Source organism: Medicago truncatula, chromosome 1, assembly GCF_003473485.1.
Source record: "Medicago truncatula cultivar Jemalong A17 chromosome 1, MtrunA17r5.0-ANR, whole genome shotgun sequence".
Classification (NCBI taxonomy): domain Eukaryota; kingdom Viridiplantae; phylum Streptophyta; class Magnoliopsida; order Fabales; family Fabaceae; genus Medicago; species Medicago truncatula.
Window position 1 is genome coordinate 55601071 of NC_053042.1, and position 135065 is coordinate 55736135.

General features: G+C 32.1%; 14 protein-coding genes, 1 long non-coding RNA gene and 1 other non-coding gene across 19 annotated transcripts; 7 read left to right on the forward strand and 9 right to left on the reverse strand.

The window, feature by feature from the left end:
• Positions 1-12954: 12954 nt before the first annotated feature.
• On the forward strand, positions 12955-14685 carry LOC25485684 (high mobility group B protein 7). Its single transcript, XM_013614956.3, has 8 exons — positions 12955-13126; positions 13252-13334; positions 13442-13487; positions 13586-13699; positions 13786-13843; positions 13942-13986; positions 14086-14178; positions 14365-14685. Exons 1-8 carry the CDS (start codon positions 13032-13034, stop codon positions 14461-14463), a joined length of 633 nt encoding a protein of 210 aa, XP_013470410.1. The 5' UTR covers positions 12955-13031; the 3' UTR covers positions 14464-14685.
• Positions 14686-15006: 321 nt separating this feature from the next.
• Positions 15007-17470, reverse strand: LOC25485685 (LRR receptor-like serine/threonine-protein kinase FLS2). The gene is made up of 2 exons (XM_013614957.3): positions 17168-17470; positions 15007-17065 (listed from the first exon to the last, which is right to left on the reverse strand). Exon 2 carries the CDS (start codon positions 17014-17016, stop codon positions 15244-15246), a length of 1773 nt encoding a protein of 590 aa, XP_013470411.1. The 5' UTR covers positions 17017-17065; positions 17168-17470; the 3' UTR covers positions 15007-15243.
• An 11156-nt stretch (positions 17471-28626) lies between these two features.
• LOC25485686 (protease 2) lies at positions 28627-36169 on the reverse strand. Of its 2 annotated transcripts, none has more exons than XM_024772733.2 (11): positions 35712-36169; positions 34545-34828; positions 34246-34440; positions 33168-33514; positions 32450-32741; positions 32073-32231; positions 31189-31554; positions 29865-29930; positions 29672-29720; positions 29434-29557; positions 28627-28915 (listed from the first exon to the last, which is right to left on the reverse strand). In XM_024772733.2, exons 1-11 carry the CDS (start codon positions 36055-36057, stop codon positions 28840-28842), a joined length of 2304 nt encoding a protein of 767 aa, XP_024628501.1. In that variant the 5' UTR covers positions 36058-36169; the 3' UTR covers positions 28627-28839. The 2 variants fall into 2 exon arrangements, with proteins under 2 accessions (XP_024628501.1, XP_039686001.1); XM_039830067.1 differs by lacking the exon at positions 35712-36169 and adding an exon at positions 34967-35489.
• A 385-nt stretch (positions 36170-36554) lies between these two features.
• LOC25485687 (thioredoxin-like fold domain-containing protein MRL7L, chloroplastic) lies at positions 36555-39114 on the reverse strand. The gene is made up of 4 exons (XM_013614961.3): positions 38344-39114; positions 37551-37632; positions 37330-37441; positions 36555-37221 (listed from the first exon to the last, which is right to left on the reverse strand). Exons 1-4 carry the CDS (start codon positions 39024-39026, stop codon positions 37085-37087), a joined length of 1014 nt encoding a protein of 337 aa, XP_013470415.1. The 5' UTR covers positions 39027-39114; the 3' UTR covers positions 36555-37084.
• An 810-nt stretch (positions 39115-39924) lies between these two features.
• Positions 39925-40685, forward strand: LOC25485688 (triphosphate tunnel metalloenzyme 3). The gene has a single exon (XM_039829871.1). It carries the CDS (start codon positions 39997-39999, stop codon positions 40600-40602), a length of 606 nt encoding a protein of 201 aa, XP_039685805.1. The 5' UTR covers positions 39925-39996; the 3' UTR covers positions 40603-40685.
• A 3962-nt stretch (positions 40686-44647) lies between these two features.
• LOC25485689 (F-box/FBD/LRR-repeat protein At3g14710) lies at positions 44648-45574 on the reverse strand. The gene has a single exon (XM_013614963.1). The coding sequence runs from the start codon at positions 45572-45574 to the stop codon at positions 44648-44650; it is 927 nt and encodes a 308-aa protein (XP_013470417.1).
• A 2846-nt stretch (positions 45575-48420) lies between these two features.
• Positions 48421-52320, reverse strand: LOC25485690 (FBD-associated F-box protein At5g22730). Its single transcript, XM_024772742.2, has 4 exons — positions 51574-52320; positions 49598-50611; positions 49168-49308; positions 48421-48847 (listed from the first exon to the last, which is right to left on the reverse strand). The coding sequence occupies exons 2-4, from the start codon at positions 49703-49705 to the stop codon at positions 48599-48601; spliced, it is 498 nt and encodes a 165-aa protein (XP_024628510.1). The 5' UTR covers positions 49706-50611; positions 51574-52320; the 3' UTR covers positions 48421-48598.
• Positions 52321-52724: 404 nt separating this feature from the next.
• LOC25485691 (G patch domain and ankyrin repeat-containing protein 1 homolog) lies at positions 52725-56944 on the forward strand. The gene is made up of 5 exons (XM_013614967.3): positions 52725-52880; positions 53035-53124; positions 53241-53294; positions 53744-53866; positions 56484-56944. Exons 2-5 carry the CDS (start codon positions 53065-53067, stop codon positions 56613-56615), a joined length of 369 nt encoding a protein of 122 aa, XP_013470421.1. The 5' UTR covers positions 52725-52880; positions 53035-53064; the 3' UTR covers positions 56616-56944.
• A 1337-nt stretch (positions 56945-58281) lies between these two features.
• On the reverse strand, positions 58282-64110 carry LOC25485692 (uncharacterized). 2 transcript variants are annotated; one of them, XM_024772757.2, is made up of 10 exons: positions 63733-64110; positions 63412-63640; positions 63238-63324; positions 62717-62886; positions 62488-62627; positions 61646-61823; positions 60956-61550; positions 60398-60510; positions 59408-59651; positions 58282-58789 (listed from the first exon to the last, which is right to left on the reverse strand). In XM_024772757.2, exons 1-10 carry the CDS (start codon positions 63951-63953, stop codon positions 58562-58564), a joined length of 2205 nt encoding a protein of 734 aa, XP_024628525.2. In that variant the 5' UTR covers positions 63954-64110; the 3' UTR covers positions 58282-58561. The 2 variants fall into 2 exon arrangements, with proteins under 2 accessions (XP_024628525.2, XP_013470422.3); XM_013614968.3 differs by having other exon boundaries at positions 63406-63640.
• A 22861-nt stretch (positions 64111-86971) lies between these two features.
• LOC25485695 (uncharacterized) lies at positions 86972-89292 on the reverse strand. Its single transcript, XR_003007281.2, has 3 exons — positions 89240-89292; positions 87228-88011; positions 86972-87122 (listed from the first exon to the last, which is right to left on the reverse strand). It is a non-coding gene; the product is annotated as an uncharacterized lncRNA (long non-coding RNA).
• Positions 89293-95860: 6568 nt separating this feature from the next.
• Positions 95861-97154, forward strand: LOC25485696 (CASP-like protein 4C2). Its single transcript, XM_013614972.3, has 3 exons — positions 95861-96346; positions 96415-96550; positions 96630-97154. The coding sequence occupies exons 1-3, from the start codon at positions 96120-96122 to the stop codon at positions 96849-96851; spliced, it is 585 nt and encodes a 194-aa protein (XP_013470426.1). The 5' UTR covers positions 95861-96119; the 3' UTR covers positions 96852-97154.
• A 2266-nt stretch (positions 97155-99420) lies between these two features.
• LOC112418692 (uncharacterized) lies at positions 99421-99870 on the forward strand. Its single transcript, XM_024775171.1, has one exon. It carries the CDS (start codon positions 99421-99423, stop codon positions 99868-99870), a length of 450 nt encoding a protein of 149 aa, XP_024630939.1.
• A 7715-nt stretch (positions 99871-107585) lies between these two features.
• On the reverse strand, positions 107586-115532 carry LOC25485698 (methionine--tRNA ligase, chloroplastic/mitochondrial). Its single transcript, XM_013614974.3, has 12 exons — positions 115064-115532; positions 114834-114977; positions 114274-114423; positions 113858-114025; positions 113022-113146; positions 112650-112743; positions 112091-112189; positions 109475-109655; positions 109212-109327; positions 108556-108711; positions 108038-108166; positions 107586-107960 (listed from the first exon to the last, which is right to left on the reverse strand). The coding sequence occupies exons 1-12, from the start codon at positions 115328-115330 to the stop codon at positions 107787-107789; spliced, it is 1803 nt and encodes a 600-aa protein (XP_013470428.1). The 5' UTR covers positions 115331-115532; the 3' UTR covers positions 107586-107786.
• A 2897-nt stretch (positions 115533-118429) lies between these two features.
• Positions 118430-124852, forward strand: LOC25485699 (elongator complex protein 1). 2 transcript variants are annotated; one of them, XM_013614976.3, is made up of 4 exons: positions 118430-119025; positions 120097-123142; positions 124056-124154; positions 124275-124852. In XM_013614976.3, the coding sequence occupies exons 1-4, from the start codon at positions 118521-118523 to the stop codon at positions 124591-124593; spliced, it is 3969 nt and encodes a 1322-aa protein (XP_013470430.1). In that variant the 5' UTR covers positions 118430-118520; the 3' UTR covers positions 124594-124852. The 2 variants fall into 2 exon arrangements, with proteins under 2 accessions (XP_013470430.1, XP_013470429.1); XM_013614975.3 differs by having other exon boundaries at positions 118883-119021.
• Positions 124853-126174: 1322 nt separating this feature from the next.
• TRNAC-GCA (transfer RNA cysteine (anticodon GCA)) lies at positions 126175-126246 on the reverse strand. The gene has a single exon. It is a non-coding gene; the product is annotated as a tRNA-Cys (tRNA).
• Positions 126247-131476: 5230 nt separating this feature from the next.
• Positions 131477-134833, forward strand: LOC25485702 (WUSCHEL-related homeobox 8). The gene is made up of 3 exons (XM_013614979.3): positions 131477-131836; positions 133090-133614; positions 134431-134833. The coding sequence occupies exons 1-3, from the start codon at positions 131653-131655 to the stop codon at positions 134514-134516; spliced, it is 795 nt and encodes a 264-aa protein (XP_013470433.1). The 5' UTR covers positions 131477-131652; the 3' UTR covers positions 134517-134833.
• Positions 134834-135065: the final 232 nt, after the last annotated feature.

Genomic DNA, 135065 nt, shown 5'->3' on the forward strand with positions numbered 1-135065 from the left:
TATAATTTTTTTAGGGGAATATTACGGAACAAAAATGTTCCAATATACGAGAAACATGTAAAATAGTAAAGTATCGTAGGTATTTTTCTGAAAGAATGAATCTTTATTTTGTTTTAATTTTTTTTTTATTGAAGGGAAAAAAAAATTAAGGTGACATGTAAATTATTAAATCCACTTGGAGTGAAGATACTCATATTTTCCTTTTCATGAAATCCTCCATGATACACACGTGACTCTCCTAAAGTGAGATGGATTAGGTGGTGTAAAAAGAAATGGATTAATACATCAAATTCGTTCTTGAATTTTAAAAAATGGGTCAAATTTGTCTCTGAATTTTGCGAAATATATATTTAGTCCCTGAATTTACAAAATGTCAATCAAATCAGTCCCTCCGTTAAGTTGGTCTGTTAACGGAGGTGACGTGTAATGTTAAACTCTTACAAGACTTACCACATCAGATGCCACGCCAGCAGGGACCAAATTGATTGATTTACAGAAAATTGTCAACGACCAAATTGATGGATTTTCAGAAAATTGCCAACGGCTCTTTCTCCTCTTTCTCATTAACGGTTCTTTCTCCTCTTCCTCATTAACGGCTCTTTCTTCCCCAAATATATAAATTTGGAACTCTAATGTTATATTTTGTCACCTAGAGTTCAAAATCTCCCAAATTTCTTCCATGAATTGATGTCAATGTTCTTCCCCAATTCAGAAAACTTAAAACCCTAACTTTTTTGATTCAATTCGAAATTCAAAAATCAGTGGTCATTGTTGAAGATTCGGTGTTTAGAAATGATGGGTGGTGGACGTATGGGCAAAAACAACTACAACAGTCGGTCTTCATCTTCAAGCTATATATACAATGATGAGGTTAGAGAGCTTCAATGTTGGTGTCCTAGAATTTGTGTTGTAAGAAAAACCAACACTGTCCTTGAATTTGTTTGATTGAGTTGTTTAAAATGTTATTGTATTATGTCATGTCCATGTAATGTTGTAATGAAAAGAGGTTGTCAATGAATGAATCAAACCTTTATGTCAAAAAAATTCAATCAAATTGGCCCTTGAATTATATGCATATCCATCATATCGATCCTCAAATTAGTGAAAATATCATCAAATAGGTCCTTGAATTTTCACAACAGATATCATTGTGATCCTTGGTGCATACATTTGCTGAACAAAGTAAAAAGTAAAAGAAATACACTTTGATTATAAAAAGACAGACATTTGCATACCATCATAAGTCATATATTTTATGTTCATAAGTCATTACATAGCCAAAAAAATAACAATATATAGCCATCAAGTCATCAAATCATTTGATGTTCTTAAGTGATTACATATCCAAAAAAGCATAAACTAAACAAGTCCAATAAGCATTAATTAAACTAGTCCAAAAGCATAATTTAAACATGCATCAATGCTTTGGAAATCCTGGAGTAGGGATAAACTCCATGTATTATGGTTGAGTAGAAGCGGATGACCCATAATTTGGATTTTGAACTCTAATAACTCCAGAAACAGTTGGATTTTGTGGAGCAGGACCCCTCAGTGGTGTTTGTTTATGCATGCCATTCGAAATCACTGGTCCTCTCATGCCATATCTCCCTGTACTCATTCTCTGCAAATAAAATCAATCATATTAGCCCTTAAGTTATAACAAAATCCATCAAATTAGTCCTCAAATTATGACAGTAAGTCTCAAATCGATCCAGGACAACACATGTAATAGAGGGGTATAATTGGAAATACGGGAAAAATTACACTGAAAAGTTAAATCTCGAATTTTTACCATTTCCATCAATTTAGTCCTTGTACACGTGGCATGCAAGAGGACACATCATCACCACTAACAGAGCTTTTGGACGGAGGGACTATTTTGATGGACATCTGTAAAATTCAGGGACTAAATAGATATTTCGCAAAATTCAGGGACAAATTTGACTGATTTTTTAAAATTTAAGGACGGATTTGAGGTATCAGTCAAAAGAAATGTGTTTTAACAAAGGAGGTGTAATTCATGTTCTAGTTTAATATTGCATTTAATTCTGTTTGTCTAAACTAGAAAACCAAACAAAACCTTTAGCAGCATGTTTGGCTGAAGATTAGTTTAATGCATATAGTACGATTCTGAAAGAATTATTTTTCAGCTTCAGAATACCTGAGAACATTAATAAAGGCACGCAGGAGGCGAAACGTTCACCTATTAATGAATAAAAATACTTTTGCAATCTACGTTGCACCGATACTTCTAATTGAACACGTGTCTCAGTGTCTGATATGTGTCGTGTCCGACACCGACACGATAACGACGCTTGCGATTACTTTAAATTATTTCATTTTCTCTAAATTTTATCAGTACCAACGTGTCTATGTCGTGTCAAGTATCTGTGTCATGCTTGATACTTGCAATAGATGAATAGGCATGGTAACAACAGACCCTCCAACAAATATAATAGCTGCATGATCAACTTCTTGCTTGATATTGGAACTTCTTGCTTGATTGGACTCTAATGAAGGACTTTGGGTTTAAATTCTAACTTGAACAATCCTTGGTCGGACTTAACATAGGACCAAATAGTTGCGACAAAAACTAAATTAAAGATATGTGTTGAATCACATCTTATCTGCCTATGGATAGAACGTGGAATAGCTTCCTAATGCAGTAATGCATAGGCAATTTTGCCAAATGTTGGCCTTTTGTTATGGACATATCAAACTACTTTTTTTGGTTGGTTTATGCATTGCTGTCGGCGGTAGTAAACTATACGGAGAAGTTATACGCAAATGAAATTCTACCAAAATATAATGGCAAAAAAATAATAAAAATTCTACCAATTTTCTCTGAAAGAATATGATTAACTGATAAAGTATAAGAATCTCTCTATCATACGAGTGGATTCAAGGTCCAAATTTAATAAGATTTAAGGAGTAAACCATTAAAATGGTCTTTGTTTTTGTAAATCATACTCAAATTAATCATTAACTTTATTAATATTTAAAATTAGTCCAAATTTTTGTCAAAAATTTATCAATTAGGGTTATGTTTTTAAGTTTTTGTTAAATGATGAGGGACCTAAAAGCGCACATGTTAGCATTTCATCGAGAACTATAATATATAGTGGGAGAATTTTTCTTTCGAGAATTATAATTAGTAGATGAACTACCTTCATGGTTGTCTAGGTTGTCAGCTGAACCATTTAATGAAACAGTTGTGACTTATTTTTGACATGAATAATGCTAGTTATCCCAATGGATAAGCTAGCGAAATTTTCACGACACTTAATTTGTAATGAATGTATTTTTTCTAAATTGCAAGACAGCCCTCCCTTGAATTGTGGAAGGAGCAAAATTATATGGTTGTAAATTAGTCGTGATCCCGTCGGGATAAATTGCTTCGCGAGATATAGCAATGCAGTTTTGACATTCTTGTTGTTTCTTCCATTGAAGAACGGGGTCTCTTCCCTTGCGCGGTCTTATTCACTCTGTATCTAGTCTACTACCGTCTTCTTTCCAAGACGTATGTAGTTCAATCATGATATTTTGACACTTTGTTTACCCGACAGGCCGACACGTACTCAACACCTTGTTTATCTCTAACTCTCTTCTTATCACACCACTTTCTATTTCTTTAAATATTAATCTATGTAGTTGTTTTTACAACATCTCGTGGAAATTTTAAGGCTAGGGTTTGTCATGGCAACCATGGACAAATCCGTACCAATGTTGGAGCAACTCGCCGGCAAGTTCGCAATATAAGACTTAAACACAAATTCACCTCTGTTATCCTGATTTTGATCTTTTGTTTTTTTTACATATTACTCTCTAAATTTTGTTTAAGAATGAGACCCATGAGTAGGGTTCTTGTTTTGTGGCTTGTGATCTTTCGTTCGAAACGAAAAACAATGACGGTTGATGAAGAAAAAAAACTAGCTATGAATTTATTGGTTTATGCAGGGGTTGGGATTCGAATCTCGGACACTCCACTTCTCTACATTTAATTGTATGAGATCTAGTCACTAGACTAAAAAAAAAAAACTACAATAAAAATGTTATCTTCAACACAAAATTGACAACGTTGTGTATTTTACGATGTTGACTTATAATTTCTTTCAATCAAACCAACATTAATGTATGGTTATTCTAATTAATCGTATTATGATGTTATCTGTATGTTTGGTTCTATGATGCCTGATATGTTCTACGGGTGCGGGTACGATACAATACGAGTACATGGATACGTGAAATTTTAAAATTTAGGATATGATACGGTTAAGATTCGTTAACAAATTTTACGTACTTAAATTTTGGAAAATGTTACATAAACACCCTTTATTTCTATACACCCTTGTACACCCCATGCACTAGGAAGAGAGAAGAGGAGAGGAAATAGAAAGTGTGCTTGTGCGGGATCCACGTGACTACGTGTCAGATTTTTGTGTGGGTGTCAAAGGGTGTATTGCCACCTAAAGATGTCTATGTATCATTACTCTAAATTTTTATACTCTTCACTACTATATTATTATTATATTTGCATTCATATGTTGGGATATCAATAGAAACATCATTAAAAGAACTCAAACAATTTTTGTCTAATGTTGATTAATTCTATCTCCTCTTTCTCGTTACCTTCATCCACAAGAAGTGTAATTTTCGGTGGTTCATCGAGAAACAATTATATCGGTGCATGTCTAAAATAAAATCATATACATTTTCACCGAATTTTCACAACTTTGTCTCCGTTTTTTACCTACATCTTTGATAAGATACATATTTTTGAAATATCTTATAAGCATCCTTGCGTATCTGTGGAGTATCATACAAGCATCCGATAAAATATATATTTTTTAAATTAAAATAAGTAATTCTGATACTTCGTGGGTATGTATCCACGAGTATCCCTGAAATATCGATATCCGATATGGATTCCATTTTGAAGTATCCGATTTTCATATTTTAGTTCCACTTTTATAGGGACCAAAATTGATTCTAAATGTGTAAAATTGATTATAAGATGTTCTTTTTTCTTTTTTTGGATAAAATATAAGATGTTTGGCACTTGACTAGAATTTATTCTGTCTCCATAATTAATTCTATTTAAAGTTAAAATTTATAGTTTTTTATTCTAAAATTAATTTTAACACCTAAATTTTATAATCTAGCTTATTTTTACATAAATATATCTAAATTATACGAATCATTTTCAATTAAAATCAATTTTCCCAACACACAATCAAACACACTTTATGTCAAGTTCTGTTTTTTTTTTTTTTTTTTTATCTAAATAAATATAAACATCATTGATTTAATTCGACATAGCCATAGAGCATACTAGTACCAACTTAAAAGGACGAGCAGTCTTGCACATATAAGATCACTGCGTCCAATTATCCATCCATCACAAGTCAATAATACATCTTTTCAGATGGATTTTATGGGCAAATGATATCAATCCCAAGCGTAATTTTAGGTCTCTCGTTGGAAAATATACTACACCCTTTCGTGCTTTTTAGATTTGGGAAATATAAAAGTAAATTTTAATATTTTTTATTAATATTATATTAATTTTTATAATAAAGAGAATGACTGATTTTTTTATTTTTATCTATACCCTTAAATCTTGTAATATATATATATATATATATATATATATATATATATATATATATATATATATATATATATACCCTCAAATAAATTTGACTATTAGAAATATTTTGCTGATATCATTCAAAAACATAGTAATTTATTACAATATAAAACTAGAAAATATTTATTAATTATATATATAATTTTAATTAAGATTGATAGTAATTGTGTTAAATAAGTAAATGGTCCTTCTAAATATTCCAACATTTGATTTTAGTTTCCTTAAAATATTCGTTATTATGAATTATCTAGATTTAACCTATATTTGATTTCATATTTAAAGTATCTAGAATTGATTCTCAAAGTGTAAACTTAAATTTTACATGATTGAATGTTTTCAAGAATAATTGATTTTTCCCGCTAAAATTGATTATAATTTAAGAGCAATGCTATATCCAGGGAAGGATATGCACAACGAACGTCCCAAATTAACGTGTTAATAAGCAGTCAAACATTCAAATTCGTTTTTTAGTGGAAAACATGGGAGGAAAGTGAGGACGGCAAATCCACCTTCGCTGTATTTCAAGAAAATTCTATTCGTTGTATCTAGCATTACGCATAATTTAAAGTTAAAATTCTTATTTTTTTTTTACATACACGTCTTCAAACATTAACCACGTTACATTCAAGTTCAATCCACTTTTAAATAAAATTAATTTTACAAACTGAATTAATTTAAAATCACTTTTTATGATCCCACAACCAAAGACATACATTAAAATTTTGACATGATGAAAAATGTTGAATATACTAAAAAATTCCCTATCTGCATCATAAAGACAGAGCGCCGTATGTTCAGAAAGCAGCGACAACACAATAGAGATAAAGATGAGACAAAGTAAAGTATTGGACCACTCACTCACTACATCCTTATTTCCAGCGTACCCCCACACCACACCCCCCCTCCCTTACGTACGCTTCCTAATAAGAGACTTCACCTTTGCCTCCATCAATTCCTAGGATATACCTACCTCTTAACCTTTCCTATGTAACCCATCCATCTATCACAAAATATTTACATTACTATTTCAAATATACTCATATATAGTAGTATATTATTTGTGTATAAATTCATCCTCTAGCTATCACTTGCTCTCACTTTGTCTTCATCTTTTATTCTCTCTTTTCTTTTTGGTTTGAAAAGTGAACAAGAAATTTAGTTGAATATAATGAAGTTCTGCTGCTGTTTTGAGCCACGAGTGGTGTTTATGCATGGGAAGAGAAAGTTGAGGAGCTTGTTTTGGAGGGTTAGGGCTGATTTTAAGAGGCAAATAATGAAGAACAAGAACAACAAAAATTTCAACTATGACCCTTTTAGTTATTCACTCAACTTTGACGATGGCAACTTTGGCTTCTTTTGTTGAACAAGCTGCTGTGTTACATTGCTCCATTTACATCACAATATGTTATGCTGAAATTAAATGAAAAACTATAGCTAGCTACATGGTCACTTTTTTTGTTTCTTTTTTTATAATATTTTATGGTTTTTGATTATGTAATATGTAGTCTTAATTCCTTGTCATGTTTGTGATGAATGATGATGTATCAAACCAAATTAATGAGGAGAATGATATTTATGTTTTGATATCTTATTCAGTTATTTGTGTTATGTTAAACAAGAATGTCCTCGGTTCAAGCAGTGTTTTGAGATTCTCACATTCTTCGAATGAATGAATGCCATTAATTCTATTGTTTCTTTAGTAGTTATTCTATTTGGTCAATATGATAATAATGAATCTACAGCAGAAATGCAAAATAGTCTTGAGATGCGGGAGTAAGTAATTCCATTGACACTGACTAGTCATCACCTACTAACCCTAAGAAAATTAACAGCCTTTTCAAGTCAGTATGCTTCAACGGGTATAATGATGTAGCGTTTTTAGCTTCTCATTTGTGATGATGTTTTCAATTCAATTGATACTAGATTTTTTAATTGCAATTTAGAAATCTTTTGGTATACGCTAAAATATACCGTTGATCTTATAGGCTATCTTCTGCAAATCGAGTGTTAATTCTCTGAGTCTATCAAGTTTATGTTTTTAGATACCGAAATCGTGTTAACTTGATGCTAAACTTCATTTCTGATAAAATCCAAAAGTTTAACAAGTTTGACTGAGTTAACACTCGATAAATTCATCTAAACTCGACCAATTTTTACTAGTTTACATTTGGAAAAAAAAAATTGGCCAATTTTTTTTCAAAATCCAAATTTCTCTTCTGCAACCACAAAGACTTAAACGTTTACCGAATAATTTACAGTAACACATTGCTAACTTCCTAAAAAAAAACCTAAAATCCTCGAACAATCTTTTTTTTAGTTAAGAGACCAAAGCGATACCAATTAAATAGTTAAAGGACCAAAATAACATTTAAGCCTTTTTTTTATTGCCACTCGTGAAAAACATTTTACACGTCATTAATAATTAAAAAAATATGAAAATTATTTTTCAAAAATTATAAAAAAACGAATTAATTAGGAGAAAAATCATTAGTTTAATTTAGAAAAAAATCTCAAATTTAATATATTTCGAAATCTTTTATAATAATAACGAAAAAGATTCTAAAATATCCAAATATAAATTTAAATAAAAAAAACTTCGAAAAATATTATATTATCTAATTGTTTTATTTTGAAAATTAAGTTTTAGAATTTTTTTTAAATATTCCTAACTTCGAAAAAAAAATTAATTTTGAAAAAGATTTCATAAAAAATTATATTCATAATTTAAAAAATCTTCAAAATTTTGTAAAATCTGAATTTTGGAACAATATTTCAAGATTTTATAAAAAAATTCAAAAAAAAAAACTGATTTTTTTTTTAAATTTAAAGTTTTTGAAAAAAATCTTAATTTAAGATTTTAAAAATTTAAATAAAATCTGAATTTTGGAACAATATTTCAAGATTTTATAAAAAAATTAAAAAAAAAAACTGATTTTTTTTTTAATTTAAAGTTTTTGAAAAAAATCTTAAGTTAAGATTTTAAAAACTTAAATAAAATCAATTTTTTTTTTCAGATTATATAATTTGAATTTAAAAACATTTATATCTAGATTTTTAATAATTAAAATATTTTTCTGAATTTTTAATTTTTGTAGAAAAAATTTAAAAAAAACTTTTTTATTGCGAAAAAAAAATCTGAATTTTTTTCTTTAAAATATTAAATTCCACATTTTTTAAATATCTTCTTAATTTCGAAAAAGATATAAACTATTTTCTATTTTTTAAAATTTTGGAAACAAATCTAAATGTTTTTTAATTTTTGAAAAAAAAATCTGGTTTTTTTCCGATTGTTTTAATTTAAAAAAATAATTTGAATTTTTTCTGATTTTTTTAATTTTATATTATTTTTTAATTTTTTTAAATATAAATGACGTGTAAAATATTTTTTACGCGTGACAAGCAAAAAAAATTAAAATTAAAAAGAAAAGGCTACCTAAGTGTCACATCAAAGATTCTGCTGAGTCAATGGGCTTAGGGGGCAATCGTGAAGAATATTCATTTTACAAGGACGAAATTTATTTTATTTTTTTTACATGGGGCAAAACCAAAAGTGCCCTATATTACAAGGGAAAGGCCCATTAACCCTAAATTTTATATATTTTTAAATTTAAGTAAACTCGTACGAGTTCTCGAGTCGAGCTTACCTAGGCAAAACGAGTTGAGGTAAACTCTCAAGATGTAAAACTTTGTTTATAGGTATTAGCCAGATAGTAAAATAAAGCTAGATATTACAACTATTTTGTTATAACTTTTATAACAACAACACTATTTCCTATTTGGTCCACGTCATAAAGTTTTAACAAAGTTTTATGTTGGCTGTCAAAATCTAACACAAACCTCTCCTTTTATGCGGCTTGAGACTGACCTTGGCTGAATTTTGTTATAACTTTTAGAACGACTTTATTTTTATTAATAAAAAAACAACATAGAGAGATGGGAAGAAAATGAGAGTAAGAAGATAATCATAGCATGAGAAAATTTAATCGTCAGAAAAGTAGTTCTAAAATAGTCTTATAAATATCATTTTTTATTGGATTAATAGGTCTTTATCCATGTAATATATGTCATTTTTTATTTTTCATCTGTAAAATTTTTATTTTGATTCACCCCGTGTAATATATTTTTGTTTTGATTTACCTCCCTAATAGGCCAAACAAAAACCAAATTCATTTTTTTTTCAAGAAATTTTCGTTTTTGTTTGGCCTATTAGGAGAGTAAATCAAAATAAAATTTTTACAGAGAAAAAACCGGAAATGACCTATATTATAGAAGGTAAAGACCTATTAACCTTTTTCATTTGAATAATTGCATTACAATCAACTGACACATGCAAATGACATTAAAATTGATTGTCGCCTAAACGTGATTATCAAGTCCAAATAGACAATAAAACTTATTAAGTTTGTGGTAATTAGGACGGATAATGTGTGTTGATTCATCCTCATCATATGACAATTAACACGTAAAAATGGGGTGGTCTGAACTAATTTAATTTGGTGGACGTAAACACAAGACCACCCTTGTCAAGAGGTGGGTTGACGGGTTGACTCCTCTAACAAAAATCTTTTTTCTCAATTATTTTTCTTTTACAATTGTGCTTCTATTAATATTGTACTAGTTAAGGACCTTAAATTGCAATTTTTTATGAAAGTTTGTGTAGTTGGGGCATTGGAAATTGAAAACTTTAACATTTTAAAAGAATAATTACTTAATTTAAAATGGAAGAATAATATGGTACTCTTATATAAAAAATTAGAGCTTAGGGAAATGACTGCGGTTATATAAATCCAGAAATAATTTATGTGAGTTGTACTCCAAAACCATTAGTTGTACTTAATGGTTTCCAGCACTCTGCATAAATCCCATCCCAATTATGTCAAAACCATTTTACTGTGGAAATGATTTCTGTGAATTGTACTCCAAAACTATTTTTAGATTTATGCAGGATGTATAAGAATTTATTTATGCACGATAACCACACCATAGGAAAATCTCAACTAAATAACAATTTATGACACACAAGTGGATTATTTTATTCAAATTTAAATCTCATCTAAAGAAAAATAGTTTTTTGTTATTGTGGTGATCAAACAAATATTGTAGTATTAAGAAAAACCACACATTCCATCCAAACTCTTTTGTTATACGATCTAATTTTCAACATCGCCTACAAACAATTCAAGCATAACATTTAGCTTACTTACATGTCATTTCATATTAAGATGTAGTAAAAAAAGAAAAACATAGACTTCTCGAATTCAAAAACAGCTTAAAACTTTTGAAAAACACAAACAACGACAACTTAAAAAAAAAAAAACTTATTGAGTCACTTATTATTTTTTAGTACAACAAAAATAAAAATAAAAACATTTTTAAAAAAGCTTGCAGCCCAACATGCCTTGCAACAAGATGCTTCGGGCTAACCGAAGAAGGTAGCTCAAAACCTCGCCCTAACTCACCTAAAATAATAAGTTGAACAAGTGGATTAATAAGAGGCCAAGTGACTATATCATAACCACTTTTCTAAATATGTGAGATGACATGAGAAAAAAACACCTTAGATAATCTCATGCCTCCGTTTCCATTAGCTCAAGAGCACATGTAAAATAATTATTCAAACCCCCAAGCTTGAAAGGCAATCAACATACTCCCTCCGTCCCAAATTGTATGACGTTTTGACAATTTCATACGTATTAAGAAATGTAATTAATATTGTGTGGAGAAGTGAGATTATGAGTTGTTTTACAAAATTATCCTTAATAAATTGTATGGAAAAGATAAATGAAATAATTGAAAGAAGAGGGAGTAATTAATAGTTAATGATATAATAGGAAAAGTAACATTAATATTTCATTGGTATTGTAAAGCGACTTATCATTTGAGACAAATTTTTTTTCCAAAGCGACATACAATTTGGGACGGAGGGAGTAACATACATAGAATTCTATCAATTAGTAACGCCTAGGCGGATTCAATGCTCTTCAGACTCCAATGGTTTTACCTGAACACACGATTGAAGGGCACTGTTTTTAACGATCATTCCTTTACTCAACAACAGCTCCTTTCCGCTCCTTTCCGGGACTATAAATACTCATTCTTACAACAATGCAAGCTACATAATCTCTCAACCTCAAACTTATTGCTTTTGAGTGTTAAGTGTTTGAATGTGCACCCTCCACTTTCAATATCAATCGAACGTTGTGTCCAACCTTCTCCATTTATTCAGATCAAGTTACTAAGCCATAAATTATCGCAAAATAAACACTCTTACGAATGAATTAAATTGATTAATGTCTTTTAGTATATTTTTGTCAAAACAAATGTTAGGATTTTTTATATTTTTTGAGGAGAAATTTTAGGATTTATTTTGTTATATAAAAAACGAGGGATCAATTGTCTGGCCTCTATAGTTTTGAATAACGAAATGTTTGATTAGCCAATTTTTATAAAATACAAAATTACACAAGAAAACAAAAACCAAAATCAAATTAAACATTTTGTTTTGTTTATCATGTATCACCTATCATTTGAAAATACCAACATAGGTGAGTCTTGTTGTAAGAAATTGACTCATAACTATGTAAAGATCGGAGTTCAATTCTTGTTAGAATTTTTTCGGTGGGTAATTTATAAGGACTCTATAAGCCTTGAAAGTTTCCTTAGACAAGCTCTGTACACCAAAAAAAAAAAAGACAATGACTATCAAGACATAAAATCATAGATATTTCTCTCAACTATGAATTATGACTCAAACTTTGGTTTGATACATTGTGGTGACCAGTTCATTTGCCCCAGAACTAATTATTGAATGGACAAATTAAACAAAACAAGAGAATTGCTAACAGGTGCCCGACTTGTCAGCATATTCCATAAAATAAACATTGAAAATATTTACATTTGCTTAACAAGTCAAATTTTGTTTTAAGATTAACAAGTGATATATTCAAAAAAGACTGTTTCTTTTCCAACCATATGAAGTTTGGATTATAGAATCCAAACCGCATAAAAAACCTCCAAAAAACATGTTGAAATATTTCGGATTTTAGAATCTAAACAGGGCGTGCTGAGAAGCTCATCGGGTGGGAAAAGTAATGGCCTTCAAAAAATAAGAATGAGGAAAGGTCCAACAGGAAAATGGGAGAATTGACCCAACAAAGTGGCCCATTTATGAAAAATGGAACTCGCGCGCGTTTAAATCGAAATTGAAAAACGCAAAAAAAGGAAAACACAAAAGGCGTTGTGATTGGCGCTTAAACGAAAATTATTCAGTTTTTCCCTCCTTTCAATTTAATTACAGATCTCAACTCATATATATTCAAACACTTGGCTATTTCGATCCAAGATTAAGAAATTAGGGTTAAATCAGAGAGCACGTTACGAAATGGCAACGAAAGGTACGAAAAGGGTTGATGCCGTCGATTCTCGTTCCGCTTCCGTTCTCGTTCGTGCCAAAGATGGCAGTGCTTTTGCTAAATGGTTCGTTCTTCTCATCTTCTTCTACTCGATTCCGTTCATACTCTTTTTCTCAGATTCTTCAATACTTTTAAGTTTTATTCACTAATTTATACGATTTTTTTTTTTCGTTTTTGAAATTTTATCAGTGATGAGTGTAAGAAAGATGTTCCTGTTGCACTCATTGACATGCACAATTGTAGCCTTGAAGCCAAAATCAAAATGAATCTCGGTAATCATCACTATTACTCATAAACCCTAATTAATAATTATCATCAAAATCTAAATAACCGTGCTTGTTAATTTTCGTATTTGATTTTATTTAATTTGGTTATTCAGAATCTCATGCTGTTGAGCAAGCTGCTGAAGTGAAGAAACCTGAGAGGTGAAAAATATCCCCCAATTTTAGTTTGTGAATTTTTTAGTCTGCTTTTTATTGGTAATTAGGTTTTTTTTTTTTTTTTTTTTTTTGAAATATTTTAGGAAGAAGCCAAATTCAAAAGAACCAAATGCGAAAAGGGCTAAAGTTGGGAAAGGGAAAAAGGTTAAGGATCCTAATGCTCCTAAGCGTCCGCCAACTGCTTTCTTTGTTTTCATGTAAGGGTTTGTTTTGTTTGTGCTGTTTTGTATTGACTTGGGTCTATAGTTTGAGGGTTTTAATTGATTGGTTTTATTTGCTGCAGGGATGAGTTTAGAAAGATTTTTAAGGAAGCTAACCCTGATTCAAAGGATGTTAAGAGGGTAATGAAAAATTGTTCAGTTGTATTGTGTTTGACATTGTTTGATTAACTTATCTAAGGGTTTATTATTGACCATGTTATTTGTATTGTGAAAAATAGGTTGGTAAGGAAGCTGGTGAGAAGTGGAGGTCTTTGACTGAGGAAGTAAGTTTGATTATCATGTTTTGTTCTGTTTTGATTTGGTGTGAATATGATGTTAATGTTATGCTGATATAATGTTATGATCTGGTTAAAATTGTTTAGGAGAAGAAGCCTTATTTGGATAAGGTTGTTGAACTCAAGGCAGAATATGATAAGGCCATGGAATTGTATAATGCTGCTACTGCTGAAAGTGAAGTATGTTTTCCTTTGGACTTCTAATTTTGTTTCATAATACGCTGTTGTTTATTTTGCTTTCTATACTTAAGCTAGTGCTGTATGTATAGGGAGTGAAGCATGTTTTCTTTTGGGCTTCTAATTCTGTTTCACAATAAGCTGTTGTTTATTTTGCTCTCTTTACTTAAGCTGGTGCTGTATGTATAGGATCAAGAGGGTTCAGATAAGGAAGATAAGGAAGGCCAGTCTGATGACAAGGAAACTGCTGCTGCAGGAGAGGTGGAGGAGTTAACTGATGAAGAGTAGCAGTGACATTATAGTGGTTTTCAAACTTGATTAGTCTGCTGAAATGACCATTGCCTTAGTCTAAAGTTGTATAGTTTGGAACATGTCTTAGTTATGTTTAGGGAGTTACTGTTTTGATGAGTTTGAAGTTTCTGTGCAATATCTTTTTGCATTGTCCTCTTGGAATATTTTTAATGCAAGTTACATTATTTTCTACTAGTGAAAGTGTTGTGTTGCCTTCCATATCTGCTGATCATGTATTCTGGTCCAACTGCATTTACAGGTTTCAGTCTCAGTTTTCTATTTTTTCTTGACACTTTTGAAATTACAGCTTCTGAATATAAGCTCCTTTTTAAACACAGTTTTAGTCAATTCTTTTTTAATGCAAACTAATGATAATTTTGTATCAAGTATGCAACATGATTATTGAAGTATGCACTTTGAGGGATTGTTAACTGAGTATTGAGGCAATCAACTGAAATAAAGTTCCACACATGTGCCAGTGGCCAGTTTGCTGCAGTTCAGTGTGACCACGCATTATACAAAGTATGAATCAAACATGGGTAGGACTATCTTTACTTCAAATATAACATGTAAAAATAAAAATCAATACATTATTATTCAAAATAATATTGAATTGTGAATAAATTGAACTAAACAATAAGCATTGTGCTGCTCTAGCTGGAAATGAAAGATAATTAATATAGGTGGAGCCTAATCTATCTCGTGTAACAATGGTCATAAGGCATGAAAATATATTATAGTTTAGTCAGCATCTCACTGACCAATTGTCCCTTATTTCTATCCCTTGCATGGCCCCAAAGGTTTGCCACATAAGCACAAGTTGTGGGCATAAGCAACTGGTGGAAAGATGTTGAATGGTCTAGTTTGTGGTATTTCTCCACACAGCCTGTTTGCCCTGAAACTTGCATGCTTTAGATTAGTTATCTGTGATAAGCTACCTGGGATTTGACCTGTTATTCCATTTATTGATACATCAAGCCACTGTAGTTTCTGCAACTGACCTAGACTCGAAGGGATTTTTCCCATTATGTGATTTCTTGAAATATCCAACATCTCTAGTTCAATCAAATTTGAAATTGAATCTGGGATTGAACCTGAGATATTGTTGCTTCCCAAGTTTAGCACTTTCAAGCTTGACCCTTCTACAAATTCTGGAATGTGACCAGAAATGTAATTATTTGATACATCAATTACCTCCAAAGAGCTGCTTGTCATGCTATTTATGATTGTTGTCAGTGAACCGATCAATAGATTTCCATGCAAATCTAGTGAAGACAACTCAGATGGCAATTTTATTTTAGAAATGTCAAACCTCAACTGGTTGTTTGAGAGCTTGACCTCTTGCAAACTTGACATATTTGTGAAGAAGTTTGAAATACCATCAACCAGGCAGTTCTCTGATAGGTCTATGGAGCTCAAAGAGTCTGGTCTGGTGAATTGTGGAAGATCTCCCTTCAATTTACACCCGGCTAAACGCACGTCTTTAAGTTCCCTGCTTCTGATCCAATCAGGTACACTTCCCAGGCTGAGATTATTATAAGACAGGTCTATGGACAAAAGGGCAGGAATGCCCTTGATAGGAATTGCTGGTAAGGGACCTGAGAGTCCATTTCTTGATACATTAAGGTTCCAAAGTTTCTGCAGTTTTGATATGGATAGTGGAACATTCCCTGTGAGCTGATTGCCACTAAGCTGAAGAGTTGTTAGGGATTTCAGGCCTCCTATCTGATCTGGAATGTATCCTGTGAGCTTGTTATAGCTCAAGGACAAGTCTAAAAGGTTGACAAGGCTGAACAAGGAAATTGGAATTTTTCCTGTCAGTAGGTTATAGGATAGGTCTAGATTAGTCAAGTTTTGAAACTCCCCAACAAAATCAGGGATAGACCCTGATAACAAATTGTAACTGAGGTCAAGGTAATTCAAATTTCTAAGGGTTTTGAAACTTAGTGGGATAGGACCTGACAGCAAATTTCTTGCTATATTAATTTGAGCAAGGTTTTTCAGATTCCCTATTGTTGGAGGGATCTGTCCTTTCAGATGGTTACCACTCAATGAAATTGTTTGAAGTAAGGACAAACGACCTAAGCTTGGAGGCATGCACCCTCCAAGTGAATTATCATCAAGAACAAGATGTGTGAGGTAGGTTAAATTTGAGAAACTAGAAGGAATTGGTCCTGTAATATGCTTCATCCCACTTATCATCAATACCTCTAAGAAATGCAAATTGCCAAGTGCTGGAGAAAGAGTGCCCTTCATATAAGTGCCACTATCTCTAACATTAGAATTTTGTATCTGCAACACATTAACTCTACCTGTGGATGGATGACATTGAACTCCTTCCCACCCTCCGTCGCAGCAATCTCGGCCTACCCATGTAGATAAAGTATCTGTTGTGTCGCTCGAAATGCTTGCTTTAAAGCTGAGAAGAGAAGCTCTATCTTCTTCTGAACAAATTGGAGGAGTCTCTTGTGATGAAGCACTTTCTGTGAAAAAGTTGCTGAGTAATGAAAATATCAGAACAAGGTTGAATACCCATGTGAAAAATTGCATTTTGAAAGGTGGGTCTTGATCAATTAAGTTTTTTCTCTGAAGTTGGGATCTGACAAGAGAAACTTTGAGTTAGTAAAAGAAAATCTGACAGAAAAAAAAAAAAAGATGAAGTAAATAATTTACTAGTAAAGAAAAAGTGTAGAAAAAGTACCAATCCGACATTGATTTATTCCAATGTTTCACGTAGACAGCAAGGTAAGATATAATGATGAAGTGTGTTGTTTCAAAATTATAATTCTGTTAGAAATCTCTGCATGCAAGATTGTGATGTATGCAATCTCTTATTTATAGTTACATAGGAAAAACAAAGCTTGTTAGAAATTTTATGATGATGAAAAAGGGTTGGATTAATTTAAAGAAGTTCACATGGTAAAATTGTGACCGTTTGATGAATCACGAGGATTCCTGGTGTATTCGAACGTTGGAGCGCACTAGATTCAAAATCTGTCAAGTGTTATATAAAAATTCACCTTCTCTCTATTATTTATACTGTCCACATGTTGCTTGTTTATGAGTAAAAAGGACTATCATTTTTTCTTGTCTGCCTTGTAGAATCTTTACACATAGTTTTCATTCATTGTTACTTTATAAGTTTGAATTAACCTTTACGACATTGTCATTCATATATCCTAATATTTTTACTGCCTAGCTAGTTAATTAGAGATTGATGTATTCTTTACTTCGAGTTATGTTTTTCTTTCTTACCCTTTCTTGAAGGTTTATATTTAATTAAATTGTGTTGGTTATTATCTTTGAGTTGGTTCTTTATGTTACTTCTCTTTGCATCGTTAATCTTTAAGTTATATTCTTATTACGTTTCATGAATGTGTAAATCATAATTTTTGTTCCACAATTAGTGATAAACGATATTCAGGTATTCATTCATCGCATCTCATAGGGTAGATGAATGACTTGCTATTTTGAATTCATGAATTTGAAACATTGCTCTTTAATGTAGATATTTTTGTGAAAAATTTAAATATTGTGCTTATAAGGTTTTTGGATTTGTTAATTTAAATTTAACGAAGTGATGGGAGAAAGAAAATGGACAAATTTGACATGTCTATTGGAGTGATCTCAATATTAAAATGGCATGTTTATTTATTTTTAACAAAACATGTTAAAAAGCTACCGCACAAAAGATCAATTTGGAAAAGAAAATACTTCAATGATCAATCGAGAAAATAATGTGAAACATGAAGGATCACATACATACTTTTACCTTTAATTTATATATAGTTGTTATGAAAGAAATTATCAATTTTAGCAAGAGAAAGGTCAAAGAAACAAGTATTTTGGAAATATCTTCGAAGGCAAGAAGAGAAAAATAGGTAAAAAGTAAAAACCAAGTAAAGTGGAATGGCCCATGGTAAACCCATTGGAAGGACAATACATAAGATGTTTTGGTAGGTTTCCACTTTTTCCTGTACATATACTTATAAATTATAAATACTACATTTAAATATGGAAAAATAAGTTGCCCCACTATTATGAAATTGTTAAATAATTTTCATTTTGTTTTCTATTTTTTTAATAGTTTTGTTTTCTAATTCTAATGAAAAGTTAAATTTTTCACCTTTTGGAAAAATATATAAAAGTATACATCAAATCACCCTAGAATTCATCCACTTTTACAACTATTATATTTAATAAAAATGGAAAATACTTTTGTCAAACCAAACACGATTAGAAAATGTAAACGCTTGATAAATTTAAATTTTTAGTACATTTTACATTTTTATTAAAAATGACATATATGAATATCAGGGAGGGGTTGAAGTTCGAATTTCAGACCATCTACTTCTCTGAATTTAAAACATCCGAACTTCAGCCACTAAACTAAACTACACGTATACAAATATTTATGACATTAAAATAGGAAAGGTTTCTTCTAATAATTCTTTTTTGAAAAGAGTTACTTCTACTATACTGTAGCTCTAGATTACTAAACCTACACGTTGAAACTTTTAATAAGCTAAGAATTATTATAGAAGTGAGAAAATTTTATATTATAAGTAGCTAAATATTATAAATAGAAGTAAGAGAGTTAAACTTACAACATCACCTTTAGTAGAAAAAAAAAAGCACCACCATCACGATTTGAGATAGATAAATAAAGCATATTGTTAAGTAGCTATCCTACAGTGACATGAATATTAGATTTAGTGTAAATACTCAGTTTTGGTGCATGATAGCAATAAGTCTAGCAAGGTATAGTAACAACTCGATTGGCAAGTAGGGTCATTTTATTTGGATAGAAACAAACAGTACATTAATCACTTGTTCAAGTCAAAATAACAATAATCACTTATTTCTGATTTTGCTTTTCCAACATGAATTGAAAGGGAAGTTTTGTGCAGTATAAGTAACGGCTCTAGGCGGCTTGTGTAATATGACAACTGTAAGCAGCAGTGATTATTGAAAGTGAAACCATATTAGTCCATTTTCATTAGGGGTGAATGTGACATCAAAAAGGAATTATCCACATTATTTTGACTATTCATTATTCAATAATAAATAAATTAACATAAAAAATCAAATGATTAGTCTTAAGTGGTCAACGAACTTTACTAAAAACGAATCGTTAAAGAGAATTCGAGTTTAATTTTTTAGTGAAACAATTCTTGATCAGACAATATTTTTCTCACGATGAAACTCCAAATTATCACACTTGAAGCTGGATGGTTAAAAAAAAACATAAAAACAACTATCACTGTTTGTTTTTCTGAAAGCATGATGAATATTAACTTTTCCTTCTCAGTAAGTATGCTTAGCTTGCTAATCACTTCCTTTACAGCACTATAATTTTTGGTTGGCTTATCATTTAAGAATAATTAAAAATGGGCCCCATTGACTACTATTTTTTGGGGCAAAAGTTCTATGCTTAATTTTGATTGACATTTTTCTCCAAACTATATAAAATATGTAATGAATTTGCATAAGGTTTTATATACTGCAAATGAAAATCATACAAAAATAAATTGAGAGTGCAGATAATTTAAACCAAACCATTTGAATTTAAGCTGATTATTTGCTAAATTAAATTATAACTACAACACTTGTTAAAAAAAAATTATAACCACAACAAGTTTACTAAAAAATAAACTACAACAAGTCTTGTAAAAAAAACAATACTAACAATAATTAGCGTCCCCTTAGATAATTAGCGCCCCCTTAGATGAGCTGGTGCGAGTCACTTCTACCTTAACTTTATGAGCTCGAGTCCAGCTTTAGACATGCAAAAACATTAAAACTCTTAAGAGAGTTTGCCGTCCATTTAAATCTTACGAGATTTAAGGAAAAAAAAGATATTTTATTTGTATTTAATTTTTTAAAATTGAATTTGCTTGGTGATACTTTAACCGTTATTTGTGTTTTTTGGACAAGAACCGTTGTTCGCTCTCGAGTGTAATTTTCCTTTTTGTCTTTCTTGTCCATCAAAAAAGAATAAGCAACTTTCATACAAAAATGAATACTCCATCTTTTTATTCATAAGTATTCATCCTCATGTCATGGTTCCTTATATAAACAAACAATTGTGTTCTATTTCAAACTATACTCACATACATTGTCAGCTTCATCCAGATGTAATTTAATGTAAAAAAAGAAAGTAGCGATAACTTAACCCTGCCTGCACATGCCGCAGTTACATTAATAAAAGCCACAAATTTTAACTTGAATTGAAATAACCATTTACGCAACTGAATTAATTATATGTATGTGATTAATCAGATGACACACACTTTTCTGAAAATACAATAGGCACCACGATCCAATTCAATTATATGTATTTGATTTAATAAGTCTCTTTTAACTTTTTAGGTACTCATATTACTAAACAGCTTAGGTAAACTTATCAACAATGAAAAAGACATTGAAAAATATTATGTTTAAGAATTTTACATTAAATGTGAGATGATCGAATATATATTTATAAGTAACAACATACATCATGGAATATATAATAAAGTTGGATCAATAAAAATATGATTCAAACTGTTGACCTAAATCTAATTGGAAGTCAAACTGTGTGGTAAAATCAGGACCCAATTTGCAACAAAGATGAAAAGGTTATTAATTTCCTCAAAAAAGAAAAAGTTTTAACGTGAGGAATTTGGGTCCCGAGTGGGAAGAAGTTGAAGGAGTGGGGGCAGCAATTTGAAATTGAAAAGAAAAGTCCTAAACTTATTTCGGTTAATGACTGCTTAATCACAATATTAAATTGTCTTATTACCAGTCTAATCACATATCATAAATCCAAATAATCAATTTAAACCATTTGTACCAGTTGGTGTCCTGCTGGCCAATGAGAGAGTAGTGTTTGGTGAATGAATAGTGAAGTCATGGGCCATATGCATATAGTGACGGTCCAATGCCCATATTTGGAATAACATTAATAATTTTTGTTGCGTACTCCCTCCATCTCTATATTTAAGCACTCTTTAATTAGAGATAAAAGATGTTTACATACAGGAACGGAGGGAGTAATAACTAGTAAGTATACGGAGTAGTATTGTAAATATCAAAATTTAAAAAATTATACTTAAATATATTTAAATGAAAGAGAAATAAATTGAAATCCAGATAATTTTAAAAACACAGAAAAATTAAAAGAATAAAGTATGATAAATTGGATCACTATAGTCTCTTCACGCTTGATATTAATTACTTGGGAGTTTTTCTTGTGATATGTAGCGCCCAAAAAAAAAGCAATCAATAGAAATTTTATGCATTCATATAATAAAACCTTGATTATGCTAAAGATACTTTTGTGGCTCATTATTTGTATGCTTTTATAAATCAAAAAGTTCTATTTTCTTGACGGGCATTATAAATCAAACAATTGAGATAGAAACTTTGAGAAGTATAGAGTTATGAAAGTATTCTTAATTTTTGTTTAGTATTGAAAGTCTTAAATTATCATTCTATAGTAGGAATTTAAAATCATTTCTTTTTGAAGGGGTATGAATTTAAAATCATGTTGAACCTCATCTCAAATTGTTTACGATATATAGTTTTTTAATGACATTCAATTGTTTTCTAAATGCATGCACACTTTTTTTATTTTGGTGAAAAAAAAAATGTAAATTTTATAAAATGCATGCACACTTTATAAAACACTACTTCCTATCTTAATTTTTTTTTTTTTTAACAAAAATTAAACGATATTCATTCAAATCGATAGAGTACATCACATCAATACAAACATCGCTAAAAATGTAAATGATGAATTTGGGAACAAACTCACAACACCCAAGTTACAACGACAAAATGCATGCAAATATATGATAAAATCTAAGTCACGAAATACTCATGCTTCCGTATCTGCAACGTTGACGCTCAAATCATTGATTGAATTTGTAATTGACTGACGTTTCTTTCAATAGGAACTAAACGAACCGCGACAAGACGCGAAATCAAATGCCGCACAAGACGACTAACAACATAACACCGTAATTAGACGATGAAATCACAAAAGGAAAAACTTGATTTATTTGAAAACCACTTATTTAGATTGAAAGAAAAGAGAAAAAAAGATGTAGATGAGTGATTTTAGGTCAAAAAATAGCCTAAAACCACCCCTCCTCTATGAACGAAGGAGAAAGAAAGTTTAGAGAAAAATTGAAGTTTCTCTCACTAAAAAACTAGGGCCGGTTGTTCCGACCAAACTACCTAATTCAATTATTATTGCTTGTTTTGTGAGAAACTTTTATAAATTTTATTTACAAAGATTTTTTTTTTTAAGGAGTATTTACAAAGATTATAGTCATTTATTAAAAAAAGATTATATAATCATGAGCGGTGCTATTTAACGGAAAAGAAAACATTTTGTCAAAAAAAAAAGGGAAAGAAAACATAAAAAAATTATCACGAATGATTTGGAACCGTCCGATAAGACCTTTAATAGAATACATGGGCAAATAATAAGGTGGTGAAATGCAAGGTCGCGATATTCCTATAATCATATGTTTTAATATGAATTAAAAACTTTTTCTTTTAAAGAACTTCGATAGTGAAAAGATTATTATGAATTTGCAACGAAAAATATAGGAGTCGGGAAATAGATTCAAATTATTACGAAGGCACTAGTTTTTTTGGTTCATCTGAGACACTTAAAATGTCATGATCAATCTTGCAAACATATAAGTGTTAATTTTTTTATTTTTTTGTCAAGTAGTCTAATGGCTAGAATTCATCTTTTTCAAAGTAAATAAATATCAGATTCAAACCCCAACATCTGCATATAATAATGCATGTCTATGCCAACTGAGCTATGCTCACGGGGACGTGTTAATTAAGTTATTTAAAATGAATTATAAGTATATTATTAAAAGAGTTTATGGATATGCATTCACGGTATAAAATAGTTTTACATTGTCGTTGTTCAGTAAGAACTTATCATATAAGCTTATGTTATAACATTTTTTTTTTTTAAAAAAATAACCAGTCAAATACTAAATTTTTATGGAACATAAGTTTAAAAAATAGTTTACACTAAAATTCATGCTCTCTTTTTTAAATTTTAGTTACTAATATTTTAGTTATTAAATTTTCCTAGGCTTGGTAATAATTCCCATTTCATCACGTTGATTATGTAGCTATACAAGACACCCATAATAGAATCAAAGATGTCTATTCTACTTATGGTTGGCAGCTAAATCAATTATACACTTCTTTTTAGCCTCATCAAAGCGATACTATCAAAAGCTTTGATATGGTTTTAATGTTGCTCATTATTTTTATTTGGAATGGAAAGAAAATATTGATGGTAACTACGCTGCAACAAATGGTTATAAATGGTTGTTGGATAAAAGAATAACCCCTAATCATCACCCGAGTTCTTTGAAGTGGATTTGAAAACTTAAAGCTTTTGAAAAAAATAAAATTCTTCATTCGGTGTTTTTGCCACCAATCTATTCCTACCTTATCTATGCTTCACAAGAGAAACATGTCCCAATCTGTTTGCTGTTAGGTGTTTGCTTTTTGAGGAAACTATTTTTCATTGTCTTAAGAGATTGCTCAACTTCTAAAAAAGTATGGCATGGTCTTGGATTCATGGATATCAACTTCTTTCTCAAATTTGAATCTTCAGGATTGGATTCGAACTAACTCTATCGGCCCTTCTATGTGTTTGTTCTTAATCGAACTTTTGGTGGAATTGGAGAGCTTGTTATATTGTTTGTGTGGGAAAGGAAACGATCTTTTTGTTTCAAGTTCTAGCAGAAACAAGAAAACTTGCCTCTATTATGGAAGTTAGAATACGCATTCAACTGAGTAGTCACAACAAGAGATGATTGTTTTGTTCTTAACGTGGACGGAAGCTGCCTTGGTGACGGTAGAGCTGGAGCTGGTGGTTTAATTAGAAGAGGGGATGGTAGTTGGATAACTGGGTTCAACGACTTTATGTGGAACTTATGACATTGTTTTTTTTTTGTCTAAACGATGTATATGACCAATAACATATACTAGTATCACATACATCATTTATTTAATACATCTAAAAAGTGAACATTATTTATAATTGAGATCAAACGGAGTAAATAGGAAACAAAATTGCTAGCGTGAACACTGCCATAAAATTGGGTCAAAATATTGCCGACTTGCTTTTCCTTCTTCTAGATGGTAAAGTTTGAAATTGAAGTCATGATTTGCGACTTAATTATATCCACTTGGGTCAGGAGATTGGTGAAAAGGAAGTGTTCTTTCAACAAGTTAGTGGATATGTGAACTGTGTCTGTGCTGTACTCTCTAGTCTACTTATCTGTTTGTGCTTCATGTAGGACAATGATTTCTGTTTTTTTTTGTTAAATAAACTATCAACGTTCGCATGTAATCGTAGAGATTAATTTTTCGAACATGATGAATTCATATTGGCTGCAAAATTCATCTCCACCAATTTTAATATTGTTGTATTTCCATACCTCAAATTCAATCTGGAGAGCCGCGAACACTAATTACATAGAAAGAGATTTGTACCATCTCATTAATATCTCAAATCGGATGAAAACACGTTGGCAGCCAAATTCACATTGACCGTTCTATCATTGTTTCATTTCCATGATTCAAATTCGAACCCAAGATTAGAGATCACCAAAGATGGCAAAAGAAATTTTTATCATCTTATTAAAACTTTCTTAGGTTGACAATGATAAATGTTAGTTTTTTTTTTGACAAAAATGATAAATGTTAGTTGTTTTTATTTATTTGGAATTGAAAAATGGTTTGTCCATAAGTGATTCAAAATTGATGGGTGTATGGACTTATATTGCGCTGATTGCGCCATCAACAACATTGGTCCATGTGGGGTGATTCTTGTTTGTTATTAAACTGAAATTTGGATTTTCCAAACTGAATAAAAGTCTTTTAGGGTATGGTCCCAAATTTCTTAAAAGCTAGTGACATTATAGTCCAAACCTGTATTTGATATTAAGGGGTCCTACGTAACATTTGCTATTTCACTATTTTACAATGTTGACGCATACAAATCTTTTCTAGGAAAGACAGTGAAACTAGTTGCAGGTGGGAAACATGGCAATGTTTCTTAAAAAACAGAATGCCTAACGTGTTTCAATTTCAAATCTATGAACACCATGATGCTGTTGGTGTAGAGTGTAGACTATTCATTTGTGTGTTTTTATTTATTTCAATCTTTGGCTCCCACTTTGTTTTGAAGACATTGTATTGATCCCACACATTACATGAATAATTTTTAGGTTATGCTATAAACTTGAGCCATAATGCATTAGTTAAGGAGCTAAAAGAAGAATTGAAAGATAAATTTTATATTAAGAAAATATATTTTAATGCACAATTTCTAAAATTAAATTTTTATATTTAGTTTTTTAAGTTGTGGCTTTAGGACACAACATATCATTTTCCATGAATGCTACACAATTACTATTTTTTAAGAATGTTTTAGAATTATGAAGGCTATGTCTATAATTAATTTGAATTTATCCACTTTCAAGAAAGTAGCATTGAACAAATTATTTTCCATGAATGCTACAAAGTTAGCAAATCAAAGTACTCACATTATAAATTTGTGTTTTGAATATTATGTGGACCGTCTAATTTTATTTTTGGTTCAACTACTATTACAACAAATATAAGATGAGTTTTTCTATCATGTGCAAATTTGCACATGTTAATAAATTTAAAATAGAAATTTTATATTAAAATTTGTATATTTAATATTAAATATAAAACTTTTGAATAAATAATTGTTGTTTTTCAAAAAAAATTACTACTATTAATTGTTTTAACATGTATAATGTTACACACTTTAGACAAACTCATATAAGATTCACAATTTGTAAAAAATAAATAAATATAAGACCTCATTTAAAGATACAGCTATAGTTGAATGAATCCTATATACCGTAGACCGTTGTGGAAGAATGCATTGCATCAATCCAGTGGGTTATCTTCATTATTAATGATGACAAGGAAAGCTGCAATTTTAATTAAACAAGTTCCTCAACTTTTTCTTTTTCTCGGTATAAAATACCTAGCTGAAAAATACTTCTCTGCGAGCAATTCACTTTTAGAGAGTAAAAATGAATGCCATTAAAAAAGAAGAGTAAAATAGGCAATATCTACCATTGATATAAAATAAATCAATAGTTAATATTATATGCACATGTATAACAAATTATGTCTGATTAAAATATTAGACGTTAATTTTCTCATTTTACTAACTATTCATTTTATTCAAGTCAAACAAACCAAACTAGTTTTTTAATCTAATTTTAAATCAAGTTTTTTTATATGACATGCTTGAAGTATGAATGAATGAGAGAATAAGTAGTTAGAAATGAAGAAACATATGACTTGAGAGTTTTTTAAGAAAGAGTGAAAGAGTTTTTTGAGATGACACTTGGATATAAATAACACTTCGACATTCAACCTAAAATTTACTGTTTTTAAGCACACCTAAAATAAAAACCCTTACATGAACCATTTTATTACTTCTTAGGTTTTTCTTTTTTGAAGAAATTACTACTTAGCTCATCATGCTACAAAGATGCAAGAAACATAAAAGAAATAATGGGGTGGATGAAAAGCATTACATATATAGCAGAAAAAGTCATCAGGGAATTTCTATTTTTATAAGAAAAGGAATTGCAAGAGCCGCCTAACTTATTCATATACGTGAATGTTATAATTTTTTTATTATTTTGTGTGTTTGCTGAAAAATTTCAAGGGTTGCACCTAGCAAAGGCAAAATTCAAAGTCATTTTTTGTGAAGAATATATTTCTCTTTTCATGAAAGATGACTATTTCAAATGATAGATAAAATTCATCTCCTTCATTCCTCTCCAAAACTTCCTTAGCTTTTAGAGATGAGTAATCATATTTTTGCATGTCCTTGTAATGGTTATTATGGTAGGAATTTAGTATTGGTTAGTTAAATAAGGTGAATGAAAGGGTATAAGCAATTAATTAAGAGTTTTTAATAACATAATTAAAATGAAAATGATCAGTTGAAGAAAATGAATAAAAAGGATAACAGTTAACAATGGATTATATAAGATGTAAAATCTATAAAAATAAATAAAAAATGTACCCCTAAAAAAACAAAATAAGTAAATATTGAAAATCGAAAAATGAATTAAGCTATTTTATATCAATGCATAACCGTTTTAAAAATTATGTATTCATATAACACAATGGAATGAGAATGGTTTTTTTTTTTTTTCCTAGAAGTTACAATATACATAGAAGCTAAAACAACAATGGCAATTTAGTTTTTGTTTCTTCTCAATTTGAGTATCATTAAGATATATATTGAAAAGTTAGGACTAATAGTGTATAAAATGTCTTTTATAGTTTCTAGTAATGAGCGTTTTTTATTTTATTTATTCATGAACAATTAGACATAAATTGATATATATACTTATGTAACTTATAAAATACTAAATAAATTTGAAGATAAATAATAAATTTACTATTGGATTGAATAAGAAAAGGTGTGTAACCAAAAAAAAGAATAAGAAAAGGTGAGAAACAAAGCTTTTAATGACTTTTTGTAAAAAAAAAAAAAGCTTTTAATGACTTAAGTTTAGTTTATAATGTTGAAGAATTTTTAGAGGTGTCACATAGACACAATCCTAGCATTAGAATGAATCAAGTTTAGGATTTTCAAAGTTATAATTATTATTAATATTATATATTATATATATAGAAAGATAGATAGACAGTAAATATATATTCATCTTTAGATAGATAGTAAGTAAAGTAAGAAAAAATAAGAGGACAAACATAGAATTTGTGTTAGAAATTCAAAAGCAAAAAATTGACCAAAGGACTAATTTGCTTGACTCTTATAATTTCATTGCCCACAATATTTATATACAAAAAGTTTTCCGACTAAATAAGAAAACTGCGAAAGAGTGCCGTTAGTGCATAATTTTACATTCCAAGTAATTTGAAGTTCAAATGCAAATTTTAGAGCTTTTGAAACTGGAAACATCCCGTGGGAAAGGCTGAGCACCTAATCCTCGTGCTGCCAAACTGGGAAATTCCTCAAATTGTGTAAACCTCTAAATTGCCTACGAAATAAGAATTACACCCTCACCATAAAAAAAAATGACAACCCCAATATGCATATATTTGAATTTTAAATATATATTTTCTCCTTAAATCATTTTGAATTATATTCTTAATGATAGACAGTGATAAAAACAATTTATTGTAAACCGTATGTCAGACTAAATATTTTTTGTTCCAACACATTAATACACCCGCTAGGGTCACAAGGTTGTGTAACTAAGTCCAATCATTCCATCTCTTCACAGCATCCACACTTTAGGCATCCCAAGACTAAAGATGATTAGTCATGTTTAGAGTCTTTAGGAAGAATGTATAAGTGAAGGCGTCTTCCTGAAGTTTCTCAAATCTACATTCACACACAAATTACCAAATTATATAAATAAAATTACAGCAAACCAAATACATTTGAGAAAGAAAAAAAAAGATACAACGAATTTGTCTTTAAAAAGGAAAGTAAAGGTGAAGCCATTTTAAAAATTTCATGGTTTAAAAACACAAATATTAAATTAAGAGATGTATTATTATTTGATCACTTTATACTTTATAGAGTTAAAAAATAGTTCTACATTTAAACTCCTAGGAAGCATCTTAGAAGATGGCTCATGCAATAATCATCAGCAATATAGTCTAGCTTCTTTCTAACTCATCCTTAGCTGTAAAAATCCATAACTTGCTCACTAATAAATCACATTCTACACTTTGAACGACAAACTTAAAGAGTGACAAAATCCACATAGTACCTTCATTAAACTAAAACCTCCCATTTCTCCTACCGTAACCAAAACAAAAGAACAAAGTCGTAAATGTAAAACACCCCAAACACTAAACAAGTTTAAAAACACACAGCGGTAAGTTATGCTTTACCTTCCCGACTTCGAAAAATGTCCAGCACCAAGTTCACATTTAAACAACAGTATGTTATCATCAGTTTTCATATCCCTCAATTTTGCCACGAACTTTGCAGGTTCAGAATACAGAACACGTGGGTCTACAGAATGTACAGGCAGAGATGATAAGACACTAATATCACTAAATAATAAGAATGTTTTAGCTTTACATATCAAAAAAGAATAGTTCCAAGCCAAGAATCAGGCATGCTTACCATTTAATCCAGCTGTAACAAGAATATGTGGGTAATTCTGTACTTTGACCTGCATAGAACGAGAAATAGAAAAGCAAAAACAAAGTATGATTCCTAGTAACCATTCCTTAAAGAGAGAATAAAAATTATACTTGAACAAAAAATAAACATGCGGTGAAAATTAGAGGCCATTAAGTGCAGTATTTGTTCTTACATTATCAACAGGGGAATATGACTTCATGTAGAAGTAGAATTCCTCCTTCCTAGGATCACCCCATTCCTACAGTAACATAAGGAAATAATCTCAATTACCAAAAGAAACACACAAGAAATCACTCCATACGATATTATGTGGAGTTGCTTAAATAATGAAATTCAAGAGCTTTGATGGCACACACAAAATAAAACTCACATACTTATCTCGGAAGGAATATAAGCGGTTATATGTCAAGTGCAGTGCCTCTTCTTAATACCAGTTTAAAAGACAAACAAATTATGACAGCTCGTCTGTATTAACCGAGACATTTGCTTGTTTACTTTCATGGCAAAAATACTTTTAATGCATCAAGTTGAAAGCTACTATTTGTAGCTTCATGGAAATCATGTTGAAATTTTTTTGGGAAATGAGAAATGGAAGCTGACGCACACATCCAACCAGTAGTGCACAAAATTATGTGATATAGCAGCAAGGATTCAGTTTATTTATCAATTTGGTTGTGCAAAAATAATACAGCAGTAAAATGCAAGGGATGTAGCTGTGATTTCTTCTAAACGGAAAATCGCCAGCAGTGTGACAGTGAATGGGCCAGTGTCATGAGAGAAAGAAAATACTCCCTCCGTCCCATATTAAGGGACACAGTTGACTCTATCACACATACCAATGCATATTTATCTTTAATATCTTTAATTATCTATTACAAAAAAATTATGAAAATTTAATATTTTGAAAATATTCATTGAGACGAATCCAACAACATCTTATATGATATTATTTATCTTTGTATATTGGTAAAAAAAATACGGTCAAAATATGTTAGGTCAATAGTGCACATTGTCAACTAAGTCATCTAAAATGGGACGGAGGGAGTAAGGAAGGTTAAAGATCAATTAAAACTAGAGAGGGGGTGTGACATTTAACCAGAAAATCAAACAGAAGCACTTCCGTTGTCTTTTTTGTAAAAGATATTTTAGTTTCTTACAGGTTCCAACATATTTTCCTTCTCTTACAAGTTATAAAATGTCTTCATTTGATTCATTAAAAATTAATAATGCGCACAATACAAATTCATGCTGTTAGGGGAGTATTCATTTGGAAAATATCAGCCAATGCATCTTTGGCAGTGACATCTACACTGAAAGCGACGTTTTCTTATGCTCCCTAAAGGCAATCATAAAAAACATTAACTTCATAAATTAAGACTATATCTCCAATTTTAAAAGACATAATGAGATAAAGTCAAACAGAAACATCTAGTTATTAAATTTGAATCATTTTCATATGTTGGCATGGAATGGCAGATTAAGAGAAAGAAATTTACCTCCCATTCAGAAGTAGTGAGAGGAATAGTTGGATCAAGCATTGTTGTCACAACATCCACAAAAGGTACTCCGGCCACAGCAGCCTTGAATAAATCCGGTCTCATATTAAGAACTCCACCAATTAGCAAACCCCCAGCACTTCTGCCATTTATGCAAAGTCTTTCCTTGGAACAGAATTTTTTTTCAATCAAATGTTCAGCACATGCAATAAAATCAGTGAAAGTGTTCTTTTTCTTGAGCAGCTTCCCATTCTCATACCACTGCCTCCCCATTTCACCACCTCCGCGTATATGAGCTATAACATATATGAAACCTCGATCTAACAATGAAAGCCTTGATGACTTGAAACTGGGATCTATGCATGCCTGTGGACAATTTAAGGTCACTGGATTGTAGAATCAAGAAGAAATAGGATACACGTTCAAGGTATAAACAGATTCATGATTGTAATATATGCTGCTTAGACTGCAAAACTTCTGCAACCAAAGGAACGGGCTGACTAAAAAATAGCACCCATATACCACAGAGGGAACATAAATATATAGATAGACAAATAAATAACCAGCTTTGCTTGTCTAACAATTAAAGGCAGAAAAAAAAAAATCAGAAATCTATTAATGAAACGATCTTTAAAAGCCAAAAGAAATATAAATATGGATGTTCATGAACAAAGGCATCTTGCATACAACAAAACAGGCTCCTAAGACAGAGAAAGCTTTACCTTTGTTCCAATAAGACAAGAAAGTATTCAAAAAATTTAATTAAATTTAGAATTCAAGTAATAAACATTGATGTGGTGCATTAGCCAATATAAAACCAAAGCATAGAATTCAAAATTGGCACTGTGCAATATAATTCATATAAAATGTTACTCTTCTTTTACCTCATAAGACCCGTAGCCATAAAGTAGTAATGGATCTGATCCATCGAGCTTCACAAGATCTTTTCGGTATACAAGTGACATGGGAATCAAAGTTCCATCTGAAGCACGTGCCCACTGCCTTTCAGTGACGTATTTTGTTGCATCAAAACCTCCGAGAACCTGAGAATAATAGGAGACAAATAATACAGGTATAGAGAGCAATTGAACAAAACTCAAGGAAATGAGGAAAACCTATAATAATTATAATAGTAATTAGATTAAATTACTCCACAAGTCCTTATAGTTTTATTAAATATTTAAACAGGTCTCTAGAATTTAATTTCATAAGGCCTGATGTAAAATTGAACAGCTTGAGTTTAACTGCTCATTGAACTTACCGAGTCAATCTTCTTCAAAACTGAGATTCCAGCCTTCATATCATAGTCATAAACAGAGGGAGGCGTCTTCAATGAGCTATATGAAAATCGTAAAATACTTGACGAAAACTCTGACTCTGAAGAATCCACATAGTATACTGGATCAATAAAACTAACCACCTGACCACTTTCAAGACTTCTTAGAGGTTCACCAACAGATGGAAGGTGATAAACAATTATTTTTGGTAGACCATTTTCTCTCTCATATGCAACAAGATGATCGCTAAAAAGTTGTATCTCCTGAATTTTCACACTAAAGAAAATTCAATGTAAGTTTTGGTGACAGTGAAAAACACACACTCAAAGAATTTCCATTCTTCACATTTTTATTCATGTTAACACTTTACGGAAATAATCAAGGATGATAAGTATCATCATATGAAAATAGTGCAACAGCTAATTAGTTCACTGTATAAACTGCGTTGGGTAGACGAAACTTTTAATCCTCAAAAAGGTAATTGTTTTGGCTTTTGAAAATGGAACATATATCTAGCATAAGAACTATGAAGTTCTCCTAAACAACATTTTGGAAAGCATTTCATTAATATTGTTGTACATCGTTGAACACACGACCCAGTGACCCCACATTCAAAAGCCAAGCACGCTGTCATTATAATTTACTCAAGATTATGCTCAAAATAAAGGAAACAGCTAAGCAGTGATGCAAAATTTGCGTTACCTTTCTCTGTGGGGAATAAGAACTGTAGTTGAAGAGGTGTTGTTGACAGCACATGCTACAACTTCTGAATTGAAAAATTGATCACTTCTCCGCTTAATAAAGAAATGATCTCCACGATGGCTGACAGTAGTGTCAATACCATCCACACGTTGTGTCAAAACTTTAAGACCTTCTTCATGCTTGGAAACATCAAGATAAAAATTGAACCTTGTAGTTTTACTTTCCGATGCAACAAACAAATATTTCTTGTTCTCGGAAGCTTCAAGGTCAAGAGAAAACGTATCATCTTTTTCCTCGTAAAGACAAGTATCTTTTGATTGTTTTGTTCCTAACGCATGAAACCATGCCTGTATCACTTAAGGCGTTAGCATAACAAGAGTTACAAGATAAATAAAATATTCCATATGCAGCAAAATACTAAACAATCTAAAACTTATAGACACGTGAGGTAAATGATAATGGTATAGAAGTGAGGCGAAAAACACAAGGAAATTGGTTATGACATACAAAATTAATTGTCAAATGAAACCTTGTATATATTCAAATATCTAAATACCATGTTGAAACAAGATAAGGTGTGCATCTGTTTCAACTTTGTGAAAAAAATAAGCAATTTAATGACATCACTTTTTGTATCCTTCATTCTTTTCTGAAGCTGCTATTTTTTGGCTTACGAGAAAAGCATTAAAACAACTTTGTTTGAGAGTTTTGCTTATTTCTGAAAAAACTTACTGAATAACTATAAAACTTGTGAAGATTTTTTTAATTAAGGTGCAATTTTTCCTTAAAAAAGCTCAATTAATCAGTCAGAAACTTATGTCCGGCTTTGAATTAAGCAGAAAACATCCAGTTTCGGCTGCAGATTGAAACACACATTGTAACCACAAATCTCATCTAATTTTCAGCATCTTTATATCTGGCTAAATTAGGTTCTAATTCAATTCGGCAAGTTTCGCTCCTAAACAAATTGAAATTGAAAACATTGCCCAAGGGCTTTGAATATGTTATTGTTTCTGAATAAAGAAGTGCTGATTATATCTGAACAATTAAATACTGGGTTGAAAGGAGAATTTCCCACCTTGTCAGGTCTAAGAATATTATCCATTGTTACATAAACTAGAGCATCATCACCAGCCCATTCAAGGTTTGATGTTACACTGACAAGAGGCTCTCCAATCGGAGCTTGAGTCTCAATATCCATGACATAAACAGTATATATTTCATCTCCTTTGGTGTCTTCTGCATATGCTACTAACTTGTTATTTGGGCTAACCTGAAAAGAAATAAAATTTTAAATAAAATAAAAACAGGGCAGAAATCAAGAAACAAAAGAGAATAAAACAAAATTAAAATCCCATGATAATGATATGATCTAACCTTAAAAGTACCGATACTGTAATATTCGTGCTGTTGTGCCTTGATATTCTCATCCAAAATAACATGCTCCGGAGGAGCATCAGGTCCTGTAGGCATGGTGTCATTAACAGATGGAACCTTTTGGTTATCAGATATAAGGCGTCTACAATATTGAACATACTCCTTTCCTTCCAATGTTTTCTTATAATAGTAATAAGGCCCTTTGCGTACGGGTGCAGATATATCTTCCTCCTTTATCCTTCCTTTTATCTCAGCAAAAAGCTTATCTTCAATTTTTTTGGTTCCTAGAAATTAAAAAATGTGAATAATATTATCAGACTAGTTAGAATTAATCTCCTTCAAATTTCAAAAGCCTTCTTATGTGAGTGTGTATATAGCAATCGGATTTCCTACTCAGCACGTTACAGTTATTGAGCCTTTACCCATTTGCACAATGAACACTCTCCATAGTGTCCATACATTGAGTTCAAACATATGTTTGTTCTGTTTAGTTGTCTCTAATATATAGTGTTTACTTAACAATGTCATATTGAACCTCTTTGGATTGACTTTTTTGAGCTTATCTACTGACATAAGCACCTGTGACACTGTTTAAGAGAACTTATGAAAACAGCTTATGACATAAGGCCTGTTTGGATTATTTACATAAGCTGTTCTGTGAGATTGTTTGGGAGAATTCATGAAAACAGCTTATGACAATTTTCATAAGCTTTTTTCAACTTATTTCCATAAGTTCTCCAATATAGTTTATAAAAACAGCTTAAGGCATATATAAAAACAATTTTACATTGGTTTATCTTTTGCTATAATAAAAAGCGTATGCAAGCTTAGACATAAGCGCTTGTTTTATAACATAAGCTGCTAATAACCTGTTTTCGTCTTATTTACATAAGCTTTCCAAGATAGCTTATGAAAACAGCTTATGGCAAGTTCATATGTCATAAGCTGATTTCGGCTTATTTCCATAAGCTCTCTAGAATAGCTTATGAAAACAGCTTATAACAAGTTCATAAGATATTTTCAGGTTATTTCCATAAGCTTCATTCACAGTGTCCCACACATTCATTCACATTGTCCCACACATGCAAGTTGCGTGGATCGTATTTAATAAAAGAAAATGCAGTGAAAGCGAAAGAGGATAAGATAATGAGATAGAATTATTGATACCTGACATGACGGAATCAGTGTAAGCATTTTCCTGACGGAGATAAGAAAGCACATCGGGATCGGAGCGAGAATCATCACGGAGCCAATAGTAGTTATCGATCCTCACATCATTGAAAAGCTCCATTTTGTGCTCAACCTTCTTCGCCACCGGAGGAGGAAGCGGAGATTGAGAATGCGGCGACAGAGATTGAGATTGTGGAGGTGAAGTCGTCATCGGACGGCGGTGGTGATGAGAGAACGCGGCGGTGGTGGAAAAAGGAAGAGAAAGAGTGAGGACGGAAACAGTTAGAGGAATGCAGCAGAATAATCGACTAATGTTTAAGCGAACAAGATTTTGATTTAGCATTTTTTATTTGTTTTATTTATTGGGTTTCAATTTTTGAAAACAGTCTACTCCACTCCACTCACTCACTCACTTTTTTTTTTTTTTTTTTTTTTTCCTTAAAAAATATTCAGAAATGCATTATGACATGGTAGAACGAATGATGATATACGATATATAAATACGTACGATTTTTCTGTAGTCTTAAAAATCATCGATTTATTGTTTTCAAATATGAATGGACTATATTCGTCCAGGACAAAATATAGTATCTTCATTTTTTCTTTAGACAAAAAATATAGTATCTTTGTGCCTGCGTTTAAAAAAAAAATTTTATATTTGTATTAGACTCTTTACTTGTGTGGATAATTAGAGTGACAACAATTTCTATATTGGGTTAGTCTATAGTACTCTACACATATATTTGCTCTGACTATAACTGAAACCTCGTTAGTAGAATTGGTCCGCCTTTGAGTTGGATACATGAATTGGTTAGTTTATAGTGTACTCTACTCAACATATATTTTCCAGTAAGATAAAGAAAAACATTTACATTAAATATAGCAATATTCAAGGTTCACGTGAAAAATGAAATTAACATAACACTACTTCCTACTACAAAAATGCTGATGCCTCTGACAGTCACCATCATCAACCTCAGAGAGAGCCTTCTTGATGCACACAGATGACATTACTCATAATCCCCCACGAATCTTAAGTTAGTCCACTACAAATGATATCTGTACTTTCTAAATATGCACAAGGCTCAAAGTATTTTTTGATTTAACTCGCAATTTGCAAATGAAGATTCATCTTCGACATTCCATTTTTCTTTTAACCCACCAAGCCAAGCCTAAGGTGATGATGGCTTCCACGGTCACACATCAAACAGCCCATTGCAGGAATTTCTTGCAGTTATTTATCATATTGTATGCACTGCAGTCAACGGAGCTATGCATTCACTTCCTTGCATATTTTACACAATGACAGAACGCTAGATGGAAATACTTCCGCGATATGGCTTAGTATAAACTTCGAGCTCTTCAATTTTTCAGGATACTGGATTATCAATGGTAAAAGAAGGAATATTTTCCTGGAAATCTGGAATGTTAGTCAAACATGATGGTTTGGCTCCACGGTAGTAAAAGAAGGCCATGATTTTTGACCACTCATCTGCACTACGAATTGCTGAGAATCCACCAAATAGAAATTAGTCATGGTCAGATGGAGACAAATAAAGAAATGGAAAATATCAATTTCTTTTACTGAATTTTGTGTTTGGTAACAGATCAATACCTTTATCACGGAATAAAATCTTCCCTGCTTTAGTAAAGATAACTTCTGGGAAAACCGATACTTTAAGTGCAGCAACTAATTCAGTCTCAACAACAGCATCAAGTGCCACACACTTTCATATCATTATAATAAGTAATAGGATGTGAGACAAAAATAAATAAACCAACTTTGTGATAAAATAGCCGAAACCAAAGGAATGATTGTATGACTTTATTACTTACTCTTGGTGAGGGTAATCTGCAGTTCCATATGATATGCACAGCCTTCTCTAGTTCTTCTCGAATTTTTTCATTGTCCTTTGGCCTAAGAATAAAAGTGTAAAGGTCAGGCAGGATTGTTTTGGACTTGCTTGACTGTAAACATGACATGGATCACTCTAACTTCAAAAGCATAATAGGAATGTCAGTACTATAGCCAAATATTGAGGCTATTTGCACATAAGGTAGAAAGTTAAATTGAACAACACTAGGAGCCCATTTCAAAAGTAACTTTCTCGAAATAGTTAGTACTTGTTTATCTGTAAAATCTAAGCTATCGTATAACTTAAATAACTCTATAACTAGCACTGTTAGTTAAGAACAGTCTCTCATGTATAAATTACAGGTTCTTGGTACCTGAGTCATAATAGAAATCCATATTTATGCATTTTATTCTATTTAAGCCAAATCTCTTATTCTCTCAAAAACATTTAGAAATCTAAAAAATGCTCACTTTGCACACATAAAGAGGTATTCAGCAGAAAAACTAAATCAAGCAAAAAGGAATCTTCATTGTGATATAAGAAGAAAAAAAGGGCAGTTACAAATAGCAATCTACTCAGACTACAGTTCTCCAAAACGACCATTGAAAATTGTATCATACATATAACTCTGCAGTATGCTTATAAGAACAAACAACATTGTAGAAATCAGCCACTTAGACTAAAACAAGTTAAGCAAATAAAAATAGTTTTGGATATCTTTCCATTCAGCTACTTACTCAAGCAACTATAGAGCATAGAAAAGTAGAACAAACCTTCTATAACGATTGTGCACAAGAATAATCAAAGGACTAATGTCTTTGAACACAGTTTCATCCCATTCCTCAGCCTTCATATCTTTGATAGGACGAATGTAATTATCATCTTGCCACACTATTGGCTTATCATCATCAACATCATCGTCCTCGGCATCATCATTATCTTCCTTCTTTTTATTTTGGATGGTAATCTTGTCGAAAAACTGCCCAAGGCTAAATCCCCAGCCATCAGCATCTTGAGGCCAATTAGGATCCTCTTCTTCCACAACAAGTTGGTAATCATTAATTAGCTTTTGCATTTTCTTCTTCTTTTCCTCGGTGTCTACAACCTCTTGAACTTGAGGTTTCTTATCCATAACCTGTCTAATTTTTCTTCTCCATTCTTGTCTCTCTTCAAGAGTCATAACATAAGGGTCATTTTCTTTTGGTGTGTCATCTTCATAGTCGCTATCATCACTGTCACTGTATGATTCTTTACCTCTTTTCTTCCAACCAGCACCATCAGATTTGAGTGCTTGAACTCTTGTTGAGAAGATGGGGTTTGAGAAAAGGGTCCTCGAATTGAAGAGTTTGTTGGTGGGTTTCTGGTTGTAAAGAGAAAATGAATTGGGGGGTAGATTGAAGTTTATATGTTTGATTGCTGAAATTAAAGATGGTGACAGTGGCAAAGTGAGTGCCATGGTCGGAGGCTAACCTAGTTCTGTGCTGGTTTCTTTTTTCTCTTTTTAGATGAGTTATCCCGTGAGCATAGTGGCAGCACGGACAATATATTATTATAAGCTTAGGTTCGAACCTTGGACATACATCCTACTTATTTATTTAAAATTGAATTCCAGCCACTATACTATCTAATAAAAAATTCACATGAGCTTAGCTCAATTGGTAGGGATATTGCATATTATATGCAGGAATCGGGGTTCGAACTCCAGACATTCCATTTCTCCACAATTAAATTGTGTGAGGTCTAGCCACTACACTACTTGACAAAAATAAAATAAAAAATTGAGGTACCTTCTCAAAAATCTCTTTTCATCTTTTTTATTTCTTTTGTCGGTTATTCGCAACTTTTAAAAAACTTGAATTTCAATTTTAGGATTATATTTTTTTTTTCTCAACAAAAAAATAAGGTCTAAATAGGTTTTTCGTTTCGGAAAATATATGTCATTTGAATTCGTCCATTGAATTACTAATTCTTTTAATCTGCCACTGTAAATATTAATCATTTGTCTTTTGGTCATAATTATGTTTTTTTTTTCTTCTGAGTTGGGATGTCATTAGCGACGTGGTGTCCATGTGGCAAGTGATGATTGGGTGAGGTGGTTGGCTTAAACAGGTCTTTCGTCCCTGGAAATATATGTCATTTGAATTTTCGTCCTTGAAACTACTGATCAGATGTAATTAGGACCATTTTTCAAATGATTAATATTTTGCAGTGGCAGCTTGGAAGGATTACTAACGAAAATTCAAATGGCTTATATTTGCAGGGATGAATGACATTTTTGCCCTTAATGAATCTGGACTCGTGCAATGACCATTTTACCCCTGCCTCCATCTTTTCTTCCCAATGAACCATGAGTTGACCAAATATCCAAAGCTCGTGACAACGCTACCGCCGCCACTTCTCTCCTCTGTCAGTTTAATCGCACTGAAATGGAAGTGGAAGTAAAGCTACGTCTCGCAAACGCCGAAGCTCATCGCCAAGTCACCGCTTTGCTCTCTCCCTTCCACGTCATCACCCATCATCAACACAACCACTTCTTCGACGGCGCCGCCTCCGAACTCTCTTCTCGTCGAGCCACACTTCGTTTCAGATTCTACAATGATGATGAACGGTGTGTCGTTTCACTTAAAGCAAAAGGGGTTCTAGTCAACGGCGTGCGTAGTGTAGAGGAAGACGAGGAAGATTTGGATCCGAAGATTGGTCGAGATTCCGTTGATGAACCAGGGAAGTTGGGTTTTGTGGATTCGAGGATTATGGGGAGAGTGAAGGAGGAATTTGGGGTGGTGGGTAAAAATGGGTTTGTGGGATTAGAGGATTTTAGGAATGTGATGAATGTTTATGAATGGAAAGGTTTGAAATTGGAAGTTGATGAAACTGGTTTTGATTTTGAGACTTTGTTTGAGATTGAGTGTGAGAGTTCTGATCCTGAAGAAGCTAAACGGATTCTGGAGGAGTTTTTGAAGGAGAATGACATTGATTATTCATACTCTATTGCTTCTAAATTCTCAATTTTTCGATCTGGGAAATTGCCATAGTGTGTCAATTTTCTATCGTTTTTTGAGTTGAGTTGAATTAGTTTATAAGTTATGTTTTTGTTGTTGATAATATATGAGTGTAAGATTTTATGTTTGTTGTGTTGCCATATTGTGCAAGTTACTGTTAATCTCATGTTCCTACTTATATTTTTAATATATGAGTGTAAGATTCATTAATGGCAAAAATGTCGTTGTCCTCCCCTTCGGCTGACGTGTCCTGATAAAAAACCATTCATCATATGCCATGTATCTAATTACCCTCCACCTCAGCATTTTTTTTTAATTAGGACGAATTTTCAAATGATTAGTAATTGCAGGGGCAAAATGGGAGGATTAGAAAGCTCAGGGATGAAAAATCAAATGACATATAATTACATGGATGAAAAGCATATTTAAGCCAAAAAATAAATATTGTTTTCTAAAAATTTATAAAAAAAATACAAGAATTTGATGTATTTATAGGAAAAAAAACTTATTTAACCCGATAATTTATTAATAAAATTGATCTTGACTAATAAGACTAATAAGTTCATCAACGGACCAAATTACCCCAACGGTAGTTATCTGCCTCTGGCATATGCGTCGGCAGTTAACTGCCATTGGCTCCTCCAAAGGCAGTTAACTGCCGCTGGCTTTGCTGCTTTTTATTATGATTTTACGCGTTTCGGTCGAAAAATCAAAATAAATCGAAACTTATTCAGAATTTTACGAAACTTTACAGAATCTCTATATATTTTTTTTTAGAGCTGTCTGCAAAAAAATTAGATCAAAATTCAATTTCTAGGTTGACGTTTTGATGTTTTTGTTTCTTGAGTTATTGACGCATTAAAAATTCATATTTAATCCATCCGTCGTCGAAAAATTCTAATTTTTTGCGGGAAATGTTTTTTTTTATGTTCTTAATATGTGTACAAAAATAATGAAAAAATTCAACCTCTATATAACTTTTCCGGACGCGCAGTTAGAAAAATATTGCAATTTTACGCGTTTCAATAAAAAAATCAAAATAAATTGAGGATTACTCAAAATACTAAGAAAATTTCCAGATCCTCTATATGTATTTTTATAGAAGTGTCTGCAAAAAAACAGCTCAAAATTCAATTTTTAGGTTGATGTTTTGATATTTTCATTTCTTAAATTTTAGGCGTGTTAAAAATTCATATTTAATCCGTCCCTTGTCGAAAAATTCAAATTTTTTGTGGGAGATGTTATTTTTTTGTTCTAAACATGAGTGCAAAAAAGCGTAAAAAAGTTCAACCTTTAGGACACTTTTTCGGACCCGCACTTGAAAAAAAATTGTGATTTTGCATGGTTCGGTCGAAAAATCAAAATAAATCGAAACTTAGTCGAAATGCTACGAAACTTTATAGACACCTCTATATAAATACATATAGATGATGTGCAAAGTTTCGTAACATTCCAAATAAGTGTCGATTTTTTTTATTTTTTCAATTGCGATTTTGCGCGTTTCGGTCGAAAAAATAAAAAAAATCGAGACTTATTTGGAATGTTACGAAACTTTTCACATCATCTATATGTATTTTCATAGAGGTGTCTGTAAAGTTTCGTAGAATTCTGAATAACTTTCGATTTATTTTGATTTTTCTACCGAAACGCGTAAAATCATAATAAAAAGCAGCAAATTCAGCGGCAGTTAACTGCCGGCGCATATGCCAGAGGCAGTTAATTATCGTTGGTTGTAATTTAGTCATTTACTTATGTCAATAGGAAGTATTCAATGTCAAAAAAGCAATTTTCATCTATTTATCATTTGATGGAGTTCATTATTCATCGAGTTCAATCACTTCGTTTTTTTTTTCTTCCTACAATCATCACTTGGTTTTATTTACAAACATTTAAATACGTCAAAATGCACTTCTAAAATCAATTTTAACTCTCCCCAAAATGTAACAAACATACATACATAGCTAAAAATTAAAAGCGTATTGAAGAATATCGATATCTGCTACATGTACAAACGGATGTGTTCCCTATTTGGACTTCATAGATAATGATCTGGTTATGGCCTAAGGTTGTCCTGACAGAAAACCTGCAATATGCATCTACATGCAGCTGGAATGGATAAAGCACAATTTGATAGCACAATTGAAAAAAAAAATAAAAATGTAGTAGAGGTGAGACTAATTGAAAGGAAATTTCTTTGAAGGACTAATTGAAAGTAAATTGTTATAAGTACCACCAACATTGAGAAAAAGGTTCAAATTGCGGTCGTAGCAAAAACAATGGCTGATGAGATTAGCATTCTGCCGGATGAAATCCTCTGTCATATTCTCTCATATCTTTCTTCCAGCCAAAGACTCTTTTATTACTTGTTTTCCTTCAGCTAAATGGAAGCCTCTTTGGCTTTTAGTTCCCAAATCCAATCTAGTCGATGATGATCAATGATTCATCAAAAGTGACAAACGCTATTCTAGCTTTAAGTATACGGTATTTGTAGCCATTAACCACACGGAAATGGCGCCAATTCTATCAATGAGCCGCTGGAATCCATTGTTGCGTAGTGGATAGCTGCCAGAGCAGAACGTGCACCTTGAAGTTCTAAGCAGAATTTTAATTGTTGCATTCTTAGCTTTGGAAATCTTGTTGTTCCAAAGTTGAAAATGGTATGTATTATTGTTTTTATATCTGTTATAAATCTGAAAAATGTATCTGTGGATTTTTAATCGAAAAATGTATATGTGGGTTTGTGTGTCTCAAAAAGTTCTCAAACCCTTCCCAGGTACTATATATATCATGTAGAATGCAACATCTTTACAAAAGATAACAATAGAAAGTCTGTCTTCCATGAATCTTGAGGAAAAGCGAAATTATTGTCGTTACAAAGATCTCTGCAACTTGTCAGATTTATTTTAAATGATGCTAGGAGCAAACTTTTTCTCAATTGCGTAGTTGCAACTTCCGGTTCTGTTTGTTTAGGATTTTGTGTTTCATTTTACAAAATGATTGTTGTTTTGTTACTCTTAAGTATTATACTCCCTCTGACCCAAATCAAGTGTGTAGTTGGTATTTCAGACAAAGTATTTTACAAGTAAATCTTATTGATGATTGGTATATTGACCATTATCATAAATGTTAAAGTAGTAGTAAGGTGTAAAGTTTGGATTAAAAATAGAAGAAAAATGAATGATTAGTAAAAGAAACTAAATTACAACTATATATATCAACCAGTGAAAACTTGTGTTTATAAGTGGATACTGCTTGAAAGCTGAAATTGTTGTCTTCCTCATTTGACTTGTTTGAAAACTGATACAGCATACATATATGCCTCTTATGATACAAGCAAAATGGATCTGTTATATGCCACATGAAAGATAAACCAATTATTCATATTATACATGATATATGTATTCTCACAAAAAATATCTTATGTAACATATTACTATTTTATGATAAGATCACAATTCTTGTGCTACTTTTAAAAGGCTGAGTTATAATGCTTTATATTTTATATTGAAAATAGCTGATTTGTCTATTAGCAGTTGCAGAGAAGTTGTAAACTTTGTCTCTGTACAAAACATTCTTTAACCAATTGCGGTCACTTATTTATTGGAACGCATACGGAGACAGATCTTTTGAAAACAATGTGGCGATAATACAAACATTGTTACATCAGAAGAAACGTAAAAAGAATTTGAAGTATCTTTAGAGCTTGATTTATCTAAGGCCATATTTGTAGGATTTTCTACTGTCTGTCCAACGCAACTAAGAATGCACTGATCAGACATCGGTAGATCAAGTTATGGTTAAAAAAATGAAGTTGTGCAAATATCGTGCACTGATAATCAATTAAGTCTATCACTTAATCGATTAAGTTGTAACCTAATAGATTAGGGCATTTCAACAATCAATTAGATATGTTTGGGAAAACACAAAATCAACTTGTTTCTAACCCAGAAACGATCACCTATTCTCAAATGATATGGGTCTGTGTACAACCCTACGAGCTCGGGGCCTCTATATAAACACATTTTAATTATCCATTATAGAAAGCAACATACGTTGAAGGTTGAAGAAGCAAGTGATTCTAAATAATATGCAGAGTATTTCTCCTACAACAGTCATATAATGTGAAGTTGAAACAATAGATAAAACATGAACCATTAAAGCTAATGGATAGCCCGATACTAGTAGAAGTGATGTCTGCATCTAGCACAATGTTATCCGATGGTATAATACCCTCATAACTGAATCTCGTAAGATGTGAAGCACAAAACTTAATTTCAGCTCGCGACTCGTAGTCATCAGGCTTAGGTGGCGAAAGAAGATTACAATTTAGTGAAACCACTTCAAGTAAAGGGGCTTCTATAGTGACACTCTTCACACCAAACCAAATACAATAGGTTGTCTTGTACTTTCTAAGTACCGGTAAATTAAGGGTTAACGTGATTCCATACAAGTCCAGGACTGTGAGGGATGAAAGAGAAACAAAAGTGGGAACTTCGATATTACATTGACACATCATTTCTAGCACCAATTCCTCCAAGGACTGACATTTGAAAAGGGGATAAGCAGAAAGGTTAAAGTTGATCCATGAACGAACGGAAACACTAATATTTTTTACTCTCTTATTTGAAATAGCAGATATCCACAGATTAATATGGTAGGGGTCAAGGTTTTCTGAAATATCTAGAGAGAATTTTTGGATGGTTGCACTGTTGAGAAGAAGTACCCTACATACAAAGTCAATATAGCGATTTTTTGCTTCCTCAAAGGGAACAGAAAAATGAAGCAGGTTGTCACTAAAGCATAGTTTTGTGACAAACGTCCACATGTACCTCCACCTCTGTGATAAAGCACTAGTACGAACTGCATAGTTAGTAGGAAGAAAAGAGAGAATGTGAGCAATAATACAGTCAGATAGGCGGCTTATGATGTCTTGACCCTCACTGGATTTCTGCCTCTTCTTCCAAGGCTGTGCTGCTGCCTCAGATGTGGATGCGGAGTGCATCATCTTTGTATATATCGAAATTGCCTACAAGTAAAATGAGATGATCAAGTAAAAAAAATTCAAAGTCATTGGCAGCATTTTAAGAAGTAAAGCAAAATATGGTATGTAGTAATGAAGTTGTATTGAAATGCAAGAGAAAGTGAGTATGAATGATTCTGTATATCTATCGATCTAGGTTATACAAAACAAAAGTGAGATAAAATTAAACAAATAACAACTCAAAACTCATAAAAAGTTACAAGGAGTTCTCGAAGGATTTGAGGAAAACATGTTCATAAATAAAAGTTGCACATACAAAGAAGAAAAACAAGGGCAGGAATCACGAAAAAACACAAGTAACCTGCTCGAGTGCGGCTTGCTTAGCAAAAAATGAAAGGAAAGAAGGTTCGCGAGCAAAGTAACTAAAAAAAAATTAAGTAGGTTTGCTAGCAAAGTACCCTTAATACCCTCCAGAAATGAGTCGAGCTAAGTCATTTGAACTTTTTTGTGTGGCTCAAACCCGACTAAATTAAAGTTAGTTTGGTTCACCTTGTTAGTTGGACTTGTGTAAAAAAAAGAGTAAGGTTGCTTATAATACACCAAAATGATGGAACCCCTTTTCAAACCCCACGTAATCAAGAGTTTTAGTGCACAAGACTACTCTCTTTTAGTTGGACTTGAATTCAACCTTTTTTAAGACTTGTGACAAATTACTCACAATAATCTTAAATCCTAGTTAGACTTACATTGTTTATTACACCAATATTAGACTGTTCAATATTATTTTACTCAATGTATCAAAAATTGGACAGTTGGCATATACGTTTATATCATATAGATCATTTTTGTAAAATTTTAAATATATCAAAAATCATTTAAAATGTTATTGAGACTCACCAAAATTAACGATGTTCCATAAAAGCTTTAGATAAAACCTCTTTTTTTTGGCCAGTTTTCCCAACTATTAAAAAACTTAAATTCAATGTATTGATGGTTTTCTAAAAATTTCAAAGTTTTTTAAAAATATTGGTAGTTTTCTAAAAATTTCAAAATAAACTCAAGTTCAAGAAATTTTTAAAGATCCAAAAAACACTCAAATTTATTTTTAAAACTTTTTTAATTACTCAAAAAAAAAAATAGATGTTGAAGAAAATTTATATTTGAGATTCATTAAAAATATTTAAAAGAAAAATAGGAAAAAGATAAACATTTTTGACACTTTTTAGAAGTGAGATAATTTTGCATAAAAAATAATTTAATTTTTTTTTGAAGGAAAAAAATAATTTTAAATGAATTGATTATATTTGGTAAAAGAAATAATTTTTTATATAAAATTGATCCTGACTAAATAAGTTGAATGTAAATTGACTTAAGAATACTATTTTTTGTTAACCCTCCAATCAAAATCAACATAAGGAAAATCATCTACATTAGCAAAACAATTAGACGGTCGCTACAAATATGTCACAAGTCATGGATTACCGTATGATTTTTTTTTGAAAGAATTGCAGGCCCCTGTGATATTCATCATACGGTAATCCATTTTTTTTTAAAGAATCTATTTCACACAACTTTGTTGAACATTTGTAGCAAAAACAATTGGTAATTTCAACTTGTGTTTCTTCTAATGTTTTAGTCGAGATCTAATATATCATACAATCCTATTTTGATTCTAGATCAATTATCAAAAAATAAGCAAAACAATACAATCTTTTTTAAGCTTATCTTTAAAAAGTAGGAAGGCATTTCGAGAATTGAGGCAAGGTAAAATTAATGATAAAAATAGACATATTCCGAAACAAACATCAGAACTAAGCTAAGTCACGATGTTACAGTATGAAATGCAACAACACCTATAGAAGTTTTTTTGAAAAGATAGATCATGCATTAGTATGAAGTGAACATAGCAAGAATATAATATAAGACAGTTGCAATCAAAATATCAAATCTAAAGTTTGAACAGGTAGCAGTTGCAAAGTTAAAGCACGCAAGTATAACATATGGTTCCAGAAAACAAAATTAGCAGCCACTTTTAACAAAGGGTTAAATAAGTAAATAGTTCCCCTAAATATATCAACATTATTTTTTAGGTTTTTGGTCGCTCTAAAATTTTCTTTTATGAAATTAGTCCCTCCTCTAGTGTAATACTCAATGTAGAGCAGGGATTAATTTCATAGATGAAAAATTTTAGAGGAACCAAAAACCTAAGAAATATTTTAGAGGACCATTTACTTAATTAGCCTAAAATGGTAACTATGAGATGATAACTAAAAGCATAAACAAGAGAAGCCATTTGGTATAAGTTAAATATTGAACATGCACTAAATTTGCATGCAGAAAGATTTTGTATCAATAACTACAAGGGTAGGGTATAGCATAATTTCACACAATTAAGCATACCCTAAAAACATATTTATCAAGACTTAAAAAAACTGCAGCTTGATCTCCATAAACTTAACTCAGTTGGTAGGGATATTGCATATTATATACAGGGTCGGGGTTCGAACCCCGGACACCCCACTTCTCCACAATTTAATTGTGTGAGCTCTAGCCACTGGGCTTCTTGACAACAAAAAAAAAAAGAAAAAATGCAGCTTGCAGAATTGTGTGATTCTAAAATATGCAGAGTATTTCTTCTGCAGCAGTCACAAGGTGAAGTTAGAAAAAAAGATAAAATATTAACCGTTAAATTAGTTTGTAGAAGATAAGAGGCAAATAGATGAAGAAAAGATAGAAAAATAAACGGTTGATCATTATAACACAACAAATAAACTGTGAAGTGAATCAACAAGAACAACCAAAGAGGTTCATTTAGTCCCACACTCGTAAGACTCACGCACAAATAAACAATGAATATTAAAAAACCAGCATAAACGAAATAAGCCTCAGCAGCTCCCAAAAAATTGGATAAAATGTAATATAGTACTTGAACACAACAACGTTATGCAAGTTATAAATATGAACAGTGTATTATATTCCTACATATTTAAGGAGCTTTTGTAACCTCTTAGAATGCAAACTCCTCGGGCGGATATTTGTATTCTACAATCACCGTGCCAGAACTTCTCTTAACAAACTAATTTTTCTTTTAACTTTTTCCATTTCCAAGCCGTGCAGCTCACAAGAACAAGAGAAACTGATCCTCTCCAATACTCCAGCATTTTCCATCACAAATTTGGCGAAACATAACTCACGCTCCTTACCAGCAAATTTTTCAAAATTTACCACTTTAAGGGTTGATAAGAAACAGCCAGGTACAACTGAAAAATTCTGCGGTTCTTCATCAAAATCTAGCATCTAATGATCAGCAAAAGAAAACATGTTTATATTGCATGGCAAGGTCCAATTAAGAGAATGGAGAATATCAAAACAAAGATGATCACTCAAGTCTCAACAAAATCTAGAAAATACAATTTCAGAAAATATTTAGTAAAATATAGAGATATCTTGTTTTCCCTTTATTTTAACTATTAATAGAAAAAGCAAAGAATATAATATCAACATACATGTTTTTTTAATTACAAAGCGTAATGATATTTATATAAAGTAAAAAATGCAAACAAATATTCTTAGATTTTTTTTTTTGTTGTAAAATTTAAACATTATCAATCACAAACCTGGAAAACTAAAGTCACCAGACTTGGTGATTTTAAAAGTAAGCCCAACAAAATTTCACGAGTAACAGAGTTTAGCTCCAGATCACTCAACATTCCAAATGCAGGAATATCCGCTAAATAATGTTCCGTTCGTACAAGATACTGGAGGGCAAAGGGCAAAACAATTGGTGTTAGGATAAGATTAAGTACGTTTAGAAAGATTAAGTAAATGAAATGAAATATTGCTATTGAAGGATTGTACACATTCTCATGAGTCATAACCATAATATATGCAAAAGTGCTTCTACCACAAGAAACATTTATCCATCCCAGCTCTTTTATTTTCCTCACTCATTAAAAATTTGGGAATTGAGATTCACTTTGATACTACAAGGTAAAATTCTTCTTGTCAACATTTACTTAAAACGAAGGGTGAAGTGAGAAAGCATACCTGCCAGTCAGCATGCAGACAAAGATTTAAACACTTTGCATTAACTGTAAGAAGTTTGCAAATAAAAATCCATGTTTCTTGCACATTCCTATCCTCAAAATTGAACATCAGAATATTAGCAGAACCAATGTCTGCTGCATCTAGCACAAAGGTATCTGATGATATATTACCACGATAACTGAATTTCCTAAGATGTGAAGCACAAAGCTTAATTTCAGCATGCGACTCATAATGACCAGGCGGCGAATAAAAAGGATATGCTAGGGAAACCACTTCAAGTAAAGGCGCTTCCAAAGTGACACTCTTTACACCAGTCCAAGTGCAATCGGCTGCGTAATACTCTCTTAAGAATTGGGAAATTAAGAGTTAACTCTTTTGATTCATTAGAAGACTAACAAGTAAATGTGATTCCAAGCAAGTGCAAGTCTACGAGGGATGAAAGATAAACAAATTAAGTTGGGAAATTTGAGAATACATCGGCCCAACATTTGTAGCTTCAATTCCTCCAAGGACTGGCATTTGAAAAGCGGATAAGTATAGAGGTTACATTTTTTCCATAATTTAACTCTAATAATTTTTACTCTCTTATTTGAAACAACAGATATCCATTGATTGATATGGTAGGGATCAAAATTATGTAGAATATCCAGAGAAAATGTTTGGATGGTTGCAGTGTTGAGATTAAGCAGTACCCTATATACAAAGTTGATAAAGCGGGTTTTTCTTTTCTCACATAGGTAAGATGAAGAAGGATGATTGTAATCAAAACTTAGGTCTGTGAGAAACATCCATTTGTATATCCACCTCTGTGATAAAGCACCGGTACGAACTGCATATTTAGTAGGAAGAAAAGAAAGAATGCGACCGATAACAAAGTCAGGTAGGTCGCTTATCATATCTTGACCCTCACTGGATTTATGTCTCTTCTTATCATGTCTGCCTGCTGCTGCTGCTGCAGAGGTGCATGCGATTATAGAACCTCCTGAGTGCATTATGTGTATGGAAAGTACCTACCTACGAGAAAAATGAGAAGCTCTATATATATTAGACACAACATATTCACTAAAAAAATTGACGCAAACAAAGTAGTTGGAGAATGAAAAAACATGGAGTTTGAGTTTGAGGGTGATATGATATTGCTCATCTATTCATCCATCCAAATTTCAAGAGGTAAAGTAAAATATGTTATGTAGTAATGAAATTGTAAGAGAAAGTGAGTATGTTGGTGCAATAGGTAGTTGATAGCTAGCGACCCCAACACAAGTGAGATAAAAATTAAACAAACAAGTGTATGTTTGGTTGTGCACATACAAAATTTGATTTCGAGTGAATTTATTTTGATTTAAGTTGAGTAGAAAGTAAAATGATTTTTGTTTGAATAAATTCACGTAAATTTGTGTGTAAAAATCAATTCTAATTCTAAAATTAAAAACTATAAATTCTAATCAAACATAGATGGAGTCATCAAACATTCAACAAAAAGTTACAAGCAGACACAGGTAAATAAATAAAAGCAAAACAGGAACAGTGGAGAACATACGAACAAGAAGAAACAAGGACAGGAAGAAGGGTATGCTAGCGAAATGCAGTTAATAATAATATCCCTAGCGTATCAATCAATTTTTTAAAGGCTAAAGTGCACTTCCCCTTAAGTTTGAAAAAGTTGGGATTTTGGCCCCCTATAAAAAAAACGGGAAAAGATCCATGAACACCCCTTGTATCCATCCACCCCTGTACCACTGCCTATGTGGCAAAATTCTTTTTTGTCTCATCCTCTCATGTAACCAAAATAATAATAAAAAAAATAGTACATTCCCCCCAACCATTTCCTCTCCCCTCTCTACTTGCATCCCCTTCTCTCTTGCAGCTCTCTCAGTCTCTCTTTTTTTTTTTTTTTTTTTTTTTTTTTTTTTTATGTATGGAAAAACAAGACAAGAAAAACAAAAACCACACAAAAAATTAAGTTAAACTCTTACTATCTTCTCCCTTTCTTCTCCACCCATCTCGCGGCCGCCCTCCGCCTCAGCACCTCCGAATTTAAAATCTTCATCTGATAGTGTCTCCTCTCTACTCCGACCACCTCTCACATAGTAGATCTTAAAACGAAGATCTGTAAAAAAAAAAAACCAAGGTTGTCACTGTCGTTGATGCAGATCTGGGTTTTTCTATTCCGGCACCGTCACCGCGTTGTCGCAGGTTTGTGAGTTTGGTGATTGTGGAGGAGAGGGACGGTGGCCTGTGGAGGAGAGAACGTGTTGCTGAGTTTTTTTTGTTTTTTTTTTTGTTTTTTTTTAATTTGACAAGGTTTATATGGGTTTTGACAAAACTACCCTTCATTAAAAGAAGAAATACTAAAACTATCATGCCACATGGGGGTGTATAAGGGTGTGTTGCATGCTAAGTGTGTTCACCTATCGGCACTCTAAAAAAAAATGATAAACTTGACCCCTATAAAAGGTAAATACATACAAAATATAGTCTCATACTCTCGTTTAGGGATGACAATTGAAACTAAACTCAATAGGCACATAAAAAAAAATACCTACGATAAGCACGTAAATATCCGCATTATTGGCTTTGCACCTAAGTTTGAATAATTACCTGCAAACGGTATGGACTATAGATGCAAATATAGATACTCTGGTGTCCAGCCCGCCATAGTCTGCACATTATATATACTATAACAATAATTTTATGTGATATTAAAATTAGTTCTTAAATATTTATTGTAATATGCACTTCTTTTTTATATTTTAGATCCGTTTTATTTGACTAATACTTCGACATGTAATATGTTATAAGTTGATTTAAGGGTTTGTAAATCATATTTTAATTACGTGGTTATTTATTGTCTTTTGTTGCTTTTTTTTTTTTAAATAAAAAACATTTTTTATCTTTTTGTTGTTAAAGTGCGAGTACGGACACTTAGATGCTTGTGGTACGGGCGCCCGTACCCTTGTGTTAAAGTGGAGAAGATACCTTTTGAATCAATACCTTGCTGTAAATTTTGAAGATAAAAAAGTTTAGAGGATTAAAACATAAAATTTAAAGTATTCAAAAAACACATGAATTTTTTTTAAAAATAAAAAAATAAAAAATTGGTACTGAAAATTAAAAAAATTTACAAAGATGAAAACATATTTAACTTATTTGTTTTTTGAAGGTACCCTTTTATTTTTATTTATCGGTCTCATACCTTGATTAAGGGGAGGGAGAAGAGAAGAGACAGAAGGAGAAAGGAAAAAGAACACTACACGACAAGAAAAGCTCTGATCAATTCGATGTACGCTGTAGTCACTCATGTCTTCCAATTTCATATCAATTCTGTCAATTTTCAGTTTCGTTTCTGTTCAACGATTTCTTTTAAGGCTTCAAGGGTTTTACGATGTATTTTCAATGGTTTGGTTTGGTTAATTTTATTATATTTATTTATGCAGATTAAGTTTGTGCGAATTCATACCATAGCCATGGAAGAAACGTTGGGTTCAGCAACAACGACAATCAATTCTTCTAATATAGGGTTTCAGGTTCTTTCTTACTTTCCCTTCTTTCATTTTCTATTTTCATTTTTCTCTCTCTCTCTCTCTCTCTTTGTTCTTGTAATTGTAAATGTAATTTGGGATGGTGTTACTTTTCTCTGCAGCTTTTGAAGAAGCATGGTTGGAAAGAAGGGACTGGTCTTGGCATCTCTGAGCAGGTATTCTTTCTTATTCTCTCGTTTTCATTCTTCAATGAAAGATACAGACACGACACTATCATGTGGACGCTTAGACATGTACACCAGACATGTCTTCTATCAGAAGTCCCTGGATGGGGGAAGTTACCGCATTAAATTTGTATTGTGTCTAATTAGGTCTTAGGTCTGGGACTCTGCCCTAATTTAATTTAATTTAATTGCACATTCAGGGACTAATTTTGTCAGGGAATTGCATATTCAGTAGCCTTGGGTTAAATTAGTATGAGTATTGTAGGTTAATTGATGGAACGCCTAAGGAGAACTGATATAAACAAAGTTATACTTGTTTTCTCATTCCAATTCTGAAAATATCTATTGAGCTCCTATTTCAGTATTTCTCTTATATTCTGAAACGGTTTTAGGGGCTTCCTTGCAAAAAATTCTGATTAACAATTTTTTTTTGGTAACAGGGTAGATTAGAACCTGTGGAAACTCGTGTAAAGAATAATAAACGAGGTTTGGGAGCAGATATAGTGAAGAAGAAGGTTGTGAAACCTGGTCACGGTGATTCCTCCAAAGGAGACAATAAGCAGGTAATTTTTTTTAAGGTCTGATTTTGTTCCCAAGGACTTTGGTAGTTGTTATAACAATTTACAATAGTAGAAGGGTAACTACATAACTATGCAAAACGGTGCTGATTTTTTCATTTGGAATTGGAAATTTGAAATGGCTGCCGAAGGTTTTCTTATTTTAGGTAGTACTAGCTTCTCAGGTTATTTTATTGAGATAGATTTTTTTTCTAGTTCCTTATTTTATTTATTGAATTTGGTGAGGTGGGGGTTGGTATAGTACTTAGTAATTAGGAATCGTAGAAGTTGAGTAATTAATGAAGGAGAAATACTTCGATATCTATCTCTAAGAACAAAGTTGACATAGCTATACTATCTCTAAGAACAAAGTTTACATGTAATTTAGTAATTAGGAATCGTTTTTTAGTTGAATGAATGATAATGAACGAGATATACTTTGTTGACATATGTAATTTCGTAAATCATTTGTAATCAAACGAATGGAAGAGAAATATTTTAATATCTATCTCTAAGAACAAAGGTGAAATAGAATTATGCAAATAATAGGGAGATTAACCTGAGTCGTATTATAAATCTACGAGGGAGAAAGTCTGCATAAATTAAGTTGAGAAACTCACATCACATAAAACCAGCTTTGCTTATGTTTGGGAGAATGACTATAGAAACCATATGTTTGCTATACAGGTTGATGGATGTATCAGATGAATTAAGCAAAACTATATATGCATTCTTAAAAAAAATAAAATGGAAAAGGGGCAAGATAGAGAATCTAGAGAGGTTTTATGGAAGGATTAAGTGTTTAAATTGCTTATATTTGACCTCAAAAATATATATGAAAGGCTAAACTATTGTAAGAACATAAGGTTGAACTACAAAACACTTTACGGTAACTATAGGTGTGCATTAAAGGTCATATTTTTATTTTTATTTTATCTTTGTTTGTTCTAGATATGCTTAGTGCTTACCAAACATATCTAATAAATGAATACACTGTACATGTTTTTATGAATGATATTGTCTTTGTTAGATAGCCAAGAGAGATAGAGATAGAGATAGAGAGATGAATGAAAAGTTATAAAAATCGTTGTCGAACAATATATATATGTAGAAAGCCTATTTTTTTGTCTAGTATTTATTTTTTTTATTAGTATTACTGGACCTGGAGCTTACCAGCCCAAGCTCAGTAGGCGAAAGCTGTGGGGAGTACACTGAGTGTCGGAATTCGCCCATGTAGGGAACAGAGGTATTGCGACAATCTTTAGAAGCAGGTGGTTTTCTGCCAAAGTAAAAGTAAAATATAGCATGTTCAATCCATGTTTAGAAACTACAAACACATCATAACATAGAGGTGAAAATAAGAGGACCTAAAGGGGCATACATTGTCAGTGTAAATTTGTTTTACACTGACAACCAATAAGAACTCCCCATATTGCCACGTCATACAAACAATTTGAAAATATATTTAAAGTGGGGTGACGTTGCACAATAGTGGACTCTTATTTGATCACAACATTAAACAAATTTACACAGACAGTGTGTCCCCTTTAAACTCAAATAAGAAAACATGCATATTATGATTCTCACATTTGAAGTACCTTGGGTCTGTCATACAAAGTGATAGGGGAATAAATAGATATCTTAATCATATGATTGAATTATAGTGAATTAAAAAGAGGAGTATTTTGTCTGATAATCATGATATGCTATCGAAAAATGCCTCTCAAAAAGATTTGTTTTCACTTTTAATATTTGTAATGTTGTATTGAACTGAACGTTTAAAAATAAAAACCGAACAAGAAAGTAAACTTAGATCATAAAGATGAGTTGAATGAATGGTAACATGAGAAAAGAAAGAATTATAAATTAAAAATTAAATTATTAGTGAGAAAATTGAGGTAGCCTCTATAATTGAGATGGTAGAATCCTGACTTATGGTGTCTTGGGCATGTGAAGAAAACTTGTAGAAGCACCTGTAAGAAGAGTAAATTGGATGGGGAATAGTCCAATTGTTATAAACAAATGGAGACCAAGGAAAATTATAGACCTAACATTAAGAATGATTTAGAGGTAAATGTTCTATCTTAAAATTTAATAAATTGCATAACTGTAAGGCGTCCATTGATCTTTGTAGCAGACTCTTCATAGTGGGAAAAGGCTTGTTATTTGTAATTAGATATGTGCGCACCAGAATATCTTAGAATAAGCATGGTATTGGTATCATTGTTATAAAAATAAAAAGGGTATAGGGTCAACTTTTATATTGAACAGCTCTAGGTAATTAGTGAAAAAATAGCGCATTTTCTTTGTCTGATGTCACTCTATATGCTGCTTCCTCCCCTTTTTTCTCTCGGAAAAAAACTTTTTGCTTTTCAACATTTGTCATTCTGATGGTACGTAGAATAAAAATTGATTATGATAGAGTATACTGCCCTGTATTGAATCAGTGGGACAGATTCATATTTAACAATAATGCAAGGGAAAAACCCCTTTCACGAATATCATATTATAGTTAGTGAGTTAGGACCATTGTTTTTCGTTTTCAGTCATTTGGATATCAACGCGAGTTACTGCGGTGTCTTTATTTGATTTCCTGTTGTTGATTGACTTCAATTGATTTCAGGAACAGTTGTCTCAAAAGAAAGCCAAAGCACTTTCTAAACGGGTGAGAAAGATGCAAGAGATTGAAAAGAAGATGCAGGAGAAGGAATTCGAGCGCGCTTTCTTTAGAGAGTTCTGGCCTGAAAATGTATGAGAATTGATGATGGGTTCATATGATTAAGCATCAGCATTTCCTCTTGCATTCACTTTCTTAGTAATGAAGATGATTTCAGAGTTGTGTGCAAGTTGGATCTCAAAGGTGTTTTCCCCTGGATACTTGCAGGATATAGGAATGTTTTCTAGCAAACAGAAGGAACTTCAGACACCTTTTTTTCATGTGCAAATAGTCAATTTTTTTTTTCTTCCGATTCTTCTGTACAATGGAGAAATATACAAAAATCAGAGGGGAGAGGCCATGTCCCTCCTGGTTTAAAAAAAAAATGGTGTAATTAAAGGATGAGATTAAAACACAACTTAAGTGAACATGTGCCAACCTCTCTCTCTCTCTCTCTCTCTCTCTCTCTCTCTCTCTCTCTCTCTCTCTCTCTCTCTCTCTCTCTCTCTCTCTCTCTCTCTCTCTCTCTCTCTCTCCTCTCTCTCTCTCTCTCTCTCTCTCTCTCTCTCTCTCTCTCTCTCTCTCTCTCTCTCTCTCTCTCTCTCTCTCTCTCTCTCTCTCTCTCTCTCTCTCTCTCTCCTCTCTCTCTCTCTCTCTCTCTCTCTCTCTCTCTCTCTCTCTCTCTCTCTCTCTCTCTCTCTCTCTCTCTCTCTCTCTCTCTCTCTCTCTCTCTCTCTCTCTCTCTCTCTCTCTCTCTCTCTCTCTCTCTCTCTCTCTCTCTCTCTCCTCTCTCTCTCTCTCTCTCTCTCTCTCTCTCTCTCTCTCTCTCTCTCTCTCTCTCTCTCTCTCTCTCTCTCTCTCTCTCTCTCTCTCTCTCTCTCTCTCTCTCTCTCTCTCTCTCTCTCTCTCTCTCTTCTCTCTCTCTCCTCTCTCTCTCTCTCTCTCTCTCTCAAGGGTATAGGTGATAGGGTGTGGAAAGACACTTATGATTAGTGTTGTTGGGTTAAATGCGTGATGTCTCAAATGTGCAAGTATGGTAATTTGATAGTACCCCATATGGGTTTTGAATTAGTTGGATCTTGAATTTACGAGTCTGCGTGAACATACTTAAATTCAGTTTGCATAAATGTAATTGAACAGAGTTTGCGTAAACATACTAGAATTGATTCATATAATATTCTCATACGCAGAAAAAACCAAAATCACAATATTTAACGAGTCAATTGCCTATACATTGAAATGGTAAATAGATACCTTGCAAGTTCCATCACCTTTGATCAACTTTTTTTTTATTTACACATAGAAGATAGATGTAGTGCTAACGAGGAAAACTGAAAATTGAAAATGGTTTTTAAAAAACAAATGAGACAGGACGTATTTTGGAAATTAGAGTTATTTAATTTGTGTTGGAGGGATGTAATTACTAAACTTCATATTCAAAATACTTTTATATTTTAACTAGAAGTTATTTTACAAAATCAATCAATTCAAAATAATTTGTCACCGCATATATGTCAGGAAACTGACAATGAAGAGAATTTTGATATCTCATATCTTCTCCCTTCTACTAGAGATAATCAATCCTATCCTAGTATAGACACCAAGTGTATACACCTCTTGGTTGAAATTCAAACCTTTGTTTGCCATATTGTTGGAGTCTAACCCCCTTCCGCTAGACCCAACTCCCGTTGATTGTTGGGATCTCTTTGGTCTTGCCAAGATCACAAAGCATATTCCTGTACAACGACAACTATGATAATAACGGTTTGTAACACCATGATTCCGTCTATTACCTTAAGATTTAGAAAGCAATGCATGTTGAAAGGAAACTCCATGACACGGATCAAGACTTTTCAACTCTCAAGTTACCTCGGGTTTGATATTGAATGGGGGGAAATACAAAAGAGGCAAGAGAATATACAACTTAATGCCAAAAACAAAATGAATCAATAGACAAAAGAATTAAAAAAAATAAAAAATCAGAATATTGGTAATGGTTGCACCGAAAATATTGTGAACCTTTGGAAGTATCGAGTAACCCATTATCATTTTCTTTTCTTGCACTCTTCAGGCTTAACGAGTTCAACAGGAGCAGCAGGTATTCTGATCCACCATTCTCTAAACCGCCTTATCCATCTTTTGCTACTTTCTCTCCTACATGGCATCTCCCTTGTGTAACACTCGATGAATATCACCAATAATATGTACTTTGGAGGAACAAAAGCAAACACTGCAGCTATGAAAACTAGAAATAGGGCAACTGTCTCTGTAGCCTGCAGGACAGATGCAAGACTTCAGAAAGAAAACAAAAATCTAGGGAAGAATTGCGACAATATAATTCAATTTGCTTTATAAATCAGTTACATTTCAATTAGCGGATACTTTCAAGAACTGCATAATCATATTTGCCCACGAGGGGGTAGCTACCTAGCAAGATCTCATCCCGGGTGGTTGAAAACATGTGTGAGCAAGACCCGTAGAAGTGACAATAAAGCGGGTTGACCATATGGAGGAAAGTTCAATAGTTAGAGAAATAGTAAGACCAAGAAGAACTACAAATCAAACTTTAAGATTAATTAAGATGTAAATGGTCTTTGAACTTATTTCATGATAGAGTTATCATGTCATTCAATCCACATTGTTGACCTTACCCAATGGGACAATGCTTGATAAAAGATTCTGTTGAAAAAAATCTCAACACATACAAATGCTTTTGATTTATGGTTCATAGCAGGTTGACTACATTCAAATTGGATTAACAAAACGTAGCACAAATTTCATCATTAAACCCCACAAATTATTGCATACATATTAAAAGAAGATACTTTGGCCTAACTACATCCACAACATTTGAATTTTTCTTTGAATTAAACCATGACTAGAATACTCACCTGTGGTAATATAGCCAGTAGAAGAGCTCTTATTTTTAGTAGCGCAATATTTCCAGCTTGAATAAGTGATTCAAACTGTGTAATGGCTTCTTGCAATGTCAGTAGTTGCTCTACTGCATTTCGATTTGGGGGAGGTCTTACTGTGAAGGGTTCTAATGCTCCTCCCTTTCTGAAATGTCTACGCCAGAGCATAATGATTGCAATGAACAGAAAAATGGTCGGCAATAAGTACTGGATCCACCCCCTGTACATCAATGTAAATTAAACGTTTTATTCATCCAATCAACGAAAGCCATCTTTAACATATATTATTTCATTAATAGCTGTCACCGTCTGCTCCAGGTGGCAGACATTCTGTTCACTAAGACTAAAGTAATGCAGCTTATTACTTTCCTTCTTAAATGTTGATTTGAGATTTAATGACCTCAACTTTTAGTTCTAGTACGGAGATTGAAAATAGTATGCAAAATGGTGTCAAAAACACGGTGGATCTTGCTGGAGAACCACATGGATAAAGACGGGATCAAGGAGATTTGATGTACTTGAGCCTTCATGAGGATGCCATGCATAGGAGAGAAGGGGATGCCATTTGTCAATGAATATAGAAACTATTCTTTGGTCCTTGATTGATATCCTTCCACATTTATTTATTTTCTTTTATTATTTTGTTTTAGGTCTCTTTGACTATTTTATCTTCTGCATTTACAAAATTCTAAAAAATCTGCAAATTACGAACTTCAGTGCCAAATAGTGATGAACCCGAGCTTTGTCCATCTACATGTGGGGAAAATGCTAAGAGATTAATAAATCCATTGTTGGGCATTAGACGCCAGCTTAAAGATTGTGACCCAGTGTTCACATCACATGAATATACAACTTTGATGGACAACGCAGAGGTAATATCCGACATAAAAGCCTTTTAAAGTAGTGATCAAAACAAAAAGAAAAACATTTAGAATAAATATGAACACTGGATATTAAAACATTTACCTTATAATCACAAAACAGCCGAGTATCAAAAATGCTGTTGATCTATAGAAGTCTTTCCACGAGGCTAAAAGTTGTAGTCGGTTAGCAGATTCGATGACTGGGAATAGTAGTTCCTACAAGGAGTTAAAAGAATTAACCACACCATATAAGGAAATAACTGATTCCATTTGCTTTTCCATTGTCTTCTTGAGAAGCCTTATAATTTGAGTTTGAAAGGCTAACCCAAGGAACATACCTTTCAGACTGAAAATTGAAATACATTTCAAATAGAAGAAATATATAGATATATAGGATAGATGAAAAAAGCAGAGATCGAATGATACTATAAGGGAAAAAGATTTACTTTTTGTACTGTTTAGAACCTCAGCCCATTGGTATTCTCTGGTGCTGAAGGAGCTATGTGGTTCTAGTTTGTTTTACAGCATATTACAACCAAATTTTGTTCTTATATTGTTTTTCTTTCATCCCTCTTTGCTTTAAAATAATTTCCATGATCAAATGAAATTAACATTTATTTTTAAAAAAAAATAACATTAACGAAAGTATATAATAGCAAACCTTCATAACTGCAACATTTGTATCGATCCCCTCCACCTTCACTTGGTCCACAGTTGCCTGTGCAGCTTCTGCTTTTCCAGTGTCCAGAAGGGATTGTTTTACTGCCATGTCCAAGGGATTTATCTCACCAACTCGGATATCACAAACAGCAGTTGTTTCTTCATAGATATCAGCCGCCTTTTTTGATTTGAATCCAAGACAGAAGAGTGCCACTACTGCTGCAGGAGACACTGCTGATTGCTTTTTTCTTTCTACATTTGCAGAAATATCACGTTTACCAGAAGCAGCAGTTGAATTCGTTAAGCTGTTTGACAGGGTTTGCAAGATCCTATCTCCCCGAGGTAGAGTTTCAGCTAGGTTAAAAGTAAGTAATGTTTTATAGTTGGATGAAAAAAATTTGAAAGCTTCTTTGAGTGCGCGATAGCGGAAGATGCCTAAATTAGCCCTGGCAAGTACTTCTAATTTCTGTGTATCTTTAAGGCCGAACTTCCTGACAAATCTGTGTGCACGTAGTATCTCAAGACTTATGTCCAACCAGTAGTCACGTCGCAAGTTCGCTTTAAATTCAGGGAATTCAAAGTAAACAGGCTCTGCTCTGTCAATACATTTCAGAAAATCATAAAATTTGAAGTGGAAAACAAGGGAAATATATAGAAGAGTCAAGTAGCATATTTGCAACAGGTGACATACACAGAAGTTGACTTGTACATCACAGCTTTATCAAATAGACGAGCACCAAGGGGTCCAGTCAATTCAGGCTTTATGACCTGTTTCATGTCTGCGCCCAGATCATACCGAATAGCTTTCTCATGCACACCAACGCCAAGTGACTCAAAGTACAGAGCATAATTGGTCAGGGTCAAACGCCCTAGAAAAAGTCAACCAACAACTTAAAATATCATTTAGGTACACGAACGAACAAGGGTTCCTTGTCAGTAAGTTGTTGTATTGTTCATATATAAAGCAGAAAGAAAAGGCTAACACATTGATCAGCGTCTTCTACGATGGTTTTAAACATACTCTGATCTGCTGGTTTCATACAACCAGCTTTAAGATATTGTATAGGAGACAAAAATACATAATTGAATAAACTTCCCAAATTTCAATTGAGCATCAAATCCATGAGATTACTCTGTGTATGTTTTCATGCGAGATACCTTTCATTATATCTAACAATATAAGGCTCACCCTTTGACTACAATAAAGAACAACTGAAGCAAGCCAAGCAACTGTTTGAATGGTCTAGAAATAATTTATTTAAAATATTTTATTGTGCATTATGTGATCAATTAGTGAAAAGGGAAATTTATTCGATTAAGAAATGAGACACTAACAAGAATATAAAGAAAAATGATCATCATTTAGCTGAGGGAAATCTTTCTACTGGAAAGTTTGGAGTAACAAAAACAGAAAAACGAAGTTGCTAGCCACCGATGAGCAGTATCTCACTACTTAATAGTCATAAAAGACGACACATCCATTTCAATATAGGTATGCTTTAGTTTGAGGATTTGAGCACTGAAAATACTCACCAGGCCATGCGGCAATTCCAATATGTTGAAGAACTGGTTGAGTCGGAATTATGCCATCAACATCCAGTACTATCTCTTCTTCAGCAAGTTGAAGATTTCCAACAGAACTGGCCAGAACATTTTTAGAATTCCTGATAACCCTGCACAAGTAACTTACTATAAGAAAATAGGGAAGCACACAAACAATGCAGTATGTAGCAGCAACACAATCAATGGAAAGGAACCTTACTTATCAAGGGATCTTATGTATTTATCATAAACAAGAAAGTGGAGTCTACGTCCGGAAGAATTGGTGAGCGCATCGAAAAGATTGTGGACAGTTATTATATCAGCAATAAGAATACAAACAGGAGCTATACGTGAGAAGGCCTCAAGACCAACTGTCTTCTTATCATCAACCTAAAAAAAATCATTGCAATTGCACACATTATTAGTTAATATTTGAATTGAAAAATGTGATGTTAGTATAGTCTGTGCATATTACTTGGGTTCTGTTTGTATTAGCTTATTTGAACTTATCTACTAGCATAAGCATTGAGACCGTTTCTGGAAATAACTTATGACACGTCCGTAGACAGTTTTCAACTTATTTCTGTAAGTTCTCCAGAATAACTTATGAAAACAATTTATAACTTATATAAAAGCAATTATACGATAAGCGTTTATGCCATGAGAGCTTAATTAAGATGTTTATCCAAACATAACCTATATACTTTATCCATTCTGATTTATCATTGTATATAGTGTAACCTGAACTGCCATATTTGTGGAACTAGAATAAAACAATGAAGCATCATCCTCATCACCAACAGTTTCATCATTACTAGTAGGAGATTCCTGAAATGATTCATTTAATTAATTAATTAACTAGATTAGTACTAATTAGGGAAAGAGGTTAATTAATGTAATAATGTGAACCGTTACGAGTTGATCAGCATGAACACTAGGAGCTTCCCAAGCAAGCATAACATCAAACGTGAAACGACGAAACTCAGAATCACTCAAATAATCAGAAGTTCTACTCAATTTCTGAATAGCTTTAAACGAACAAAATTCAACAAGGTGTCTAGCGTATGTTAAAAGCTCTTTCACTCCAAGAGGAAGTTCGGAATCAAACGCGTGTTGTAATTCATTTGTAGACACTCCAAGAATCCTACAAAACGCAAAATACGAAGAAATGAATTATAAATAATCGATTAAATGAAAAAGTTATTGTTGAAAGGAATGAATGAAGGAGAATGAGACTTGGAAGAGGTGGAGACGACTTCGTTGGCGATGGGAGAGAGTTGAGGAATAGGTTTGGGGGAATTGACGGAGGAGTGATCGGTGATGATGGAATCGGGTTTTTTAAGATGGAAGAGAGATTTCAAAGAGTTGTGGTGATTACGGAGGATAGTTTCCCACATTCCTAACTTAACGCCTCCGTTGGTGGTGGGGGTGGTGGTGGTTTCTTCCTCGGTTTCCATTTCTTCTACAAATTGATTCAGTTCTATTGATTTCGTTTTCTTTCATGATCGCAAATCGGCGCCAACTTTACTTTCTTTCTTCTCATTCGATAATTGAGATCTTCCACGCTCCCTACCTTTCATGTTTCTCTCAACTTCTTTCCAGTTTCCACGTCATTTTTTCTTACTACGATATATCAATAAAAATTATTTATATCTGTAAAGAAAATTCTAACAATTGCCCGACACTTGTTGAAAATTGTGAATTCAAAGCATTGAAATTTTAAAAAGTAATTTTTTTTATTTAAAATTTATCAATTTTTTTTTATCTTTAATAAATGTTCTAATTTCTAAAGGTACTTGTTAACAAGACTTATTTTTCAATGGTTACAAATTCAATTTTAGAGATGATTCAGTCTCATTATCAGTAAGAGTTAGTGTAGTAAATCTTTTTTTGTAACAAGTTTAACCATTAGGGTGGTAAAACGTTTGCTTTAGACCCAAAATTTTATATTTTTTTTAACTTGCGTGTGTGCGTGCAAGAAGAGGAGAATGAACATCGACCGGTAATGAGATAACAACAACTTTTTTAACTTTGTTGTTTTTACAAGTATTAAAATTAATACAAATTTATCTAAGATCGATAATGTTTCAATAAAGATATATGAGTCGACTTTATTATCAATTGAAAAAATGGATGCAAAGAGGAGTTGCCCTATTAAGGATTTTATGATGTGTGATGTGAAGCCTAAAACAATACAAGATTGGGCTAAATATATGGTAAATCTTGATGCAAGAAAGGTGCAGTGGTCTCCAAAATGGAAGGACATAGACCATATAGTTTTTAAATGTGGAACATTCCTAATGTACTACAACCCCCCAGTTTTGGCTTTGAGGCAACTAGGTCATCCTTACAGGGGAGAACCTGCTAAGAAAGCATTAACTACTTTTGTTATATATGACATGAATGTAGAAATTGTTGAGACAAGGAGAGTACTAACAAGTTTGGAATGATATTATCAAGGTAGAGGGACGAGAAATTGGAAATAGAAGTTGTGAAGCAAAATACTATGGAAGAGGTGATGAGTGTAAATCTTAGGGCTGGAAATGTTGTTCCGAAGAAAAGGAGGGGCTGGATTCCTCTTCCTTGTTGGTACTCCCTCACTCTCTCTACCTTGTTTTTTTGTTTTCTTTTTCTTATATTTATTTACAGAAAATGTCATGAATAAATTTATGACATTTGTTTGTCATACATGCATGCAGTGTTTGGGATGTTCGATCGAGTGGCTTATTTTGGAGTATCGTCAAATTTGATATTCTATTTGACAAAGAAGCTTCACCACGATACTGTGAGCACCTCAAATTTTGTCACAAACTGGACTGGCACAATGTTCATATCTCTGATATTAGGAGCTGATGCTCACTCTGGACGGTACTGGACTTTGGTCTTTGGCGCTGTTTTCTATTTATTAGTTCGTCCGGTTGGTAAGTAATTTGTTCTTTAACATTGGCTTTTTTTTAGGCACAAGATAATTAATCTACACGCACTTTTTACAAATGCCAAGCAAAATGAATTTACCAACGCAAAATACTATATATATTTGCGTTGTTCACTTAGATAACTACTAAGTTAGAAAACCAGCAAAATACTATGGAAGAGAGTAGGGTGATGACACTGATGAGTGAATACACACAAGATGATAGTGTAGATCTTAGGGGAAATGTGTTTAGAAAATAACTTTTTCTACTTCAAATTTACTAATTATTTTTATTTTTGTATCCTTAATAAGTGTCCTAAAGGCATGATATTTGTTAGCAAGACCTATTTTTTAATGGCTCCAACTACAATTTTAGAGATTATTCAGTCCCATTATTAGTGAGAGTTAGTGTAGTAATTTTTTTTTTTGTACAAGCTCAACCATTAGAGTGGTAAAACGTTTGGTGCGTTTGCTTTAGACCTAAAATTTTATATTTTTTTTAACTTGTGTGAGCATGCACGCGTGTGCGTGCGATAAGAGGAGAAGGAGCATCAACTGGTAATGAGATAACAACAACTTTTTTTAACCTTAGTCTGTCCTATTTAAATTAATGATCTTTTTTAAAAGTTAGAGGCTAACCTATTTAATAAATTAGATAGGTCGAGTTGGTCTTTAAGTATGTCGGGTCATAGGCCCCTGACGGATGACCTGACCTATTTCCACCTCTAAGGTCAGTAAAGCCCTTGATTTAGGCCCTAAATTTTATATTTTTTTAACTTCATGCGTGTGCGCGCGGGCTTGCGTGTGAGGAGAGAAGGAGACGCATCAGCACTAGTAATGAAATAACAACGACTTTTTTAACTTTGTGATTTTTACAAAAGTATTATTATTTTAATCACAATTAAAAATAATAAAATTTTATCTAAGATCGACAATGTTTTAACAAAGAATATGAGTTGGCTTTATTATCCATTGAAAAAGAAATCTTAAATAAAATTGATTATGATAATTTAATAAACAATTTTGCATCTAAAAAAGATCAAAAAATAAAATTTATACATAATATGTTTTAAAAATAAATATATTAATTTTATAAGAACATCATTCTTAGAATTTTCTTTATGCCTTAAAGTTGGTTGAGACGGTTTAGTAACGGTGTAACATCTTATGACTAAGTAATAATATTTTGAATTCTAAAACATACATAATACGTAACATAAGATGACATCTAGGTAGTCATATTGGTGCCACATGTTATAGGCAAAAACTTTACTTTAGAGAATTGGATAGCTCAACTTATTTGAATTAAGTGTCAAGGAGGTATGAGGAAATATTCAAACCGGTAAATAAAAGGCAAAAAATAAAAAAATGCTTTTAAGTGGATGTTTCATACATTCCATAAAGAGTAGGTGATTCCCTCAAAAAAAAATAAAAAAAGAGTGGATAATTACTTAATAGATCTCGCGTGTTGTTCAAAAGTCCTTTAAATTTATCGATTTATAACTTCTGATCGCACAAATTTTATCGGAAGATACAACCTAATTGTTGTTTTATGGATCATGAACGGCTTATTAGAGAGGTTGACTAATCTAAAATGTGTCCATGTAATACATTATAATCCCAACCCACCTTTAGGGTGGACCCCAAATAACCCAACAAAGTGGTGCACTTAGGGGGTATTTTTGGTCAATCCAGAACATTAGCCCCTACTCTAAATACTTTAATAAATGTCAAATTGGATTGATCTTGCTTAATCTTGATTTTAAATTTATGAGCTGCAACTTTCTCCAGCTTACAACCAGAACGAATTTTCATCCTTCTAATAATTCTAGATATACGCTTGCAAGTTGCAATGGTCTAATCTTCCATCCCATACAGGCCTGCTCAAGATACTTCATTTGGTCCCCTATCATTTACAAATCATGTTTTGTATACTAAATGCACGTCAATTATATTTCACAAGTAACATGCATCTCAATGATAAGTATTGTATATCCATTTTTCATCATATAGAGAGGGAACATATACACTACTATATACTTCTAGAAAAAATTGACTTACAAAAATTGATATGTTGTGTGATTTTGATTCTCTGCAGCATGTAACATGTTATAGAGCTATTAAATCCAAGAGACACATGAAGTTCTCTTTTAAAATGTAATGACTCTATTATGTCGTGTGCCTTGAAGACATGTAAACACATATACTGATCAATAAATAAATTTTTCGTTTCCAACTTTTTGAGCAATTGGGATTGAATAATGTTATTAGAACACAACTTTTGCAGAAAAAGGTGAGACCATTTTCATAATATTCATGAAAAAACTTGTACAATAACAATCTCAAGGAGCTATGAAAGTGAAACTCATGATGAAATAATATACATGAGGTTGGTACTAGCTAGTTTCCTCTTACAAAAATAAATCACAAAAAAGATCTATTTCTAGTTGTTTGTATGAATTTCAGAAAATAAAGAAGACCTACAAAGTGGGCAAGAGAATTGACTTCGTTCAAGCCATTGATTAATGCAATTAAAATGAAACACATGCCCACATCTCCTCAACTTGCTCACTCCATCTTCCCTCTCAAACTCAACTAAACAAATGGAACAAATCTCATCTTCATCTCCGTCTAAATCCTCGAATCGCACTGCCGGTAAGGATGGAATATCTGGAAATTCCATCTCTTTGGCTGTACATTTACTTTCATAAGAAAAGAAAAACATGAGGATGAGGCCAAATATGTTTGCAAGTGACATCTTGAGTTGCTTCAATGGGATGAAAACACATGTGTACAACACAATTGTCACTATCCACAACCTAGATTGACAAACCACAAGACAATTCATCCTCAACTAGGAGTAATATATTAACTTATATCTTAAAATTACAATGCCTGAATTAAAAGCCTCTCTACACTCTAGATCTGTGTCTCTGTGATGATTTGCTTGCTTTTAATGACAATATGATTTTGAACTGGCAATGTCTATCTATCTATATATACACACACTTTTCTATGAGAGATGACTTCTTTTTCTTTTTAAATATTTGTATTTGACACACCGGCCTTATGCATAAAATAATAATACAATACATGCATCCTAGATTCTTTATTATTAATTACAAAAATAAAACTTGTTGTGTACATTAGCTCTGACTTCGGAGGCTGCTAATGCATGTAGATAGTTTTTTAATTGCATATAGGTCAGCTAAATATACTCTCTTTTTTTCCCCCTTAACCTTCATGTTCTCAATTAAAGAGGTTTCCATAATTCAGAGTTTGGTCAAAAAATAAATTTGGATTTTCCGAAACAAATTGTGTTAACCGAAACTCATCAATAACTTGAGTTCAACCACTTGATTAGCGGCATGGGTTAATATTATATTCAAAAGTTTGAAATTGATAGTATAATCAGCATTTTTTTAAGGATCCTTATTAGTATAATAAGTTAGCAGTTCAAGGTCGCAGGTCTTTTTTATATGTATGCACTACAGTGGGGTTTGCAAGGCCGGCGCCGATCCCACATTCTATTGATTTGTTAAATACTTATATTATTCATTAATCATAGATACTATGTGCCCAACACCACCCAGTAATGTATTTTGTTTTGGATTAACTGTTTTTCAAAGCATTACATGAATGTTGACTTTCTATTTTTTTTAGATTTAATTTCATTTGTAATTCTGTAATCACTTGATTATTTTGATTGTTACAGCGAATACCTTTATTAATTTCATATACTTAACACTCTTGCACCATCAAAACCTATTCGATTATGTTTCGTAAATATATATAGCTCATATCATAAAAAGTTATAGAGACATTTGATGGATGGTCCTTATAGTCTACATTCCACCAAATGTCCAAGCTTAAAGGCTGGTCGTGCTCGCTTTCCTCGTAGTCCGTCGGAAGGTCGTCCTAGTTGGTATCTGCTCTTACTTTGTACATCTATATCACATTTTTTATATCTATACAAAGGCTAGGGTAGTTGATGGATTCTTGATTGTAATTGTAAACTTCAAAGTGGAAGAACACATTTACATATTATCTACCAACAAAGACTTAATAAAATTGATTGAACTCACAATCTAATAACATTGTCACATCAATATATCAATGAAATATAATACCTCTCTTCTCTTAATTAGACTTAAAATTCTTGACAAGTTCGACCTGCGTGTGTTGGTTTGACTTTTATGTTGCACAATATATGTAATTTGGATTTATTATTTCGTGTAAGGCACCATATGATTTTATTTTACTTGTAGCAACCAATTGATAGCGATTAAATTAAATAAGTGATAACCATAATGATATTAACGTTGACGAGGGGAAAGTTGAAGTAAATCACAATGTCAACAGGATTAAATATTCAAAATAATAATAATGTCAAGTGCCAAAATTGATAGCTTAACCTCCTATTCCTATTAGGGTTTATGGTAGTTTGATTTGATAATTAAACTAAATAGCTTCATCTCTAAGTATAAAATAGGAAGATAAGTATGGTAATTATAGGCATGGTGTGACTGTGAAGTTGAAGTACCATGCTTTTGCTTCGGGTTCATTCATTCATAAACAATGAACAATAACCGACCACGTCAAATAACCCGCGTTTCGTATGCACAAACCAAGCACATAAGCTGGCGGAGGAGGAAAAAAATCATTTTTTCATAAGAAAAAAAAAATATTAAACATAAAAGACATAGGCATAAGGAATGTCCAATGTCTTCTTTTTTTTTTTTAATAGCTAGTTACAAACCCGTGCGAAGCAAAATTTAACTCCGAATGAAAAATCTTATAAATTACGGAAAGTTGTTGTCCTTTATAAATGTGAAAATCAAAGGTGCGGAAACCAAAATTTTGCAACACTGAACTAAAAACACTACATAAAAAATAACATAACAATTATTGTAATCTCTTATTCCTTAAAGTTAACCCGAAGGCAAAATTTTGTCCTAGATTTAACCTAACTTCTTTGCTTAATTTTATTGTATTAACCCTATTTAATTTAATCAAAATATTAACGTTAATTGTTAGGAAATCAAAATAAACAAATCGCTCCTAATTTTTCTCTTTAATTTTATTAAACAAATTATATTAACCCTAGATTTAATTTATGCAAAATGGCATATCTTATTTTTAAATGTTAACCCGTGACACAATATTAACCCTAGATTTAACCTATTTTTTTGTGTGACTTTACTATATTAACCCTAGATTTAATTTATGCAAAATGTCATCTCTTATTTCTAAATGTTAACTTGGACGCATTATTAACCCTAGATTTAAACTATTTTTTCGCGTGACTTTACTATATTAACCCTAGATTTAATTTATGCAAAATGTCAGCTCTAATTTTAACATAATTTTTCCCTCCACACTTTTACATTTAATGTTTATCTAAGGTAAGATAATAACTTATAAGAATCACGGCATAAAAAAAATTCTTTGAAAGGAAAGATGTTAAAACGAGAGAACATTGTGATTCATCATAAAAATATGTATGTGCTGATTTAGAGATCATATAATCAGTTTATGAGATTAGGAATTGACATAATATTTAGGATGAAAACAATTGGAACCAATGATGTGTGAATTATGATTACATATTATCCAAAAGTATAAAAAAAGAGTGTTGTTGTTGTAGAGTTACCAAAAAAGGATTGATACCCATATTTACATCAGATGAAATCAAACAAAGAAGTAGCACCGTTGACCAAAAATTAGCTTCTCACCTACCTCTAACATATGTTCTCGGCAAAAGTTGAATCATTGACCGCGTAAGTATTTTTCGTAACTTGCTCTCTTTGCCGTTATCAAGCGACACTTATACCTTTCTTGAGTTTGTTTGTTGATGAGTGTGATTTTTTCCATGTTCCTTTTAGAAATGTCATTGATATCTCATTTGGGAAGTGCTACGTACAAAACAAATTGTAGTGTTAATTAGATGTTATATATATAAGTACATTTTTAAAACATTTACCAAAGCATTATAAAGATCTGTTGTAGCAAAAGAACATGTTCTATTTTGTTCAAGAGATTAGGAAAACAACATTATAATTAACTTGATACTAATTGGAATCAATGAAGGAACCAACAATGTGCAGATTAACGTTACATAATAGTTAGGTTTATAAAAAAGACTGCAAGTGTTATACACTAACCAAAAAGGGATTTTTGCTAATATTTACATCAGACAAAATGAAAAGAACAAATGGCATCCCAAAGTCAAGATAGTTTACGATTACAATCCAAAGTGATGCGTCAAAATAGTAGAAGTTCAAATAGTTCAGCAACAAAGATCTACTTTGGAAAAACTCGAACATGCAATTTCTTCGGTGACTTTTCGAGATCAAAGATGAGCTTACCACCTTTTCCATCACACGTTCTTTGCAGAAATTGAACCACTGCCCACCCCAAGTATTTTTCATAGCTTTCTCTTTCGGCGGTAATGAGGCGACACTTATATTTTCTCTGTGTCTGGTCATCAATGAGAGTGATTGTTTTGCGTATTCCTTTTAGAATTGTTCTTGACACCTCGTTTGGAAAATGCTAAACAGGGAAATAACAACAATATTAGTTTAATACATATTAACATGGATAAGACGTATGCGAATATAGTTACATATAATTTATAAAATAGAGGTAGCATAAGTGATTTTAAGCTAAAGAAAATGTATCATGACTTCTAATTTATCTTCCTAAAAAGGCTAGATAAATGCATTCATGTGCATTATATGAACACCGTTGACCAATTAACATTGTTGACACAAATGGAAATTAAGCATCGCTCCCGCATGTGCATCTATAGCTAGCACCATTTGACATTGATGTCTTCGAACATTTGTGCAACTCTCATAATATCATCCAAACTGGTTATGATTGAACTTAGTTGCTTTCCAAATAGTGATGCAATATGTATCCTAACACAAATTATGCACATGAAATAAAGAATAATGCAATATGTATTTTTAATTTATGCGTAAAAAAATTCAAAGCATGTTTGTGCATAAAAAATAAAATAAAAAACAAACCTTGACTAAGTTTATAAATTCAACAATTGGCCTAACCTGAGACATGTTGAAAAATTCGTTGTACGAAGTACATTGACAAGAAGTCGAACTCTGACTTAAGTTCTGACTGATGCTTTGACTCTGAGCTTGAGAAGTGTTAAGGTCACGACAACAATTCAAGAAACATGGTCAAAAAACAATCAAATCAGATTGTGAAATAATAATTTACTCTAACACTGTATTGTGAAATCATAATGCAAACCTACTAAGTCTTAAACTTCTCAACAACCGGATAATGTAGGTTGATGAGCAGCCTTGAACCTGATCAATTGTTACATATATTTGGGTTGTCATTGACTACAAAATGGAAGCAAAGAACGCAAGGTAAATAGATGGTAAATGATAAAGCTACGAAATATTTTTCCCATAGTGTTACATCAATTATATTCTCACTGCATAAGGAAAGACATCTTTCAGGTCATTATAAACTTATACAAAATCCTATCATCTTATGCTGACAAATTAGAAAATAATACATTTTATCTTTCAACACAATATTCGTACACAGTTTCTTTCTAGTCCCAATTGGCATTGTCTTGACAATCTCATGAAGAAGCCCGATGATTTCTTAAAAAAAATTACTATTATAGATGTTGGAATTTATATTATATGATATTATATTTATTGGTGTCATGGAAACATATATGTTTAGTTTTTTTGAATAAGAAAAAGATATGCATAGTTTGTTACAATATAAAGGTGCAATATATATATATATATGGCATTTCAAATGAGATGAGTGATTATTATGAGAGATGAGAGGACTTAATAATAACCATTGAATCTAAACTAATCATGTTACTTCATCAATAGCTATGCAGTCAATTAAAACAAAAAACACAGCCCTTCGTCTTTCCTCTGCATACGTTTCTCAATGCAACTTGTACAAAACCCTTTAGTTGGCGATGGCGATGGCGATGCTTACTGCTTTTGTTAAAAGATTTCTATGGCAACCTAAATCATACATACCCCAATTGAATGTTTTTTTTTTCTATTTTCCATTTACGTGATCCGTTTCTTATCAATTGATTAAATTTTTTAAAAAGTGTTAATTTAAGTTGGATTTGAACAATAGTAGAACTAAACTATAATTTCACTCTTAACCAAATCAGCTTGTGATTATTTGTTAGTCTTTGTCATACCCCAATTTTTTACCTAAGAACCTACATTCATACACCCTCTGACCCATAATATTCTCTGGCTTTTCAAAGAAAAATTCGGCAGAAAGGTATTTTAAAATACCTCATCTTTGTACCGATTCTGACCATTCTTCTCACTTTTTTATTTTTTTTATTTTTTATTAGTCTTTTAGTTTTATCTTACCTTTTATTTTCCATCTTTTAATTTTATTTTACTGTACATAATTGATTTTAATTTGTTTTTATTTTATTTCGTATTAGATTTATTTTATTTTATTTTATTTCCTTTTAATTAATTAGTGTCCAAAAAAAAAACAAAAATGTCGATAGGTCCAAAAATAAAATGTCCAAAGTCCAAAAACTTTCAAGTCAAGTGTCAACTTTAACATTCCTTTTTCAAAATTCACCATAATTGCCCATCATTTCCATTAAACCAATTTTCCATTTTCATCAACCTCCTCACCTATAAATAGATCCCTCATCCCTCACAATTTCTCACACCAAAAAGTTCTCTTGAGTTGTCAAAGAATTTTTCTCTCTTCTCCCTCATTTAGCTTGTGTTGACGAGCTATTTTTTTCTTCTCCCTTTTTTTTTCTGTCCCTTCGAAATTTTGTCCCTTCGGTTGTCCCCTTATTTTATTTTATTTATTCTGCTTTTATATATATACTCAAAAAAAATGCAAAAAATATTAGGTTAGAAAAGGGTTTTTCGTGGTGATCCAACGTCACTACGGAAATTCCTCGTGCTTTTAATTTCTTGTTACGTTAGTTTACTTTTAGTTTTTAATTAATATCAAAAACATTCAAATAATCAAAAATCATAATAAACCTTGATTCCAAAATCAAGTGATCCTTTTTTATTTTTATTTTTCTTAATCAAACTTTCAATCAAGTTAATCATACCTTGAGTCCATTTTCTTTTAAATTAAAAAATACAAACCAAAACTTATTTGCCATTTGGCTTTTTTATTTTAAAACCTTTTTCAAAACTAATAAAAAACACAAAACCAATCAAACGTCAATTTCTATCCCGAACTACGAGGTTTTGATCCCTCACGGGTACGTAGGCAAAGGACATTCGTCCTTCCAAATCATAAAAAATGTAGATAATTAGGTCTTTATTTTTATCACTTTAATTCCTTCTTTTCAAAAATAATAAGCAAGTTATAGCACATTAATTAAATACAATCAAGAGGTTCCCTATAGTACTACAGACATAAAGGGTGCTAATACCTTCCCTTTATGTAACTAACCCCCGAACCCTAAATCTTTTCAAAATGGGGTAGTTTGAACTTTTTCCCCTTTTCTTAAACAAATAAAAATGTACGGTCGTGAAATAATAAAGTGAGTCAAAAGCTAATCAAATAGCTTTGACCTCCAAAAAATGACGCGACAATCTTCTAAGAAATTACTCTAATTAATTGGAATTTCTCTCTCAAAGCTATCATAATCTTTCTTTTCTTTGACAAAATCTTATTATGTTTTCTTTCTATTCAACCTAAATTGAGGGAGAGGAAAGAAAGGAACAGAAGAACGTTGAAGATATCCTTTCTATAGAGAGAAAAATCAACTAAGAACAATACATAGAGGTAAAAAGCGCAGTCACTTATGGCTTATGCAATAGAGAGAGAACGGGATAAGGGAAATGGAGAAAGCCAATTTATCTCATTTGATATGCCATCTCTCTCTCTCTCTCTCTCTCTCTCTCTCTCTCTCTCTCTCTCTCCTCTCTATAATTTTTTAGGCATCTAGACCTTTTTTGAAGAAAAGACATCTACAATTTTACTTTTAATTAAAATCAAAATTTTATAAAAATAATCATGCGCATTATGCAACGCCAAAAAAATTTATACATAGTAGCGTAACAAAAAACCAGACACGCATAAAGTATTACTCTAAACACTAATGTGTGTGTATTTGTGAGGTTGAAGAAAGAAAATAAAAATATTTGGTATCATTAAATGACAGCGTGAATAAAAATATTTGTGAGGTTGTGATGATTAAACGATATTGAAATTAAATATATAAATGATAAAAAGATAATAAAATTCCTTTGAAAAAAAGGTAATAAAATTAAATGGGAACATCCTTAAAAATAATTAAATGCAACGGTTCAAAAAAGTTAAATGGAAGAAAAAAACGTATTGAAATATAATATTAAAAAATAAAATAAAAGGTTTCCAACGTGAATTGAAGAGAGATACTTGTGAAATAAATTGTCGAGAAGTAGTTTTTTGAAGTAGCATTCAACAACTTTTGGCCAAAGCTCATTCCATTCAATTTTATGCATTAAAAAAGTACATTTTTAAGTAAGTACTTAATTGATAAAGTATTTGGCCTAACTTCTCCTGAAAAATGCAGAGAAGTTGAAAAGAAAAAAAACGGGTCAAACGGTATCTTATTCGCCCACAACGGCAGTATAGAAGCAACTGAATTTGGGAGAAAAAATTGGAAAATAGTTAAAAGTTTTTAAAAATATAAAAATTGGAAAATAGTTAAAAGTTTTTAAAAATATAAAAATTGGAAAATAGTTTAAAAAAAATTGGTGATGTAGGACTCAACCAAGCAACACTAAAAAAATTATATGTATTAACGTAACAAAATAAAACAGACAGACGGACATAAAATATTACTCTAAACGTTAATGTGTGTGTATGTATTCGCGAGGTTGAAGAAAAGAAATAAAAATATTTTGAATCATTACATGACAGCGTGAATAAAAATATTTGTGAGGTTGTGATGATTAAACGATATTGAAATTAAATATATAAGTGATAAAAAAAATAATAAAATTTCGAGATAAAATTAAATGGAACCTCCTTAAAAAATTAAATGGAACGGTTGAAAAAAATAAAGTTAAATCGAAGAAAAAAACATATTGAAATATAATATTAAAAAATAAAGAAAAGGTTCCCAGTGTGAGTTGAAAAAAGGTGTTTGTGAAATAAATTGTCGAGAATTAGTTTTTTAAAGTAACATTCAACAGCTTCTGGTCAAAGCTCATTCAATTCAATTTTATGAGTTCAAAAAAAGTTCTTTTTTTAGCAAGTATTTAATTGATATTATGTTTGGCCTAACTTCTCCTTAAAAATGTGGAGAAGTTTGAAAAAAGTCGTGTCAAACGATATCTTAATCTTCCAAAACAGCAATGTAGAAGCAACTGAATTTGGGAGAAAAAATTGAAAAATAGTTAAAAGTATAAAAATTGGAAAATAATTAAAAGTTATTAAAAATATAAAAATTAGAAAATAATTAAAAAAATTGGTTAAGGGCAAAAATGAAAATTCATATGTCATTGTTAAAAAAAAACTCAACCAATTAATAGATTACCAAATTACCCTTATAGGGACAAAATGGTAACTTCAAGGGACATGAATTTTCTTATTAGTATATATAGATACAAGATGCAGTTTACTCCCTTTACAAATTAAGACTCATACAAATTAACCAATAATGCTTAAATCCAAATTCCTAACAAACTTGCTATTACACGTTCATTAGTTTTGGGTTATTCAAGTACTCTTTCCCTAAAAAAAAAAAAATCTTCCCATGAAAAAAAAGAGGTAATAAATCATAAAATTAGTTCATAGTTTTGTAAGACAATCTTAAATGACTCTTTTCAGATTATAAATATTTTAAAATGGTATTGACTTTATTAAACTGTCAAGTTTATTTTCAAATTTAACCGCTTAATATCAACTAGATTCCTATATTTTAACAACTACTATCAATTTGGTTCATATGTTTTACTTACTATCAATTTAGTTTGTAATACCTCTTCAAAAAAATTAGGTCACTAAAGAAAAAAAATCTATTCTTTTTTTAAAAATTGTGTGGTCATAGTCAATCATGACATGAGCTAGATCCGCCCCTTGTTTTGTATCCTTAAAGGATTTATTTCGACGATGATTAATCTATATTGGAGAACATATAGGACATATAAGATGGGTTCTCTCCTCTCAACCGAACTTTTTTCATACACGTGAACCATAAATCAAACTCCTAACCACGTATTTAAGGGACTTAAATATCTTTTCACTTGAATCAACCCATTGATAATTAAATATGTTTTTTTCAAGGGTCTTACTAACAAGTACCCTCAGGGCACTAGTTAAGGATTCTAAATTAAAAATAATTGGTAAATTTTATGTTGAAAAAGTTAATTTTTCAAGTTTCAATGTGTTGCAATGCATCAATCTCAATGCAAAATTTCTTTTTTAAAATTCTTAACAAGTGTTTTGTTAGCATTTCCCTTTTTTTAAATTAAACTTTAACTTTGTGATTTATAGGAAAAAAATTACTACCTCTGTTATTTTTTAATTGTTACTTTTTGACATTTTACACAAATTAAGACAATCAATAGTTGTTACTACTTTTGATGCAATAAGTTATACTTTTACTATAATGATATTATTCATTTAATATCTCATTTCATATATTTATCTCTCTGCAATAAATAGCTAATGATAATATTGGTAAAATAATATTTCATGTTGCATTGAATTTTGAAAGTGACAATTAAATAAGAACAAAAAATTTCTTCAAAAGAGACACTTAAAAAGGAACGTATGGAGTAATTAACTACTATTATTTTTTGTTCCTGTAATAGCCTACCTAGACCTTAATACTATCAATCTTTTTATTGGGACTCGTCATAATCAATAAATATCAATCTGAATATAAAAAGATTAAATGTTTTCCAATTTATATTTTTTTAATTACTTGGCGCTCTAAATTAAGTACAGATTTTGAAATAGGTGTCTAAATTAAGTCCAATCTCTTAATTATATAGATATTATTCTTTTAAATCATGTAGAAATTTTTCTTTCAAAGAAATGTCATGAACACTCTCTTTTTAACATCATTCATAACATTCACTTTTCTATTAAATAAAACTTATGCGAGTTTCACCACTTTATATATTATCCATTTTAAAAGTATAATACTTCACATGAATTTCACCCAAAAAATGTTAAATTATAGTGTTGATAACACTCATCTTTCTTTAATTAATCACCATATTGGTTTTTCCCTCTAAATTGCATTAATCAATATTTAGTCCTTCAACGGTATTTGGTATAATCGGGTGATTAGAAATGATTATTAAGAGAGCTTAAATTTTATGCGTTGGTTGTGCAAGTGTAATCAAGTGTTTTTTACACATGCATTCAATCAAATCATGTCAAGTTGATATTTATAGTGTGCAGAGATATTTTATGAACTAAACTAAAAAGGTGTCATTATTAAATGCATGCATGAAAAACTTTTATGGCGTATAAAAATAAAATCCTTATTAAAAATGTATATTAATTATATCCTTCTTTTATGAATTAATTTATTTTCCTTCAAAAAAAAATGAATTTATTTATTTAAACTCCTCGGGCATAGATCTGTCAAAGGATGTGCCACATTGCTATATATGCTCCATTTGATGTTAATTTCACTACTAAAAAAACAAATATTAATGAGGGAAATTTTGTGAGGGAAAATGTGAAATTTCTCTCTAATTCCGTCACTAAATTTTGCGACCATAGATTTTATGAGGAATTTCATTTTTTCCGTTACTAATTTCCCTCGCTAATTTTGCTTTTTCTAGTAGTGTTTTCAGTCTCCATAATTAAAGAATATGAACCTTCTCTCTGTTGAAGGAGAGGTGAAACCAAGATTCTCTCTTGAATTGAGATAGTAAGATTTGTAGGAAACTTCACACTGACCAAACTGTTTGCAGTTGGTTCAAGTAGTTTGTTCAAGCTAACACTGATATAATTATATTTTCAATTCTGATTAGTAGTTCCCTTTATCTCTTGTGATCTGAATCAATCATTAAATTGCAACTAATGGTAGTATATTTAAGTATACAATGCATTGATTTTCTCATTTTTGGTTTGTCCACTTTTTTTTTATCTTAATTCACTCATCTGAATGAACTTCTATAGTGACACAATGTGAGTACTAATCTAATCATGATCATGTGCATAATTCTGGGTATTATATTAATTCTTTCAAGTCCTAATGCCGAGTCTCCAGCAAACGTGGATGCTGCGGTATTGAATTTCAATTTGCTGAGGGAGGTTTCGTTACACTCCTACCTATTTGTAGTGTCCATATATATTTCAAAATGTTCTTGAGCTTCTGTATGATTGGTCGTTTAAATTTCGATATTACTGTATTCAATTTTACATTTTTACTATTACCTCCGTTCCTTTTTAATTGTCACTTTTTGACATTTTACACGAACCAAAACATTCAATAAATATTACTACTTTTGATACAATAATGTATACTTTTACTATAATAACCTTATTCATTTAATATTTCATTTCATATATTTCTCTCTTCACAATAAATAAGCAAGGATAATATTGGTAAAACAATATTTAATATTGCATTGAACTTCGAAAATGACAGTTAAATGGAAACAATTTTTTTTTAAAAAAATGACACTTAAAAAGGAACGGAGGGAGTACTATTTTAGGTGCCATTTAATTTGGGAAAGGAGAGTTCTTTCCCACCATGGGAAAGTTGATCATGTCTATTAGATTAAATGAAGAACATATTCCTATCATACTCTCTCAACTACTAGATTATTTTTTTATACTATCTTTCACATTCTCTCTTTCATGTCCCCACACACCCATACCACCACCACTAAATCACAAATTCAACAACCACTTTGACCACCACACACCACCATGGTTGCTGCCGGAAAATTTGTTAGCGTACGATTTTTAAAAAGGAAGACCAAAACATCATTTTCTTTTTAAATAGAAAGACCAAAAATGCATTTAAACCTTACTTTTTTAACATTTTTTCTTTTCTTTTCTTTTTTATGCTTCCAGGAACCCATATTTTTTTTTTTTAAAAAAAATAATAATAATAATATAATTCAAAATTATATAATACAATCATTTTACCTGGAGAGAAACGGATTAATTGGATAATATTACATCGTTAGGTTAATTTAGATTCTTTATAGGAAAATTTGCAGGTACCCTTGAGTTTTGATTAAAATGATGGTGCCATTTAATTTGGGAAAGGAGGGTTCTTTCCGGCAGCAACTATGGTGGTGTGTGGTGGTGCAGTGGTGGTGTGTGGTGGTGCAGTGGTGGTCAAAGTGGTTGTTGAATTTGTGATTTAGTGGTGGTGGTATGGGTGTGTGGGGACATGAAAGAGAGAGTGTGAAAGATAGTATAAAAAAATAATCTAGTGGTTAAGAGAGTATGATAGGAATATGTTCCTCATTTAATCTAATTGACATGATCAACTTTCCCATAGTGAAAAAGAACTCTCCTTTCCCAAATTAAATGGCACCACCGTTTTATATGACCATCATGTTCTACTCTATAACACAAATTGGTTAATAATTATGGCATGTTAACTTTTTGGTGGCATTTAGCCTGGGAAACTTGAATTTTTCCCATGATGGGAAAGGTAAGGTCTCCACCATTGATATATTGATTATTTTATTAAACGGCTAGGATTTAAGAAGGGCTACATGCATTTAATTTATTGGGACTACATTGATAACAAAAATAGAAATCATTTTCCAATAAAGATGGGACCCGCACGTTATTGGAGAAACCAACTACACTCTTCTCTCTCTCTCAACCATTATTTTCTGTCATTGCTGAGCACCACCACCTCTAACGGTGGGTCTTTTCCTCACTTGCTCTTGCTCAAGCATATGTTGAATAACAATACTATTCAGCAAGTGTGCTAATATCCAATTTTATGCCGCATTTTTTATTTCAATTGCATATTCATCCTCTCTTCTAGACAAACACTCATGGGGTTTATCCTATAAATGTTATTCTTTAAATTTTGTGAAGAAAGTATAACATGGGTTTGTGAAGAAAGTATGACATGGGTAAATACAAAAGAAATTGAAGGAAGGAACGAACAAAGCACACCACTCATCACCAATGACTTGGAATTAAAAGGAATATATTATATCAATTTAGGTAACCTTTTAAAAACTAAAATAACAATCTTCAAGAAATTTTTTTGTAAGAGCAGCGGAAAGAAAGTTAGATTATGAGTAGCGGTGGTGTTGAATGGTGATGGATGGAAGATCACCGGAAATATTGGCTGATAATAGTTAAGAGAGAGAGGAAAAAAAAGTATTCATTGGTTTCAATTTTTAAATGTTTTCTTATTACTTTAAAATAAAAACAATTGTTTTCACAAATTGCAGCAACTGCCACCTGCCTGGAAAAAATGGCACTTTCCTATGGTGGGAAAGAATCCCTATTCCCAGGCTAAACTTCACCTAACTTTTTTGGAAGGACTTGCAGTTTTTGGGTGGCATTTAGGGTGGGTAGGAGGAATTCTTTTCCACCATGGAAAAGTCACTTTTCGACCTCTAGATCAAATAGAGAGCACACTTTTATAGTGGACCCTCAATACTAGATTTTTTTTCAAAACAAAAATAAAACATTTTTTTTTGTTGAAAAAAGAAAAAAAATTAAGGAAATGGTGGATGATTAACATCAACTAAATTGTTCAAAGTCATTAACAATCTTGAAAACAACAACATTCATCATCATATGAAGCATATTCCCATAACAACATGGCTTGTCTTGCCTTCCAAATTAAAAAGCTTCTTCGTTCAACTTCAACCTTGTTGTTGAGCATCTGGAATTTTACATTCACATATACCATGGTTTTATAACTTAAAATTTAAGTGTTTAGCAATTTACAAATCATAAATTTAATGTCTAACTCCATTATTGTGCCCACTGTTTCTTGTTATTCATCAAAATCAAAATTATTCAAAACTAGATCTGAGTATTTCCATGAACGAGATCTAGGTATTTCTTCATCTTCCAACTCTAAATTTGGGTATTTCTATGAAGGAGAAGCACTGTTAAGATTGGAGTAAAGGAGTGTTCTTGTGACTCAACTGAAGCAAAAGATGTAGTTTTACTTTTTCTCTATTACAAGAGCATGAATTTGATTTTGAGATAATTAAATTGTTTCAATCTTGTTTGATTTACGAATTAGCAAAAGATGTAGTTTCTGGTTACAATGGTAAAACAAATTCAGAACGGAAAAATTGAAGAAAGAAATTATGTGGACAGACTATAATATGTTGGGGGAGGGATCGGTAGTGGTGGTGAGTTTATTGGTGTTCCGGTGATAATGATTGTGAGGTTGAAGATAAGAGAAAAATAATTTAATGTTGAGGGAGCATAATAAAAATGTATTCTTAATTAGATCTGATGGTCATGAACAACTTTCCCATAGTGGAAAACTCTTTCCCATTTCCACCCTAAATGCCACCCAGCTTTTGTCGTTGGATGTTTTGTTTCTTTTGTGGTTGCATTTTCTCGTTTGGTCAATTATGTACTTGAGTTTGTGTGTCTTCAATTGTGGTTGTATTTCTAGAAAAGGCTCAACACTCTTTTTTCAGCCCTTTAATTAACATGTCCTTTCTCTGTAACTTTTCAAATTGACGTAAATGATTAAGGTAAGATCACATGTATGCCGACTACCTTGAGACACATGTATTCTAGTATTAAAAAATTCACTAATCTAGTAGTTTTAGTGTGGAATACTCACAGCTTATTTCCCTTAGATGGAGACAAATATATAGCTTATCAAAATTCACGGTCAACATGCATAAGGACGTAAGAATTTATTACACAACGTCAAACCAAACGACATGTGAGTTATTTTTTTAAAACCATAGAAGAAATAATTACTTAAACTTAAATAGGATCAAGACATACCTCCAGCTATTGCTCCTGCTTAAAGAAGTTGAGGTTCTTCTAAACCTTCCACAATCTCACTTTTATATAACTTCTGCCATCAAGAAGTTATGGTACGTGCAACAACTACTCCTCATTCCAAATGGGATAGTGGGCAATTACTATAATTGAGGGAAAGAATAAATGGAACTTCTACGGTACACCCGCAAATTAAGGTGTACCGGTACTCCTACTTCAAAAATCTTTAAATTAACTATTATTTTTATGGAATAAAGAGTTATTTGTTGATGTTTATATTTTAGGAAATGTCATTTCATAAGAAAAAACATCATTTCATTGTTTATAACAATCATACTAATTTTTTTTTACATTTTATTGTAAAAATAATCAAAATTCTCTATTATGATTACTAAAAATTCAGAAAAATTAAATTTTATTTCGTCGACGTTTTTGATAAATGATATTTAATTATTATAATTATAGGTGATATAAAATATTTTTTCTCTTCAAAAATAACACATTTAACAATTAATTTATTGATTTGGTGTACCATAGAATTTGCCAAGAATAAAAGACCACTTTCGGCTTAATGGATAATTACCATAATGGACCCTTAATGATAATTACCACTTATTTAAATAGTAATGGGAAAAAAAATCTAACATTCTCCCACTTGGTCGACATATTCTTTCACTCATAATAATAAGAAACAAAACACATGGATCATAGCGATAAGTCCTCTATATAATCGAGTATTATCTTCTATGTATCACAATGTATTATGTCTCTAACCAAATCATATAACTTAATGAATAAACTCTTATCATTTATGTTTATTCTGGTTCCAAACTTAAACGGTATTTTTTGAAATCAAATGTGTACACTTTAGAGATCCAAATATGAGAAAATACCATACATATAGTTTCATAAAACTAAAATCGTTCTTACAACGAAAATCAGGCATAGGAACCAAATCCCATCATTTCTACATGATCCTTAAATTTGACAGTTGCATGCCTTTAGTCAACGGATCATCAGTCATCAATTTAGTGTCAATATGCTCAATAGCAATTGTTTGATCTTTAACGTGCTCCCTTATGGCTAAGTACTTAATGTCGATATACTTGATTCGACTTTTACTTTATTATTCTTAGCCATAGAGCCGAAACTGAATTGTCACAAGACATACTTAATGGTCTAGAAATTGAATCCACAATTTCCAACCCAAAATGAAACTATTTATCCATACACCATGTGATGTAGCCTCAAATCATATACAAACTTTGCTTCCATTGTGGAAGTGACGGTCAAGGTTTGCTTTGTGCTTTCTCAAGAAACAACCCCGCCGGCTAACCAAATTATGTAACCGGATGTTGATTTTCTTGAATTAGACACAATCAACAAAGTCTGAATTAGAGTAACCTTTGACCTCTAAATGTTCAGTTTGCCTATACATAAGCATGTAGTCTTCGCAACTTTCCAATATTTCATTCTTTACAATAGGTGCTACACTTGGTGAACAATCTTTCATCTGAAACCTGTCTAAGACCTTATTTATAATTACCTCTTGTGACAAGCTCATAATTCTACGAACTATGTCTCTTTAAATCTTAATGTTAATGATATAAAAAGCGTCACCCATATCCTTCATATAAAAACTCTTAGAGAGCAATTGTTTCACCTCATGCATCAAACCTTTATCATTGGTAGCAAGTAAATATCACCCACACGCAGAATAAGGAAACAAATTTTACTCCCATTGACCTTCTGGTATATACATTGATCCATAATGTTCTCTACGAATCCAAAGGAAGAGATGACATCATGAAATTTTAAATACCATTGACGGGAAACTTGTTTGAGTCCATAAATGGATTTCTTAAGCTTGCATACTAAATGCTCATCACCACTAGAAGAAAATCCTAATGGTTGTCTCATATGAACCTCTTCTTCTAGGTCTCTATCTAGAAATGCAGTTTTCACATTGATGTAGTTCTAAGTCAAAATAAGCAACCAATGTTAGGATGATGCGAAGAGAATCCTTATTAGATACAATGGAGAATATCTCCTTGTAATTTATACCCTTCATTTGAGTGAATCCATTGGCAATGAGTCTAGCTTTATAACTCTCAATGTTGCCTAATAAGTCTTTCTTTGTCTTATAGACCCATTTACAACTAATGGCCTTTAAACCATTAGGCAACTCGACAAGATCCAAGACTCCATTAGATGTCATTGAATTCATCTCATCTTTCATAGCATCATACCATAAATTTGACTCTCTAGAACTCATGACTTATGAAAATGTTTCAGGATCATTTTCAGCACCAATATTATAGTCCAATTCATGTAAATATACAACATAGTTACTAGGTATAGCTGACCTTCTCTCTCTAGTATATTTCCTTAATGTTGGTTCAACATTTTCCAAAGGATCATGTTGCTCAACCATTTATTCAACAATTTCTGTAAAATCTTGAACATCTTTATTTACTAGATTATTGTTGGCCACTTGTGGAACTTCAATGACTGATTGCCTAATACTCATTTGATCTTGAGGAGTACTCTGAATGACAATCAATCTATCACTTGAAGTGGACGGTTCAGCATCAATTTGACTTTTATCAGAACCAATGTCCTGAAATTGATTGCTCCCACTAATCAAGTCATTTTCAAGAACTTTGCATTTCTTGATTCCACAATCCTAGTGCAATGAGATGGACAATAGAACCTACACCCTTTAGAATTTTTGGCGTATCCAACGAAATACCCACCAATAGTTCTAGGGTATAGTTTCTTTACTTGTAGATTATAAACTCTTACTTCAGACAGATATCCCTAGCACGCGTATATGACACAAACTCGGTTTCCAACCTTTAATTAACTTAAACAGTGTCTTTGGGACAACTTGGTTGGAACACGGTTAAATATATACACTGTCGTTTTAAGAGCTTCAATTCACAAGAACTTTGAAAGTTCGAAGTTTTTATGCAAACTCCTAACCATGTCCATCAATAGTATGTCTACCATGATATTCTTCACCTCTATTAGTTCTCACGATCTTAATTTGCTTTTCACATTGTTTTCTACTTCAGCTTTAAAAACTTTAAAGGCATCTAACACTTCATACTTATTATGAAGCTAGTAGACATGCATATATCGTGAGTAATCATCAATGAAAGAGATGAAGAATTTCAATCTGATATGCCCATATCTGGACAACATATATCTGAATGTATGATTTCTAATAATTTAGAACTCCTCTTTGCACATTTCTTATACTTGTTAGCCTGCTCTGCCTTAATGCAGATTACGCAAGTTTCAAAATCAGTGAAATCTAAAGTATCAATTACTCCATCATTCACTAGTCTTTTGATTCACTGAATGGAGATGTGTCCTTATCTCCGGTGCCACAAAATAGAGGATTCCTTATTTATAACACAACCTTTAGTTCCAGCATGAACACACATAACATTATTAGTGGCATTATTTTACAAATGAATTGAGAAAAGACCATAAGATAATACTCCATTTCCAACAAAATATTAGATTTATAAAACAAATTGAAATACGTTTCATAAAATTCAAAGAGTATCCCAAAGGTACAAGTCTTGAAATGGAAATTAAATTTCTAGAAAAACTAGGAACATAAAATGTCTTTTCCAAATTTAAAACAAAGCCACTACTTAAAGCTAAATCGCATGTTCAAACAACCTCCACATGAACGCATCTTGATTCCTGAATAGATGCATTGCTCAATTAGAAGTGGTTTCCTTAGGCTTGTCATACCCTACAAGGTATTAGTAATATGGATTGTAAACCAAATCAATCCACCAAGTGTTATAAATAACATCAACTATATTAGATTCATAACAAACAAATGAGATTAGTTTACCTTTATTTTCAAACCATTTCTGAAATTCAGAACAATCCTTCTTTATGTGTCCATTCATATTAGAAAATGAACACTTGGACTTTTTCTTAATTCCACCATCGGGAGGTATTTTACCTTTCCCCTTTTCCTTGGCTTGGTTCGAAATCATGTCCTTTCCCACTATCTTCATCAAAATATACCCATTCATTTCCACCGCAAACCTTTCTTCTTTTTGAACACACAGGGTCAAGAGTTCATTAATTGACCATTTTTTCTTTATGTGTGTTGTAAGAAATTTTTAGTGGTTCATACGGAGGTGGAAGGGTATTCAAAATATAATGAATAAGGAAAGATTCAGACATGTCAACCTCAAGTGTCTTTAGTTGTGCTGCAATATCACTCATTCGCATAATGTGCTCACACACACCTTTCATATGGATGAGCTTAATAGTTGAAAACTCCATAATAAGGGTGCTTACAAGTGCCTTATCAAATGGTACAAAATGTTCATCAATGGCCTTAAGTAATGCTCGGACATTATTATGTCGATCAAAACAACCATGAATACTAGTCGAGATGTTGGTCATTATGAACTTCACACTGAGACGATTGGATCATTCCCACATTTCATAACGATCAACATCATCTGGAAGGCTAGTTTCTGTAATAGAAGGTGGTTCGTTTTTCCGAATAGCATAATTAATATCCATCAACCCTAAATAAAGAAGAATTCGGTCCTTCCACACCTTATAGTTTTCAACATTCAGTTCGGGAATTTCACACTTAAAATCAGAAAAATTCATAGCTGCAAAATTAAGCACATGCTTACAATTAAAATTGAGACTACAAAACAAATATCATGTTTTACCAACGTAAATCAAGTTTCAAACTATGAACCTATTGACATAAATTTTGCATGTAGGCTAAAACTTTATTCAATTAGTTCATATAACTGAATGACAAAACTATCAATTTATGTTCCTTTTCCTAATTCCTGAGGGTAAGTTAGAAAATATAAATTGATATTTCATCCTAATTAATTATACAAAAACATAGCAAAAATTCCTGTGGGATGAGATTTACTATGTTCAATATAATTAATTACCATCAATGTCACAACTATGATCTTCTTAAACACTTAATATATAATCTTGCATAATTAAAGATGCAGCGGCTACTCCCTAATTAATTAAAATTATATAGATCATCTAGACATTTAACTTAAAATAAATTACATAAACTGTAAGCAATTTATTTTAATTTATAGAATTGTATGATTAGGCATAAATATCATACAACATACAAACTATAAGTGTCATATTCGTAACACACATGAAATAAGCATGCGATACTACCACCACGCAACAATGCAGGTACCAAATATAACATATAGTGATACAAAATATATTTATGTTGAACTGCATCATGAAGCTTAAAACAAATAAACCATGACTCAATTGCATAGCATTTTATTATTATAATAATAAAATCAAGCAATGCAAATCAAATTGGTCGCAGCAATTAAAAAGTCTATGGCAACAGCAGTAGAATAGAAATGCAAATCGTAACTGCCAATAAATTATGATAATAATATATGGCACTAAAATTGGTAATACTAAGTGCTTGAGTCGGTTCGAGAAAATGGGGCACGCCCACAAAACTGAATGACTGAATTTAAAAATTATGAGCATACATCTTCAACCTCTTGAAAGGTCTTTTGACCCGATTGAAAACATAGCAGACTCAGTTTTAACAAATTTCGATTTCATAATCATTTTAACACCAAAAATAAAAAATTAAACGCATAATAATGAACATAAAAAATGTTTTTCTTTATGAGCTCAATGTTTCGGTGTATCTAAATCGCTCTAATATGAAATTGAAAATTATCAGATTCAAGCAAAAACTAAAAATCCGAACACGAAAAGCAAGGCAGAGGTTTTCAAAGGCTATCACATGTGAGTTATTTCTTTAAAACCATAGAAGAAATAATTATTTATACAGTGGAAACTTAAATTAGGATCAAGGCATACCTCCTGCCATTGCTTCTGCTTGAAGAAGTTGAGGCTCTTCTAAACCTTCTGAGATGTTAGGCTTAGGGAACCAAAACTGATGAATTGCAAGCCTTTATATAACTTCTGTCATCAAGAAGTTATGGTACGTGCAACAACTACTCCTCATTCCAAATGGGATAGTGGGCAGTTACTACTCCCTCCGTCCCAAATTGTATGACGTTTTAGACATTTCACACATATTAAAAAATGTAATTAATATTGTGTGGGAAAGAGAGATATTATGAGTTGTTTTACAAAATTGTCCTCAATAAATGATATGAGAAAGATACAATGAAGGAATTGAAAGAAGAGAGAATAATAAATAGTTAAGGATATAATAGGAAAAGTAACATTAATTTTTCATTGGTATTGTAAAGCGACATACAATTTGGAACAAATATTTTTTCTAAAGTGACATACAATTTGGGACGGAAGGAGTATAATTGAAGGAAAGAATAAAAGACCACTTTCTGCTTAATGGGTAATTACCATAATGGGCCTTTAATGATAATTACACTTATTTAAATAGTAATGGGAAAAAATCTAACAAGGCTTACACACGTTATTGTTGAAAACCACATCATTTGTCACCAAAAGAATCCCCTTTGCTAAAAGAGCAGTAATGGATATGATCCAAATACTTAGAGGAGGTTTAGGAGAATTGAGGAGCTAGTGAAGTGGATCTTATCCCAAAGTAGTCTTGAAGTATTTGACCAAATTTCTTAGAGGCTTGAAAACCATTACTGAGAATACATTCATATTTAATTTACTAAAGAAAGTGCTTCAACTTTATTGGAATTTCATAATCAACTCCATGAATAATGAAAAAGTGTTGAAATTTGGGATTAACTCGTCATTATAAAACCGGTTTGTAAGATGACGAATGTCTCCTCTTTATTCACGTCCAACACTTTTGAGTTTGGTTCGTGTACATAAACGGTGGGTGGTCTAATCAATAGAATCTAATACCATAAATTCGGGAGTAATTAATCTTTACAAAATCGGCTTATAAGATGGAAAGTGTCTCGTTTTTATATTTTTTTTTATCAAGAGTCATATCCATCCGAGGTAAGATTGAGTTTTTCCCAATAAAAAAGCACATTCGAAATTAAGTGATCATGAAGTCACGCAATTATAACCATTACTACTAGCATAATATGAACCAAATTGAGACGAACTCCAAGTAATTAGATCATCAAAAAAAAGTCTCCATCCAACAAGAGACTTCGAATGCATGACGAATATATATGCATATAGACAATTTATTTGAAAGTGGATTGGTAAAAATATGTTCATTTTAATATTTTGTAATATATTAAAATATATTTTATTGACAAATTCTATGGTACACTCAATAATTTGAGTGTATTGGTACATCAAATCCTTAAATTAATAGTTAAATGAGTTATTTTTTGTAGGAAAAAATTATTTTCTATCACCTATGATTATAATAACTAAATCTTATTCACCAAAATCGTCAACGCAGTAAAATTTGATTTTTTTTGAATTCTTATTACTCATAATAGAGAATTTTGATTATTTTTTACAATAAAATGTAAAAAAAATTAGTATGATTTTTATAAAAAATAAAATGATATTTTTTCTTATAAAATGATATTTTCTAAAATATATTTGTCAACAAACACCTATTTTCTTCATAAAGAATTATAGTTAATTTATAAAAATTGTAAGCGAGAGTACCGGTACACCGTAATTTGCAGGTGTACCGTAGAAGTTCCCTATTTTATTACATGAAAAGATATAATGATGTTCATTGACTTTAAATAATAGTTCTAGAAAAAATAAGAAGCATAAATGCGTCCATGATATTAGTATTCACAATCAAATATTCGAAAAGAATAGACCAATCCCACACCGTCACGTACTAGGTTATTAATGGATTATTCCTATCAGCGTTTCCCATCCAGATGTGGTGTGTGAACAAACTTGCACAGACAGACTCATAAGTCACGACTCTTTTGGCCTTTCCAAAAGGGTGACAATGCTAATAGCGAGTCGTAATGAACCTATAACCCTTTCACAATTGAGGGTAAACAAATTATGAAAGGTTTCGCTAACAAGTTTCTTAAGGATGCTCTTTAAAATTCTCAATTAAAAAAATTTTCATTGAAAATGTTCAATAATTCAGTTTTCGAAATATTAAATGTACAAATTTCATAAAAATTTACTATCTAAATGCCTTAACATTTTCAAATTAAAGAAACGGTGAAACTTAAAAGTAATTAATTTGTGTTATTACTAAGGGCTGTTGTTTGGGATTGTTTTGAAAAAAAAAATCTATTTTTTTAACCAAAAAATCACTTTTACTTAATTATTTATTTTTGTAGTGTTTGTTTAAGAATTTTTAAAAATTCATTTTGTTAAAAAAAAACATTTTTAATCAAAATGAAAAACTATTCCTACTAGCTTTTTAATTTTATTTTTTTTAAAAAAACAAGGAACTCAAATATAAGACCTTCAAATCTTAAAAAAAAATGACTTTATGATAGTAAACAAACAAAAATCTTTTAACCCATAATCTATCTTCTTCTTTTTTTAAGTTAAAACAAATGCATCCTAAATCAATCTGTAGTTAAGGGATGTATATTACGATAATTTAAGATATATATATTCAATAGACTTAAGGTCTGGTCAGGAGTTTAGAAGGGGATGAGAAGTTTTTGGTTTTAGTCCTTGTAAATTTTTTTGTTGTTTTTGGTCCCTGCAAAATATTTTATTTTTGAAAATAGTCCCTCCAGACACCTTTTTAAAAATCAAAAGATTTTGCAAGGATTATTTTTTTAATAAATGGATTCAGTCATCATGTGTCACGTGTGCAAATCATCACAAAAGTGGGGCTAGGGACGAAAATCAAAACGAAACATATTTGCAGGGACCAAAAACAACAATTTTTTTTACAGGTACTAAACTAAAATGCGACATATTTGTAGGGACAAAAACCATATTTTAACCTTTAAAAAATTATGTTCATTTTAAATTGCTAATAAGTAAATGGAAGACTCTTTCCTCGAAAAAAAAAAAAGTAAATAGAAGACTTGTTCATTGACTAATTCTAATTTCTAATAAAAGAAGATGGATACAATCTTGAAAAAATGAATTTAATTATGAAAATTGAAAACAATGTTCCGACATAATCATTTTCAAAAAGAATGAAAATGCTAAATCTACTGTTGGAAAATTATTAAAGAAAATAGTGAAAAATATTGAATATTACCGGTTTGAACTGATGTCGAAAACAGAAAACATGACAAGTAAACAATACGCTGATAGAGAAAAACTTACTTACCGACAAACCTAAATTTATTTAAAAAGGTTAAGTATACTCACACAACTATTTTTCTTTTTAAAGATAAAATGATTTATTGTTATTTGTACTTGTGATTATGTAAGTCTTTCGTCCGCTAATAATAATCCAAAAAATAATAGTCTTTGGCTTAAAAATTTATAGTGGCTTAAAGTTTCTCTATAAGAATTATTATTATTTTTATTATTATAACAATAACAATAATAATAATAATAAATTTAACTAATTGAAAATATTTTTTGAGTTATTTTATCAATTCTTAGTTAATATTATAATGAAATATAATGGGTCGAGGATGATTTTTTCTGGGTAAAAAAAATCGTATACATTTTGGTAAAAAAAAAAAATACATGTAAATGTCTTTATTTCCGAATACAAGAAAAGATCAAATTACATTTCTATTATTTCTTTTGAGCTTTAGTGCATGGTCATTTTAAATAATTTTGAGGATTTTTCCTAATCTTAATAATTGGATTCCTAATAAAAAAGCTTTTTTTTAAAAAAAAAAAAAACTACTTTTTATTTAAATTGTTTCAATCAAAACAATTAAAATAAAATGTCATTTTTTTTTTTGAAGAAGCCAAAATGAAATTAGATTAAACACCGAGAGTAATTCATCCCGCACAAGGTGTGCAGAGATAAAAACTCCTCAAAAAAAATACAAGAGCAGTATTTGTTACCAAACAAAACAAAGAAAAAATGACAAGAAGACTACTCCCTAACACCCATACAAATTAAAGGGTGTCGCCATAGGTCATTATAACTGAAAGCTGAAGTTAACCTATTCGCTCTTAACCAGGAAAAAGATTCTTACTTTACTTTGTCTAATAATTGAACCAAGTCTTGTACTTTGTTTCTAAAGTTCCATTGATTCTTTCCTTCCAAACTGTCCAAACGCAGGTGGCATTTAATTTGGGAAAGGAGACTTCTTTCCCACCATGGGAAAGTATTTTTTTAACCATTAGATCAAATATAGACCATAATATTATCATAGACACTCATCATAATATTTTATTCACTCTCCTTCATATCTCTCTCACTCACCACTTCCAGCAACGTACTTAACCCATTTAACAATATTCAATCCATGGAAGAAATCTTGTTGTTCAATTACATGGAAAAAATCGGTTATAGTTTAAGCAATATGTTTCTGTATTGAGAAGAAAGTGTGAAAAAAATAAATGAATTTGGCATATATATATATAACCTTTGTTAAACTCATGGATATGCTCCAACTTCTTTTTGAACAAGTTTCTGCGTTTAGTAAACTCGAGTGCGCTTGAGTAGTTTTTTTGGTGGAGCAACATCCGTTCAAAAAGAGAGAGATCTTGTTGTTGATTGCAGGAATTGAATGTCCAGGGAGGGAAGAGGAGGAGTTTGTTGGGTTTCTTCCATGGATTGAATATTGTTAAATGGGTTAAGTAGGTTGCTGGAAGTGGTGAGTGAGAGAGAGATATGGAGGAGAGCGAATAAAATATTATGGTGAGTGTCTATGATAATATTATGATCTATATTTGATCTAATGGTCAAAAAAATACTTTCCCATGGTGGAAAAGAAGTCTCCTTTCCCAAATTAAATGCCACCCTAAACGCAACCATGCCAAATCACTCCAAAGAAAGAATGCGTAAATCGCGGTAACCCCGCAATGTGACCAAACTGAATTAGATGCTCACAAGCAGAGTCAAGAGAAATGAACGAGATATGAAGCCACTAATAAACCCCGTGCCATACACTGCCAAATATGTCACATCGGAAGATAAGATGACTTGTCATTTCTGTACACCCACATCCACCTATGCTATAAAATGTTAAATTAATATCAATCTTCTAGTTACTTAAAAGAAGTGTCATCGTGAACTTAACACAGTTGGTAGGAACAATGCACAATATAGGTAAGATTCGGGATTCAAATCTCGACCACCACGAAAAAAACCTACTTGAAAACAAATTCATCAATCAAGTTTTATATTGTACCATCTCAAAAGATCATTCTCAATTGCATATCCATGTTAATCCAAGTCTTTCTTATAGCATGGTAGAACGAAAGTAAGAGTTAAACAACTTGAATATTAAAATACTACTTTCTCACGAAGTGAATGTCATAATAGCAGTAAAAAAAAATTCTATATACAATTTTTTTTTTTTTACAGACTATATACAATAATTGTACTAGAAAAATAATCAAAACTCTTCAGATAGCAATAGGTCTTTTTTTTCCCTCCAAACAACATTTAACTTAGTCACCGTAAAAGTTTGATGGCCAAATTAATTACACGTAATATTTCAAATCAAATAATTATAGGAAGCATAACTTTTGTTTTGTTTTCCTTGCTATTTTACCCGGGGGGGATGGAGTAGTTTGTTTGGCTGGATAAAGAGTCGATTTTGTATCCTCGTGAACTTAGCTCAGTTAATAAGAACAATGTATAATATATATAAAGTTTGGTGTTCAAACCCCAACTATAAAAAATAGAGTCAATGTATAATCATAAGGCTTGCAGTGTGAAATGTTTAAAATAATAAGTCGAAGTATAACATATTTTTTAACTCGTATTATAAATAAAGAAACAATGTGAAATTGCAGCCATAAGAATAGTGGCAATGTGAAATAGAGAGGCTAAATACACCAAGTATCTCCTAATTTTTTTTAGGGAACCTAAATAATTTATTTTAAAATCATTCCTTATCTCCTAAATACATTAAAAATATCAGTCACTTAATTTCAAAGTTTTTTTATATACATAATAAAATGATAAATATAATCATTAAAATCTGTCATAAATGAAAGAGTAGAGGTTCAAACTTCGATCAAGATATCTTTTTTTTGTTACAATGCTAAAAGACAACAGAAAAAAAGACAGACTATTCCTTAGAAAAAATAGTTTCGAAGGCATCAATCCTCAAGAGACTCCGAAGACCTTATGGAGGAGATGCATGGTGGCATATATCAATATCTAAAGAAGTGCCAAACTTAACCTTGAAATCTACACATTGATTTTCCTCTATAAATAGCAACATTCATTTGATCAACTAACTCTTATGTCTTGAACATTTGATCAAGATATCTAACCTAACAATTTCAACATTTTTATCTAAAAAAAATAAATTTAGAGTTTAGGATTTAGGATTGCGTGTTCGACTCACGTCAGGTTCATTACCCATTTCTTTTCTCTCAAAAAAAAAAAAAATTGCAGCAAATAACAGATATAAGGAATTAAATAAATAAAAAAACGGAAAGAAAAAGATAGAAGAAAGCACACGAGATTAGGAGCAAGCACACTACATCATCACACGAAAGCAGGTGCACGCTTTACTGTCTGGAACAGAACAACTTTTACCCAAAACACATTCCTTTCCACGCACCTTCTTCTTCTTTTTATCTCTTACACTCAGATAGATAGACTCATGATAATCTCGCTCTTCTATTCTATCTCGTGACTTCTTCTTTCTCTTTCTCTCCATCATAATCAAATTAACTAACTAACTTCTCTATTCTTCCATTCCATTCCACATGATTTTTATTTCTCACCACCATGCGTTCCCCTCAGCCACTTCACAACGGCGTCGCCGATAACAACCGTTCACCTTCTGCCCCTCGTTTCCACTCCACCGTCGCTGAACACAAACTCCGTCGTTTCAATTCACTCATCCTCGTCTTCCGTCTCACCTCTTTTTCATTCTCCCTTGCTTCCTCTATCTTCATGCTCGCCACTTCTCGCACCGGTGATTCTCCTCGCTGGTACCATTTCGACACCTTCAGGTAACTCACTCTTTATTTCTTCTCTCTATTTTTAACAAAATTCAATTACCTAACAAATTGATATTCAGATTCGTTGTTGCTTCGAATGCAATTGTTGCTACATATTCTCTATTCGAAATGTCTGCTTCCGTTTGGGAAATTTCAAGAGGAGCAACACTTTTCCCTGAAGTCTTGCAAGTTTGGTTTGATTTTGGCCATGACCAGGTCAGTAACATACTCCACAATTTTCTATCTAATAATTAATTCAATTCTCTCTTTATGCGTTATGACGCTGGTGGTGCAGATTTTCGCGTATCTGCTATTATCGGCGAGTGCGGCAGGAACATCGATGGCGAGGACACTAAAGGATATGGACACGTGTACGGTGAGCAATTCGTTCTGCGTGCAAACGGACATAGCAATAGCATTAGGATACGCGTCGTTTCTGTTTCTAGGGTTTACGTCGTTGTTATCTGGATTCAGACTCGTTTGTTTCATATTAAACGGTTCTCGTTTTCATCTCTGAATCTTTTCCGATGAGTTTTGCGTGGAAACGACGTCGTAGAGGAATGCCGGAGGGGAATATTTGGGTGGGGTCAGGACCAGTGTTTTATTGGTACTCTCAACAATAACAATAGGATGTGATGTGATTTGATTTGGGTCAACATGATTGGTAGATGAAGAAGAAGAAGAAAACTATGAGTTGAAAATATGCGCGTGACTTTGATTTTTGAGGCCATACTTCAATAGATTACTGTAGCTAAGTATTTGTACCACATCTATTTCTATTCATTTTTCCACTTAATTTCATACTGCTGGTTAGACTTTATTTTCCAAATTAGTAAGTAGACAGCGGCTCAATAGGCAAATTCTATGGTACACTCCAAAATTTAAGTGTATCCGTACACCAAATTATCAAATTTATATCAAAACGAGTTGTTTTTTCGAAGAAAAAGAATTGTTTTCTATCATTAACAATTACAATAATTAGATCTTAGTTACCGAAAATGTCGACGAAATAAAATTTACATTTTTTGAATTTTTGTTACATATAACAAAGAATATTTATTATTTTTTTATGAGAAAATGTTAAAAATTTAATATGATTCTTATAAACAATAAAATGCTGCTTATTCTTATAAAATAATATTTTATAAAATATAAATATGGATAAATAACTCTTTATTTCATAAAATAATCGTTAAATTGTAAATATTTGAAGCAGGAGTACCGGTACACCTCACAAAGGTGTACCGTAGAAGTTCCCTTATCTATAACTTATATAAAAAAAAAAAAAAAATCAATGTTAAGTTTCAGAGAAAATCGATAGGTTGACTTGATGTTGACCGACTCGCTCCTGACTGTATTTTTAATGGGTCAACATGAGTGGTAGATTAATGAGTTACATAGCTGCAAAATTGAACAAGTTGGTTCAATGTGTCCAACCCAAAATTGAACAAGTTGGTTCAATGTGTCCAACCCATACAACACTCCAAAGTGAACCATGATCTAAGATGGTTTGAAATTTACTACCACTGCTCTTGACATTAGGCCCCGTGGAAGTTTCCACATCAAAACTTAACTTTCAAAATCATTGATCATTTTGCCATGATCGGCTACTAACGTTTGAAGCGTAGAGAATGTTTAAACTCACTCAAATGTGACATTTACCGAAAGAAAAAAATAAAAACTATGGAAGAAAAAAATAAGTCTGATGAAATAGAAAGGGATCCATTTCCCTACTTAATTAGGATGCCCATCTAATATTTACTGTGCATTTTTTAAATCATGTTAATCCAATCTTCACGGCAAAAATCATGTTTATTGTGCATTTTCTAAATCATGTTAATCCAAGTAAGAGCTATCGAAATTATACTGCAAATTACTAGGGAGTCTCATGAAAACCACATGTTTCTTTCACACCATAACAATGATCTTGATTACATTAATCGCGTTATTTTCAAGTTAAAAGCAGTTTGAGATTGTATAATGCACTCTTCACAACACGATTGCAGGCTTTGTTATAAACTCCTTCACAATGGGAATGTTGGTAGCATATCAGTGACTTTTTCATGCTGACATTTTTATGAAACTCACACTATCAGGTCCAACACTGTCCCAAAAAGAGAAGAAAACCTCAGCATCATCATGTCCACATTCCAAGATAATGTATGTATGTTATTGTTAGATTATAGACTCCAGTCAAAGCAAACAGGGTTAAATATGTTTCTCAATACACTTTTTATCGAAGTTTTTATGCTTTCATAAACTCCCATTTCAGACATCTTCAAAGCTAAACCACGAGATTGAGAGTCTTTAATGCATTTATGCAGTGTTCATCCCACTGAGATTCTCAAGTAATACATGGATCCGGATTCCCTACCGCCAAGGAATCCTAAGTTCACACACGGTCAAGTAAATCTACATTATATAAAAAAGATCCAATGGTTGGCAGTTAAAATAGGATTTTGAGATCTAGACAATTTAATTTTTTTTCAAGGGTTTAGATCATAGTTTTAAAAACCGAACCAGTCATCGACTTGATGAGGGTAGTAGGTCACTGGGTCATTGATCAAATCACTAAGTCATTGGTCGAATGCATGAAAGAATCGGATGACTCGATCATTTCACTCGGTCTCCATATAGTTTTGATCTTTGTATCAAACAAGTTGACTCGGTCTAAACAAATAAAAATAAAAATAATAAACATTAAAGAAATCATCAAGTAAATCCGATTCGTCTATCTACCAAAAAAAAATGAAATCATCAAATAAATTAGGCTTAAATATGATTTTCGTCCCTGTAAAAAAAATAACTATGAAAAACATCCCTGTAAAAAAAAATATATTTGAAAAAGGTCTCTGGCCCCACATCCGATCTGATTTGGCATTGTTTTTGCCACGTGGCATTTGCTGACTATGCAACTTTTGCCACGTGGCATGCCACATAATTAAAAAAAATCAAAATTCTGAATTTTTTTTTTAAATTAAAAAATCATAAAAAAAAATTCGGAAAAAAAAGTGAAAATTAAATTTTCAAAAATTAATTCTTTTTTTTAATTTGAATATTATATATTACAATTATATTTTCAAAGTATGGAGTTAGTCTGGCACAAACAGGTACCTCTAAAAGTTACAGCCCTTGCTTGGCGGTTGATAAGGGATCGTTTACCTACTAAAGCCAATTTGACAAATCACGGCATTTTACCGATGGAGGCTAGGCTTTGTGTCACGGGATGTGGGCATGTTGAAGATGTGTCTCATTTGATTTTGTCTTGTCCATTCTTCGGTGCTTTGTGGCCTATGGTGCGGGATTGGCTTGGTGTAGAAGGGGTAGATTCTCATGCTCACTTGGATCATTTTATGCAATTTATTCAATATGCTGGTGCCTTGAAATCGCGTCGATCTCTCTTCCACTTGATTTGGCTTCAGTGTGTTTGGGTTATATGGAATGAACGGAATGACATGTTGTTTCGTGGCCGTAATGGTTCTCTACCACAATTGTTAGATAAAGTAAAATCAAATACCCTGGTAGCTGAAAGCTAGTAATGTGATCTTTACTTTTGGTACTCATAATTGGTGGTCGAGCCCGCTTGTATGTATGGGCATCGATTGACCTTGTTGTAATCTTACTGGTTGCTGTTGTTTTTTTGTGATTGTTTTGGCACGCCTTGTGCTTTAACAATTACAATGTTCTCGGTAATATAATTCATTTTAGTTTCTCCAAAAAAAAAAACAATTATATTTTCAAAAGTTATAAATTTTGAGATTATATAATTTTAATTTTATTTTTCTTCATATTTTAATTTTCAAACATTTATTTCCATATGTAAAAAAAAAAGTAATTTCCAATTTTTTTCTTCATATTTAGAAAAATATTGGATTTTTTTTTTAGTTTTTTTAACTTTAAAAAATAATTTTTAAAATTTTAATGACATGGACTGCCACGTGGACAAAACCGTACCATGTCAGCAAAAAAGTGGGGCCAGGGACATTTTTCAAACAAAAAAAATAAATTTACAGGGATATTTTTCAAAGTTTATATTTTACAGGGACGAAAATCAAAATTGACCCAAATTACAAGTACGAACATCATATTTAAGCCAATAAATTAAGATAACTTTTCAAATTTGTTCTTCAAAATTAAATCCATCCACCATGACATAATTATTTGATCAAGCACATATATATATATATATATATATATATATATATATATATATATATATATATATATTAATTATGAGTATAATAAATTAGAAAAACTTATTTTTACTATATATTATCAAGATAAAATTAAACTGAAAAAAAATGTGAGAAAATGTACATGTTAATTTGAATTGAAGCGTAAATGATCATAGCATTTGGTATTGTTAAATATATATATAACCAATAACATACAAATATTATCACAAACAAGCTTATGGTGTAGTGGTGAGTAGCGTCCCATGGCAGGGCTGTTTTCCATTTTTTTATTTTTTTTTTATAAGCCAAGAGTCCAACGACATAAAAAGGAATAGAAGACACTCCAACAGGCAGATTCCAGTCTATGTCAGGTGCTCATATATATATTATTAAAAAAAAGGAAAAAAAATACAAAAAAACTGGGGGGACATAAACCTAACCCAGTCAATCCACAGAGTGTATGCCAACCCAATCGGGTGATACAAAAAATTAAAACAACACCGATGGATGCCTAAAATATGGTGTATGGACCATCCGTCAACACGAAATTGAACCAAGAACCAACAACTCCTTGCGACAGCAACAAGCAAAGCGTCTCTTTCGAGACAAACAATCCAACATCAGAGACTGATGCGGATTTTGAAACATCCCCAAGTTATAGTGTCAAACTTCGTGAAGGTGGGAGATTCGACCGCCAACACGGATACGGATCCCCACGCCTACAAACCCATTATGATGCGACAGTAAGCTTCACGACCATTTCTAGCCAAATCCAACAGAAAGCAACTCAAATCCAATTGAAAGCCAGATCGAGGGATGGTCAATCAACGAGACTGAGTACCACGAGCACCGCCAACACGGTTACACCCGCACCAACCAATCACAGCAATAACAGACAACAGAACATGACCATTTCTAGCCTTGAAGACCTGGTACGAAGCACATTCAAAACGTAACTCAAAAGTCAGTAACAGAACCACCGTCACCTCCAAGGGTAAGGCGGCGGCGGCCTTGCAAACTAAACCAACTCGTCAAACCAGCATCTAGATCTGCAAGAGGAGCGCTGGCCATGGAGTCTTAAGAATCACAAAGCATACCATGGCGGTTGCACACGCCGACGGTTGCTCTAACAGCCCCAAAAGGGGAAAGGAGGTGGTGACGCGGCTGTGATACCGCCGTTCGCACCACCCGCGCGGATATCTACATGGCGGCGGATAGCTGTTCATTCAAATAAATACTTTGACCCGGTCCGCTCAAAAACTCGTCGATTTTAAACCGGTTTTACCGATTCCGACCGGTTCGCACCGGTTCAATAGCATGACCGATCCAACTTGTCAAACGAACCGGTTACCCTTCCGGTTCATGGTCGGTCCGATCTGGTTTTTAAAACTATGGTTTAGATCACCCTGCAATAAGTAGTGAAAAGTGTGCATGCAAAGACGGTTCACGGTGGTTGGTGAAGATTCTTCATCAATGTGAAATGTGTGCATGCAAAGACGCTTCAATGTTCAAGTTAGTGACATTGCAATTAGTTTTAAGGAGATTTCTCTGAATGAGAGTGAATACCTTGTGTTTTGGGGTGTCACGTCCTATTTATAGACCCTCAGACGTGGATATGTCAGTTTTTTCTATGACGTGATGGACATGTGATTATTGGATCAAATGAAGGACACGACTTTTCACTTGTTCATGTAGACCGCAATGACATGTGGACACCTTATTGGGCCTTAGTAGCAATAGTGGACTTTAGGTCCAATGGATTGGGGTTTGGTTTGGTCAATTATAGTATCCCCCAAAGTCGTTGGTTTGTGGCTCGAGATGAGAAGTTTGTAGTCTTCAGATGTACGGGTGACCCTTACGATGTTTTTAGATGGTAGGAGTGTGAAGCGTTTTGATTCGGGTGTAGCTTTGTATGTAGCACAAGATGTGATTGTTGTTTCATTAATGCTTTATGCATGTAATCATTGTCCTCGCAAAATCCCTTCTTAGTAGATGTTTTAACGATAACAAATGTAACTGAATAAAGGTCATATTGGTTTTGATATGCAATCATTGTCCTCGCAAAATCCCTTCTTAGTAGATGACTCTATCATATACTCCCTCCGTCCCTATATGTAAACCCCCTTTGCTATTTTCACAATTTCTTAAGAAAAGTTGTCAGTGTAATTAATTTGTATGTTTTCTGTGTTAATATTACCAAATCGTCCTTTGTTTGTATGTGTATTAAATTTGACTTTTCAAATTTCAAAGACAAGTTAGTAGTATTAATTAAGAGTATGTTTAGGAAAAAAATAATAAATGCATATTGTAATTTGAAAAGGGGATTACATTTAGGGACAAAAATAAAATCAAATGGGTGGCTACATTAAGGGACAGAGGGAGTATTATTCATGGGTTGTGACAATGCAAGAAGAGTTATCTTAGTTTTCCAAGAATCAAGTGTGGAATCTTTTCTATAATCCTCAAAGTCAAACAATCATTGGAACACGACGGGTGCTTAGAAACAAATTTGACGGAACAAATCTATACATATTTATAAATATTAGGAGTAATATTTATATTAGATTGACCCACCATGAGAATACTACGTAAAATATTATGAATGTATCATAAGTTATTCTCATATTGATAATGATATATACCACGCTTAGACCAGAAACTACTATGATCCTTAGATTTGGACTCAAATGTTTTAATGTCATTAAAATGTTGTATGTAAAAAGATAACTATAAAGCATGATATTGGGCACTCCTGTTGAGAGACATGAGTGACTTAGATGAGATTTGCCTCTTCTGCATAACAGGAAATAATTTTAGGTATATCGATAGAATATGGCTGTAAAATGCATTGACATGGCAATCTAAGTTAATATGAGATATTTGACTTATTCATTACTTAGTATATTTCAGAATCAAGAAATATAAATATTGAACTATACAAGAGTGACACAATCTATACTTTGTGTTCAATATAAATATAAGGGCAAATAGATAATTATACACATAATAGTTTCTTTTTTACAAACTATACACAAGATAGTTATCATGGAAAATGTTTTGTCTGATCACATGACATTCTCGTCATTTGGGTGGCAATGGCGTATTTTATATGTCTGTCGATGTTTATAGTAATATATGATTTAATATTATTACTAATGTTACGAGAACATACGGTGCCACACACGAATGACATATAGATGGGAGAAAATAAATAAAATTTATTTATAAATTAACAACAAAAATATGATTCCATAAAAAAACAAAGATATGATATTGAAATAATTTTGAAAGATATATTTTATTTAAATTGGATTTAAATAAAATAAAATATATGGTTTTGAAATTGTTTGAAAAGACATATTTTAGATTCAAATAATATCAAAGATATGATTTTAAAATTGTTTCAAAGAGATATATTTTAGATTCAACTAAAATCAAAGATGTGATTTTGAAAATGTTTCAAAAAGCTATATTTTGGTTTGAAATAAAATCAAAGATATAATTTTGAAATTGTTTTAAAATATATATTTTGGATTTAAATAAAATCAAATATATGATTTTGAAATTGTTTTGAAAAAATATATATATTTTTTTATAAAATATACAAGATGTACATAAGTGAGACTATAAATAGAATTCATATGTGTTGAATATCATACAACTCTTTCAAAATCCTTCCTAACTAAAGAGAAACCCTAGTCTCTTTGAAGCTCTGATTGACTTTGGTAGCACAGGTCACTTGAGAAGGTTTGTTCGTGTGGATTGAGTAAAGAAATCGATACTTTGCTTTGCTCGTGATCGAAAACGTTTCAACAAACAAAGTGTTTCATCAACACTATTTCTACACTTCAAAAGGTAACATTCATATCGCTGAATTTGTATTGATCCCGGGAAAATAAATTTTAATTATTCGCTTCAGTGGTATAAAAGCCAATTATCAAACCATGAATCAGCCCCTTCAATGGTATCCGAATCAATTATGATATCATGAATCAGATTGGCTTATTTACTGTGTTTTGTGATTTAATTTGACTAAACATGTCGAATAAATTAAATAATGAAGAGAAATTATAATTGACATCATGATTGTATATTTAGATGTTTGATGTTGTTTGAACTTCGTGACTGTAACCCCTATCTTTTAGTTGAAAATAACAATATTTTAGTTTGAACATTATTTTGTTATAAATTTTTACCTTAGAAATCTAGTCTTTTTCTTAAAATTAAATTTTAAAAACGTATAAAATAAATTCATGTTAATATTTTACAATAGTAAAATGCGGATCGTTGTTTTATGCTAGGATATATTTATTTTATAAAAAAAAAATTGAGGAAGGAATTTTTTTATTAATAATTAAAATTGACGCTTTCCTTTTTTAAGGATAAAAGTGACACTAATGACTACTTATAATTGTCTCGTGTGAAATTCAAATTATGTTCAATGAGATAGCAAAGTCAAACTCTAATCTGTAACCAAAAAAAAAAAGTCAAACTCTAATCAGCCAACTAACAAAGTTTAATGTTTCCCATAGAAAAATGTGAATGCTTAAACAGTGATTTTTTTTTTTTTTTAATTTAGTTTCTTTTATAAAATATAACAAAGTAGTTTTACGAAAATTCCTTTTAATAATGGCTTAAATATGAAAATAGTCTCTGCAAATATCTGATATTTTGGTGATATTTTGGTTTTAGTCCCTGTAAAAATATATTTTTGATTTTAGTCTGATTTTAGTCTCTAGAAATATAAAAAATTTGGTTTTAATCCTTGATATTTTGTTTTAGTCCTTGTAAAATCATTTCATAAGAACATATTTAAATTGTTTGACAATTTTTTTTTTTAACAATTGTATTTTTGTCTGTAGAATGGGTCGTGGAAAAATAACTATGAAATACATAAAAAATGTGAAATTACGCAAACAAACTTTCAAGCAAAGAAAAGCTGGATTAACTAAAAAAATTACCGAATATACTATGAAGGCCGGTGCAACAGCTTGTTTGATTGTGTATGATGGTGATGATGGTGGTAATAATACGGGACCAATGACATGGCCAGAAGATCATACAATGGTAAACTCCATGCTTCAAGAGTATGTGCATCAAAAGATTGAGAATACACCCAAGATATTTGATGTCAACGACTACTTTGAAATTAAGAAAGCTAAGGTTAAGGCTGAGATTATCAAAGCACACAAAGATATCATCGATATCAAATATCCAACCTGGCATCAAGATTTGGTTAACATGGAAGCAAGCCAACTCAGAGACTTAAGTGCTGTTATAGATGCCAAGATTCAAGCTTGTAATCACAAAATTAACATGTTTAAAAGTGAGATGGTGAATGAGAATGTTGTTTTGAATCCAAGCCCACTCAGTGTCATTTATAGCATCCCTCAAATGCAACAACACATCAATTATAATAGTGAGATTGGTAGATATGACTAATCATGCTGGTTTGCCTCGTAATTCAAGTTTGGATGGTTCGACCAAATAGAAAGATGGATTTTAAACACATGATTCCTCGTATGTGCTTTATAGTTTTAAACATATGACTAAATTATGCTTTTAGCTTGGTTTCAACAATACCACTAGATTTTAAGTTTTTTACCGTTTTATTTGGTTTCAAGTTTTTTAATTTCTAACGTTTTGTTTTTGTTCTATTGTGGGTGTTGTTAAGCTTTATCTTTTTTATGTTCTTGTTTGTATTTTGTTCGACTATGTCGAGAAAATGCATTAATGTTAACTAGATTTAAAGTTTTCTGTGAATTTGGTTTGATCATCTTTACTTTAATGCATATAGTTGCTTAATTCGAAGTTTCAAGCAATGTTCATGTTTACTTTGATGAACATTTTGTGTTCAATTTCAAATTCATTTGCACAAACTTTTATTATCATATCACTTGTTTAAAAGAAGAATGAATAGAGACACAATGACAAAAACTTCTATTATCATTACACTTGTTTAAAAGATGAGTGAATTGAGAAACTTAATGTCGAAGTAACTGCTTTATTTAAAAGTTCCTACGAAAAATCATGACTATTCTTAATAACCATGTTTGCATTCATTGTACTACCTCCATCCCTAATTTTGGATCCACTTTTTTTTTTTTAATTAAAAAAGATTGGTCAATCCTGGGAATCGAACTCGCGACCTAATTTTGGATCCAATGTATGTGGAAGTTTACTATGTACTACCTCCGTTCCAAATTGTACGACGTTTTGGGCATTTCACACATATTAAGAAATGCAATTAATATTGTGTGGAAAAAAAATATTATGAGTTGTTTTACAAAATTGTCCTTAATAAATAACATGTGAAAGATAAATGAAATAATTGAAAGAAGAGATAGTAATAAATAGTTAAGGTTATAATAGGAAAAGTAACATTAATGTTGCATTGATATTGTAAAGCGACATATAATTTGGGACAAATTTTTTTCCCTAAAGCGACATACAATTTAGGACGAAGGGAGTATAAGACTATTTTAAGATTTATTTATTTTTTTGTCCATTTTTATAAGACTTCTTTGGCATTTTCAACTACATTAATTATTATTTTTACCAGCATACCTCTATTTATTTTACATCTTTTTTTAAATCAACAATATATACTATGTTATTATTTCTTTACCAGTATACCCTTATTTATTTTACTTTTTTTTTCTTCAATCAACAATATATATTATTATGTTGAAAACATAACCTCTCGCTAAGATAAAATTATAAAAACAATAATAATTACAAACAAATTTAATACTACTATAAAGGTAGTATATAATTAGAGACAGGTAGTATATTCAACATAAATTTCCAGAAGCTAGAAATCAGAATGTGTCGACTATGTTGTGACACCGTGATTCTTTAATTTGCTAAACACTGGCTAAATTTTTTTACATTGCCTATTGATTTAATTGAGTGACTTTTGAATTTCAACAATTCTATGTCATTTGGTAGTCAACACTAGTACTTTGGTAGTCTAGTGTCATTTCAATAATTCTATGTCATTTGGTAGTCTAGTATTTTTCTTGGCATTCGAAGTTAATGACATATTGACATCTCACTTCAATTAAAACCACGAATTCCCAAAAAGAAAAAAATCGAAATTTCTATTCAAAATTTCCATACATGCACATGCATAATGCACGTAAATATTCTTTCACATGCATGTACTATGTTCCTATATATAAATATTTGTGTTACACATATTAGCAAAAGAATTAGTTTTACATTCAAGAAGTTGGTGAAAACAAAAAAAAAAAAATCAGAATAGGGCAATGCATCTAAGCTCCAACAACTTCTTGAGCTTGTTTCGACTTCCCTTTACTTTTCAGAGTCTTCTTACCGACTGCAACCCCTTTGTCTTCCACTTCAGCTTGATTTTCAATCCTAGCAAAGATCGGTTGAGCTTGAGCCATGACCTGGCCACCCTCAAGTCCACCCCACTTGGTATCTCTCTAACAATGCAAAACAACTTAAATCAAACACTAAAACAGAATTTGTGTATGTGTGTGTGCAAGATAGAGAGAGATACCCAGGTTGCTGCATCAAACTGGTCCCTGGAATAGCCAAGTTGTGCATATATTCTCCAACTCAAGCTCGGAGTAACAGGAGATAGTGCAATGGCAATAATTCTCACTGTCTCTAATATAATTACAAGGTCCTGCTCCAACATCATATGTGAAAATTCTTTCTTAGGCATTTGCTTATCTTCAAACCAAATGAAAAGAAGAGACGTATGCAATATGCTTATAATACTTGGTTAAGGACGAAAAACAAAGTTCAATTGCTGATGACAATATATGAAAAGCAAATTGATTAATGTGAGAAAAGAAAAAGGTGTTCAGTATTTGGATTTAATTTGATCAAATATCAAGTAAAGATTTAGTGGAAACAAACCGTAGAATCTATCTTTTATGATGGTACAAATATTATTGGCAAATAAAATACCTTGATTAATCTTATTATGTTACTTTTTTGTTTAACGATATTAAGTTTTATACCAACATTTTATTATATGAAGTTTATGTAATATATGTTCAAGGAGAATACCTTGGCAGCTGCTTCAGAAGCAGTATCTCCTTGCTTAAAGAGAGACCAAGGGGCACGCTCGTCCATATAGGAATTACCAGCATTACCAATCTCCATAACAGCCTCACAAGCTGATGTCAGGGAGAGATTTTCATAGTGCATAAGAGCTTTATCAACCTACAAAAGTAAATATTGATCAACCTTTGTGTTACAGGCAGCTCCCACAACTTATCAACAATGGTTGAAAGATGTATTTAAAATATATGAAGTTAGCAATAATAGAAACACAATCCAAGGGACAGTTTGTTCAGTTCTATTGCAAAATATAATATAAAACAACATTTCTACTAATTTAATGTTGCATGTTATAACACGAAACAAACAACTATTTCATTTTTGTTAGGAATATAATAATGAAAGAGTAACATGAACACAATTTTCTGGGCAGGGGCTCTCACAGATAGAATTGTAACTAAGCCTAAAACGATCTATCTAAGTTGAATACCGTATTTTTCTTCTTTTCATCTGAGTTTAGATTGTCTTATCCGGCGGCAGGTGAATTAAACACAGGACAAAATAGAAGAAACAGTTTGCATAACCTCAAACTGCTGCAAAAGGCATGCTTTAAAATTTAGTATAGATATTACAGAAATATTAGAGTTTCCTAGAGACTTTACCAGCCTTGCTACATTGTCCTTGAATGCATTTCCTTCTGCAGCCATCGTGGAGTCCACTGGCAGTGTTGATTGGCAGTTCTTTTTCAGAAGTCCTAGAGTCCTATTAAGAAGATTTCCTGCCAAAATAGTGAAAGAGGTTTTGCATTAGAATCATAGTAAAAATTCAAAACTAAAAGCAATATGCTGTTAACGAATGTTACAAGTAATGGAAGCAAGGTGCTGTTAACGAATTTTACAAGCAATGAAAGCAAGGCTCAACGTACCAATTGTATTGGCAAGATGTGCATTTACAATATTGATGAAGCGTTCCTCTGAATAGTCCCCATCATTGCCAAATTCCACCTCTCTGAGGAAGAAGTATCTAACTGCATCTGTCCCAAACTTACTAACCAAATCGTTTGGTTCAAGCGTATTTCCTAGTGACTTGCCCATCTTCATACCATCCTAACATTTTCAAAATAAAAAGCATTGCTGCATGAGATAAAATTTAAATAAGAAACAGATTTATAAAACTTTGCTTAGTCACAGAAGGCCAAGTTTAGTTTATGGTCTTCATACCAACTATCAAATTACTTTTACTGTTGTTGATGTTGAGTATAAATATAATTGTTTTCTGAGTTTAATAACTATACACCGATAATCTTAACAAGTTTACAAGGACGTCCAATCATATACCACCACCCTAACCACCTTTTAAGCAGATTTTAAGAAGTCATGTCATGATGTAGAAGGTGGTGAAATATGATTGAACACTTGTATAAAACTTTCTAACATTGTTGGTGTATAGTTATTGAGATCTTATTTTCTAAGGATTACATTTGAAGCATTACGGTAAAAAATATATATAAAGCATTAAGGTAGTTTAACACTCTGTTGTCAAAGCGGAAATGCGGCGCGGCGCGGGGTGCGGGCGCGTAGCGGGGCTATTTCGGTGACGCGGACACTAATATATTTAATATTAAAATACTATACTGTTAAAAAAATTACTAAAATACCTTAAACATTACTCAAGATTCATGAAGTATTCCTAATTTGAAATAAAAGTCACAAGTCTTGAGCAAAACATAAAACATATTTGCAAAAAATACTAATAAAGTTCAAGGAAACCGACACTTTAAGCCTCTAAAGCTTAAAGTAACAAAACTGCAAAACATTAACAATTAACAAATTCATCCTCCCAATTAACAAATTGACAAATTAACAACTAACAACTAACAAATTGACAAATTAACAAATTCTGAAATCAAGAGATGAAGAGAGGAGAACAAAGATGGGTTCTGAGATGATGAGACGAGGAGATGGATTTTTTTTGTTGGTACGATGAAGAAGTTGAGTTTGTGGCTGTGTATTTGGTTCTGGTGGAGAAGAGTAATAGTTAGGGTTTTGAAAATTACAAAAATGACCCTTAAAACGGTTTTAAATGAAGGAAAATCTAGTATTTTACACAGGGTTGTCAAAAGCGCCCGCTTTGACCCGCATCGCGCCCGCTTTTGCCCGCAATTGCACCCGCTTCATCCGCTTTCTCCAAACGCTCCGCGTTGGAGCACTGTGTCGCGCTGTGTTGTTTTTGGCCGCTCCGCGCCGCGTTCGGCCGCTATTGACAACAGAGGTTTAACAAAACAATATAATTATCACTATCCTTAAAGTTGAGTTTTTTCAATCATCCATCACCTCAATGTTATTGAACTATTTACTTCAATAAATAATAATAATTTATTAATATCATTATCAAGCGTAAGAATGATAAAAAAATGGCCTAGCTATCAAAAAAGAGGAGAAAGGCATAATTTATGTCCCTAGCTTTGCTCAGAATTGACACTCAGCATTATTAGGCATGTTCATGGTTCATTAAAAAACCAAACCAAACCATGAACTGCACTGATCCAAACTGCAAAAGAGCCGAAATGTTGACCCAGTTCAGTTTGTTGAACTGTTCAGTTAAACAAGTTCACTAACCACCAACTTCTTAAAGTTCAGTTCAGTTCACTTTAGAACCCAGTTCAGGAGAAGAGTTTGAAATATGGTGAGTAGATGACCAATGCTTAATAATACAAGTATTTGTTTGTTCATTCTGCTATATATTTCTCAACCGTGTGCTCATTGCTAGGTGCCAATAGCCTGAAAGCATGTCAGTCCAAGTGGCTAATGCAACAAAGAAGCAGTGAAGCTCTGTAACTATTTTTTTTTAAAAAGCTTCTAAAAAATACAGATATTAATTAAGAATCTAAACATGTATATATTTCTCATCTCATTGTCCTGTTTTCTATTTTGACACAATCGCTACCCAGTTTCCTTCAAAGTTCAGGAGTCGTCGAATTTGATTTTGTATATTTCCGATAATTATTTTTTTAAGATACTACTATTAAGTGATTTTATTTAGAAATTTCAAATATATTAATAATATTAATATATTATTATAGATCCATATTCAATAAATGCAATGAAATGTACTTTACTGACATGGCAGAGATTGGAATGGCAACTGAGCAGCATTCTCGTTTTATTTTTTTGTAAGTACTCATAACACTTTCTTTGACTCTGTTCTCAGTTTCTACTACACTCTCATTTGTTTCCTGCATGATTGAAAACTGAAGTGGTAATTGAGCAGTTCGGTTTGGTGTACAGTTCACAATGGTTTTGGTTTGGTTTTGACATTCACCAACAGTTCATAGCACAATTGCAGCGGTTTGGTTCAGTTCATATGAACCATATTTTTAGTTCAATACGGTTCAGTTCAGTTTTTTCCCCATGACTGAACCATGAACAGGCCTACTCAGCATTTCTTCTAAATAAGAGACGGAATTTAACGAAGTTACTATTTGCTACCAAGTTACCTCAAGAAGAAACATAAGATAATAAATAGGCCAGAGTACTAATACCTTTGTCAAGAATCCATGGCCATATACCATTTTGGGAAGGCTTAGCCCAGCAGACATTAGCATAGCTGGCCAATAAACAGCATGGAAACGTAGAATATCCTACAGAGTAACAAAACCATTAATGAAATAATGAACTTGAATGCTTTGCTATTCTTTCTTCTCTTTTAATAGTAATCATAAAAGAAAACCAATGATTAATAACTATAAAGGGATGAACAAAACCATCACAAAAATACAGATGGATTTGATTTGTAAGTACTCAAGATGGAGAATACCGAGTAGAACGAGATTTTGACTGAACAAGCATGATAGCCTTTTCCTAGTATTTGGGGTTGACTAAAAGAGAGAATTATGACAAGTGGATAAAAATGGTAGCCAAACCATAGAAAATAAAAAGGAATTACGACATCCTTCTACCTTAACAAGTTAAGAGTACAACAATTGTATATTTCTCACTTAAAATAAAAGGAAAATGAAAAAAATGTATGTTAAAAATAGACACTTGCACAGAGAGTGAGACGGACATTTAAAAAAATATGAAAGAAAAGAGGAGACATACCTTACCAATCAAGTGCAGTGTAGCTGGCCAACCTGAAGAAACGGTGTTTAGTAAATCAGGTTGCTCCTGGTTATCAGCTAGTGCTGATATGTAGCTGCACATACAAAAAGAAAGGAAAGTAAAGTGTTCAACAAGAGTTTAGTAAGGTAATTGAGAATTCAATGAATGAAAGATATTATACAATATAGCAGAAGTCTGAATTTTTCTTTATCACTTTTCCATACAAATAATTGTGCATAATTGAACTTAAATGTATTTCAACAAACTTATTTCCGTTAAGCACCGACAATGTTAAACAGAAACTGAAAGCTAATAGAATAGAGCCAGGGAAAGTTAGAGATGCACAAATTATTAAAAAATAAAAGCTCTTACCCTAGTAAAGCATCAAACCATACATATATAGTCTGAGTCTTGTCACTCGGAACAGGTATGCCCCAATCAACGGATGCTCGGGAAATGGAAAAGTCCCTCAGGCCACTATTGATCCAGGTTTGAACCTAGAAATTTATATAGAAGAAATCATTTTTAAAGCAAAATAAATTATTAAAGAAAACCCATTTGAAGTTCTCCTGAAAGAGATGATATGCAGTTCGTGAAATACCTATCTCACAGGTGAAACTGCTATTAAGCATTATTCCACTATTTTTGGGGAAGCATGCATGGGTAGGGATGTTTTTAAAACAAGCCAAATCAAATTCAGATTGTTTTTGTATTTTTTTTCTTACATTAAGTGGTCAAATTCAGATTGGTTTAACATACCAAATGATTGAATTAGATTTCAAGCTCAATAAGAGTAATAAAACAAACCTACCGACAAGGGAAGACATAAAAAGTGAGAGTTAATCAATTTTGGATGCTATTAGTTTTTACAATCTTCTATACCGAGATGTATGACCAGAACATCATTTTAATGAAAACTATATAGTTATACGGCCTTAAGAAGTGCTAACTGGTTGGATTAGTCATGAACTCGAATTCCAAGACTTGAAAAGCATATAAAATAGTTTAATGACATCATGACTAGCCTACTCTATCAATTTGAATCATATAAGTTTCCATTCTGAACAGTCTCTAGTGAATGAGTTAAATGAGTTCTGAAAGTAAATTTCAATGTAGCCCGCTTGAATTGCAGTATGTGAGAAATGTAACAGATGAGGAAATTTTTATACGATATAGATAAGAGAAAATCGAACTCCATATTCCTTTACCTCGTGTAAACGGAAAGATGGCTGCACAAAATTTGGATTTTTATTCAAAATTTCCTCCAATGACTTCTGATATTTTGACAGTGCGAAAAAATAATTGTCCTCTTTCCTTGAAACACAAGGCTTAAGGTGGATCGGACAACAATTATTTTCAAGCAGTTCCTTCTCATCCTGCACCAAATAGCAATACATATGAAACTAAGATGAGAAACTTAAAAGAAAAAAGACAACAATCTCAATCAAAATTTCCCATCATCAAATTCAGAGGCATTTATCTATCTTCCAATTAAAGGAAGGTAAATAGAACTATTTGAAGTTCTAGAGGCAAAAAATCATTCTCTTCTAAGTAAAGATCTTGTATAAATTAAAAAGAAAAAATTGCCAGTCTATGAGTTAGAACCTCAAGTTAAAACTATCACCTTATATTCCTCACAGCTGACACAATAAATTCCCTCATAATCAGCTCGGTAAATGTCACCATTGGCAAGCACTCTCGAATAAAATTCCTTCACAACTGCTTCATGCTTGCTATCTGTTGTTCTAATGAACTTATCATACGAAATATCTAGCTGCAATTACAAAATTCATAAAAATAAAACACATCAACAAGAATATTTAACTTGAACAAAAGGGTTAATGAAAATTTTGGTCCTCAAAATTTTAGGGCCGAGCAATTTGTTGCTCAATTTTACGAAATAGCAAAGTAGTCCCATAAATCAAAGACCGTCAATCAATTAAAAACTATCTTAACTAAAAATGTATCAAAAGTTCAAAAACACTGAAAGACCTAATGTTTTACTTGAGTAGTCGGTCTCTTGCTGCATCAAAACAAGCATAGAACCTCTAAACTTGTGATGTTGAATATGAAAAATGACTAAATTGACAGGACATTGTTCGCGTTAAGGGACTAAGTAAATTGATGAGCCTTGCAATATCAACAACTATAATGATGATTTATTAAGGATGAAAGTGGAATTACATCATTCCAAAGCGTCTTGTAAGCTTGTGAAATGAGATTGCAATGGTCCGTAGGGGTGGAACCTTGAGCCAAGGCAGCAGTTGCAATTTTCTCACCATGTTCGTCGGTGCCAGTAATGAATATAACTTTCTTTCCCAATAGCCGCTGTCAAATTAAAATTCCAAAGTTAGATAATATATATTTTTTGTTGAAGAAGCCAAATTAACACACGGAAGTTAGATAATAGGTACCTGAAAGCGAGCAATGGCGTCGGCAGCGATAGTGGAATAGGCGCTACCCATATGAGGAGGGGCGTTAACGTAGTAAAGAGGGGTTGTGATGACATAGGGTTGGTCATCATTTGAGGAAGTGGCGCATTTGCAGAAAAAAGCTGCTCTTCGAGAAGAAGGGAAATGAAAATAGGGTTTGCTGGATTTGAAGTGTGAAACACTGGAATTGGAACGGAGTGAAAGAATGGAGAGTGTGTTCTGTAAGGAACAGTTCATTCTCACTGCCATTTTTTTATGCTGCCTCCTCAAACCGTTTGTTTCCCGCAGATAACATTAGTAAGCACTCAGGGGGGGTTTTCTGCCCTTAGATGCATCCAACGGATTCAGATGCCTTTTGGTTTTTTTATTAAAAAATATTAGTGATTTTCATCTGAGTGAAGTGAAACATTCAAAAGGATTATGTGAAACAACTGTGACGGACGAATGGAGAGATGGAGATTGGAGAAGACGGAGAGAATACGATGAGCGTCGTGGGAGGGGTGGCAGAGATTTTGAACAATTTTTTGCGCATGTGTTAAAGAACATTACGAAAAGTTCATCTCCAAAAAATTATCTCAATTTTATTTTTACATCGAGATTTTTGTTACTTTTATTTTGAACTTTTTTCTTTTAAAAAAATTCATATTTAATTTATTTCATGCTAAATATTTCTAAATTTTAGTAAATGAACCTTTTGCAATGTTCTAAATTTGTATCAAAAAAATCATTGAAAAATTTAAGAGTTTTTAGGAGAGCATCGCCGGCGTGAACGAGGTGGTGAAAAATCCAAACTCTCTCCTCATACTCTTTTCACCACTTCGTTCACGCCGGCAACGCTCTTCTAACCTTTGCTTGCAAATTCATCTAAGACAACAATTTCAACAACTTAATCACACATCAACTTCAACGCACAAAAACTCAACAATCTTCACCGTTGAAATATCCAGCAACAACCTTTTCGAGAGAGAAGCGGAACTAGTCGATTTTCAAGGTTCGGAGGAAACAAAGAGTGGGAGCGAAGAAGATTGAAGAGAGCGAAGTAGGAACAAAGAGAAACAGTAACACAAATCTGGTTTTTTCCGGCAAATTCAGGGAATGATTGGAAATATTTGTAGGGTGAAATATTTTATTGATTTGGAAGAATAAAAAGAAATGAAGGAGAGTGATAGCCTTTGACAAAAATTATGGGAAAATTTTGTGGAAAAAATTGTTTAAAATCTTAAAAATTTAAGCATAATTAAACAAATTTAGATTTAGTATGGACTAAAATTGAGTGCATAATTTTTTTATATGGACTAAAAACACTATTGAAATTAAGTAAGGAATAAACTTAAAAGGTCCCAATTTTATAGGGACCAAAAACATATGATGTCATTTACCACATGGCAACCATGTCACTTGAAATGTCCATGCGGCATGTCTGGGTCAACATTCTGTTAGCCTAATCAGCACAGTTTGACGGCAAGGACCAAACTTACAAAAGGAAAAAAATGTTGGGGTGAAAAATTTAATAAAATTTTAATAGGGAGCAATGTTAGAAGCTCGCTTATTTGTAGGGACCTTAAACATAAATAACCCATTACAAAATAGTCATCGACTATGTTAATCTCTGGTGTTAAAAATTTAAAATAGTCCTAATAATAATTTTTTTATTATATGAAATGATATGATAATAAGTAAACAATTACGAAGATTGATTTTTTTATTTTTTTTACAAAAACAAAACGATATTCACTTATTGTTTTAACCATTAATGGACCAATATCACTCGTTGTTTTAACATGCTTCCAGGTCAGATATTTTGTATCAAGCTAGGAGTGGTTTTTGTCCCTTGAGTGTTGATTATTTCTCATGTAACATTTGTGCGAGCGTAGAGCTATGTTGATTAATATATTTTTTTTTAGTTAATAATTTAAATCATTATTGATGTGGTATTGTTTCTATTTTAAAAGGATTTAACATTTTTTGTAATTAATAATTTAAATAGTAAATGAAGAGGGATAAAATTATAGTAATAATAGTTTAAATGAAGGATAAAATAATGATAAAAAAATACCTAAAATTGTGTATATATATACTGAATATAAAGATAATATACGATTTTGGGCTATGAACATCAAAGGATTGAGAAGATATTTGATGTTAACGACTATTTTAAAAATAAGAAAGACATGGTTAAAACTGCGACTATCAAAGTGCATAAAGTTATCCTTGATTTCAAATATCCAACTTGGCATCCATGTTTTATTAACATTGAAGAGAACAACTCAAAGACTTCATTGCCGAAATTCAAGTTTGTAACCACAAAATTAACATATTGAAAAGTGAGGTGGTAGAAGAGAATGTTGTTTTGCACTCAAGCCAAGTCGATGCCATGCATAAAATTTTGGACCATATTGCTACGAAATTCGTGTCTCAACAAGAAACATCAACACGAGCCTTCTTTTGAACCAAAAGAATATCTAAATATCACTCCACGAACCACCATCAAATAACCATCACAACCTATTGTTGAACCAAAAGTAACTATAAATATCGTTCCACTAACCACCATTGAAACGAAGCATCGCAACCTACCATAGAACCAAAAGTAGATCTGAATATCACTCCACTCACCACCATCAAATATGATTCATCAAAACCTAGAAAGCCCTCTACTACCAAAAAATCAAAAACCAAAAAGCCCTCAACTTCCACTTCATCCAAAAAGTCCTAAAAACTTCAGAGTTTGAAGTCTAAAGAACGTCAAAGTGAATATATTCATATCTCTTTCAACTTAAGAGTCTCAAATCTTAACCTTTTTTTTTAGCGTTTTATTTAGTTTTAAGTTATTTAATTTTTCGGTTGTTTTTGCTCTACTGTTGGGTTTTTATAAGCTTTAATGCTTTTACGTTCGAGTTTATGTTTTGTTCGACTGTGTTCAAAGAAACTCCATTAATATTTATTTGATTTAATGCTTTATGTGAACTTGGTTTGATGTTTATCTTTTACGTTAAGGGTCATGTTAACTAGTATCCCCATGACACTAGTTAAGCAGCTAAAAATGAAAGAAAAAACATAATCAGCATTAAAACCATCACTTTTTCAAGTTTCAAAAAGTAAAATACACAATTTCCGAAAAACATTTCCTTTTATAATTCGTTAACTTGGTTAACATTTCCCTTACTTTAATGCATATTTCTACTTAATTTGAAGCAAGTATGAGCAAACGTTCATGTTTACTTTAATGAATATTCAATGTTTACTTTCAAATTGAATAACAAAAAAATAAATTGATCGAGTAATAAAAAAAGTGAATTTAACTCATTTGATATGTTATAGGTAAAGACTGAAATTCGAATATCTAACATCCAATTTATTGTCTCTCACGCACGAGTGTTAAAATTATAAACCCTACTGCTATCATCGTTTCTGACCGGCGGCGAAAAGGGTTTTGAAAATGAAAAACCTAAAACTCTTCCGTGAAGTTCCTTTACTTCTCCGATTAAACTCCGACGACGAAACTTTTCGATTCTCCGCCTTAGACATCGAACGCAACCGTCTCTTCTTCCTCTCTTCCCACAATTTCATCTACACTTCTCATCTCTCTTCCTTCCACCAAAAACAAGCTTGGAGTAACAACAATTCATCCTTATCCACTAATCATGCCATCGTTGATCTTGAACCTGATGATACCGTTACTTCTTTTGATTATCTTATGGAGAAAGAAGCGCTTCTACTTGGAACTTCGAACGGGCTTTTGTTGCTATTTGATGTTGATGCGAATGTGACTCAAGTTGTTGGGAATGTTGATGGTGGTGTTAATTGCATTTCGCTTAGTCCTGATGGTGAAGTTATTGCTGTAGTTACTGGTTTTGGTCAGGTTTTGGTTATGACTCATGATTGGGATTTGTTGTATGAAATTTCACTCCTTGATGATGATGAAGCTGAAGGTCATCACGTAAGTAAGGACTAATCACCTTTCTTTGATTTTTTATTTTATTTTTATAATCTTAGTTTAATTAAGTTCAAGTGTATGTTTGGGTTTGTGAAGATGTTATTTTGAGTGAATTGATTCTGACTAAATGTAAGTTGAAGGTGATTTATGTAATACGAGTTAGAACAGTAAATTTGAGTGTAAAAATCAATTCTAGAATCAGAGACCACAGTTTTTAGCTTCAAGTTAGAATCAATTTGGAGGCAAAATCAATTTTACTGGAGAATAATAACCATGTCAAAATCAATCACATGCCTCTAGAATTAATTTTGGCTCCTCCAAAAGTGAAACCAAACGTACACTCAGTGTAATTTGTGTTTGTATGATAATTTATCCTTATTATGTTGCTTCCCACTTTGGATTGGTTTATAAATTATAACTCATAGAATTCTCTCAATTAAAATAAGTCTTTTCGGATAAACAACTTAATTAAACGTTTATAGCATAAATACTTATCATGTAAATGCTTATGTATAAGCTATTTCTATAAAGAAAAGATATAACAAAGACATACTGTTTTCATATAAGGTAAAACCTGTTTTCGTAAGCTATCCTAGAGTGCTTATGGAAATAAGTTAAAAACAACTTCTGGACCTGTCATTAGTTGTTTCCTGAATAGTCTCACACGTGTTTATGCCAATAGATAAGCTCAAATAAGTTAATCCAAACAGAGCATAAGTTTATGGTGGTTCAGTTACTGGGAAGTTTTTATAAGCTTATATGTGGCCGATAGAAGTTAATTAGAGTTCATGACAAAAATTGAGATGCAGAAGCAAGTTTCAACTTATAGAAGAAGCTTCTGTTTAAAGAACTTATAGTAATTGTAAGACTATTTTAATATTTCTTTTACATAAGTGTTTGTAAGAAGTTTATCCAAATTGGATCTATATATTTTTGTATTAGGATTTTTTAACTACTCGTATATAGTACAAGTGAATGTCTGTGCCTTATAGCTGTATTCTTATTTGCAAATTTGGTGTCTGAGTTCTCTCTTTATGTAGAGCTGGTTCAAAATAATGATTGTACTACTGTTTTTCAGATGGAGAAAACTTTATGGAGCAACATCCTATATCATGGCGAGGAGATGGAAAATACTTTGCTACGATGAGTATGTGTGGTTCTAATTTATCACGGAAACTTAAGATTTGGGAACGAGATTCAGGGGCATTACTTGCTTCTTCGGAGGAAAAAGCTTTTGCAGGACCAGTTTTGGAGTGGATGCCAAGTGGTGCTAAAATTGCCGCTGTATATGATAGAAAAGCTGAAAATGAATCCCCCTCCGTTGTTTTCTTTGAGAGAAATGGATTAGAAAGAAGCAAATTTAGTGTTGGTGAAGGAATTAATGCGAAAGTAAGATTTCTGAAGTGGAATTGCAGTTCTGATCTTCTTGCTGGTGTTGTCGAATGTGGAAATTATGAGGCTCTAAAGATATGGTATTTTAGCAACAATCATTGGTACCTGAAGCATGAAATTAGATACTTGAAGCAAGACGAAGTCAGGTTCATGTGGAATCAAGAAAAACCTTTGCAGTTGATTTGTTGGACTCTTGGTGGTCAGGTTACAGTTTACAATTTTGTTTGGAACACGGCTGTTACGGATAATTCTGTTGCACTAGTCATCGATGGCTCCAATATTCACGTGTCACCACTTTCCTTATCCTTAATGCCGCCTCCTATGTACTTATTTAGCCTAAAATTTTCTTCTCGTGTACGGGGTATGGCAGTATACTGTAAAAACTCCAAGAACCAGTTAGCTGCATTTCTTTCAGATGGTAGTTTATGTGTTGTAGAGCTTCCATCAATTGAAACTTGGGAAGAACTAGAGGGGAAAGAATTTAGTGTCGAAGCCTCTCATACTGAAATGGTGCTTGGATCCATATTACATCTTGTATGGTTAGATTCACATACGCTGTTATCTGTTTCACATTATGGTTTCAGTCACAGCAATGACTTATTCCAAAGCTCACTAAACGAAGGTGCACTTCGAGGCTTCTATTTGCGGGAAATAGAACTTGAATGTTCCGAGGATATTGTTCCAGGATTGCTGACATGTTCAGGTTGGAATGCAACAGTTTCAAAGCAAAATACACTTGAAGAGCTTGTTATTGGCATTGCTCCAAATCCTGCTAGTAAATATTCTGCATATATGCAGTTTTCTGATGGGAAAATCAAGGAGTATTTATCGAAAATCGGCACTGGTGGCGGATCATTGGAACAAGAATATCAAGGTTTTTCTGCAGCCTGCCCTTGGATGGATGTAGTGCTGGTCGGAAGTGCTGGCCAGTCAAAACCAGTGCTTTTTGGACTGGATGAGATTGGCAGATTGCATGCTAGCGGGGGGATAGTAGTTTGCAACAACTGCAGCAATTTCTCATTTTACTCAAATTTGGCAGATCAAGTTGTGACACATCTAATTCTTGCAACTAAACAAGATCTGCTTTTTATTGTTGACATTGTTGATATATTTAATGGGGAGTTAGACTCGAAGTATGGGAATTTTGTCCGCAGTAACAGCAGAAAAAGGGAAGAAAATGAAAATTACATACATATATGGGAGAGAGGTGCTAAAATAGTTGGAGTTTTACATGGAGATGAAGCTGCCACTATACTTCAAACTACCCGGGGAAACCTAGAATGTATATACCCTAGAAAATTGGTTTTGGTTTCTATCATTAATGCCTTGGCTCAAAAGCGGTTTAGAGATGCATTGCTCATGGTTAGGAGACATAGGATAGATTTCAATGTAATTATTGATTACTGTGGTTGGCAAGCATTTTCACAGTCAGCTTTTGAATTTGTCAGGCAGGTCAACAATCTGGGTTACATAACTGAGTTTGTTTGTTCTGTAAAGAGTGAAAATGTTATAGAGACACTCTACAAAAATCATGTGTCTGTTCCCTGTTCAGAGGTTGCTAATGTTACGCTAGCTGGAGGCCTCCAAAATTTCCTCGCAGACAACAAGGTTTCTTCAATTCTGATGGCCATAAGAAAAGCACTTGAGGACCATTTTACAGAAAGCCCTGCTAGGGAGCTTTGCATATTAACCACACTTGCTCGGAGTGAGCCTCCATTACTTGAAGATGCTTTAAAGAGAATAAAAGTTATCCGTGAAAAGGAGTTGTCTCATGCTGATGATCACAGGAGAATGACCTACCCTTCTGCTGAAGAAGCTTTGAAACATCTGTTGTGGTTGGCCGATGGGGATGCTGTCTATGATGCTGCTTTGGGTCTTTATGATTTAAAACTCACAGCTATTGTGGCATTGAATGCCCAAAAAGATCCAAAAGAATTTCTTCCTTTCTTGCAAGAGTTGGAGCGTATGCCTACACCATTAATGCAATACAATATCGACCTTAGGCTGAAAAGGTTTGAAAAGGCTCTCAGACATATTGCTTCTGCCGGCGATTCTTATTATGATGATTGTATGACACTGGTGAAGAAAAACCCTCAACTTTTTCCCTTGTCTCTTCAACTTTTTACTGACCCTGCTAAGAGGATGCCATTCCTTGAGGCATGGGGTGATTATCTTAGCGGTGAAAAATGCTTTGAAGATGCTGCAACAATTTACTTGTCCTGTTTCAATCTGGATAAAGCTCTGAAGTCTTATCGTGCTATTAATAACTGGAGTGGGGTGCTTACAGTTGCTGGGTTCCTTAATCTGGGAAAAGATGAAGTACTGCATCTTGCCGGTGAGCTTTGCGAACAACTTCAAGCACTTGGTAAGCCCGGCGAAGCTGCCAAAATTGCCCTGGAGTACTGTGGAGATGTTAACTCTGGTGTGAATTTATTAATTTCTGCAAGGGATTGGGAGGAGGCTTTGAGGGTTGTTTTTATGCATAGAAGAGAGGACTTAGTTAAGGTTGTGAAGGATGCATCTGTTGAATGTGCAAGCACACTTACCAATGAATATGAGGAAGGCTTAGAGAAAGTGGGGAAGTACTTGGCCCGTTACTTGGCTGTTCGGCAAAGAAGGCTACTTCTCGCGGCAAAGCTCCAATCAGAGAAACGTGAAGGTAGTGATGTTGAAGATGATGCTGCTTCAGAGGCTAGCAGTAATTTTAGTGGAATGAGTGCATACACCACAGGGTACGTAATTTTCCTTGATCGCATATACATTGCTATATACTTTGGAAGATGTAGAACATCCCCTTTAACGTGCTCTTGTATATATTTTGAACTGTTTTTCTTTGACTCTGAGGATGGTCTCCGGCCTTATAACATATTATAATGAACAAAACCGAGAGCCACAATGGTATTTCCATAATCTTTCATGTTTTAAATAGTAAATACTAGTAGTTAGATGTTCTGTTTTTATAATCGTAGTCTGTACATTAATATTCACAATAAAGTAATTTATTGTTGTCATGAAGAACTGTGACCATTGAATTGTCCCCATTGTTGCAACATAGTGGTTTGGCTGTGAGGACATTTTGTGTGGAACCCTGGATTCGAACCCAGGTCACCACATTCCCCCATCCCCATGTGTGTTTTTGTTTATTTGAGTATGTGTTGGCCACTAAGCTAATAGCAAAAATAAAAGAAATGTAACCTTTTGAATCACATAGTTATTTGTGGGTAAAGTTTGACACTCCCTACCTCCTTGGGATTGAAAAATCATTGTCACATTGAAACTTATGTCTCTTTTTTAGTAGCATCTGCTGCCTTTGCAGGCAGAGCTTGGCCATCCGAGTTTAGATAATATTTGTTTTCTAACCATCCATATTATTTGACCTGGGTGGCCATTGTGTCCACAAATGAGTTGGCCTAATGTCTCATTTTTTTCAATGTGAATAGCAAAACCTTCTGTTCGATTATACCTAGGTTTGATTTAAAGAGAAAAAATTATTACATACGATGATAAATTGAACCGTTTTATTTTTCTGTTTATTTTAGAAAAAGAATAACAAAGGTAATTGTTTTTACATGATTGTTTTATTTATCTCTTCTGTTATACTTTTGTTGCGTGAGGCCTCATTTATATTCCTGATTTCATCAACAGGACCAGGAAAAGTTCTGCTACTTCTACTCTTTCAGCTGCAACTACCAGGGCAAGAGATGCTCGGCGTCAGAGGAAAAGAGGAAAAATCCGTCCTGGGAGGTATCTTGACCTGAGATTTTTTTTTTTTGTAACAACTTTCCCTGCTCCGTGCACCTTCATTTTTCATTTTCACATATTTAAAGACTAAAATGATGGCATTTTCTATTTACTATTTTGCAGTGCTGATGAGGAATTTGCGTTAGTGGATCATTTGAAAGGCATGTCTCTGAGAGTGGAAGCAAGACGAGAGCTGAAATCTTTGTTGGTTTCCCTTATGATGTTTGGTGAGGGTGAAACTGCAAGGAAACTACAGCAAATGGGGGAAAACTTTCAATTGTCTCAGATGGCAGCAGTCAGATTGGCTGAGGATACAATATCAAATGATACCATAAATGAGTATGCACATACTTTGGAGCAATACACCCCAAAAGTAAGGGATGAAATGCACGATTCAGAGGCTTTGTCGTGGCGGGTCAAAGTTTTTTTAAGCAATGAGTGAGCTTAACATATTCAACATAAAGCTCCTACTAGGAATTTTATCTGGGATGTACCTGCATGATGTTGGCCTCTTCATTTGAGAGGCTTGAATCCATTCAGAACTATGACACTGTAATTCCGTGACATTAGGGTTCTCAAATACCTTTCAATTGTTTCATCATGCAGCTATGCTTTTGAGAGTATTACGCTAACACAAATTTAGTGACGGTTTATTTGTATCCATTTGTTTTTTGATAATAAGTTACAGTTTATTTTAATTATTTTCAATTGCAAGAGGAGGAAATATGTCTAAAAATGAAACTATCGGATCTTTTTTATATTCATTTTATTGGCCGTTAATATTTTATTTCAATTCCTACGGTCACAAATATTTCAATATGGACGTCTCCTGAGTTTATCACAAGTAAAGACTCCACCCAAATAAAAATAAGGTGCTGTGCTAATGTTAAGATCCCATTAACAAGAACACCTGTTCATCACTGTTTTTAAATCAGGGCACAAAACACTAGCTTATCAAAATTACTTTATGTATTTCATCCGGAATGCATTCTTTAATTTAGTTTGGGCAACTATTTTAGATTTTAGTCCTCTGGTTACTTTTCTTTTTATGACAAGAGTTTCCTCATATTTCTAAGTATGTATTTTTCGTCTCTGAAGTTTATATATGTCCTAAATTTTCTCTATATTGATGAACCGTTTGTTATCGCTTTTTTAAAAATAAGTTTTTATGGTGAACATCTTTTTTGCTATAATGTTTCTAACAAAAAAAAAATTAATGAAAATTTGTTTGAACAACTTCTCTTAAAACATTATTCTAACTATTTCATCATTTTGTTGAAAAAAATTGGATAATAAAATTTGAAAATCTTTAAAATAAGAAGCTATTTCAAATAGTTATTTATAAAAATCATTTTTGATAGATGTGCTTTTGAAAAAATGTGATTTTTATTATATAAATTTTTTAACAATGAACATTTAAGTTAGTAAATGTCAAATATCTTTTTAAACTTAAAACAAACAAGTTTGAAATAACTTCTATTTTTTTTTCAAATTTTCAAAAAAATCATTTTTAAAACTACAAATAAAAATCTTTTTTTTTTTTTTTAAATCTATAACAAACGAACCCTGGATTTAGGAAAATAGATTCTCTAAACTAAATAAATATCATGCAGTCCCATGGACAAAAGCTCATTTTTGGGATTTTTTTTTGTTGTCATTACCACTCTTAAGTTAACACAATTTCGTTCTGATCTCTCCCCTAACTTATATGCACTTTACACTAACCACATGAGAATTTGAGATTAGAATTGGGTAACAAGGCAAGTGAGATGTTGACGTAATAAATCAGTTGTCGATATGACACTTTTCAGGTGGATTAAAACTCATCAATATATTGTCCATGTTAATAGAGCAGTGATATTTGAACAACCATTTCATACAACTTTTAGCGACAACTTTTTTTTTTCTCTTTCTATTGGTTGAAAATAATGAAGAGAGAAAAAGGAAGAGAGAGAATAAGAGGATAATGTGAGTATGAGAGAGAAAGTTGTCAAACCAACAAAATGAATGTATATAGGAAAAAAGGGCCCAACCGGGTTCGAACCGGTGACCTCTTGATCTGCAGTCAAATGCTCTACCACTGAGCTATGGACCCTTGTTGTGACAGTAGTTTTCGATGTACTTATATGTATAATAAAAAAAGTACGTGATTTAAGACAAACATTCATTCTTTCTTTTATAGAATATTAGTGTATTTATCCGGCATTGTCCGGGTTAGACATATTCAAGAAGATAAAAAAATTATATGTATGATATCCGCAAATAAAATTTATTACGAATTGGAATAGGATGAATATCTTAATAAATACACACAAATATAATGAAATATACCATATTATAAATACTCGTAAATTTATTGATGCAAATCGATGTACTTTTATTTGTTTTATTTCATATAATACGCCTTTTTTTTTTTTATATGAGGAGTTTTATCTTTCTTATTATTTCTGTTTTCCTCATTCTATATATAAAAAAAAAAAAAGGGCGTATCATATGAAATGAAACAAATAAAAAGAAAGATAAAACTCCTCAAACATTGGAAAAAAAATAATCCAAGTATAATGAGTTATATAAATATTGGTTTTACAAATCCACCCATAACAAAACTATATGTTTTGTGAAACAATTTTATAAATGTAATTAATAGCGTAATTCCTTTATTACGGACATGGTGCATTGGAGTGTATAGTATCTAGTAGCTGGTTGAAAATACGTGAGTTTTCCCTTAAAAAGAGAAAAAGAAAGTAGTGAGTTTCCTTTGCTTCTGCAGTGTTTTATATCATTTGGAAATTTTGTCTTTAAGAATTAAGATATTATTTTTAATATTAATAATAGAGAAAAAAAAAAACTCAAATTCATTAACTATACACGCCCATTTTTATGATTGATAGTCATTTTGAAATTCCATGAAAGTGTTTAGAAGCCTCAAATATAAGTTGTTTCAGTTTTGTCTGCTACAATTTTTTTTTTTGGTAAACTTTGGTACGGTATTTCTCACTTATTTAATTAAAAGATATATTTTATTTCTAAATGCTCAGTTATGTGTGATATTGTGAAGGTGCTGAAGAAGGGTAGTACTGTGCAACTGCTATGTCATATTCAAGTGCAACGAAGTTTGACATAGAGAAGTTTGATGGAAGAATCAACTTTGACTTGTGGAAAGTACAAATAAAGGATGTGCTGATACAATTAGGATTACACAAGGCGCTTAAGTGTGGAATGTCTAGGCATTTTGGGAGATGATGGTGATATTATCTAGAAGATAAAGCGAGTCCTTATGGTATTTCCGCTATACCATGCAAAAGGGCAAGTTATTGCTAGCGGATTCAGAACAACGCACGAGAATTGGTTGGCATTGATGCAAGGTGTGTGGTGAGATATGTCGATGGCTGAAGAACTTCCTGAAAGCCAATATGGGAGTTGCACCATAATCTTTCAGCAAGGTTTCAACGTGAATAAATTCTTTGAATGATTCAGTTTCAAGTGAAGTATACTCTTTATGGTTGAGTATGATTGTCGGTATAGACAATGGAAGAGGAGGATGAAATTCTTACAATCAAGGAGGAGATTGTTGGGTTTGATTGTCAAGTTTCTTGAATAAGGAAGGAGGTTAAAAATATTAGTTATTGGTGATTATGTCCCACATTGCTTAGTTTAGTGAAGTAAGGGGAAGACCAAGGCTATATATTGAACCTAGTTTCTTTGTTTTTAGATGCACCAGTCATTAGCACTTTAAGCTCATATCTGACTTAGTTTAAATATTTGTTTTGTGAGAGTGTGGTTGTGCGTGCCGGGCATTGGGATGAGAGTGAGAGAAGTCTATGTGTTGTAAAAGATTTCACATAATAATAATTTTCTGGTTGTCGGTTTAGACAATGGTCATGGTTTTTCTTCGGTTTTGGAGTTTCCACGTTATATCCTTGTGTTGTGATTGTGCTTATTTTTCTTCTTCAACCCTATTATTTCCTAACACGGTGGATGCGGCATGCTGGAAGATGCAAAACACTTATTCCTCTTTCGTGATATTTTTGGTAAACTTTGGTACAATATTTTTCACTGGCTTAGTTACCACTTAGTGTTTCTTGAACATATGCCAGACCATTTATATCAATTTGGCACCTTAGGCGGCTTCTCCAAAAGCAACCGCTTAAATAAAGTTAAGCTTCAATCTTACTGACGGCCGAAAGCGAATTGTCCTAGTTTTGTTTTCTCCTATCATTCATGGTGGTTGAATCCTTTACCTTACTTGAGGATTTATATGTAACAGGGTAACTTTCTTTTTTGGTCCTGTTATTTCTGTTTACCGTTTGTTTTTCTTGTAATTGATACTCTTTCAGCTGGAATTTTGGCATTCATTGTGCTGGCTTTCATTAATACAATTATTTTAACTTCTTGAAAAAAATTGGTTACTTTTGAGTTTTGTCTCTATAATAGTAATAATACCATAAATCCTAATGAGAAAGAGAAAAAAAAACTTCGAACGAAATCCAATAATACAATTGAAAAGGCCAAAAACAAATTTTCATTGTAAATGAAATCTTTATGGCAGTTTATTTTTTATCATACTCCCCTTCTTCCCTCCATCCCTTTTATTTTTCCCCTTTTTCATTTTTCAAAAAGAAACAATTGATGAGATAGGGTGGTTGTTACGGTGGGTCTCACTCCCCATAGACAACAAAACAATGGCTACTCAAACATATTGGAATACATGTTCTAATTTTGGGATTCAGACGGTATCCCATGTGTCGATCAATTTTATTTTATTTATTTTTGAACAAAACAATAAAAAATTATCAAGTCTATTTTCAATCCATGTGTTCCAGTAAAGTTTTTAATATTATTTTTGGTGATAGTTTTATATTAGATCAAATAAGATTTGAAAATATGTTTGTATAAGTGGAAGACATTATTTCCCTCTACAATCTAGTTTAGTTGAGTTTAATGTTCAACTCAAATTCTAAAATGAATAAGAAGTTTTCTAAGATTTTCAACTCAACCGCTGTTGAGTTTGAGTCGTGACCACCCTCACACATTATTCAACTATATTGTAGGATGCAACCGGAATACAAGCATTTGTTATTAATCTTTCAAAAAAACAAAAAAAGCATTTGTTATTAAGATCGTTTTTATTTTTGAAAGGGGCATTATATATCAAAAAAGACTATGATTTTAATAACACTTTTATTTCTTAAGGGAATTTTTTTACCGAATAAAACATGTTCGTAAGACTATTCTTAATTCTAAATAGACATTATTAACCGAAATGACTACGACATTAAAAAAAGAGACTCTTTGAATCCGAAGAGAAAAAAAAAAAAGGGAAGAATAAAAGAATAACTCATGAACAAAGGGTAAAGAGGGGGGAAGAGAGAAAAATTATTTGATAACTTAAAAAACTTTTAGTGTGTGCAAAAGTGAGGGAGATAAACATTATTCACTCCGTTTTAAAATGAGTGTGTTTTAGATCTTTACACACATATTAAGAAATGCAATGATTAAAAGAAAGAGAATGATTATTTTACCAAATTATCCTTATTAGCTATTGGTTAGTTTTAAAAGTAATACTCCCTCCGTTTCAAAATACATGTTCAATTTTTGCAATGTGCACTATTCACTTCACTTACTTTGACCATAATTTTTAACTAATGTATAAATATAAATATTAGCGTGTAAGATGTTGTTTGATTTGTCTCGACAAATATTTTCAAAATATTAAATTTTTATAATTTTTTACTTAAGATAATTAAAGATATTAACGATCAAAATTGTGCATTGGTATATGTGAAGTTGTTGACTTGGACATGTATTTTGAAACGGAGGGAGTACTTTGGAAATAGTGTGCAAAGTATTAATTGGAGGGTACAATTGAAAAGAAAAATTTATTATTGCATTGAAAACTGAAAATAACATTTATTTTGAAACAATTTTTTTGACTAAAACGACATTCTTTTTGAAACGGAAGGAATACTATTTATAGGTAAAAAGTTAAAGATAAGTTATAAATCCAATGACTATGATTGTTGACTGTCACAAAATCAATGATCTGATATTGCCTCATAAATGAGCACTCAATGAAAGAGTTGATTTAAAAACTTATTAATTCACATATTAACACTCATAATGTTCCAACAATTTAGTGTATGCATGGTACTAAGTTTTGACATATTATTTGTTTTCAAGTATATTAATTTATTTATAAAATTGATTTTATTTTAAGTTAAAAAATAATAATTTAAAAAATAATTTTTACGTTTAAATTTAGAGTTTTTCTACTTGCACCCTAGTTAATCATGGTTGCACCCCAAAATGACAGGATTACCCTTTCATAAAATTTGATTTTCAAAAAGCCTATTCCTTCTTTTTTGGTTACACCCCAAAACCCTTCTTCCAAAACCATAATTCTCCAATCGATCGATTGTGTTCTGCGAAGATTTTCAAAACCATACTTTCTCATGTCCATTCATGATTTCAAAGAAAATTCGAAGCAAATCAGGTTAGCAAGTGTTGTTCTTCAATCGATTGTGTTTTTCTTGTTATGGGTTCTCAGTTCTGATTTTGTGTTTTCCTTGTTCTGCGATTCACAGTTCTGCGATTTTGTAAACTCAGTTTAAGTAGGTTCATGTAAACTTAGTTTACATGAACCTACTTAAACTGAGTTTAATTTAACCTTGCCAATGTAAATTAAAACCGTAATGGTACAGTGCATCAGTGCAGTTGAAGGAAAAAAATTGAAACTAACAAATAGAAGAAGAAATTCACTTACTTATATCGAATTGAGTATGGATGAAAAATATTTTGATTCACTCTTTAATTTTCATGGAGATTGATATTGAACATCAAATTGTTTGATCAATCGCTTTGTGGAGTGAAAGAGGGTGAAACTCACTGACAATAAATAAAATTAGGGTTTTAAGAAAATTTATATAAAAGGGCAATTTTGGTATTATAATTTTTTTTAAGAAAATTTGGATGTAACCAGAAAAACATGGGATGTAAATAGAAAAACTCTTAAATTTATTATTCAACTAATTTTATCACAATTTATCTAAACACAAATCAATTTTTCTTCAACTTATTTCTATACAAAATCAACTCACTGAAAATAAAATTTTGTCATCCAATGGATGACTATGCATCAAATTCACACTGGTCCCCACAAAACAGCAACCTAAACATAAATTAACCAAAATTAGAAAGACCAAAAGCACACAAATTAACTTGGTAAAAAACAAAGCATAAAATTAACCAAAACTAATTAACAGTAGTAATACTCCTCATGAATATTTTAAGTTAGGAATAAATCTAATCCAATCTACTGTCGACTTTGGTCATTGGCGGTGTCACCGCATAATTCGGACGAAATTTTTTCCTAAATATAATGTTTGTGTCTTTTGTCTCTTTCTTACTTTGTTTTTTTTTTTGCTGACTTTTGCGTTGCACACACTCTCTCTTTCTCTCTGATAAAAATCATTTGTGTCTGTCTGTGAGTAAGAGAGAGAAAATGGTGAACATGATGGAATGGCAGAAACAACAAGTACAGAATGGGAATGTCGAAGCGATGTATGTTAAGGTGATGACTGATGAACAATTGGAAACTTTGAGGAAACAAATTGCTGTTTATGCTACCATTTGTGAACAACTTGTTGAGATGCATAAAACACTCTCTGCTCAACAAGATCTTGCTGGTACTTTTTGTTTTTTCTTTTTACTAATTATTACCTGATCATAAATTCTCTTTTAATTTTTATATTATTTTGTTTTTGGATTGCTTTTCAAAATTGGGAAATTTCTATATGCACAAAACCACCTTCATACTTGGGTTTTGACTTGTTGTCCCTTCAATTTTAATTTTAGTAATTAGCTTAAGTTTGAAAGAAAAAAAAAATCATACTTCAGTTTCTGTGTATTTCTCTACATTTGTAGTTGGAAATAAGGTACATAACTTTTTTAGTTTGGAATCACACCGATGTGTTTTTGTCTCAGATGTGTATGTTTGGTATCATAGTTAATTTACCGGTATAACCCGTGAGTCACCATGGTGATTTTGTAGAGATGTTACGTCTCTGCAAAATCATGACGACTCAAATTTTTGTAAATTCACCATGATACCAAATATACACTAAAATGTAGTTCATCTTGGTTTCGCCAAAGATTCCAAATATTTAGTAGTTTTTTGTCAGTGCAATTTATCTCCTCTGCAAATTCCCATTTGTTCATTCATATCTGTTCTTTTGTGTCAGTTAGATTTGTCTGTATCATGTTTAATGTGTAAAGTTAAATGTTAAGTGGCACAGAAAACAAAACCATTTAGGGAAGGGTAAATTGGTACAAACGCCAGCAGGACTACTTCCTAAAGAGGGAATGAATATGTGGATATTCATCATGTTCTAGTGATAATCAAAGCACTTCCCTATTATCTAAGGCATCTTGATTTGTAGAAAATGACAATGACACTGCAAAATATCTGCATTATTACTTCATTTCCCTTACATAGAAAAATCAAACCTGGTTGATTTTTTATCTTGTACTTTGCTTGAGGTGTTAGCTATAACCATAGCTTTCAACTTGTCAAGTGAATGTTAAACTAAATCCACGAGGTATTAACTCGGTTGTAAGAGTTTAAACTTGAGGTTCCTCGATGGACGGAGTTGAAACCCCCTCGGGATGGTTGTAAAATGACTACGTTGTCATTGTAATTAATAATAGTTTCCTTCTCCCCCAATTTTTTTTTTAAAAAAAAAGTGTTTTTGGATTTCCTAGAATCAAAAGTACTACTGAGATTGTATAGATTATCGAACCTTATATTTCTCTTACCCTCACCAAAAAAAATGGTTGGGATTTGTTTCTTTTGGCAATTGGCATGTAAAAATTGTCACTTGTTGTTTAAGATCCAGCATTCTCTAAAGAAATGCTAAATGTTATTTTTTCCTTTCATCAGGGGTTAGGTTGGGGAATTTATACTGCGACTCATTGATGACAGCTGGTCACAAAATCACATCCAGACAGAGGTGGACTCCTACACCGGTTCAGCTCCAGATTCTTGAGCGTATATTCGATCAGGGAAATGGAACTCCAAGCAAAGAAAAAATCAAGGAGATTGCTACTGAACTCAGCCAGCATGGCCAAATTTCTGAAACGAATGTTTATAATTGGTTCCAAAATAGGCGTGCTAGATCGAAAAGAAAAATGCAAAATGGGGGAACTAGTAACACTGAATCAGAGGTAGAGACTGAGGTTGATTCCAAGGATAAGAAGACAAAACCAGAGGAATTTCATTCTCAACAAAGTGCTGCTCTAGGGGATGAAAATTTGTGCTTCCAGAACCAAGAAAAATGCTCTGAATTGCAGTACTTGAATCATGGTTCTAACAAAACATATTCTGTGTTTCCATCGGATGGCGGTATAAGATCCACAAGAAATTTGAGTGGCGTATCTCTTTATGATGAAGTGCTATCAAACTCAAGTATGTTACATCTTGTGCTTTCTTCCTTCATTTGTCTTTTCATTGGCTTTATTTTTCGTATGATCTTATATTGTAGTTAAATTGACCTTGAAAGAATCTAGTTAAAATTCGGCAAAATCTTAAACTAGTTCTACCAAGAAGTCAGAAGTGTACAAGTTTAGGGGTTTATTTTGGATATCTTGATATTATATGACAAATGGACATTCACCTTGGAATACTTTTTTGAAGACATAAAAATGGAATATATTAACGACAGCAGTGAAACACCTAAGTATAAGATGTATTAAAAGTGCCACCCCTAATAACAGTCAAACATACAAATTAGAGTCAAAGCAAAGGTCGATCTAAACCCAAACAAAATAAAGGGTCCGACCACCATCTTTGAGTACCATACATGAAATTTGCTTTGTTAGCTTGAAGCCACCATAAAGAATGAAATCGAACTTTATCTGCTAGTAGTTCAACTGTGGTTTGGATATTATTAAAAAGTCTATTATTACGTTCATTCACCTTGGAATACTAATTTGAAGATTTGATTAGGTTAATATTCAATGAGAATAGTAATTAGACACTCTTTCAGAAACACTTTTGAACATATTCTTTGTAACAAAATTTGATTTATTTGTCTTGTAATTTAGTCATTTTATAAAAATTGTGTTATTTTGTAAACGAACTCACAAAGAATGTCTAGAGAGCGTGTCTAAAAAAATGTTTTACTAGCATTTTTCTATGTCTCATAGTAGCCTCTCACTATTGTAGCTTCCGAGCTGACAATCAAGACTGCTATTGCCATATTCTTTTCCTTTTATTTTTCAGGGAATGACTATCTAGGTGGAAAAATGGAAGTATCTGGGAGTTACAATATATACCAGCAAGCAGAGGACTTCAATTTGGCAGGTTGATATTTTGGTGCAACTTCTATCAATTATGACTAAGCTGTGAATAACTTCGAGTGTGTTGCTTGGGCTTATGTTCGTGTGAAATCAAATTGAATCAATCAAAGCTATTAATATAGCAACCTCTTAAGATAGTTCCTGGAAATATTGCATATAAATGTTATTACATCATATTTTGGAGCTTGTTTCTTGGTTGCATATTTTTACTATTTTCTTCCTACAAGAAAATATATTGAGGAACTAAACGCCCACGATTATTTTACTTCCAGTTCAGAAGGATTATGTAATGCCTATATATTTCTATGTTTTGTTTCTACTTTTAATTATGAAGTTGTCATCTTATATAACCAAATGGTTAACCTAAGTGATTAATGAACTTCAGTTAAGAAAGAATTGTTTGAAATAATCCGAGTTTGAATTCCGTTGAAACAAAAGCTCAACAATAATACAATTTGTCAATTTGAGCAGAGTCCTCTGGAACATTAAACTTTTGAGGCAGAATTGGTTTAAATCTTAATCATGAATTATATCAATGATGGGTGTAATCAATCACTT

What these genes read in the sequence shown, in the direction of transcription:
- LOC25485691 (XM_013614967.3), top strand. Translation starts at nt 53,065, where the DNA reads ATGGAAGAAACGTTGGGTTCAGCAACAACGACAATCAATTCTTCTAAT. An exon ending in CTTCTAATATAGGGTTTCAG is followed by an intron (nt 53,125 to 53,240) that starts GTTCTTTCTTAC and finishes TTTTCTCTGCAG; the next exon opens with CTTTTGAAGAAGCATGGTTG. An exon ending in GTCTTGGCATCTCTGAGCAG is followed by an intron (nt 53,295 to 53,743) that starts GTATTCTTTCTT and finishes TTTTGGTAACAG; the next exon opens with GGTAGATTAGAACCTGTGGA.
- LOC25485687 (XM_013614961.3), bottom strand. Translation starts at nt 39,026, where the DNA reads ATGGCACTCACTTTGCCACTGTCACCATCTTTAATTTCAGCAATCAAA. An exon ending in GCAGATTACCCTCACCAAGA is followed by an intron (nt 37,442 to 37,550) that starts GTAAGTAATAAA and finishes ATGATATGAAAG; the next exon opens with TGTGTGGCACTTGATGCTGT. An exon ending in GATTTTATTCCGTGATAAAG is followed by an intron (nt 37,222 to 37,329) that starts GTATTGATCTGT and finishes GTGGATTCTCAG; the next exon opens with CAATTCGTAGTGCAGATGAG.
- LOC25485685 (XM_013614957.3), bottom strand. Translation starts at nt 17,016, where the DNA reads ATGCAATTTTTCACATGGGTATTCAACCTTGTTCTGATATTTTCATTA.
- LOC25485684 (XM_013614956.3), top strand. Translation starts at nt 13,032, where the DNA reads ATGGCAACGAAAGGTACGAAAAGGGTTGATGCCGTCGATTCTCGTTCC. An exon ending in CAAAATCAAAATGAATCTCG is followed by an intron (nt 13,335 to 13,441) that starts GTAATCATCACT and finishes TTGGTTATTCAG; the next exon opens with AATCTCATGCTGTTGAGCAA. An exon ending in ACTGCTTTCTTTGTTTTCAT is followed by an intron (nt 13,700 to 13,785) that starts GTAAGGGTTTGT and finishes TATTTGCTGCAG; the next exon opens with GGATGAGTTTAGAAAGATTT.
- LOC25485696 (XM_013614972.3), top strand. Translation starts at nt 96,120, where the DNA reads ATGCGTTCCCCTCAGCCACTTCACAACGGCGTCGCCGATAACAACCGT. An exon ending in TACCATTTCGACACCTTCAG is followed by an intron (nt 96,347 to 96,414) that starts GTAACTCACTCT and finishes ATTGATATTCAG; the next exon opens with ATTCGTTGTTGCTTCGAATG. An exon ending in TTGATTTTGGCCATGACCAG is followed by an intron (nt 96,551 to 96,629) that starts GTCAGTAACATA and finishes CTGGTGGTGCAG; the next exon opens with ATTTTCGCGTATCTGCTATT.
- LOC25485689 (XM_013614963.1), bottom strand. Translation starts at nt 45,574, where the DNA reads ATGATGCACTCCGCATCCACATCTGAGGCAGCAGCACAGCCTTGGAAG.
- LOC25485702 (XM_013614979.3), top strand. Translation starts at nt 131,653, where the DNA reads ATGGTGAACATGATGGAATGGCAGAAACAACAAGTACAGAATGGGAAT. An exon ending in TGCTCAACAAGATCTTGCTG is followed by an intron (nt 131,837 to 133,089) that starts GTACTTTTTGTT and finishes TCCTTTCATCAG; the next exon opens with GGGTTAGGTTGGGGAATTTA. An exon ending in TGAAGTGCTATCAAACTCAA is followed by an intron (nt 133,615 to 134,430) that starts GTATGTTACATC and finishes TTTATTTTTCAG; the next exon opens with GGAATGACTATCTAGGTGGA.
- LOC112418692 (XM_024775171.1), top strand. Translation starts at nt 99,421, where the DNA reads ATGGAGTTAGTCTGGCACAAACAGGTACCTCTAAAAGTTACAGCCCTT.
- LOC25485698 (XM_013614974.3), bottom strand. Translation starts at nt 115,330, where the DNA reads ATGGCAGTGAGAATGAACTGTTCCTTACAGAACACACTCTCCATTCTT. An exon ending in ACGCCATTGCTCGCTTTCAG is followed by an intron (nt 114,978 to 115,063) that starts GTACCTATTATC and finishes TTAATTTGACAG; the next exon opens with CGGCTATTGGGAAAGAAAGT. An exon ending in CTTCTGAAGCAGCTGCCAAG is followed by an intron (nt 108,167 to 108,555) that starts GTATTCTCCTTG and finishes ATGTTGGAGCAG; the next exon opens with GACCTTGTAATTATATTAGA.
- LOC25485699 (XM_013614976.3), top strand. Translation starts at nt 118,521, where the DNA reads ATGAAAAACCTAAAACTCTTCCGTGAAGTTCCTTTACTTCTCCGATTA. An exon ending in AGCTGAAGGTCATCACGTAA is followed by an intron (nt 119,026 to 120,096) that starts GTAAGGACTAAT and finishes ACTGTTTTTCAG; the next exon opens with ATGGAGAAAACTTTATGGAG. An exon ending in ATGAGTGCATACACCACAGG is followed by an intron (nt 123,143 to 124,055) that starts GTACGTAATTTT and finishes TTTCATCAACAG; the next exon opens with GACCAGGAAAAGTTCTGCTA.
- LOC25485692 (XM_013614968.3), bottom strand. Translation starts at nt 63,953, where the DNA reads ATGGAAACCGAGGAAGAAACCACCACCACCCCCACCACCAACGGAGGC. An exon ending in TACATAAGATCCCTTGATAA is followed by an intron (nt 62,628 to 62,716) that starts GTAAGGTTCCTT and finishes TTACTTGTGCAG; the next exon opens with GGTTATCAGGAATTCTAAAA. An exon ending in TACTGGCTATATTACCACAG is followed by an intron (nt 58,790 to 59,407) that starts GTGAGTATTCTA and finishes TCTGTCCTGCAG; the next exon opens with GCTACAGAGACAGTTGCCCT.
- LOC25485688 (XM_039829871.1), top strand. Translation starts at nt 39,997, where the DNA reads ATGGAAGTGGAAGTAAAGCTACGTCTCGCAAACGCCGAAGCTCATCGC.
- LOC25485686 (XM_024772733.2), bottom strand. Translation starts at nt 36,057, where the DNA reads ATGCTAAATCAAAATCTTGTTCGCTTAAACATTAGTCGATTATTCTGC. An exon ending in TCACTACTTCTGAATGGGAG is followed by an intron (nt 29,931 to 31,188) that starts GTAAATTTCTTT and finishes ATGTTACTGTAG; the next exon opens with GAATGGGGTGATCCTAGGAA. An exon ending in CATTTTTCGAAGTCGGGAAG is followed by an intron (nt 28,916 to 29,433) that starts GTAAAGCATAAC and finishes GTGTGAATGTAG; the next exon opens with ATTTGAGAAACTTCAGGAAG.
- LOC25485690 (XM_024772742.2), bottom strand. Translation starts at nt 49,705, where the DNA reads ATGTTCAATTTTGAGGATAGGAATGTGCAAGAAACATGGATTTTTATT. An exon ending in GTCTGCATGCTGACTGGCAG is followed by an intron (nt 49,309 to 49,597) that starts GTATGCTTTCTC and finishes TTTGCCCTCCAG; the next exon opens with TATCTTGTACGAACGGAACA. An exon ending in TGGTGACTTTAGTTTTCCAG is followed by an intron (nt 48,848 to 49,167) that starts GTTTGTGATTGA and finishes GCTGATCATTAG; the next exon opens with ATGCTAGATTTTGATGAAGA.